At 54.4% G+C, this 135,079-nt stretch overlaps 35 protein-coding genes and 2 non-coding genes across 37 annotated transcripts in view; 17 read left to right on the forward strand and 20 right to left on the reverse strand.

Annotated features, from left to right (window-relative positions):
• Window positions 1–7,596: 7,596 nt before the first annotated feature.
• On the reverse strand, window positions 7,597–9,151 carry GLRG_04845 (alpha and gamma adaptin binding protein p34; the record flags this gene model as incomplete). The annotated part of the gene is made up of 3 exons (XM_008095530.1): window positions 7,597–8,144; window positions 8,326–8,832; window positions 9,073–9,151. The coding sequence occupies 3 exons, from the start codon at window positions 9,149–9,151 to the stop codon at window positions 7,597–7,599; spliced, it is 1,134 nt and encodes a 377-aa protein (XP_008093721.1).
• Window positions 9,152–9,979: 828 nt separating this feature from the next.
• On the reverse strand, window positions 9,980–11,302 carry GLRG_04846 (uncharacterized protein; the record flags this gene model as incomplete). The annotated part of the gene is made up of 1 exon (XM_008095531.1): window positions 9,980–11,302. One exon carries the CDS (start codon window positions 11,300–11,302, stop codon window positions 9,980–9,982), a length of 1,323 nt encoding a protein of 440 aa, XP_008093722.1.
• A 1,575-nt stretch (window positions 11,303–12,877) lies between these two features.
• Window positions 12,878–13,573, forward strand: GLRG_04847 (uncharacterized protein; the record flags this gene model as incomplete). The annotated part of the gene is made up of 1 exon (XM_008095532.1): window positions 12,878–13,573. The coding sequence occupies one exon, from the start codon at window positions 12,878–12,880 to the stop codon at window positions 13,571–13,573; it is 696 nt and encodes a 231-aa protein (XP_008093723.1).
• Window positions 13,574–13,925: 352 nt separating this feature from the next.
• Window positions 13,926–15,356, reverse strand: GLRG_04848 (uncharacterized protein; the record flags this gene model as incomplete). The annotated part of the gene is made up of 5 exons (XM_008095533.1): window positions 13,926–13,937; window positions 13,996–14,064; window positions 14,158–14,554; window positions 14,704–14,869; window positions 15,200–15,356. The coding sequence occupies 5 exons, from the start codon at window positions 15,354–15,356 to the stop codon at window positions 13,926–13,928; spliced, it is 801 nt and encodes a 266-aa protein (XP_008093724.1).
• A 6,858-nt stretch (window positions 15,357–22,214) lies between these two features.
• GLRG_04849 (uncharacterized protein) lies at window positions 22,215–22,519 on the forward strand (the record flags this gene model as incomplete). Its single annotated transcript, XM_008095534.1, has 2 exons — window positions 22,215–22,363; window positions 22,444–22,519. The coding sequence occupies 2 exons, from the start codon at window positions 22,215–22,217 to the stop codon at window positions 22,517–22,519; spliced, it is 225 nt and encodes a 74-aa protein (XP_008093725.1).
• A 1,703-nt stretch (window positions 22,520–24,222) lies between these two features.
• GLRG_04850 (uncharacterized protein) lies at window positions 24,223–26,225 on the forward strand (the record flags this gene model as incomplete). The annotated part of the gene is made up of 3 exons (XM_008095535.1): window positions 24,223–24,315; window positions 24,396–24,557; window positions 24,615–26,225. 3 exons carry the CDS (start codon window positions 24,223–24,225, stop codon window positions 26,223–26,225), a joined length of 1,866 nt encoding a protein of 621 aa, XP_008093726.1.
• A 2,254-nt stretch (window positions 26,226–28,479) lies between these two features.
• GLRG_04851 (Cse1) lies at window positions 28,480–31,544 on the reverse strand (the record flags this gene model as incomplete). The annotated part of the gene is made up of 4 exons (XM_008095536.1): window positions 28,480–29,107; window positions 29,161–29,464; window positions 29,521–31,398; window positions 31,475–31,544. 4 exons carry the CDS (start codon window positions 31,542–31,544, stop codon window positions 28,480–28,482), a joined length of 2,880 nt encoding a protein of 959 aa, XP_008093727.1.
• Window positions 31,545–33,267: 1,723 nt separating this feature from the next.
• GLRG_04852 (uncharacterized protein) lies at window positions 33,268–38,103 on the forward strand (the record flags this gene model as incomplete). Its single annotated transcript, XM_008095537.1, has 1 exon — window positions 33,268–38,103. The coding sequence occupies one exon, from the start codon at window positions 33,268–33,270 to the stop codon at window positions 38,101–38,103; it is 4,836 nt and encodes a 1,611-aa protein (XP_008093728.1).
• A 5,286-nt stretch (window positions 38,104–43,389) lies between these two features.
• Window positions 43,390–44,718, reverse strand: GLRG_04853 (acetyltransferase; the record flags this gene model as incomplete). The annotated part of the gene is made up of 1 exon (XM_008095538.1): window positions 43,390–44,718. One exon carries the CDS (start codon window positions 44,716–44,718, stop codon window positions 43,390–43,392), a length of 1,329 nt encoding a protein of 442 aa, XP_008093729.1.
• Window positions 44,719–48,821: 4,103 nt separating this feature from the next.
• Window positions 48,822–51,307, forward strand: GLRG_04854 (uncharacterized protein; the record flags this gene model as incomplete). The annotated part of the gene is made up of 8 exons (XM_008095539.1): window positions 48,822–48,900; window positions 48,956–49,331; window positions 49,381–49,452; window positions 49,509–49,632; window positions 49,678–49,854; window positions 49,911–50,174; window positions 50,224–50,341; window positions 50,391–51,307. 8 exons carry the CDS (start codon window positions 48,822–48,824, stop codon window positions 51,305–51,307), a joined length of 2,127 nt encoding a protein of 708 aa, XP_008093730.1.
• Window positions 51,308–51,545: 238 nt separating this feature from the next.
• Window positions 51,546–51,803, reverse strand: GLRG_04855 (uncharacterized protein; the record flags this gene model as incomplete). The annotated part of the gene is made up of 1 exon (XM_008095540.1): window positions 51,546–51,803. The coding sequence occupies one exon, from the start codon at window positions 51,801–51,803 to the stop codon at window positions 51,546–51,548; it is 258 nt and encodes an 85-aa protein (XP_008093731.1).
• Window positions 51,804–51,958: 155 nt separating this feature from the next.
• On the reverse strand, window positions 51,959–52,798 carry GLRG_04856 (ABC transporter; the record flags this gene model as incomplete). The annotated part of the gene is made up of 1 exon (XM_008095541.1): window positions 51,959–52,798. The coding sequence occupies one exon, from the start codon at window positions 52,796–52,798 to the stop codon at window positions 51,959–51,961; it is 840 nt and encodes a 279-aa protein (XP_008093732.1).
• Window positions 52,799–53,477: 679 nt separating this feature from the next.
• GLRG_04857 (DNA polymerase alpha/epsilon subunit B) lies at window positions 53,478–55,176 on the forward strand (the record flags this gene model as incomplete). Its single annotated transcript, XM_008095542.1, has 4 exons — window positions 53,478–53,521; window positions 53,593–53,908; window positions 53,968–54,874; window positions 54,941–55,176. 4 exons carry the CDS (start codon window positions 53,478–53,480, stop codon window positions 55,174–55,176), a joined length of 1,503 nt encoding a protein of 500 aa, XP_008093733.1.
• A 443-nt stretch (window positions 55,177–55,619) lies between these two features.
• GLRG_04858 (uncharacterized protein) lies at window positions 55,620–57,110 on the reverse strand (the record flags this gene model as incomplete). The annotated part of the gene is made up of 1 exon (XM_008095543.1): window positions 55,620–57,110. The coding sequence occupies one exon, from the start codon at window positions 57,108–57,110 to the stop codon at window positions 55,620–55,622; it is 1,491 nt and encodes a 496-aa protein (XP_008093734.1).
• A 1,194-nt stretch (window positions 57,111–58,304) lies between these two features.
• On the reverse strand, window positions 58,305–59,021 carry GLRG_04859 (acetyltransferase; the record flags this gene model as incomplete). Its single annotated transcript, XM_008095544.1, has 2 exons — window positions 58,305–58,913; window positions 59,010–59,021. 2 exons carry the CDS (start codon window positions 59,019–59,021, stop codon window positions 58,305–58,307), a joined length of 621 nt encoding a protein of 206 aa, XP_008093735.1.
• Window positions 59,022–59,408: 387 nt separating this feature from the next.
• GLRG_13116 lies at window positions 59,409–59,525 on the forward strand. The gene has a single exon. It is a non-coding gene; the product is annotated as a tRNA-Ser (tRNA).
• Window positions 59,526–59,739: 214 nt separating this feature from the next.
• Window positions 59,740–60,166, reverse strand: GLRG_04860 (uncharacterized protein; the record flags this gene model as incomplete). Its single annotated transcript, XM_008095545.1, has 3 exons — window positions 59,740–59,768; window positions 59,879–59,965; window positions 60,115–60,166. 3 exons carry the CDS (start codon window positions 60,164–60,166, stop codon window positions 59,740–59,742), a joined length of 168 nt encoding a protein of 55 aa, XP_008093736.1.
• GLRG_13117 lies at window positions 59,858–59,959 on the reverse strand. The gene has a single exon. It is a non-coding gene; the product is annotated as a tRNA-Ser (tRNA).
• A 465-nt stretch (window positions 60,167–60,631) lies between the features above and the next one.
• On the reverse strand, window positions 60,632–61,657 carry GLRG_04861 (pyridoxal-phosphate dependent enzyme; the record flags this gene model as incomplete). The annotated part of the gene is made up of 1 exon (XM_008095546.1): window positions 60,632–61,657. One exon carries the CDS (start codon window positions 61,655–61,657, stop codon window positions 60,632–60,634), a length of 1,026 nt encoding a protein of 341 aa, XP_008093737.1.
• Window positions 61,658–62,793: 1,136 nt separating this feature from the next.
• On the reverse strand, window positions 62,794–64,543 carry GLRG_04862 (tRNA synthetase class I; the record flags this gene model as incomplete). Its single annotated transcript, XM_008095547.1, has 3 exons — window positions 62,794–63,102; window positions 63,154–64,415; window positions 64,477–64,543. 3 exons carry the CDS (start codon window positions 64,541–64,543, stop codon window positions 62,794–62,796), a joined length of 1,638 nt encoding a protein of 545 aa, XP_008093738.1.
• Window positions 64,544–64,969: 426 nt separating this feature from the next.
• On the forward strand, window positions 64,970–65,540 carry GLRG_04863 (nuclear transport factor 2 domain-containing protein; the record flags this gene model as incomplete). Its single annotated transcript, XM_008095548.1, has 2 exons — window positions 64,970–65,015; window positions 65,074–65,540. The coding sequence occupies 2 exons, from the start codon at window positions 64,970–64,972 to the stop codon at window positions 65,538–65,540; spliced, it is 513 nt and encodes a 170-aa protein (XP_008093739.1).
• A 337-nt stretch (window positions 65,541–65,877) lies between these two features.
• On the reverse strand, window positions 65,878–67,697 carry GLRG_04864 (prenyltransferase alpha subunit; the record flags this gene model as incomplete). The annotated part of the gene is made up of 3 exons (XM_008095549.1): window positions 65,878–66,752; window positions 66,838–67,515; window positions 67,646–67,697. 3 exons carry the CDS (start codon window positions 67,695–67,697, stop codon window positions 65,878–65,880), a joined length of 1,605 nt encoding a protein of 534 aa, XP_008093740.1.
• Window positions 67,698–68,204: 507 nt separating this feature from the next.
• Window positions 68,205–69,773, reverse strand: GLRG_04865 (mevalonate kinase; the record flags this gene model as incomplete). The annotated part of the gene is made up of 2 exons (XM_008095550.1): window positions 68,205–69,488; window positions 69,558–69,773. The coding sequence occupies 2 exons, from the start codon at window positions 69,771–69,773 to the stop codon at window positions 68,205–68,207; spliced, it is 1,500 nt and encodes a 499-aa protein (XP_008093741.1).
• A 3,426-nt stretch (window positions 69,774–73,199) lies between these two features.
• GLRG_04866 (uncharacterized protein) lies at window positions 73,200–73,940 on the forward strand (the record flags this gene model as incomplete). The annotated part of the gene is made up of 1 exon (XM_008095551.1): window positions 73,200–73,940. One exon carries the CDS (start codon window positions 73,200–73,202, stop codon window positions 73,938–73,940), a length of 741 nt encoding a protein of 246 aa, XP_008093742.1.
• Window positions 73,941–74,370: 430 nt separating this feature from the next.
• GLRG_04867 (ribosomal L38e family protein) lies at window positions 74,371–74,941 on the reverse strand (the record flags this gene model as incomplete). Its single annotated transcript, XM_008095552.1, has 4 exons — window positions 74,371–74,429; window positions 74,531–74,659; window positions 74,799–74,832; window positions 74,912–74,941. The coding sequence occupies 4 exons, from the start codon at window positions 74,939–74,941 to the stop codon at window positions 74,371–74,373; spliced, it is 252 nt and encodes an 83-aa protein (XP_008093743.1).
• A 641-nt stretch (window positions 74,942–75,582) lies between these two features.
• Window positions 75,583–76,015, forward strand: GLRG_04868 (uncharacterized protein; the record flags this gene model as incomplete). The annotated part of the gene is made up of 4 exons (XM_008095553.1): window positions 75,583–75,618; window positions 75,681–75,693; window positions 75,748–75,878; window positions 75,932–76,015. The coding sequence occupies 4 exons, from the start codon at window positions 75,583–75,585 to the stop codon at window positions 76,013–76,015; spliced, it is 264 nt and encodes an 87-aa protein (XP_008093744.1).
• Window positions 76,016–76,198: 183 nt separating this feature from the next.
• GLRG_04869 (peptidase family M48) lies at window positions 76,199–77,612 on the reverse strand (the record flags this gene model as incomplete). Its single annotated transcript, XM_008095554.1, has 2 exons — window positions 76,199–76,618; window positions 76,668–77,612. The coding sequence occupies 2 exons, from the start codon at window positions 77,610–77,612 to the stop codon at window positions 76,199–76,201; spliced, it is 1,365 nt and encodes a 454-aa protein (XP_008093745.1).
• A 452-nt stretch (window positions 77,613–78,064) lies between these two features.
• On the forward strand, window positions 78,065–78,533 carry GLRG_04870 (ribosomal protein L34; the record flags this gene model as incomplete). Its single annotated transcript, XM_008095555.1, has 2 exons — window positions 78,065–78,159; window positions 78,224–78,533. 2 exons carry the CDS (start codon window positions 78,065–78,067, stop codon window positions 78,531–78,533), a joined length of 405 nt encoding a protein of 134 aa, XP_008093746.1.
• Window positions 78,534–79,517: 984 nt separating this feature from the next.
• Window positions 79,518–80,712, forward strand: GLRG_04871 (uncharacterized protein; the record flags this gene model as incomplete). Its single annotated transcript, XM_008095556.1, has 2 exons — window positions 79,518–80,074; window positions 80,157–80,712. 2 exons carry the CDS (start codon window positions 79,518–79,520, stop codon window positions 80,710–80,712), a joined length of 1,113 nt encoding a protein of 370 aa, XP_008093747.1.
• Window positions 80,713–85,697: 4,985 nt separating this feature from the next.
• Window positions 85,698–88,673, reverse strand: GLRG_04872 (glycosyl hydrolase family 3 N terminal domain-containing protein; the record flags this gene model as incomplete). The annotated part of the gene is made up of 6 exons (XM_008095557.1): window positions 85,698–87,566; window positions 87,693–87,781; window positions 87,841–88,022; window positions 88,075–88,320; window positions 88,368–88,399; window positions 88,482–88,673. 6 exons carry the CDS (start codon window positions 88,671–88,673, stop codon window positions 85,698–85,700), a joined length of 2,610 nt encoding a protein of 869 aa, XP_008093748.1.
• Window positions 88,674–91,837: 3,164 nt separating this feature from the next.
• On the forward strand, window positions 91,838–92,965 carry GLRG_04873 (lipase; the record flags this gene model as incomplete). The annotated part of the gene is made up of 3 exons (XM_008095558.1): window positions 91,838–91,937; window positions 91,989–92,154; window positions 92,212–92,965. 3 exons carry the CDS (start codon window positions 91,838–91,840, stop codon window positions 92,963–92,965), a joined length of 1,020 nt encoding a protein of 339 aa, XP_008093749.1.
• A 920-nt stretch (window positions 92,966–93,885) lies between these two features.
• On the reverse strand, window positions 93,886–97,185 carry GLRG_04874 (SNF2 family domain-containing protein; the record flags this gene model as incomplete). The annotated part of the gene is made up of 3 exons (XM_008095559.1): window positions 93,886–94,114; window positions 94,163–97,031; window positions 97,122–97,185. The coding sequence occupies 3 exons, from the start codon at window positions 97,183–97,185 to the stop codon at window positions 93,886–93,888; spliced, it is 3,162 nt and encodes a 1,053-aa protein (XP_008093750.1).
• A 1,672-nt stretch (window positions 97,186–98,857) lies between these two features.
• On the forward strand, window positions 98,858–100,924 carry GLRG_04875 (uncharacterized protein; the record flags this gene model as incomplete). The annotated part of the gene is made up of 3 exons (XM_008095560.1): window positions 98,858–99,018; window positions 99,074–99,101; window positions 99,161–100,924. The coding sequence occupies 3 exons, from the start codon at window positions 98,858–98,860 to the stop codon at window positions 100,922–100,924; spliced, it is 1,953 nt and encodes a 650-aa protein (XP_008093751.1).
• A 761-nt stretch (window positions 100,925–101,685) lies between these two features.
• GLRG_04876 (DHHC zinc finger domain-containing protein) lies at window positions 101,686–103,309 on the forward strand (the record flags this gene model as incomplete). Its single annotated transcript, XM_008095561.1, has 2 exons — window positions 101,686–101,833; window positions 101,895–103,309. The coding sequence occupies 2 exons, from the start codon at window positions 101,686–101,688 to the stop codon at window positions 103,307–103,309; spliced, it is 1,563 nt and encodes a 520-aa protein (XP_008093752.1).
• A 6,774-nt stretch (window positions 103,310–110,083) lies between these two features.
• GLRG_04877 (uncharacterized protein) lies at window positions 110,084–110,446 on the reverse strand (the record flags this gene model as incomplete). The annotated part of the gene is made up of 1 exon (XM_008095562.1): window positions 110,084–110,446. A coding segment is annotated over one exon (363 nt), but the record flags the coding sequence as incomplete, so codon positions are not given.
• A 13,704-nt stretch (window positions 110,447–124,150) lies between these two features.
• Window positions 124,151–124,360, forward strand: GLRG_04878 (uncharacterized protein; the record flags this gene model as incomplete). The annotated part of the gene is made up of 1 exon (XM_008095563.1): window positions 124,151–124,360. One exon carries the CDS (start codon window positions 124,151–124,153, stop codon window positions 124,358–124,360), a length of 210 nt encoding a protein of 69 aa, XP_008093754.1.
• Window positions 124,361–134,187: 9,827 nt separating this feature from the next.
• Window positions 134,188–135,079, forward strand: part of GLRG_04879 (phosphatidylinositol-specific phospholipase C) — a gene marked incomplete at both ends in the record, with an annotated part of 3,384 nt that continues 2,492 nt past the window's right edge. Inside the window, one exon of the mRNA XM_008095564.1 lies at window positions 134,188–135,079. This exon is cut by the window's right edge and continues 2,492 nt beyond it. Within this exon, the coding sequence (XP_008093755.1) occupies window positions 134,188–135,079 (892 nt within the window).

Below are 135,079 nucleotides of genomic sequence, written 5' to 3' on the forward strand. Positions count from 1 at the left end.
CATCATTCTGGGCTGCCTTGCGTTGCAGTTTCATGCCCACATGGGGAAACTACTACCTACGCGGAGCTGGGCCCTGCTTCCTACCCCAAAGGCACCTTACCTACCTACATACGTACCTAGGTAGACAGACAAACTCCCGCAACTTAGAATTCGGTAGGTTGTGAAATGACAGTCACGAGAAGGGCTTGGACTCGTGAGGAAGCAGCGATGGGCCTACGCCAGCTAGCTCGCTGTGCGCGGCTAACCCGTCTTTTGTTACTCTCACATTTGCACTAGGTATATAAGTCACAGGAAGGAGAGACACCCAGCTGACTGAAAGCGGGTCCGTCACAACAGACGTTCGGCGCTTGACCCCTGTCCCCCGTTGGCGTCCGTTCGTCCCTTCCTGCTCTGGAACTTTGTCGGGCTGCTCCCTCTTCCTCCCCCTCATCCTCCTCTGCCGCCGCCGGGATCTCCCTCTCGCTCTCTCTCTCTCTCTCTCTCTCTCTCTCTCTCTCTTTCTCTCTCTCATGCTCTCTTGCTCCACAGTCGTTCTCGGTTGGCGCTGGTCGATCGCTCTGCATCACTGCACGGGCAATTGAACAATGCACCTGCGCGCCCATGCCTTACCTACCTATACCATAGCGTAGTGTACATCGTACACCACCATACTTGATGCACGATGCGTGTGTCAACCTGTGCGCCCGCACTGTACTTCTCCCAAGTACCCAGCCTGTCCCTGTCTCTGGCGATCCGTGTCTGGTCGGCTCTCCGCTTGTCCCCTCTAGTCTCCAGGACCCAAGACGCGTCTTCTTCTTTCACACGACACGAGCTGTGTCAGGTCTCGCCGGATGAGTGCACAATGGCGGCAGCAGCCACAAGTTCGCAGCATGTCAACAGCCAACAGCATCCCGACATGTTGTCCTGCAGCCGATCCCAAACAAAACGTCAGCAAGGGCACCATATCAATTGAACATCTCTCGAAATAGCACAGCACGTTTAGCCGCCTCGAGCAATCATCGTCCAGTATTCGTACAAAGTGCACCACCCATCGCCTCATCGCGCACCTGCTGCCGTGGAACGTTGCTCCATCCGACCCCTCGTCCCACGCATACCTGTGGAGGGCGATGCCATGATTTCCCGCCTTTGCCCCCTCCTCAACCACACACACACCATTTGGAGCTTGGATCTGCAATAATCAGCTTTCCGGAGTCTTCGAAAGAGGGGGCGCTGGCGGTGGCAAAACAACAATGCATCGCAGACAGCTGCCATCCGATGACGGGATGGTCAAGCTGTTGGAGGACGAGGCTCTTGCAGGCAGTCAAGCGCCCGCTCAGATGCTGGCGTCCCGATTTTGCGAGCCTAGTGGGTTCATCCATCCGTCTTGGGACCGAACTATGTACAGTAGAGCTTCAAGTTGCGCTGGTACGCCCATCGCCGAGTGCTTGCAAGGTCTTGGTGGTAAAAGCTGCGTTGCCGGCTTGGACTTGGTCGACAACGAAGAACGCCGACTTGGCCATGCACAGAACGGCGTTGGCGCGCTCGGAAGCATCGGAAGTCGACTAACAGACAAGGCAACCCAGTGTTGGAAATGACCTGGTGCATGATCGTAACCACACTGTCCGCTCGCGCCCCTGGCAATCGCGCACCTGCCTGTCCGCCACAGTGCTTATGCCGCCGCCACCCGTCAGGCTGGGCGGGCTGGCAGAAGACAGGCGGCCTCGGTCTTCACCTCCGTATCGCTTTAGTCGACTGATTGACGGCGGCTCTCTGACATCGTCGGTGCCCTTGGCTTGATTCCCGTCGCTGCGAGGCTGCTCAACTCGAGGGTCGACAAGACAGGCGCTGCAGATCCGGAAGCTGTTCTCCTACTAGGCTACCAACCCCCCCTCCCCCAGTCATCTCCGTGCGAGACGACAGACTGGACTTGAAAGAGCTTCCACAATGGCTCAGTTGGCGGCGCGTCCCGGAACAGATAGCCAGTCGTCGACGTCCACGAACGGCATGTCTGGGAAGGGGTTGTCACGCCAATTCAAGTCGCGGTCGCCTGATCTATACGAACGGAACGGTTCATGGACAATTGACATTGGTCTTTTTTGCCCTTCGGCTTTGGTCGCAGCTGCATGCTCGGCGTCTCCCTTAAGTAATATGGCAGTGTCCGTCCCACGCCTGGGACGGAGCTGTAAAGCCAATATCGGACAACAACGCGTCGAGGCGCTTGCTTCGCCATTCCTCTTGGAACCAAAGGGATGTCTCAGACAGGGCATCACAAAGGCCGCTGTCCACGGCCGAGGGCCTTGTGTCCACCTCGAAGCGTTCCAGTAAACATCCCAAGAGCCAATACCATCCGCTATGGCGTCCAAGGCGGGTTGTGTCGCCGTTCCTGCACAAGACTCGAGACGAACTGTGGAATCCCTGTCGCTCCCTCCGCTGCTTCCGCATCCCATGTCTAGCTGGCAGGTTCTGATTTGCCGTCATCGTCGCTCGCAGGAAGCTCTACGAAGCACTGCTCTTCGGCCTTGATTCTCGAGAGGTTGCAGCTTGTCTTGCATCGTACCTGCAGAAGCGTCATGCAGCTTGACCACCACACGCCAGTGTCCCACATGCGCCCAAGACACTCGTACAGCGGCGCTAACTGTATTTGGTCGTTCAACCAGCTCCATACAAACCATCCCATAGACACCCTTTCGAATCCAATTCTAGATGGCAATTCACCGCTGTAAACGGGGCAGTCGGCTTCCGGGTACAAGTGCCAAAGCTTGGGCATCAACTACGAATACTGCTGATTTGTATTTGATCAGATCGCTTTCGAGTGCTCTGATCCTCTCCGCTAATGAAGGCACACCGGGTTCAGTCGCACCCTTCTGACCAAACGTTGGCCGGCGCACGCTGCCGCTAGCATCGTCTCGCAGGGCGTAACGCCGTCGACTGACGGTTCATGCGATGGGAATGTGTTCACGCACGCGTCAGTGCGCTACTACTAAGCCGTTGAAGCACCTACAAAGGTGGCTACGATGTAGTCCAACATCCGGAGATCGGTGGTAGCGTCGGGCGTTCCTCAGATTGTTCAACGTCGGCGAAGATTAGCTATCCAGGTGTTCTGCAACGGACCGGATGGCTTCGGCGGCAGGAAACCCATGGACCGGCTCACCGGCTCATCTTCATATTCGTCTCCTGTCTCAGTCAGGCCAGACTTTCATGACGATACTGCCATTGTTCTGGACGACCACATCTTAGTCCATGTCGAATGCATACGTCTGTGAAGGAGCAAATGTATTTCTAGCGAGCTTTATGCTAGAACGAGAAAGCACCTCCGCCAGCACCAAAAAAACAACCAAACCCCCCCCCCCCCCCCCCCCCCGAAACCGTACGGATCCCCGGAGCACACTCCCTAGGCGGCATTGAAATCGGCCACGCATGATGGATCGGCTCCGTTTCCTGCACTAGAAGGAGCCTCGCTGGCAGGATCCATGACATCCACCATGCGTGCGCGAGTGGTGCAGCACAGTGCTGATGAATGCATGAGACTGTTCCCAAGGCCTCATCAGGTATCAAGGTTCCAGGTTTGTCTTCAGCAATGTCCACTTTTACCCCTGAGTGTCGGTGTCGGTACCTCACAGCATCTCAAGGGGCGTCGCGACCAAGCCAACCAATCTCGAAACAGCCGACGAGGGTATTGACCAGGTTGACCGGAGGGTCGTCATCATTGGCTCTCACAGTTGGGGCTTGCCCGAATTGAGTCAGGCGAAAGATCGCCAAAGGTTTGCCTTACCGGGTTAGTCAAGCAATGGGGGAGGCCAAGAGAGCCACTACCGTAGCATCTCAAGGCTCGAAGCTCAAGGCTAAAGGCTCAAGATTCGAGGCCCATAGATCTTGCGCAAAATGACAAGACACACAGAGCCTGGCAAGGAAATGGTGAGTGGGCATACTCCGTAGTCGTCGAAGTTCGGTGTCCACCGTGCTTCTTTCATCTGATCTTTCCTCTTCCCGCTTCAGGTTCTCTCGCCTACCACCCTAGTCCCGGTCTGCCTTCTGCTCCCGTTCGACACCGACTTGTCAGGCTCCCAGAGCCCCATCAAACCGCGGCCGCTCTTCTTTCTCCGCAGAACCATCCAAGGTCCCTGGAGAAGACAGGACACATTGATCGGTGTCTTTAAACAGGACTGTCGCCGCATAAAGGAGAAAGGGGCAAGCGGTCGAGCGGTGACGAGCGACAGCCGCATGTAATAATACCCCGTGCACTTTGGAGAGATCGTCAATGTGCAAAGTTCACTCACTGACGGCTCTAGTGTAGACAGTAGATGCAAAGGAAATGAAACTCCAGGACTGTTTTACTGACTCGGCCCTTGAAGCCCGCGGAAGTCGACGGTATCCTCCGTACGACATAGACCCGCTGCTCTCACGATGGAATTTTATGACGCCGACAACTGCCCGTTTCGCTCAGGGTCCATGACCAAAGCCACTGGACCAGACCCCCAGTCGCCTGGTCGGTCATAGTCGTTCCAGAAGAACCGTCGAACGCTACGAACCTGAGATCCCTGGATTATTCCCTTGACCTGCCCCTCCCCCTATCTGAAGCCCTGTTAAGTTAAACTTCGCTTACAGGAAGCCCTGGGACGACCGACTCTTGTCACAGGGCCCTTTATGGATAACGCGTAATATTGCCGCATGAAGTAGACGAGGCGTCTTGCAAGCAAGTTGCTCAGAGGGGGGAGGGGCGGTCAGAGGTATCTCTGATCTGACGTTATCCGTTGCGGCGTCCGTGGCACTGGCCCACTATTCGAACCAGTGGCCTGGAGGTCCGTTGCTGACAAGCCGCCATCACGAACATGCGGCGTCACAGGGTATGTCTCTCAGACGTGTACTTGACAGCTGGCCACCATCAAACCTGCGCTGTAGTAACTGGAAAATGGGAGACTCGGGTCAAAAAGCAATGGACACCGTCAGCGCCTCAAGACAGGCGGTTGGCTTGACGATAATGTGGCGCATCAACAGCCGCCTTTTCCTATATTCGGGGTGGTAAACCAAGGTTCGTGCCCATTGTTGCAGGTTACCATCTTACCAGATGAGCATCAGCTTTCACTGCGAGTATCAAGAGCGCAGAACACCCGACTTTGAACAGTGGTTGGGTCGCGGCAGCCTAGAACCCCATTGAGGCATGAGAGATCACCACGCCTCCTCAGTACGGCATTGAAGAACGCGCCCCGACACGCCCATTTCGGGTTTTTTTTTTTCCGCCGTATCTCTTTGAGCTCGAACATCGACTCCTACTAAATATCTCATCGATACACTCGCCCCGACAATGTGCTGCGCGCAACGTATCAGTTATTACGGGAACAGTCTGGCATTACGAAACGACCCTGACCGACATGGAGTCAAAGATCATGACTCACACCAGTCAACTGAGGTTGTTCGGAAAATTTCTCGTCTAAAAGTTTGAATCTGACAATGTGACGAACTGGCAGGGCATACAAATCTGTCGTGGCACCGGGCCAAGCAATCCCAATTAAGTCTGCTGAAACTGACCAGACCTCGCTTCTTCTACAAACATTGCAGGCGTCGCAGAGAAACTTCCGATTCATCTAGCTCCCCCGCTGGTGCAAGCGGATTCGGGTAGAAACACCAGCTTCGACGCGGCTCCGCCGTATTGTTTTGCGATGCGCATCAGAACATTGTTGCCAACACCTCCGTGCTCGGGCTTTCAGGGGGGGAGGAGACCACAGCAGCATGAAGTGTGTGGGCCTCAGGAGGAAGAATGTACCGGAGTGGTCCCTGTCGCCCTCTGTCTGCGACGTCGATGTCGCGCATCCGTAAAAGATCACACATCCAAGGCTTGTCAGCGATCGACGCTATCGATCGTCTGGTGTTCACCGGCCCTCTCCGAGACGGGACCCCTGGTTGGCCTGCCGTTGACAGCTGCTCGGCCGGTATGGAGTGTGAGGGCCGAGATCGTTTGGACCAGTTCATCGCCTCTGGGTAGTCCCAGCTTCTTGTGAGACTCGGCCCATCCGAAAGCGGTAGACGTGCATGACTCAACACGCTCCCACTAGGATAATCGCTACTCAAGAATTACCTACAGAAGATAGAGCGATATCTTGTTGTCTGATGACTCCAACTACCTCTACGCACGCCTTGTGAGTCTGCCGTCCGCATTGTAATCCGATCCGCATAAGGTCTGCCTTTGTATGTATGCCTGCCGGTATCACCGTATCTGCCTAGCAAGGTACCGCCTCGGTCCGACAGATCCTAGTCCGACAGTGGCGGGGGAGCCGTATAAGAGACAACGATATAAATGTTTCAAGCATCATCCTGCGCAGCGTCGTAGCAGGTTGGTGGTCCGTGTGGGAAAGAGCACGACAACGCTCGGAACTTGCCGACTAGGAACTTTGGGAGCAGCTACATGTGGCATCCGTAAAGGGCTACGGAAAGCGCTACAATGGCTGAATGTTGAGACCACGATGCCGGCTTCCTGGGCCGTCAGAAGAAAACACCAAAATGCTACTTGCTCGGCCTAGATATTCAGTCGCCAGGTTAGCACGACTCGCATTCGCTTCATCTGATGCAATGGAAACCTTCCTCCTCGCTCCATCGACACTCGTACATGAGAAATAACCTGGAATAGGCCTAGATAAGTACAGCGAATACAACCTTGTCAGGCATGGATCGCCGTTGAAATCCCACTCTTTCGGCCTCGATAAGCGTCAGAATGGGCCGGCGGAGTTTACATTTTACGATCGTCTACATCTGCCGGAAGGTTGAATTCTTGGAGTTGAGCACAGCTGGATCAAGTAACGTACAAGAGAGGTGGACAGCGGGCTCTCAAGATTGCCGACTCCCCAGTGCACCGGGCCGAGTGGTCTCGCTCGAGTATTCGAGCGTCGAGCCCCCCGTGCTAACAAGCACTGGTATGTGTGTGGGAGTCTTGAAACCTTCGAGGCCTTCTCTCGATGCAATCCTCCGAGATATCAGAGAATTTGAAACGCAAGATATCAATGTGCACCTGCAAGACGGGTTACTCAGACACAGGTCCCAAATGTTGCCCTGCGAGACAAGCTTCTGCGCCGTGTCGAAGTTTTGGGGTGCTTTTTTTCTTCTTAAACCTCAACATCAAGTCTTGCAACGCATATCGAAGGCGACATACGGTCTAGGCCCATATTTATTGGATGGAAGGCTAGTGTATGCGCGGATAGCTCAAAACGTGAAGATGTGTTTGCTGCAGTTGCGACTGTGGACGCAATGTCCATTCACTTGGCGTAGCTTTCCTCGTATATATATGTGTGTATACATACATAACTCCTCGTGTCGAACGGTCCACTCTGGAACCATCAAGCTCAGTCAGCCATAGTGGGCTCACAGCAAAAGCTAGGTGATCAGGGACCTTCTTGTGTCCCGCTCGGAAGCCAGACACGCTCAACGCTCGCCCGAAGTGCAAGTTTGCGTCGTAGCTTGGAAGCCCGTCGGGCCATGGATGCATCCATTCGGGTCTCCAGAGCAGCTGGCCTCGCTCGCCCGAGGAATAGAGACAGAGATGTCGGTATGCAACAAGTCGCTTGAGGCGGTCCGCCGTTCTGCATCCTGCCCTAGAGCCACAGCCGGGACAACTTGATCCCAGGGCTTTCACAGCTCCTTCATCACCTCCACAACGGCCTTCTTGGCCATCTTTCGCCTCTGCTCCTCCGGCAACCCCGCGCTCATGTCCCTCACGGCCTGCAGCTTCCGCATCATCCGCTCAATCTTCTCCACTTCGTCGCCGTCCGGCCCCTCATCCTCATCGTCTCCGTCCCTGCTCTTCCCGGCGCCCTCTTCGGTATTGTTCTTGGCCGAGGCCTCTCGCGCGGCACCCTTGTTTTCGTTGCCAACATCGTCGCCGTCATCGTCCGCCTCATCCGTTTCGGGCTGCTGCTCCTGATCCAGGTTCCAGATCGTCTTCTTCAAACCCTCAAAGTCAGACTTGTCGAAGCCAAAGTCCAAACTCTCGGGGTCCAGATCAAATTCATCCTCATCGCCGTCGCCGTCAGCGTCAGCTAGGGGCCTGCGGCTCCTGGGGAGGCCCGATGCAGGCTCCTCGTCAGAGTCGAGGTCGGAGAGCCCGCCGTCGAGGTCGTCTGCAGCGTCCCAGTCGTTGGACTCCAGGGCCTCGAGGACTCGGGGGATGCCCATTTTCTCTAGGCCATCGTGTCAGCACAGGTCCATTCTCGGTATCATCATTCATTCGCAGTAACACCGCCCGCCATGTGCCAGGCCACAGGCTCGGAATGAGTGAGCTTAACGAGAGGGGGGAGGGGGCGTTGAAGTAATAGTAGAAGAAATCAAGGAAAGAAAGGAAGGAAGGATCAACCCACGAACCTCCAAACTCATTCTTTCCCTCGTCCTTCTTCCCTCCTCGGACCTGAACAAACTCGAGCCCCCACTCGGCACAGAGCTCTTCCCACTCGTCCGCGTCGCCGTCGCCGACACCGATGCCCAGGCTGACGCCGTCCCACCCCCAGCCGCCGAGCCCTTCACGGACGACCCTGCCAACCTCGGTGATGAGGGCGCGGGTCTCGTCTGCAGACGGCGGTGCCGGAGGTGCTGCAGGCTCTGTAGCCGTCACCGGAAATGTGTCAGCAACGGGTGCGGCCGTGCCGGACGATGATGTCGAGGGCAGGGCGAAGACGACAGCCATACCGCCGAGCACGGAGAGGACCTCCTTGGCCTCGGGCGAGAGGAAAGATTCGGACCATTCCGCCGGCGAGGAGATGAGATCCAGCCAGATGGGAACGTCGGCACTGTAGTAGCTCGTCTTGATGGAGAGGACGTGCGTTGTGCCGGCGAGGGTGGTTGATGCGGGTTCCGGGTGGTTGCCCGTCAGGTCTGCCTCTTGCGTCAGATGCTGTTCTTTCCTGTCGGTTCTACCAGAACTACTTTCCCGCCTCTCTTTTTCATTTTCTTTTAATTTTGTCTGAGGAGGGGGGGGCTGCGAGGCTCGTCGAGCTCATGACGATCGCCTTCACTCTCACTGATCTTTCTCACTCGAGCGTCACGGCGGGGCAGGACGCATCCCGCGCCAGAGGATCGGCGTTGATAAGATAAGGAAACTCGGACGGGACTCACCTTTGATGACTCTGCTCAGGTGCTGCTTCGAGTCGGCAAGCGAGACAGCCAGGACCCGGCGCGGGTTTTTGATATCCATTCTCCGTCGATCTTTCTACGGGTTGTCTGGCAGGTGTGTGACGAAGGCATCAAAGACAGCTATGAGGGTTCCGGGCGGCGAGGTGGGAGAGGGAATGGCGGGGCACGGGACGCAGGGTCTAGGACCGGGGGGGTGGGGGATGGATTACCTAAACGTTCGGCCGGGAGCTTACCTTCCCGACCTAGGGCCGAGCATGCAGCAGGAGAGCAAGCGACCTTACGACGTGGTACGGAAGCTCCGGCTGCTGCATGCTTAGTATAGCGTCTTTTTTGTTTATTTAAACACCTCCCTTTTCTCTTTCTGTGTTGTGTCGTATGCCGAGTTTGACTTGTACAAACATCCTCTCAGACACAGGTACCTCTAACGATACGGCTGATTTCTTATCTTGCTAAGCCATATTTCTTCACGGCGGAACGATTGGACCATGTATATGTAGGTGTATCGAGTTATGCTTTTCCTTAATGTAAGTATTCCCAACCCTCGCTATTATCCTCGACAGCAGTGATCTTTTGCCTTGCAACACCAGAGAACCGAAACAAGGAGACAGTATAAAGAAAACGAAATTCGTAAGGCGTCAATCTGGAGAACGTTTTGAGGTGATGCAAGTAGACGGATAGAGAGAAAGAGAGACAGAGAGGGAGAGGAGAGAGAGAAAACCCAAAAGACACCCGCAGTTCCGGCCATGAGGAGAGAAACAAAAACAGCAAGAAACAAACGTGCGGGAAAAGAAAGGACAAAAAAAAAACCCATGGCATGCGAAATAGACCATACAGCGAAAGAGTCGAGAGTCAAGAACATGCCCGAGCATGCACCTCGACGGCGTGTCGCTCAGCAGTTACCTCCCCATCCAAAGTGGCGGTTGACAACGTTCATGGCGCTCACGCCGGCCATCACGAGGTCCCTCGTCGCGCCCCCTTCCATGCCGGCCAGGACCTCCTCGAAGCTGGTGTCCTGCCTCCCCTCGGCGTCCCTCAGGTCGCGCTGGTCCAGCTCGCCCTGGCGCCTCTCGAGGACGGCCTTGGAGATGGCCCTCCCCCACATGTTGTACCAGTCGAGCTCGGAGAGCGTGACGTACTCGCGCCCTGTGACCCTGCCCGTCTGCGGGTCCCTCCGGCGGCGGGAGAAGGGCCACTCGGCCTCGACGACCTCGAAGCGCTTGGTTCGGAAGAAGAGGTAGGGCCAGGCAAAGAGCCAGAGGAAGGTCAGGTAGAACAGCCAGCGGACCCAGGGGGTCCAGCGCCAGCGGTTGACGCGGCAGGTGTTGTAGACGTCGACGCGGGCGTCCTGGACGGGGAAGGAGACGTCAATGTGGCCGCGGTAGTGGGTGGCGCGGACGAGGTCCTCGAGGCGGCCCTTGAGCTTCTCGTCCTCGTCGAAGCCCGTGACGGTGCGGAGCAGGGTGAAGGACTTTAGACCGGCGTGGGAGGCGCAGTATCGGTGGCACCACTCGCGCAGGGTGGGCTGCCTGTTCCCGTCGGCGGCGGTGTGGGAGGACGAAGAGGAACCACCGAAGCCGGGGGCGCGGGTGGGAAAGACGGTGCCACGACGGACCTTTTGAAAGTTGTCGACGGTGCGCAGCTCGCGCCAGGAGCGGCGGGCGGTGATGTCGCGGTAGAGGAAGGGAGTGAGGTCGAGGCGGACGTCGAAGTCGACGACGGTCTTGGACTCGGTCTTATCGTCGCGCTTGCGGACGCTCTCGGTGTGGGTGCCGCGGACGCGGACGTAGGGCCTGGGCGGGAGCTCGGCGAGGGCGGTGATGTGAGATTCGAGGTAGGTCGGGTCGGTGTCGAGGCGGCGGGAGGTGTGGATCTCGGCGCCGGTGACGGGGTCTTTACGGAAGAGAAGCGGGGAGGGGCCGGCTTCGTCTGCGAGGAGGGCGGTCGTGGTTGAGGTGATGGGGTGGCTCTTGGAGGCGGGGGACGGGTCTTGGGGTTCATCCGTGTATGATGGCGGGAGGTCGCGTGCGGCGACCGAGGAGGAAGAGGAGGAGGCAACGACGTCGTCGAAGTAGGCATCGTTCGTGTGCAGGGAGCAGGCGTCGGTGGGCTGGTCGAGGCGAAGGTCGGGAGGGTTATTGGAGGAGGATGCGTCCTCCTTGGAGTCGGGCTCGAAGGGTGGCAAGTCGGGGGAGAAGGCGCCTGGCATGGACATTTTCGGGTGTTGATGCTTTGCTTTGGATATAGAGGCAAGGGGGTTCGAGGGGAGGCAGAGGATGTCCTCAGTTGGGGGCTGGTGATGCAGAGTAGGATCGACTATGGATATAGATGCGGAGATACAGATGGATGGAGACGGTGTAGAGCAGAACAGAGCGAGTGAGCGAACTTCCAGACAGGCACGACGAACCAAGCAGACACACACACACACACACACACACACACGCAAACAAAATCAACGAGAGACGATCACGGGGAGTGGAGGTGAAGGAAAAAGATTGGAAAAGGAATGGTCAGGCGTCGTTGTGATGTCGCAGGAGGTACGGATACAGTAGGTACGAAGGTACAGTAGGTATGTTGTATTTTGGCTAGACAAGGTTCTAGGCCCTGGAACCGGCATCCCAAGGGTCCTCTTGGCCCAATGGTATGTTTTAGTTCTATTTTTTTTATTTATTATTTTTCAACACCCCTTCCCTTCCCCCTCTTCCCCCACCAATATCCGACGGCGGGATGGTCACCCAGCGCCCCGTCACACTCGGTCAAACGTGGTACTTGGGCAGAATTGAATTGCAGAATGCAAAATGCAAAATGCACATCAAAATGCAGAGCCGCTAGCGAAGCTGCCCTGCCCTGTCGTGTCGTGTCGTGTCGTGTTGGGGCAGCCTCAGCCCCCCCCCCCCCCCCTATCGGCGTCAGCCACCCAATGAGGGAGACGGTTTGGCCACCCACCCCAGGTGGGAGGGAGTCATCGTTGGGGGATTTAGCTTTGTCAATCTCGACACTGTCTATTCCTAGTCTATTTTACCCACTTGAGCTTCAATACCAAGGTACCTAGGTATGTATTGAATTCCAAGTACCGTATCTGCCCACCAGCTGGCTTCGTGGCGTGGCGTGGCGCTGGCGTGGCGTGGCTCTCCTCGTCACGACTCACGGCTGGCTTGTCTCGTCCCACTATCGAGACGTCTCCCGTGCCATCGGCTTCATGCGAATGAACCCGGCCCGGCTCTCGGCGACGCGAGCCTTGCCAGATACGCATCGGGTTTTCCTTGTCGTTGTTCTCTTCGCCGCGGCTTCGGACACAGTGGCCGTGTCAAGGACATGTTGGCTTTTGTTGTGTGGTTTGTTTAGCCAGTCGCCCACTCTGAACCAAGGACGCGTGGCGACAGATACCAAGTTTGGCGAGACCGAGTCCTATTTTGGTGCCACGCCGCAGGGATTCAAATGCCGCACTTCTCGTTTGGCCTTAGTCACTGTTTTCTTTGCCCCAGAAAGCATCCGATGCTGATGCAGACCACTGGGCTGGCTCACTTCAGACGACGGACCGCCCTCAAAGCCCCGTCATCCCATCCCGTCAATCGTCCGGACCCCAGACGAGTCTGAAAACACCGACCCCCATCCCATACCGGTATCCTGTTGCCTTATACGCCGAGTTCACCAGCGTAAAGGCCGTTCTGTCCAGAGGTTGTTGAGCGAGGATGCTGCCAATCATGAGAGAACCGCAACATCGAGTCTGTGACCAAGGGACCTAGCTATGATAACGGCGTCCAGGGCTGGGCTGTCTTGTCTGTCTAACATGTCTCACGACCGCAAAACTCTGACGTCACGCAGGCCAGTAAGGACAGCACAAACTGTCGCATACGCCGCGCTGAACCCAGGCGGTCAGTTCTACATCTCCCTGATCCCCAGGTTCGCCCGCGCAAGCACCGCCGTTCCGGAGATGGATCTGAGCGGGACCGTCACCCAAGTGTGGAGTCCCGGGTCCGCATCCGGCCCGGCGGCGACAACGTCGAGAACAATGGCCAAGGATGCGTCGCCCGTGGACGACGCAGGGCCAGAGAACGAGTCCCTGAGGGAGAGGTTCGGCCGGGAAGGAAGCCGGTTCGACGCCGTGGTCGACTGCGTCGGCGTGCAGGACGTCCACATCAACTGCGCCGCCTATCTAGTCCCCGACGGTGTCTACTCCGCCCTTGGGATCAAGCCGGCGGCTCTCTCGTATGGAGCCTTCACCAAGGTGGCCTGGCAAATGCAGATGAACGCGCTCTGGTCCCGTCCGACCTGGTTGGGCGGCACGGGCCGTCGGTGGGCGGCAACGGCTATGATGGACCCCGGTAAGGATTTGACGGAGGAGGTTATGGGAATGCTGTCAGACGGGAGGATCAAGTCTGTCATCGAGAAACAGGTTGGTTTCGAGCAGGTCGCGAACGGGTATGACATCGTTGGGAGCGGGAGGGCGAGAGGAAAGGTTGTCGTCAAGGTTGACGGCGAGTAAACGTTTCCCCTTACTGACGGCGGCGTGAATCGACTAGAATGCTGTACCCTGTAACTTTTTTCGTCATCGTTCTATATCTCTATGGCATATATGGAGTATAAAGAAACAATGGGCTCCTCATCATCGAACACTGTTGATATGTACGGGATGGCGGGCTGCCTTTCTTTTGCTGTCCGCAACCCAACATCCATGCTTTGTAAAAACTACCCACACGGGCCGCCTTCTGCATGTTCAAAAGGGGTTTACAATGGGTTGGGCTGACCCTCAACACACCAGGCTTCGTCCATGTCTATAATCGAAGGCGACAATGACTGCTTCAGCGTACGCAAGAGCCGCAGCCAATACCTTATCATCACTTAGCAACCTATGTCTTCGATGCAGGAGCTGCCGGTATCCCTTCGACTTGGACATTTTTCACTCACCATGATGTGCATGATCTGATGGCTCGCCCCTACCAAGTCAAAAGTTCTCGGGAACCACCGCTCAGGAAACTTCTCGCACAGTTAGCAAAACACCGCCGGGATTCGTTCCCTCCCCCACCCCCAAACCAAACGCCGCAAACGCTCTCGCAGCAAGCGACTCACCTTGGCCCAATACACCAGAACAGCAACGAGGTTGAACCCGGCCGTCGCCAGAACCCACCCGCCACCCACTCGCTCCCACACCTCCCCGGCGCCGTCCACTGCCGCTCCGTGCCCGATGGGGAGCACGAATGCCGCGAGTCCGAACGCCGCGAACAGCGCCGCGCGGTGGTGACCCAGGTCCACGGCCCCGAGGTCCGGCCGCGCCGTCGCCGCAGCGCAGAGGGCAGCGAGCAGGCCCGTCAACGCGACGTATGCGTCGCGCGTGCGGGGGCTGCACGGGAACGCGTAGTGCGCGAGGGGGTAGACGGACGACCACATCAGCACAAGGACGCCGTGGAAGTCGGCCTTGATGCCCGAGAGATAGACGGCCTCGCTGTGGGACATGAGAGTGTGGAAGCTTTGTGCGGGTTAACGAATGCTGTCCCCCGAACTTTGACGGCCGACCTGGACCCTCTTCCGAAGCCCCCCCCCCCCAATGCCAGAACTAGAAGAAGGCACAATGGAAGACTAGGGCCAGCTTAAAGACCAGGGACAGGCTTTACTCACGCCGCTGAGAGGACGAAGCAGACGGTCACGCCGAGGGCGTAGACGCTGCAGACGACAACGTCTGCTGTCGAGGCGATGCCCCATCTGGGCGGGATCCCATTACCGAAGACGTAGAACGGCAGCAAGACGAATAAAACTGCGCCAAATACATGAGAGTAGATGTTGACTGCGCAGAGCATTAGACTCGGTGAAGCCGCAAGACGAAGGGGCCAGTGTCTCCTACTCGACTCGTTGTGGATATAAGCCCAGCTCGCAAAGCATTCAAGCACCGAATTGCAGGCCTTTCTATAAACCAAGTTTGTAAGCCAGTCTCAATCGATGGCCATCGGGTAGTTGACCTACCGATACCCGGTCTTGATGTGATCGCTCCCGCATCTGTCACAGCTATAAGTCTCTGTCCCTCTAGGAGTTGACACATGACCCACTGTTGCCATTCGGCTGTACAACCTCTTAGAAAACGATTTTGATCACAAGTGTTACGGCAGAGGATACTTACGGAGTTCCTCCCACGACAGAAGCGAAGTCTCCCTTTCCGCTTTCCTCCCAAACTCTTCTACACTCCCCCAGCTCCATAACCGCCGCCTGGCGGAATCGTCCTCTATCGCCGTCCGGAGCCGCCGCCTCAGGGCCGAAGTCGAGAGAGGAGCGGACATGGCCCACCTTGTCCTCCCTCCAATATCCGTACTTTGGCTTGTATCGCCAAGGCCGTAAAACGGGCTAGGAACCCCTGGGAGCCAGACGGGCCGCCATCCAAGCACACCGAGTTGCGCAACTTGCCGGAAGCACTTCCCGAACCCGTTCCCTAGCTGAGCCGTATTTGATCCGATCCAAGATCCGGAACAACGCTCGCTGCAAGGCAAAGTGGAAGTGTCAAGGGACAAGGGGGAATTCCGAGACTCGCTGTTCTTACCTTCTGGTCGAGACAGAAAGGGAAAAGAATAAAACAGAACACAATCAAACACCGTTTCTCTTGCCCTCTCTCACAGGAGAAATTCTGATACAAGAAAAAAAAAAAAAAGCAAGAAAACCCCCTTTTCTCAATAGTCCTGGTCTCGTCTACCGTTCACCGACCCGCCCGCGGAAAAGGTTGTTGGGGGGGAGGCCCTCCAAGTCCACCAACCCAAAACCGAATGCCGGATGAGCGCCGATCCGGGGTGTCCCGTGCATTGGGCCATTTTCTCTAAATGCAACGACGCTGATGCAGGCCCTTGAACAGTGCGCACGTAACAAATCACAACCAGCCAGAAGGGCCACCTGGTGAGCGTTAAGTTGATGCAGGCAGGGTAGGACCCTGGAGGGGGGGTAGGGGGGGGGGGGGGGGGGGGGGGGGGGGGTTGAGAAACCTGTTGCCCGTCGCTGGATGTGCTTGGAGAAAACTTGGCCGGCACGACGCGAGCTTGTTTTTCGGATGTGCCCGGCAGCGGCGATCTCACGTCCTCGCATCGAGGCCCAGAAGAAGTGCAAGGGCGTCAGATACGATTGGTTTGTCCGCTTACACCACGATGAAGTGAATGGCAACAACGTCAGAAGAGGAGCTCGCCATGGGAGAAGTGTCGTTCGTACGCAGTCGAATAGCCTCTTTTCTTGCCACTCAAAAGATGTCCGAGGCATGCCGGGCTTGGCAGATGTGCTATTGATACCCCACCTCCACAAAGACAACCCGTACACCGATCGACGAGGTCCATACCTGTAGTCAAGTTATACTGTGGCGAATGGTAAAACAAGCCTTGACCTCCGCATGGGGAAGGCAACCAGTGAGCATCGTCAACATTCAGTACGGAGGTGTAGTTGGGAGCAAGTGGTGAACTAAAGAAAAGAGAATACGTGAGTGAAAGCCCATCGAACAACAAACCCACCATCGAGCACAGCCAAGGGTTATGGTATTGATAGGACATGAGCCCTGTATTGAGACGGTGCGTAACAGGGTGGCTAGGCACCAGGGCGTATGCGGTAGAAAGAACGATGAGACTGTTGTATGACTTTTCCCCTTTATTTCGGCTTGTAGATATTCTAGTCGACATGGACGAGAGGAGCGAACTCACCAGACGAGAACACCCCTCTCGTCTGGAGATGCACGTCGGACAGCCTGCATCTGTCTCTCTATGAATAACCGAGCGGGCTTCGGGCTAAGAAACGTTGTCAAGCAAATGCAAGAACCGACCTGCTCACCCTTTTAATCTTAACTCGGAATGCCGAGAGGCGTCTGTTTTGCATGCCCAGTCTCGATGACCCGCCACATATCGGCAGACCATTCAGTGCAGACTTATGGTCAAAAGAGGCGTGAATCACTCAAGCCTCGTGGATGAGGAGTTGGTCCAGGCGAAAACAGGGAGGAAACGGGGAGGAAACGGGGGGGAATCAAGAAATCTTGGTTCAGAAAAAAAAGAGGAGCACTAGTGATTGCTTTACGTGGTGAGAACACATGGAGTTCGACACATTGAGTAATATCTAGATACGTTGCTCGACGCTATCAGAGTATTCTCGGAGGGATACTGCAACAAAACACGAATGTAACCAGGGACATCTCGCAGTCATGTTGGCCTCGACGTCGGAACGTATGGCTTCCTTCCAGTCTCTGATGTCAACACATTCAGCCTTTCCCCACGTATACGAGGTATCTCCACGCTGTTCGAGCCCGCCGGAAGAGTGATGGCTACAAAATGGCAGCGCCAACTATCTATCGAAGGCAGCCTTCTGCGGTGGCTTGTTTGCAGCTGGGAAGACCTTCAATAGACGCCAACGGCCCATCGCCTCCATCGCCTCCATGACCTACCTACCTCTCCGCCTGGGCCTCTGCAGGTATGAATGTCTTCACCCGGACTTTTCTCGACTAGGGAAGATCAATCACTTTCGGGTTCATCCGGGGGGGTGCAACAATTAGTACAATCCTGACACCCTTTCGCGCGTTCGTGCGTTCCTCATCTTGCTGGTGGCCTTGCAACCAAGCATCGTTACTAAGCACATCTCTCCCCCTGCTTCCATGACCTCTCAACTCGTGCCGGCCTCAAACAAACGTTGCAATGGCTTTCAGCCACAAACGTAAGGTGCATGACTGGAGACAAAGAAGCATGCATCTTAACTCGGGGGAGGGGGGGTCCGCAACCTGCTCGTCGAGCTCGTTGATGGTGTCTCTCAACAGCTGACGCCTCGGAGGCAGGCACCGGGTCGTCACAGACTCTCCACGGCAGGCATTCTCGGCTCCAAGGCAGGCGGTGCAGCCTGAGCCCGAGATGCATGGGGTCGGAGCTTTCCTGGACCTTGTCCAAGCCATGTTTACTCAGGATTTAGTGAGCAACACGGAAATTGACTCGATACCAAGCTGGGCTTGTCCAGGTCCCTCGGTCGCTTAGCGATCCAGGCGTTGTCCGTCAGCTCGCGAAAGGATTAGCTCCGGGTGTTTGATAAGAGCAGGAAGCTTACCATCAATGATCAATGACGTGGAGAAAGTGGGCGCAAGTTAGCTTGTGGCAAGTGCACTCGCCAGACTTCGCGATCGTCCTCGCTTGGGAGGGGTGGATATATATGGCTATCAATCTTTAACACAAGTTGCCCCCTCTGCCGCGAGCATTTTCAGCTTGCACGGTAAACTAGAAACGGGGGACGAGCTCTTATGTGACACAAACCCCGTTGATTGGATACTATTGCAGCTGAACTTTGTTCGGTTGTCAAAACTTGTCCAAGTCGTGCTGGCGCCTTGGTGGATTACAGACCGGATGGCTGGGAGAGGACTTCACTCAGGGGTGGTGCTCGTTGATGCGCAGGCATTCAAGTTCTTGTCTCAGACAAAATCGTCGGTGCGACGAGCCGCTGTGGAATCATCATGAGCGAAATTCCCATATGAGGAGGGCTCCGTGATTCCGAAGGGAGGCGATGACCCCAGTCGTCCATGTGCTTTAGGCCTTTAGCACAGAATACGAGTCAACATCCCTGTCTCCCCACGTTCTGAAGACAATGCCCCCAATGCGACAACATGCTGGCTAGTGCTTATAGGGCGATTTGTGTGCTCATCGGCAGGGGTGCAATCAATGGCGATGAAGACGAGACCGGGAAAGAAAGGGGGAAAAAGTAACAACACAATCGATCGCATTCGTGGGGTTTGCTCGCCTGTGAGACACTGCTGGCTTATGAAGACAGTGGCTGCTCCTGTCTGCGGCCAGGGGGGGGGGGGGGGGGGCGTTCTGTATCCGGACGATAAGAACGGATTCATCTCCCTGATACAAGACATGCCTTCTAGGTAGTGAAAGCAGGGCGTGTGCCTGCGCTAACTTTCTGCCGGCCAAACGGCTCCTCAGATCGCCAACGCCGTCGCATGCAAGAGAGGTGGCGGCAGCGGCACAGCTGACAGATGGAGTAATGGGAGGAAGGAGAGTGAGGCATTCGGGTAAGCAGACGGGTGCTATCGGCACATGCTGTAAGCCACACGAGAACCTCAATGTTGGTCGCGAGCTTGGCGGGCCTTGAGGGGGCAATGTTTGGTATGCCACCCGTAAGCTGGATGTCCAAAAGCTTTCAGGTCGGTGCCATGGCCATGTCGTCATGCAATTGGTAATCATGCAAGGCACTCAATTCTATGTGCTTAGATGGAGGAGGACAAAGAAAGTGAGTTGCTTCGACGTGAGGTGCCGATTGCAACGAACCCCTGGGACCTCGGCATCTTTCACTTTGTATTACGGCTGTTGTCAGCAGAGAGGCTGAATCTGAGGCACTGGCGGACGCCATCGCGGGTCAACCGTGAGTAGGGTGGCGCGGTGATAAGCCGCGACAATGATTGTTGCTCGTGCGCGAAGCGGGAGGCTTGCGAACGGCTTCGGGCGGCTATCAGGAGCAGGCTTAGGGGTAGATAGACAACAGCGGCGAGGTTGTCTGCTGATGTCGGTATTGTCTCCAATGGTCTGGCTATTAATTATCCCGAGAACTGCTCCAGCGACAACAGATGAGACCCAATGTTCGGCTCCGGATTGTGGCGCTTCCCGTAAATCCGATGGGCGCCACCCCTGATCCTAGACGCTGCCGTTCCTGCGTGCCTCGTGAGAATGGTGACATTGGCCCAGGGGCACACACTTGCTTGTGCCTAACTTTCACAAAGGTTGTGTTAGGCAAAATCATACCCGTTGTTACTCCAGCCGTTGACAGGTTCCTCATGAAGAGAGCCAGGCGGTATTAGGGGATGCAGCGGCTTGAGTATTCGTTCCAACAAATGTAAGCCAAGATGACGGGGAGACAGTACCGGCCAGTCGGAGGAACCAGGTGTCGTGACACCTGTCTCGTACCGTGACACTTCGGAGTTAAAATTCATCTCAATGACAAGACGACTGAAGGGGGATGCCGGCTGCATGGGCCCATCCAAAGTAGAATGTTGTCCGTAGCTGATTGCCGGAACTCCTGCACTAGAGCAAACAAGTCGACACCACCTTTGACAATCAAGCGTCAACGGCCCTGGTTCGGTTCCCGCACCTCACCAGCGACCTTTTAGCCTCCCAGGCCAGCCAGTTTGTGTGCCAGGAACAAGTGGTGGTGCAGGCTGGTCTACCTACCTAGTTCAGGAGGCGCACATTTCGAGGCAAGGCACAATGTGTGGGTCCTCGGAAAGTCTGGGTACGTACGCTACGCTGCATGCATTGAAATCTCCGCAATGGTGCAGCGTCATGGCGAGGGGTTTGGCAAATTGGCAAACGTAGGACGGACTGGCCAAGTCCATACTCCGACCAGCCGTGGGCCTAGTGCTCATTAGTCCATATAGATGACATGACGGCGACTAGCCAGTCAGGCGCGGTGCAAGACGGCGTGGCCTGAAGCCAGAGAGACCACATGGATTTTTATTTCATGTTAGCGTCGATGGGAAATGCGATGCGACGCGATGCCATGCGATGCACAGCGCTGCTCCGCACTGCCTGCATGTGCTGCATTGCATGCTCGAGGGCGCCCGCCCAACTGCAGCTTTCCAGCGAGAACCTGCGCCCTGCCCAGGACCAGACCGCGAGGTGGACAAACGGAAGCGATGATGGCGGAGGGGCAATGAAACCTATGTGGAGAGGGAGGGCGTGGGGATTGGAAGGGGACGACGGTTCGGTCCCTGGCATCCGTGAGGCCCCGCACTGCAGATTCCCACACAAGGGACGTCGCTTTCGCACGGCTAATAAGGGTGACGGGCGAGGGAAGGAGAGGAGGCTTGAGGCATGGTTCGAGACCTCAGTCTTGTCTTTGGAAGTGGCGGTGGAGGGGAATATGGCGTGTCGGTCTCTCTGACAACCGTTCTGGAGTGAGAGCGATCATTCCTGGACGCACATTGTCGAACCGACGAAAGTGTCCGCTCAAGCCCTTGTCGACCTTTTGGCACTCTCTTTCGTTTCCCTTGGTCATCATCGTCGACGATCGGCAGGAGCAGCCATCAAATGCGGTAGAGCATGACCCAAGGGTGGTGTTGTGTTGCATTGGAGGCTCGAGGCCGCATGTCAGAACGACTAGTGTGATGCAGATAACCAGCGTCAGGAACCCGTTTCTGGGCTGGCGCAAAGCGATTCGAACCCCAAAACAGAACTTGATTTGTGTGACGCGGCTTCATAAGAGGCTTGTACGTGTCGCCCTCGACAACCTAGCGAGTGGTGCATGAAGCAGCCCAACGAGCGAGCACCGGTTGCGCGCCATCAAAAGACCATGTGCAGATGTCTTGCATCTGTCTGATGCGTAGGTCGACGACGAGTTGAAACCCTCCCCCGCGTACCGGGTCGTCATGCAGTGAGTGGTGCAAAGACACTCGGTACCGACGTAGCGGTGATCATCGAGCGTCGGACAAGCTGATGGGGGCAAGGTGAGTCAAGCAAATTCCAATAGTATCCCAATTCTGGTCTTGTGTGACGCCGGGTGCGATCCGGGTGCCTTCATTCCTGGTGCTCTGCATGGCAAGCAAAGGCGGCCTGAAACTGTACGACAAGGCCGGCCGTAGAGCGTAGCCCAGGTGTGGGAAAGGGTGGAAGGTGAAGGACCCCACTGACAGCAAAAGCCGGCAATGAGTTGGGAGAAGGCGGCGTGAACAAGACAACTGCGTAGGCCTGACGACTGACTCCCGAGGCGTTGGGCGGATCATGATGCGGCAGTTTGCATGTCTGCAAGCGGCCTTGGGGTAGCAACAGAGCCCGGGTCGTCTGAAAACAGGCAGATGGCAGCGAGTAAGTGGCCCTAGATACGGGACGACTAATTAATCAACGGCCATGGGGAGAGAGAGGGCGACCAGGGTACCTAAGGGTGTGGCTGCAAGGTGCCAAGAACCGACCAGGACGGCTGAGCGTGAGCCCGGACTAGCGTGGCTCGATGGGTGTTAAATAGTGTGTTTCTGTTTAGCGATGGAAGCCTTCGACTGTTTCCGCCCCTCCCAGTGGGAGCCACAGTGGAAGCGTCACGATGCGGTCGGTCGGTCGGTATGGAGCAGTGCTGGGAATTCGACAGGAGACGTTGTATATGCCGGGGCGCCCAGGAGACGAGTCCATCCCCAGAGATGGTGGTGATGGCACACCATGCCCGGTGATAACAGTAGGCCCGAGGAGAAGGAGGAGAAGGACCACGGTCATCCTAGGCTTCCTCGTCTTGCAGACATCTCCACTCTGAGCACATTCCTGTTCAGGGGAGATACCTGGGAGGCAATCGTGAATGTCGTGAATGTCGTGTATGTGAGTGTAAGACGGGACGGGACCGGACTCGGAGGGGCATTTAGTCCTCCTGCCCGTACGAATTCAGACAGAACAGAACAGAACAGAACAGGACAGAGCAGAGCAGAGATTGGGAGAAGGAGGAAGGAGCGATACAGAGTACGTACCCGTAGTGTAGTGTACTCACCCAAGTACCTACAGTACCTAGCTGGTGTACGGCGGTATGCCTTGCTAACTAGGTATACCGTGTCTCGTGTCTTGCCTCTTCCGCAGTATCCACATTTCGATTCAACCCTTCCCGAAAACATTCTTCTATTGGATAGCGCCAAATGCCAGCCCACACCATCATGGCAGATGTCCACCATAATGGAGCTCAAAGCAGGATTGACAGGGGCCCAGGGGCGGATGGGTGGTTTCCTCCCACGTTCAATCGGCCTTGGCCCGGGTCCTGGTACTTGCAGCTCCCACCTGCTAGGTATCCTAGCTTTGCGCAGGTACCGTTCGTCCGTGCTGATTGGCTTTCAAGGGTTCCCAGTTTTATTTTTATTTTATTTCCTTCTTCTTCTTCTTCTCCTTCTTCTTCTCTCTCCTTGATTTTGACGGCTAGCCTGGTCCCTGACCCTGGGAGCTCATTGCGGCGCATCCACCCACCCTCGGATGTCTTCGCCCCAGATATTGCAACGTGAGAACGGGAAGAAATGAAAGAGGCATACGGATACTGCGGTTTCTGTTCGGGTATCTGGTTGCGCTTCTTCAATTATGTCAGCAATGGATACTGGAGATTATGATGCATATCCACCACAAATCTAACCAGTGAGAGACACGGTTTATATGGGTCTAGACTCCGCACTACCTACCTGTTAGGAGAGCTCTTGCACATAGAGGCGTTGGCCCATGAAGGTGCGCGATTCTGCTTTAATTTCGCCTACCGCATAGAATAGGCCGCTCCCCTTCCCATATTCTATCTACTCCGTACACCACCTACGGAGTATCCGTACTAGTATCCGTACCGTACTGTATGTATCCTATCCTTTTCAAACCCCCTTCCCGACCTGGGTTTAGTCTCTCTCTCTTTCCGGCTCCATCATTGTGGGTTATGTGTGGAATGGTCCTCCGTCTTCAACAATTGTAATCCAAGAACGCCCGCTCGCCCCCACCCCCAAGAGCACATCCACTCCATTCGCCGTTAATGACGATAATCTTAAAACAAAAAGAATTTTGTACCCGTCGAAGACAAGAAGAAAGGCAAAAAAGAAACAAGAGAAAGGAAAGGGAAGAGGGGGGGGAAACCGCCTTCCTTTCCATTACTCTGTCCCCGTTTTTTTCTTTCTTTTCAACCTCTTGCATTCGCATTCCTGCACCTCAAGCTTAGAACATCTAGGAACACTTCCACACCCCTTCCACTTGGATTATCCATCCCCCACCCCCCTCCCCTCTGTTATTGACGGCCACTCTCCCACCACCTCCGAAATCTCTCTTCCTTCACTTCTCCCGGCCGATTCGCCTCTCTTCTCCTTTCTCTTCCTCCGCGCCGCCCATAGCTCTGTTTGAACACAAACCCCCTGTTCCCGACGTGCAAACCCAAGGGGCCTCCGGGGTAGTCAGAGAACCGAGAGCAACAACTGGTTTGTCCCTCTGTAGAGAACCGGCATACACCGAACCCCGATTTCGACCATCGTCACCACCGGCTGCCGTTTCTTCTTCCGCATGCCCGCCCATTCGCCATCCCTCGTTACTGCGTCCTGTCCACTATCGCCGAGACCCCTTTGCTCCAGTATGCCTCATTAATACACCATCTTAACACTTTCGACATCTCATTCCTTTCTCTTGAAAGGCAACGACGGTGCCTATCGCACCTCTGCTCCGTCATTCCACCATGCGAGGCAGCCTGCCAGCTATGGAAACCTGCGAGGGACTTCTTTTGGTCCCTCCTGACCGCGGTCAGATCTTAGGCCGCGCCATCTGGAAGGTACGCATTTGCTTATTTTCGCCCATTCGCCCTTTTCTTCCTTCCTTACAATGTCAACCTCTGATACCCTATCTTTTTAGCCACGATATGTAATTGTCGGGCCTCGCAACGTCCAGAGAGAAGCCCTCACCAACCCGACTGGTCCTCAAACCACAGGCATAAACCGCAATGGCGTCCCTCCAAAGATCCAGCCTAGGATTCCCGCCACCGACGACTATTACATAACCATTTTCAAGCCCAAGGTAAGGCTCAATATGACGGAGTTCTCTGGCCCCAACCTAAGCCTCCTGAACTTGCAGGACGATTGGGAAGCCTCGTATCAGTACTCCGTCAGCTCTGTTGTGGACTGCCAAGTTCAAATGCTCGCCCATCGCAAACAAGGCCCCGTCCTGCCGACTCTCGTCATCACGATTAACGACAAGGAGAAGAAGCGACGCTCCAGTAGGGCTGCTGGTCTGATCTCCAGCAAAGAATCTACCGCCACCACCTTGTGGTTCCGCACACCTCCCGATGATCACCACATTAGTCTCCACGACTGGGCCCGTTTCATTCTTTCGAGGAAGCTCCCCATGAGCCCCGAGAGCCCGGCCTCTCCATCTTTCACCAATCCGTTTACACAGCAGCGGTCGCGGGATGTCGATTATTTCCCACGACCTCCCAGCGGAAACCCAAATCCACGGACTACCTTGCAGCACAAGAACTCGGTGCAGACGTACTCTAGCCGGGATCGCCCTACTACCTACAGCTCCGATTCCCCAAGTTTACGGTCAAAGGCGAGTGACGTCTCTTCGCCGACCAGCGGCAATCACCCAGCCCACGTAGGCTTCGCCATGCCGGACCCCAACAAATACACTACGGTGCTCCCATCCGATATTCCCTCGCCCGTGGCTACGATGAGCGATTATCAAAGAAGCGAACTGATTGAGGGCTGGACCGTCGCACAAGGGAGATCGTCTACAGTCAGCTCGCCGATCCGCGGACGTGGCAGCGTCAGCTCCGGTGGCGCACAGCCTTTTCCTGGGGCCGACTCCAGTTCCCCACCAAACCAACGAGAGACGATCCTTGACCGAGCCTTCCAGCTGCGCTGTATTCCTGGCTCTGAACGTGAGACGCCGGGTGAAGAGAAGCTCACCTCCTTGGCCCGCTTTGATGCCTTGATGCGCGAAGCAGACCAAAAGATCCGTCAGCAGGCAAAGGAGGCGCACGCCGAGAAGATGGCGATGCTAAGCGCATTCGACGAGGATGACGATTCATCAGAGGATGAGACAGAGGAGGAGGATGATGAAGACGACGACGACGACGAAGACCATGAAGAGTACGCGCATGAAGCAGATGTCAACGGCAACCGCCAGACCTTGATCCCGCCAAACGCTCAGCGCGCTCTCGAATTTCTCGTCAGCCGTCGAGACGATGCAATGTCACCCCGGTCAGCCGTGATGAGGAGTTCGCCCGCCAACTTCAGTGTCCCCTTGCAGGCTCCTGCACGACCACATACGGCTCATTCCAAAATGCATTCGAGCGTGGCGCAAAGGACAACCAGCCAGACTCAGTCCATGGGCCAGGAAAGGCTTGATGTGCCGATCTCTTCATCCGGTAAGACATCCGAAGATGCCAACTTCCGAGCCAACGGGGAAAAGCGGGCGTCCGGCTCCAGCGCCAAGCGACTTAGCTTCACCGAGTTCACCAAGCGTCTCTCAAGCACCAGCAGCTTACTTCTCGTCCAGACCAACACCAGCGGTGGGAGCAGTCGCCGCAGCAGCGAATACGACCTAAGTCCCTCTCTGGCACCCAAAGGTACTTTGAACGCTAGGGGTGTTCCCCCGAAGCCTCACGATGTCGAACGTGAGGGACAGGAGCGGCATTATGGATGGCGGAACAGCGTCGGATTCACAGACGGCGGCTTGATCTGACGGTGCCCGTCAGCTTTCATCAACGCTTATCGTCGTCATCATCATCATCATCATCATCATCATCATCAAATCTGGCCGGACCCGACTCGATCTTCTTACGTCACTACCATCTATACTCGGCCTTATACCCAACACAAGCCACAGCATGGTTGGCATATGTTGTACGGTTTCTGATCTTACGATACCATTGTTCGCATCTAATAACGACTTACGATTGCGGTTCACAGAAATGGATTCTGGCGTTTATCTTGGCTTCTGTTCATTCCGCGTTGCCTTTGCAGCTCGGCTTTATACGCGACTTCCAGAAGGGACTTTCCCCTCGTCCGTTTTGTTCTTGAAAAGCATCATTGCCGGAGATCTAATGGAGCAGCTCAAGTCTGACAGACTCGTACCGCACACACTTCTCTGGTATGCGCACGACAGACAGCGGTGTAGACCACTATCTCATTACAATGTGGAATGTCTGTGGGACGTTCATGATGTGCTGATTTTCTGATCTGAGACCGATTTACGTTCTTATGAACATAGAGAAACGATAGTACATAAAAGTCAACGCATGATACAAAGTAAATGAATCATTTCTAAGAAAGGCCATGCCCACGCTTGGTATCCCCATTGAAAAGTCCTGAACGAGTCAACACCCAGTGAAGGAGATTGAAGCGGCGGTCAACGGCCTTACTGCCAACCATGACGCCCCGCCCATGTGGCACCGTTCATCTTATGATGTCTCTATTCCTTGGGGCCCCATAGCCGATAGCGCTTAAGATTGGCACCAATAGCTTCGTCATCCTCCACGGCAAAACCCTTCTTAGCCAGGGTACGAAAGGGACTCTACCACCACACCATCACCGTGTCTTTTCGACACTAGTACACTAGTGTATAAATCCAAGCAGGCGGATGGACCACAAAGAGGGTATCCCAGACGAGCCGAGCAGCGCCCTGGCCACCTCTAACCCCCGGTCCTCTCCCACTACGGAGCATCAAGATGAGTATCCATCATGATTTTCGGTGGAAAGGGAGAAGCAGGGAAAGCCCCAGAGAAAACAATGCTCCTAGGGGTTCGCCGCCAACTGATGACATGGCCCTTGTCACCGTAAACGGGCTCCAGGACCAGGGGCCTGGAGTCGGTGAAGAATTTTCCTCAACATAGTCTCCCTCCCTCGTTACCTCCCCCCGCACCCCTCCCCCACCATCTCCACACCTTCTAGAACGAAAGCAAGGAAAAGAAAAAAAGAAAGAAAAAGAGGGGCAAAACGCGCGGATACGGTAACCGAATCTGTCGCGCCGATGATGACAAGGGGAAAAGGGAATGAATGAAGAAAAGGTTCAAGGGCCAGGGGAGGGGGTGTGATGGCTGAAGGTGATGATGATGCGCTCTGGTAGAGTCTAGGCTTCTTGACCCTAGGAGAGGGGGTGGAAGACACTATCCGTAGCTTGACGTGCCAAGTCTCGCCAGTCTACGGATACACGCCACAAGGAAAGTGCCCTGCCCCTGGATGAAAGCCGCGACGAAGTTCCAGGCCCTGGGTAGTACGACAGACACTTCATTCGGACACCGGGGATCCAGGGGGCGAACATCCGGGGGGGGGGGGGGGGGGGGGGGCAAGGGTTTGGGATAAAAAGTTCTCCGTCCCCGGCCTAGTCGGCCCGGATCGGCGTGGGCCGTGCGGAGCAAACGGCGGTCGGCGCCCGGTGATGCAGACGACATGCCTCCTGGCCCTAGTAAGGATTGGCGCCGAGCCATTTTCGCTCCCCACTAGGGCGGTCAAAGGCCACGCACGTATATGCACATGCCGGCACTGACATCGGAGGGAGGCATAGGCTAAATAAAGCCTTTTGGGTAACGAATTGCTTTTTACTTTTTCTATGCTCGATTCCAAAGAGGGTAGAGACGCTTGTTGTCAACACCTCCATGAGCTCACTGCAACATACTCTCACGCTGAAAATACTACAACAGCTGAGCATAGTCGGCAAGCCCAGTGTCTTTTGGGCCGATTGATATCATCTGCTCAGAGGCCGTGATCGAGTTGCTCATGATATTTCCTTCGCGACAGACGCCATAACTCAAATGGTTCCTTCTAGAAGCCCCTTCCCTGTTCTTCTCATTACCTCACTGCCGACGCTGTCCTGCACCATTTTAGTCTCCTCTACAACCCTTACATTGTGGTCCCTACTGGAGCTTCTTCCATCCACCGTAGGCCGTGGAGAATGCACAATCGTCCGGTAAACCCATCCCACCGCTCGGTAGCGTCTCCTATTGCAAGTACTGCTGCAGTGCTTGCTGCTGCTCGGGCGTCAAACGCGTGTTGACAAAGTTGACGATGGCGCCATTGTGGCGCTGGTTGGCGGAGCTGATATACGCGCTGACCCAGGGAGCCACCGCTGTGACTTCTGGGTAATCGTCGCGCGCAATCGGCTTGCAGGTGTTGAGCGCCGTGTACGATAGGCCGAAGCCAATATCGTCGACATCGGCCTCGGCGATGATCTCGTCTCCAAGTCCGGCCGATACAACAGGTGGGTTGACGAGCAGGGCAAGGAGTATCTTGCACGTGTTGGCCCAGCCCTTGGCGAACTTCTGTGCGAAAGCCTGCGACTCGCAGAGAGTCTTGGTAAGACTAACCACTGCAAGCTTACGGTCAACAGGACGAGCCAGTTTCTCCGTCTCGGCCAAGACGAACGGCGGGTACACCTTGGCAAAAATGCCCTCTTGGATCTTCTCCGAGTGCTGCATGAAGTAGTCGGCTCCGTAACCAGCCTCGACGCGGGCCGAGACGAGATGGAAGAACCGAGCGAAGCGGAGCTTCAGCGAGTCGGGAGGGTTACCCTGTAGCTTGGTGAATATCAAGCTGAGAATAGTGCCGAAGTACGGGTCGACGACGCCACTGGAACTGTTTAGCATAAAGTACGACAAAACCACGGCGAAGTGATGACTTACGGCTCGAGAGACTTCACAACCGACTCCAAGACATCGAAGGCGTATAACTGGTACTTCTTGAGGGCGAGGAGACGCTGGAAGATACCCAGGATTTGCTCGAGCTTGTTGTCGGAAACAACGTAGGCCGAAGTCGCTGGAATGATTGATGAGAGAAGCCGGGTGCAGGCCGGAACATTGCCTTTGGTATCCCACAGCGCCGGCTCAAGGAGAGGGGACAGGAAGGCCCGGTAGTTGTCTGAGATGGCATCTGCGGGGCTCGATTCCAGGAGCTGTGCGAGGATCTGGAAGATATACTGCAAGAATTCTGTAAAGCCGTCAGCGATGTTCTGTGATTACCCCAAAGCAAACAATGTAACGCACCAGTAACGTCCTCGACCAGAATCTGGTTGAACGGCTCCCAGAGGCGCTGGTTGAACAGGGGCGCATGTGTGGAAGAACAATATCTGACGAGCGCACCGAGAGCCTCAAAGTGGTAGTAGTAGAAGCGCGGGTTGCTGGGGTTCTGTTTGATCATGTTGGTGATAGCAACCAAGTGAGTCAGGACACCTTCAACGAGAGGGGCAGCGCCGTCCTTGAGAACGATGAGGATTCTCATGACACATCTCATCAAGAACTCGTTCTCTTGCAATTTGGCAGGCGTCCTCTCCTTCTCGATGAGTTTGAACAGATGGTCGAGCAAGTCCTTGGCGAAGGGCTGAATGTCCTCGCGGGGAAACATGGCTTTTCCGGAATCGTCCGTCAAAAAGAGCAGGCGCTCAACCGCAATTGCGGCATACGAGTAAACGACGTAGTTGTCGGAAGCCAGGTTCTGGATCAGAGGAGGGAACGCCAGTTTCCATTGCTCCTTTGTCAACTGACTGCGGAACGTGTGCAGGTATTTGATGGCGTCAACCTTGGAGATGGGCTCGACGCCTCCGCTCGCCATCAGGTCCGCTGCGATGTGCTGCTCAAAGAAGTCTACGACGTTGACCAACGAATTGACCGTCTTGACACCCTGAGCAGCCGTGACAGAGCCCTTGGCAGCGATGGAGATGAAGAGATATACGGCTGTGTCCTTTGCCTTCCAATCAGACTTGCCCTGCTCCAAGTAGTGGTTAATGTACTTGTAGACAACGCCGGTGACCAGCTGCTCGTACTTTTCCTGAAGTCTCCTCAAGAAATCGGTAGCAGACCGCCGTCTGGAATCGGTGTCGGAGCCCTCCAAATCCCGGCGGATGTACTCGATGGGCTCATCCTCGAACAGCTCCAAGTCGGACTCACGCAGAGCAACGTTGGGTAGGATGACCTTCTCGACCACCTGACCCAGAACGTTCTCATCGGCGAAGACGCCCGAGTGTTGCGACGTGCCAGCGACCGCGGTTAAGAAGTGCAGAGCCTTGCTCACCAGCAAGTCGTACTTGGTCTCGGCCCCGGTGCTGGAGAGAAGGTTCCAGGCGTTGGTGATGAAGGGCTCGGTGTACTTTCCAAAGTCCTCATCGTACTTGAGCGTGTATAGCTCCAGAGCCTCGCAAATGTCCGCCTTGACGGTGTCGATGACACTGACTTCGCTATCGTCGTCGGTCTCGAGAATCGGGTTCGTGTACGTGAGGTACTTGTGGAGAAGCTCGGAGATGGAAGCCAGGTGTTCCTCGAAGATCGGGGGCATGTCGTGAGAGGAGAGATCGTAGAAGATCTTGATCATGAGACTGAGAGCCTCGAACCAGCTCTTCAGGGCATCCTTGTTCTGAGTGTTCTTGGTAATCTGCTCGTCGGTTTGGATCAGCAATTGCACGAAGGGCTGTGCAAAAGTGCTGATGACGTGGTTGATCTCGGTGTAGAGCTCGTCGGTTCTGAAGAGAGGGCGCCAGCGGACGAAGATAGAGTGGGCGACCTCGAGGACGCCAATGTTGACCTTGGGGTCGACGGGGGAGAAGCGCTCGACGAGCTCCTGGGTCAGTGTTTGCCAGCGCTCCCAGAAGTCGGAGTCAGCGATGATGCTTATAGCATCGCCGAGCTGGGTCTGAATAGTGGGCGGGCAAGAAATCATCAAGCCGATGAGCTGGGACTTGATTGTTTGCACCTCATCGCCGGGGAGCTTATAGTTGCCGTCGGCGTCAACCCAGTTAGAGCGGATGAAGTTCTTGAAGGCCAGGGCGGCGGCTAGACGGGTCTTGAGAGGAAGAGGTTCTGAGGCGACGATGTTGAGCAGGTGGAGGGAGTATTGAGGCTTGGCCTGCTCGAGTTTGAGGGCTTGCTCGGCTGTTTTGCACGTTTGTTTATCAGCATGCAAACAAACTTGGCGGGGTAAAAGGGCAGCGCGGGCGGGTTGGTGTACCTTTCTTATGGGTGCCGGGATCTAAAGTTGCATCCAGCAGCTGGGCAATGGTGCCCATTTGGGAGGCCATCTTGACAGAGCTCACAGCGTCGTGTAGATGGTAATGAGGAAGAGGGGTGGTGAAAAGTGTCTGTTCTTGGACTCTTTTTCTGCGCGGAACTTTTTGGGATGGGATGTGTTGCTGTGGGGGACGAGGCTGCCTTCATAGTACCTTAGTTGGTGGAAAAGACATGGAAGGTGCTGTGGGGCTCTTGCCGTTATTGGTTGGTGACCGACAAGACACTGACAAGTGCCTGTCCGGGTGAGATGCAGTCGGAAAAACTGCGGGGAGGGGAGGGGGAGAGTCCTGTACATCCAGATAACTGTTTGTTTGGTATGCGGATAAAAGAGAGATGAAGCCGCCACAGCCACAGCTGCCGAAGATAATGTCTTGGTTAGGAATGCCAGCCTTCCTATCTACAAAACACGTACTTAGATTCCATGGTGGCTTAGGTACCTAAGGTATGGGACGACAACGTGACAATGAAAGAGGTAAACGAGAGACACGGGGCTCCTCCCCTGCTCCTGCTTCTCTGGCCGCCGCCTCCTTTCATCTGCCGCCAAACACTACTGGTAGCATCTTTGCATCTGAAGGCAGATTGGATGGAATTTGTAGTTCCTGACATACGCCAACCTGAAGCATCCATGTGTTGGGACGGAGTACATCGTACATAGGCTGCGTAACCCAGCACCAGAATCAATCCCACTTCGTCCACCTCTTACTTAGTATTGTACATCGTACATAGCTCCAAGTTTAACCACCCACGATGCTGGGTCCGGGCTGGCGTCAAACACGCTGGATGACGCCACCGCCACAGAATTTCGTCACGGTCCCGGGCCTCTAAGCCGGAACAATATTGGTGCCGAGCACGCAAGATCACCTGGGCTTCGCAAGTGGGGCCCCAATGACCTGCAACGGGGAACACTCAACACTGGTACGCTCTCTTTGGCATAGCATTGAGTGGAAAAGAGCAGGTGCTTTCACGAACTGTTGGTTCCTGCTGCAGGTACTACCCGCATTTCTTGACTCCTCCATAGACCGCCCCCCTTAGCTGCACCAGCTCGATGGGATCAGCCTTCCGTCGAGTTTTCCTCCCAGTCACTTTTCCTACTAGTTGCACCACCGACCCAAACCTCTACCAAAAGCCCACGATGCGATATCATGTCGTGATAGTGTATTAGCAGCACAACCGACACAAATTTTCCCCCAAACAGACTATCCTTACCGATCGCTGACCGCCATTCTACGTCGCTGGTCTTCCATCCTTGCACTATTCGTCGGCAGCCATCCTCTCCCGTCGTCTTCTCGCTAGGCCTGCTGGCCCATTTGCGCCGGGGACCTTGCTGCTCGCCCAACCCCTCCCACTTCCGCTTTGGGACCATCTGGCCTGCAGCTCAGCTCGTCGCCTTGAATGGATGATCACAGGCCATCGCATCTTCCCAGGCATCTGCGACAACTTTCCCAGCTGATTTAAAACGACCTTTTCCCGTAAGTTGTCATCTGCAAATGCCTCGTTTCTGAGGCCCATCCGCCTCTTATCATATTGCCTCTTCCCGTCAACATTGCAGGCTGTGGACCCTCCAAAAGTCTATCGTCGTCATTTGCGACACGTATGATAGTATCAACCCACACCCGCCCGTCCCAAAACCCAAAGTTGATATGAAAATTGCTGCGTTGCTACTCTGCTAACACGCTCCGTCGCATAGCCCCGTCCAAGGGCTACTAGCCGGAGCACCGTCACTCTGACGAGCACATGTCGCCCTCGCCAGGCGATGCGTCGTCGTCGCCAGACCCGGCCCGCCCCAGCGGCCTGGCGAGCGTCTTCAAGGGTCTGACCGGGGCCAAGTTGACGAAATCCCCTCCACCGAGTCTTCAGTCCTCCTCCTCGATCCTATCCCCGCTCGCCGATCACGTAAATGCCACTCGCACGAACCTAGCCGGCTTATCGCCGAACCACATGGAGTCGTTCGAGCTGCTCAAGAACGGGAATGGCAGCGTCGCCGATCGCATCGCGGCTGCCAACTCGCTTCGCTACGCCATTGCGGAATACCCCATGAATCCAGTGCTGGAGATTTGGTACGCCGCAAAGGGCATGATTGATGCCTCAAAGTCGGAGGCTGAACGAACCGCTGGCTGGGAGCTCCTCTCGGAGTGCGTCAAGCACAAGTCGTCTACAGATCTCGAGCGCCAAGAGTACTTCCTCACACTGACGGCTCTTGCGAATCCCGAAGATTTCCACCTGCAGCTTGCTGCTGTTGTTGACCTCACCAACCACGGCCGTGATTTGTCTGGATTCGACTATCAAGTCATCGGGGTGCTGCAAAGATGGCTCCGTGAGGTATACCAGGCAGTCAAGGCAGCGCGAAAGCAAGCTAGCCGTGATGCCAAGAGAAACGCCGGCAAGGCTAGAGCCTCTGCCGCGGGAGAGGAGAAGAACTTGCACCAGCTTTTTTCCTTCATCGCAGAGGTCATCAAGTTCAGTTCAAACGTAGCTGAGGAAACTGCAATGTCTGCTCTGATGGACACTCTGATCGCCATTTGTCTGAGCACAACCATCGAAGACGACTTGCGGGCCTCAATCAATGTCATTGACGCTGTTGTCACTTTCGGTGCCTTACCTGCCGCAAGCTTCAAGGAGTGCGTCTTGGTGCTGGGCTCGATATTCTGTCTTGTGCCAAGGCTTTCCAAGACCGCATGGCACACTATATCCATTCTATTGAAATCGCACAGTGGCCCTGCAGCAGTGAGAGTCTTGATCGATCTGTTGCGGCACCTCCCAGCAGATGGTAGCAGCAAAGGAAAGGACACCAGGGATATTCGGGGTGTATTGGCTGTTTTGGAGAAGCTGTTGACCAAGAGCACGGAGAGGGGATATCCTCCTGTTCCATTCGCACTGCTCCTCGATGGGTTAGTGGCAGCAGTCCACAGCACAGATTCCGGCCGAGTCCACTGCGCTGTCCTCAAGCTAATCAACTCTCTCTTCCGGGACGGCGATGGCAAGATTCATAGCCTGATTGTCGAGGAGGACTGGTCAACCCTACTGTCCATCGCCGCCGAATGCTCCAAAAAGGCACCTCCAGGCATCGTTGTCGGGAGCGAAATGATTGCCCTCGCAAATGAGCCTGACCGGCCTGATGGAGCCATCGGAGTCGAGTTGCTGAAGCTGATCAAGCGACTGGAAGAGCTGGCTAGCCGCAAATCAGGCGAGTTCGTCCCGCGGCAGACCATCATCACGTTCTTCATCGACATTCACAATCGACTCCCGGACTCGACAGCACGCGTGGTGCTGACCTATTTCCAAGAATTCCGATGTTGTTCACCTTCAGACCTGCAGTGGGAGGAGAACCTGTCCTTGGTACTGAAAGAATTTTATGCAAACCGAAGTCGGAGTTCTGAAACCCGTCTTCTGTCTCTACAGGCGGCGACTGAATCTTACGACATGATGGATCTCGTCGGAGAAGAGCTCGGTGACAATGATTGCGTTCCCAATCTTATCAAGGACCTCCTCAATAACATAGCTGATGAGACTAACCTTCTTGTACTGGAATCGGTTGTTGCTTTTATGGTCTCTGTTGCTGTTTCCTCGGATTTGGAGCTCTTCAACTACATTACCGACACGCTAAGGACGATTGTCGTGAACGACCGTCTATTGTCTCCCATCACATCATCAGCGTCTAGGCCCACGACTCCTGTCGGCGGCGAAGCAGCTCCCCCGAAGACTCACACGGCCTCGGGGGTCGTTACGAGGGGCTATGTCAAGTTATTCATGCGATGCATGAACCTCGACGGAGCCAAGTCAATTAAACTCTACGACACTCTCGTCAACATCGCCAAGACAAACCATTGCAAGACTGATGCTCGACTTACGGCGATGAAACTACTATTCCGACTCCGAGCTGATTGGGCAAACCGAGTTTTCTTGATCAATGACACTGAATCCGAAGGTCTTGCGGCCACACTACTGCACACAGCCTCTTCCTGGGCACGGAAGCAGGCCGAAGATGCATCGCAACCCGTTCGGGCCACAAGAGCAGAACAAGGTGCCGTCTCACGGACTACGCGAGGCATTTCGTTCAGCAGCTCCGGAACCCAGGATAGAGTCTTACCAATCCGTTCCATTAGCGGGGCAAAATCATCGTATCCTTACAAACAACTATGGGTCCTGCCAGATCCGGAGGCCCTGCCTGAGACTCCGACCGCCACTGCAAGCCCCATTCTAGCGTCGCATGTTGAAGACCTGGGCTCGGAGACCGCAGAGGAAAGCGAGTCATCCGCTGTTGAAGCGAAGCAAATCGTACTGAACATGAATGCTTGGCTCGACACCATTGTACACATCATCGAGCACGGCTGTGAGTGGGAGGTGTATAGTATGGTTTTGGTTCATTTGCCCTCACAACTCACAAACCATGCGATATTCCGTGGCGCTGTGCCGCAGATACAAGAGCTCCGGCGAGTGACGTGCGAGCAGATACGGACAAACAACTTCCAGGAGCCACCGACATCTACAGGCTTGCGGCGTGCTGACGTGGCTATCTGTCTCTTCCACAGCCTGACCATGATTCTGAGCTATCACGAGTTTTTTCTCAAGGATCAAGAGGACGAAATTGTACAGGCTTTCGTCAAGGGTATTTCGACTTGGGAGCGGTGCGCCAAGTATTGTATTCATGCACTCTCAATATGCTGCCATGAACTGCCTCTATCTACGAGCAAAACGCTGGTGCAAATGTTGCAGAAGATGGCACAAATCATCACGCAGTCCCATGTGGCCATGCACATTCTGGAGTTTCTTGCTTGCCTGAGCAGAATGCAGAATCTGTACGTCAACTTCCGCGAAGATGAGTACCGCATCGTGTTTGGAATCTGCGTCCGCTACCTTCAGTACGTGCGAGACAAAAAACAAACACAGCGAAGCAGTCTTCACAGCGAAGCATCGACGCCGACTAGTTCCACCCCGGATCTTCTGCATCCGAACGCTGCAGACGACCTACCTCAGTATGTGTATGCTCTGGCGTACCATGTCATCACGTACTGGTTTCTAGCCTTGAAGCTACCAGATCGTGCCAATCACGTCGGATGGATTGCCAAGAATTTGCTCAGCGACGTGGATGGCGGACAGAACCCTGAAGAGCAAGCCTTGGTCACGCTCGATTTTATGCAAAGAGTTGCCTTTGCTGACGCAGACGAATCTTCGGAAGATCTTCTCTTTACTAGAGAGCGGTTCGGCGAGATTTTGAAGCGAAGATGGCTGATGGGCAACAGCATCGTGACAATAGAGCAATCAACAACGACTGGATGGGCTCAAATCACCAAGCGACAGCCTTCGGGAACGTCTTCGTACATCGTCCACGAGAATTTCCGCCCGCGCCCAGCGCACCAAGATCAGTACATCTCCGATGTATCGAGAGACGGCCACTTGACCAACAACAACATCTTGCCTAGTCATCTAATGGTCCAGCTGATGACCTCTACTCCTCAAACTCAGGAGACCGCTCGGCCTATACCTCTGCCAGACGACGACGCGATCCAGAGAGCTATCAGAGTCTTTGACCGCAACTCGACTGTGGATGGGCACAAGGTCGGTGTGGTGTACATCGGTGAAGGCCAAACGCAAGAGACGGAGATCCTTGCCAATGTCTCGGGCAGCAGCGATTACGTGGCTTTCCTCAATGGGCTGGGCACACTGACGAGGCTCAAGGGTTCAAAGTTCAATACCCAGGGACTAGACAGAGAATACGATACCGACGGCGAGTACACCTTCTGTTGGCGTGACAAGGTAACAGAAATGGTGTTCCACGTCATCACTCAGATGCCTACCAATCTGGAACGGGATCCTCAATGCATCCTGAAAAAACGCCACATTGGCAACGACTTTGTCAACATCATCTTCAACGACTCTGGCATGCCTTTCAGATTCGACACCTTCCCGAGCGAGTTCAACTATGTCAACATAGTCATCACCCCAGAGGCGAGAGCATCTTTTTTGACCATAAGGGAGAACCCGCCGAGCGAAGGAAAGCATCCGCCTTTCTACAAAGTTCAAGTCATGAGCAAGCCAGGCTTCCCAGAGATCTCCCCAGCATCCGAGACCAAGATGGTTAGCCTGAGGGCGTTGCCAGGGTTCATTCGGTTGCTGGCACTCAACGCTTCCGTGTTTTGTCTGGTCTGGGCCAATCGAGAAGGTGGCGAACATGTAAGTTCTTGGCGCAACAGGCTCAGGGAGATCAAGCGGCTGCGTGAGAAGTACGGCCCCAAGAACGCGCCAAGCATGCATCAGACGTCGCATTCTCATTTCGGCCATATCAACAGCGCTTCGACGCCCTCACCGCCTCCGACATCCCTGGGTGGCGCAGTCGTTGGCAACAGCCTCTCCGCCGCCCAGGGTGTGGATGCGTCCAAGTCTTCGGCGAATGTGCGCGACAGCTTTAGCAGCCTGCGTCGGTCTTCGGTTGCTACCTTCTTCACTAGCACAAGCGAACAGACTAGTCACCGAAGCTCAATGCTTTCTACCACGACCAACGACACGGAGGTTTCACCAGGAAACGGCATCGAGTCCCTTGTCGAGTCGGTTGACTTTTCCAAGTGGGCGTAACACAGTGATATGTCATCTCTTCTCAAATCACCATGACGAAAAACAAAATACAAAAAACAGGTGTTAACGTGTGTGTTGGACTTAATGGCGAAAGACGAAAACCGGATCAAAACACTCAACACATGGCGTCTTTGACGACTTCTTACTAGGTACGGAAATGCGGGCGGGGTAAATGAGGGCGGCGGATCTTTGGGAACGAATACCACCAAAAGTTTTTTTTTCTTGTTCTTTGCTCTTCCAGAAATTGTTGAGTCCTGCTTGTGTGTAGGCCAATTTGACGTGAAAAAGACTTCTTCCACTTCTCCAACCAAACTCAATGCCATCTTGTGTCCCGCTTCTTGTGTTGGCTGTGTAACGGGCATGAAGCCTCTCCCATCAATCGTACGTGGCTGATACCCAAGGACATGGCGACACTGCGCCCACGTGCTTACTCGGCACCGAGATCAAATAGCCCATTATCCCGAAGTCTGGGCTATTTCCAAAGTAGGAGGTAAGGTGTGAACAGCTGCGACGTCAGACAACGAGGGAGGACTGCGAGACTCTGCTCTGCTTTGCGCATCAGTATTCCTGCGATGAAGTTAGAGGAGAAAGTGATAAAGTGTTAAAGGGCTGTTCTCGGTATCCCCCGGCGCAGGACACAAGCCGGATCTCCCAACGAGATGCATATAGTGAAGCTGTCAGAAGGGCCCCCCTAGAAACGTGCGGTGAGGAAGACGGAACGTGGTCATATGCCCGCGAGAAAAAGTGCCTTGTGAAGTCACAGGTAAACAAGCCGATATCAGTAATAGAATGACGGTAGCTTTCTGTCGGGTCAAGGTCGAAGACACAAAGGTTGCGACGAACCTAAAGGCCTACGTTCGATGCTCCCATGCCCTCGGATAGATGCCGACATAGACTCGGTAGGTGAAATTCGTCGCCCCAGGGGCGATCCAAGATTCATACTTACCCAGCATCAAAGCTGAAGCCACCACTCGCAGCCTTAGGGGCCCTGATCGTGTGTCCTGGGCTTCACGTTCGCCCCATGTCTATCCCTCTTCCCCATTACAGGCTCGCACTATCCCATCCTGTTGTTGGATACCTACACCTATCCAAAGGGCTCCAGCCACTGGTCCAAGTCCAAACTTTCGGGCAAAGCCAAAAAGGCAAACTATAAAAAAGAATTTAAAATAAAAAAAAATTGTATAAACCGACGTTCCCTGAAAGTGCCCTCTGCCGCTCCTCAGTGCTCATTGGCTACTTGGTGGCCTAGAACATCTTCCCGTCCACCCCTCCCGCGGCACGCTTCCAGTTTGTGCGACTAAGGTTTCCCTTTTTCTTTTATAATCTGGTAAAACCTATACGGCCCCCGTGACCCTCCGGAGAAGTCGGTCGATGCAAAAAGGGTGTTTGCCCCTCTCCGCAAGGCTTTCTAGGTGCCGTTGTCCGCCTCGGCGTGAACAGCAGCTCGCGAAGCGCGACTTGGCCTGTTGACGTGACGAACTCGATGTTTCGACCTTGCTCATGATCCACGCCTGCCTAGTCACCTGTTTTTTTTTTCTCCCTGAAATTACGGTTCCACTTGTTTGCAGATCAGAGCCAACATGTTCCGTTGGTCGTCATCGCTGGGCATCGGAGGGGTTGAGGGTAGGATATGGGAGACCGGCCCGGGTTGTTGTACAATCCCCACGAACCAACAGTCAATGAATGGATTTTTTTTCCACTTAAAATTCCCCGGAGATGATAACCAGAACAAGAGGTACCTTTATTAGTTATTCAATACTGCATTTTAAACCAGGAATGAGGAAACGGACATACTAGCTGTGGATATTGGGACTGTCCTTTCATCCACGTAGCTAGCTTGGTTTTGCCACTATAAATAGGCAACTTCCTCTCCTCTTTCTCTAAGCAAAATACATACTCCACCCGTGGGAACCTCTCCCAACTTTCTGCAGCTTGGGAAAAGCCCAGAAGGTTGTCTAGGCGGCGCAAACCAGCGTCTATCAGTCTACCAAGCGTGATAAGCTATGCCTGAGTTCACAGTTTTAACCTCGGACATCCCGTTGCCTAACGGGGGTGCGCTCTTGTTCTGAAAACGCCGGCTCAAACGTGGGCCAATATCAGCACAGCCGTGGCGTCCCTCCGGAAAGGGCACCTTCGCAAAATAAACCTGCAGGCCATTTGATTTTTCGGATTGACTCCTCTGCAATTACGGGCAGTCGTGAGAATGCTACTCCGGGTCGAAATCAACGGCCGTGTTGAGCAAGATCGATAAGCTGGACTGATTCAGGGCCAACCTTCCAACTTCCGTCGCTCTAAGAGACACACTGCCGCTTGTTGAGCAACGAATAAGCCTATCATTAGAATGTGTTATGCTGTATCTCCGCCAGGCAAATTGATTACACAAAATCATGGTAGAGGGCACTGGTGGGCGAGCTTGGATGCTGGGAGCACCAAATAGCCTCAGTACTACCAAGTCGGAAAGCCAAGGCCGCTTAGCCGGCGACTGTTTGTGATCCCGGCAGCTGATATGTGTGCTTCGGGCTCGCTCTGATGCCGCTTGGGTTTCAAAGCCTGTGTAGGTAGCTTTGTCCCCGTTATGCTCCAGTACTCTAGTGCTGGAAGCAACAGGAGCCCGTCTGTCCCGAAGATTGATGATAGAGCAATATGCAAGCCGGAAAGTTTAATAGTGTCGAGAGAGAAAAGGGGGGGGCGGGGGGGAGATAAGCCTGTCTCCAACACGAACCCAGTATTCGGTGGTGGGCGAGTATGCCAAGAAGTTGCTCAATGTGTGCCAGGTGGCCGATGCTCTTTGCTTACGGACCTGTGATGGAGATGGGATTGCTCGCCCCGCCAAAGCCACCACAACTTGCTGGGGAGATTCTCTGGCTGTGAAGTTCGCTCGGGTCCAGCGATGGTCTGCGTTCGAAGGCTCCTCACGCAGGCCCCTATAATACCCTGACCCGACGGTGAAAATGGTATAGTTAGCCTGAGGCCTTGGGGTAGATGGTGATTGTACGTATGTGTGTCGTGTCTATTGGGACAGGCGCTTGACCTCGACAAGTGGCCACACAAGAGGTGATCCAACGCATCGCGGGGACACCCACGGTCTGTAGCGTCCTTCTCGAGCCCTTGTCACCCTCCTTTCCCACCACTGACCCTGGTCATCTACTCGTCAGCATTGCTAACCGGTCGCTTCAAGGGTGTTGGGGATGGCTCTCCGGCTCAGTTCTGCATCTAGGGCGGCCTCTGTCACTTACTTTACCCCTTAGATGGGCTACCGAGGGGAGGGCTCTGTTCTGTACTGGTTGGTCAAAGGGTACAGAAGCAGCCACGGGCTCGAGAAATAAAATTTAGGGCATGGGGTCTCCCCAAGTCCGCTGCGCCGCTTAGATGGCGCAGTAGTGGTAGTTTGTGTGCTCAATGACTCACTTAAGAATCCTTTGCCGCTGCTTTGGGCTCGTCGTCAAGATGTGTACATTCCCGTGTTCTTGCTTTCCCCACGCGCCCTTCAGTCATTTACGTGGTGTTTGAATTACCAACGTATGTATCCCGGACGCCTGGCGGTTGTTGAACCGGCACCGGGCAAGTCCAACCGGTGGCAACTTTCAGCGGGGCTGCTGCAGCAGAAGTTCTTCATTTTGTGCTCTTGATGTCAACCGCGACTGAGCATGCGACCAGGGGTCTGGGGAACATGGGCCATACACATCTGGATAAACTACATAGTACGGATAGGTGGACGGACCATGGAGCGGAGATGACTCCGCCATTCCGAACCGGGTGGCGGACGTCAGCGGCTTGTCTCGGCAGCCCCCAGTCTAGGTATTTCGCCAAGTTCTGTCCCCCAGCTTGAGGCAAATTTCGGGCTTGCAGCCCGGACAAGTCCGGCGATGAAGGATCTGGATGTGCGGGTTTTACTCCTTATACCAAGTGTGTCTGGACTGAGTTGGCATGGCGGCTTACGGCAATTTACGGGGGAAAAGTCTACGTCACGGTGAACTTGACCGAACGATAAGGTATACTCAGTGCTTATACATATCCAATACAAAAGATAAACAATTAATTATAAGCGTCAATAGCCTATAGTCAACTTTAATTAATCTGTAGGAGAATTTCAGTTAAGCTGATGCTTAGATAATTGCTGAACAATAGGTAGACTGATGGTATCTACGGTAGTGGGCTTTAAAGTGTGCGTGTTTTTCGTGTTTTTTTCTGTAACCCGCGTGTTTGGATGGATGGCTGTCAGAGACAAACATCCATTTGCTGACCTCCCTCAAGGATCCCTCCCAGGCATCTCTTTGCCGCCGACCCTCAACGAATTTTGTTGGGCTCAATTCAGAGCCTTCGAACCAGGCAAAGGCAGCTGCAAGTGAACTAGGTGCCGACGTATCAAACATGCGTCCTGATGTTCGGGTGACGAATAGCGTAAGGCGGATGACATCAGGCCAAAACTCAAATCAAGGTGGAGATGAACAGTCAACTGACAGGAGGACTCACGGCAGGGCGAAATCGAGGTGACCATTGTCAATGAAGGGTGGCCGTGACAGGTGCCACGATTACCCCGTCACGTACCCATGTCAGACACGGTCAGCAGAGCCAAGGAGCTCGACCGGGCGCTCTGCTTACTGTCCCGCGGCCCCTGTCTAAGGTCACAGAAGAGAATGGCCACCCTGCTGCTGGTTTGTGAATCCGTGCTGGTATTCGAGGTGCATTTCACTGTGTGGGTTTCTTCCAAACATGGATGCTTTGGCGGCTGGTACCGATGTCACTACCGTGCCTTTCAAAGTATGGATGAGCCAACAGGATTTACCAGCTGGGGGCTGACATGAACTTAACCAAGCGCTCAACGTGAGGAGATGGATGTCGTGAACGGATTGTCAGACTTCACCGCCTAGGAGATCGATCGAGCGGCTCCACGGCCTCCTGAGATCGCTTATAGAGTCTGCAGATTGCAACATGCCGCATCTAGGCCCGGAAGAGGAGTCGTTGACCGTGTGGCATTACATACGAGTGCCTCTCTCCTCAAACCTTTCGCCAGACATCCTTATATCTCGCCCATTCCCGGAAGCCTGTATGGCAGAATTAGAAAACTGAGCACAACTTGTTAGCTTGGCACTTACCCAGGGACCGAAACCCTGCATCTCCTCCCCTGACGCCATCAATGAACATCTGCCGCATGCCTTGCTCGGCTAGCAGCTTGACACACGTGCCGAGCAACCTGATCATGACCGAGTCTCGGCTGTTCACCATCTCGGGATGATCATCTGAGTTGAGGTGAGCGAACAGAACCCCCAAAGTCTCCCAGCGTAGTCACGAACCTGTGATGCAAATGCATGTCACCCCCCCAACATCGGGCCCAATGGCCTTCGCCCATGGGATGTCGTTGTCTGCTGGACTCCCAGAGTTGGGAGTGTAGGTCAAAGCAATGACCACGATGGTGTCGCCTTCTAGGCCAAGGATGATATCCTCTATGTGTGGCGTGCCATCCAGTGTATAGTACTGGTCGTACCACCCCATGTTATCCTTGCGGGCCGCATCTCGGCTCACGATGTCCAAAACCTGGTGATACTCAACCATGCCGCATCGCCTGAACGTCAGTCCAGCTGACGAGAAGGTCTTCACCGGCATATCATCAAACTTGAGGAGCCAATCTGAAACCCCTAGCCCTTGGCCAGGCTGAACGCCGTTCATCTGCCAACCCCGACGCGAAAACCAGTCTACCGAGAAGGAGTCGTAGGGAACACCATAAAGAAGGCGCGGAAAGGCTGAGCCGAGTTGCAGTCTATTCACGCCGCGGGTCCTCTGCAGCTGTTTGAGCGCGTGGTCATGAAGACTAAGCCCAACCCCACGCCCTCGATACGAGTTTTTGACCATCAGGATGGCCAGTGAACCGAGCAGATTATCCTGGCCTCCGTCGGGATACGTGGTGTATGTAGCGCAAAAGCCGATTATCTGCTTATTCTCGGGTTCGCGGACAACGTAATGCCTGGAAAAGCCATCTCGTTGGAGGAGAAGGACAAGTGCATACTGCGGGAGGTGATATTTGGGCGGAAGACATTCTGTCCAAAGCTGGTGGATTGGTGCCATGTCGATACCGCAAACCTCAACCGGCCATACTTGTGGCGTAATGACAAGATTCTGCAAGGGAACCGCGTGTCCCATGGAAGGTCGAGCATCCCCAAAAATCACCGACGCGGCCATCTCGAGTTCCGACGGTAAATAGCCTTGAATTTGCACAATTGTGGCAAAATGATCAACATGCAGGTTGTAGGCTTGTAGGTTGCAGCATGCGACTATGATTTGAGGGCGCTCGTCTGCCATTGTCCTGGCAGCATCGGCCAAGTCGATTTGCGAGACATCGTCGCCTACAGGGGCCCCTGATATGACAAAGATGATGGCTTTGGCTCTCTTGATGAATTCAAAGTGAATACTGGTAATGCCCCCTCGCTTCGTGTACGGGACGTGTCGGACTAATGGGTGCCTCGAAGCAATGGCACGGCCCAATGGTTCGAATGGGTCCTTGTCGTTGTCTGCGAGTCTGTTGTGAGGCACGACAACAGGCGTGAGAAGGACGATGATGTCGTCTTCGGAAAGTATCTTTCTCAAGGGGATGCAGTATTGCCGGTCCCACAACAACATGGCTGAAAGGTTTTGCTTGGGGTTTGTGTTATTTCTGAACGTAGCATGGCGGTCGATCCGCATTTCCGATGAATATCTCAGGACAGCAATATAAGAGCGCGGCACCTCTCGGTTCATTCCTATCCAAAGTTAGTGCGTGGCTGCACGAACCAGTGTTGTGCTAGTTAAGTAAGCTTTATATCGGGACCAAAGGCTTCGATTCTTACCAGGGGAGGAATAAGCCCATACATGCAGTGGTAGGACGAATTCAAAGCCACCCTTTCTGCTCAGGCCCGCCTGAACAGATGATAGCAACCCCGTAGAGGAGAGCCGTGACCACTCAGCGATTTAGCAATATACTGGATTTTTCACTTCATGAGAGATGATGCTGCCGATAGGAAGTACGGGCGAGGTGATGAGCATGAACCAGATGAAGGGTTGCCAGTCGTTTGGCGTCAGACAAGGTTCACTATAGAAACCCCAGATTTGACGTAATTCGGTGTGTTGCGGTTGAGCGAAGCTGTAACAGCGGTCAAGACGGATATAAGTGCCGTTCACTGTCCGGTATGTAAGGTGCAAAGTCTTGGACCGTTTTCAATGAACACAGTAAATGGAAAGATTGCTGTAGATACAACATTGGCCGGACTACGGTAGGGTAAGCCTGGAGGGGATAGTAAGACTAAATGTTAGCAGGCGCATTTCCAGAGAGCAGCAAGACAGGTTGCACATACTATGACCGGTTAGTAGCAGGCGGGAGTGTCAAAGGTGGTGGGTTCGACACAGATCTTTATCCTGATAGGTGTGGGAGGGAATACATCAGGGCAGCAGCAAAGGAGTGGGGGTATGTGTGTGTGTGTGGCAGAGGCGACCGGCTAAGCGGACAGGGCCAACCAGCTAGCCTGCCAGGTTGGATGGAACACGGACACAAATGAGCAGAGGGGAGAGAGGGAGATAAAAATCTTGAATGAAGGGGATCTGCATGGGGGCATCATTGGCGGGATGCATAACTTGAGTATGCCGAACTTGAGCAAAGGTGTATGTAAGAGTGAGTGAGGTAGTACAAGAGGTGATCGGAAGACGAACAGCGAGCGGCTAATCTCCAAGGACCGCCACGCCTCTCACCGTATGTGGTGGGTCTTGGTGGGAGCGATTAATCAAATCAAGAGCCCCGCGGTTCCTGGTCTGGTCTGGGGCACATCCGTCTGACTGATGCGATGGCAGATTGGCCGTAGGTGTGTGTGTGTGTGTGTGTGTGTGTGTGTGTGTGTGTATGTACCCATGGAATGAGAAATGGTGGGCGGGAAGGATGGATGGATCCCGATGTAACCGACGCGTTACGGAGCGGCAATATCTCCGTCGTCCTAGCTTTGGAAGCTGGGGAGGGGAATCGGCAAACGATGAAAAAGACGGACTTTTACATCAATACTATGCTGACCACCTGGGGAGTCATGCACTTGCGACTAGAAAACACGAGAAGTGGAGGCACGAGGTTACACAACGCTTCTGCAGACGAAATTGGCGTCAGAATCCGCCGGCGTAGAGGTGCCTCAGTATCCCTAGCTAGCTAGGTAAGGTGAGGTAAGACGGGTAAGCAGACGCAGACACCGCCAGACGGCGGCCGACGTGTGACAGAGAGCCAAGGCTATGACAGACGACACGACGCAGTCAAGACTTAGTAGCGGCCCGAGAAAAACCCCCACGGCAGAGAGAGAAGATTGCTTCGTTGGCCAGGGTCAGGGCCAGGGCCATGGCTCAGGAGGCGGGGATTGAAGAGTGCGTCCGAGTACCAAGTTGCGACGACAGCCTCCGATACCTTTGGGGTGTGGTCATGCGAAGTGGTCACTCGAAGCGCGCTTCTGGATTCCGTGACACCGTCTAATCATCCATGACCACGGTCCTGGGGCCACTCAACCAACAATGGGCCGGGGTAGGCCCGCCAAAAACCAAGAGGAGAGGAGAAACAGGCTTGAGGGCTAAGATTATGCTTGCCGGGGCCAGAAAAATAGGGTTTGCCGGGAGTATCGTACTGGTGAAATGAGGAAGGAGCAACAAGCGATAGTGTATCCGTGCAACAAGGGTAAATAAACATCAAGGCTCGCCCAGCTCGTCGTCATCCGTCGTCTTGACTGGAGAAACACCGGGCCGTGATGGGTGATGATGTGTGATAGGAAAAGGAGAATGGCGCATGACGGCCGTTTGTTGATTTGGTAAACGGGGTGGACTAGATAGACATCCAGCAGCAACATGGCCTCGGGCACAGGTGAGTGAGGTGGAGCTGGCGGCAACGTCAGTGATGGATAGTGAAAATACAGTTCGGGTACGGATGGATGCTGACGAGACGACGACGACGACGACGACACCTTCCTCGATGGACAAACAGTCGTGTAAGTAAGCTGTAGGGTGAGGAGAAGCACGGATGACGTCCCGCAGCTGTAGGTGGAGGTTGGATGAAGTGTCGGGTTGATGTGATGGGTCAAGGAGGGGGCCGAAGGATTCTGACGAGGCATTAGTTAGCCAGCTTGTGGAACAACAAGCAAGCAAATATGGCGAGAAAAAAGCAGGTGAGCCGCCTAGCGTCTCGGTCAGCCAGGCCGACCAATCCCAACAATGGTGAGGTTGTGTGTGGTGCAGTGAAGTTTCGGGACGATCATGTCGACAAGACAAGACTGAGAACTGGTCGCGGAACGGGCCCTGCGGGATGGGATACATACAGCAGTAGGTATGCCTGGTACCTACGTACCTACGTACGTACGTACGGTAATACCAGATACCTACGCACCTACGGTGGTGGGTGGGCAGGCACACCACACGCGCGCTTGACTCAAACAACGTCTGTCTGTACTTCCATAGGTACCTTGTTTCTACCCTACCTAAGCTTACCTATCTACCTATCTACCTTCCTAGGTAGGTAGATAGGCTCCAAGTTCTTCTTAAGCATCGAACCAGCAGGTAGTGTACGGCAAGACATTGAATACTTCTGTTTTTAGCTGCCTCTACCAAGTACCCAACCAAGTACAGGTACCTACCTACCTACCTACGTGCTTGCTTACTTTCCATCTGGGGTTCCACTTTTATCCTGGCCTCTGTCATTACAATTGCGCTTTGTGTAACCCCAAATGAGACGATGAATGACACCTTCCTTCCGCTTTTGTTGTTGCCGTATGCTCGCTCTTGCATTTTGTCCATGTTCATGTTAGATGGGTAGTTAAGAAGAAGAGGTAGAAGGGGGAGAAGACTACGAACAGGCAGGCTAACTACCAGGTACTTTACCACACCTCCAAATTACTGCTGCAGCTCACCTCTCACATGAGCTCATTCTTCTTTCGACAACAAACCAATTCCCGGCCTTGGAACATCAACCCGGCTACACTAGTGTCGACGACTTATTGAGCTTACCATGGCGGCCAAGTCGTCATACGCGCTTCCCACGGCCTGGACGTTTGCCACACTTTCGTCTCTGCAGTCCCAAGTCTGAATGTCATATCTGATAGTCGACGTCAGCCAAGTCTTCTTGCAACATGAACCGCAATGGCCAAACCCTCGGATCTTCAAACGACTTGACTCCAACCGCTGGCCGTGGTTCCAACTACCCACCAAACCAACAACATGGTAATGCACTCAAGGGGCTCGTCTCGCTTCGCCTATTCGCTGACTGAGACCCATCTGCCAATACTTCCCTCTTCCGAGATAACCCCGCACATATACACAGGTACCATGTATACTGCGAGGGCAGGTAATTACTTACCGATGCTGCTCTGGTTCTTGCAGCAGCTGCACGAATCGAGCGAATCACATGGTTGCGAACCTACCAATATACATCGTACGGATACTCCATCCTGGGTCTGTAAAGGTATTGAAATGTGGAGCAACAACCCCCCCTCCCCGGCCGTTTCCACCAAGGGATGACAAGCCGATGAGGGCCGTGCACGGTCCCTCTTTTCCCGGTCTGAACGCGCTCACCTTGGTCTTGACCCCCCCTGACGCGTCTGTCCGGTTCGGCATCATTGTCGTTGTAGGGGCATCACGACACTGCGCCCCGCCTGCAGCCTCAAACGTTCTGAGCCGACTACAAGGCCACTAGAGAGCCTTCGTATCCTTGGCTCCACGAGCGCCCGCCGGCCACAATGGCTTCACCCACTGGCGATATGTCTGTGGATGAAGGCATTGAGAACATTCATCGTTTGGTTGAGGATGTCATCGAGGGTGAGTTGCGAATCGTGGCATTTCTAGCACACAATCATACTGACACATCTTTCAGCCTCCAAGCTACCAGCCAAACGGCGAGCTACCAGCATTAAGCCTACCGTCGAGACAATCGCCACCTTCGCCTATGACAAAGGGCTGTTGCCCGAGCCCCTGAGCGAACTCATCGACCTGCTGACACGGCCCAGCCACCTTGACCAGGCAAGCCTGAACGCATTGGTGAAGAATCTGTTTCCCGCGACTCGCCTGTCCAGGCATGTCATTTTGAGGGTAGTTGGGTGCCTGGGGCACGGTGAGCTGAAGCCGTCACTGGCCCTGCAATCCAACATCCTCAAATGGTTGATCATGGCTTATCATGTTATCGAGAAGCCGGTTGTCTTGTCGCAAGCATACGCTGTACTGTTCAATCTGCTCGACACGGCTGCTATTCGGTCAGAAATTCCCGCCTACTGCGCAAAGAAGGAGGCTAACGCGGGCCAGGCCGCAACTGTGTCATTTGCTTGCCCTGATAACGCGCCGGAAACACGTCCGGCCCTTCAGGATTCAAGCATTGTAAGTGACGTCCTATCCACACAGCCAGTTCGCTTGATGCTAACCCTACCTTTCAGACTAAATCTCTCCAGGAACACGGGCAATGATCCAGCCTTGACAGGGCTCCTGCGGGTCTACAAAGATTACTATCCCGAAATCATTGTCAGCGATGCACTGCGAGGCAGGGCATCGGTCTTCAAGGTAGGAAGCAACACGCGCCCGAGGAAACTCGTCTGACCTTTGCAGCATCCCGATACGGAATGGAGGGAGAGGCTTGACCAGATCCAAAGAGATCACTCGCAGCGTGCTGCTGAGGCTGCCGGCCAACCTCGAAATGGCTTCAGTGTCAACCACCTGGCTCTGAAGGTGCGGGGAGGCAAGGCATATAATCTTCCGTCCGTCCATACTTCAGAGGCTACCGAGGTGAGAATGGCCAACGCGAAACTCTATCACAATCTCGAGACTGACGGTCATAACAGAACTCTGTCACGTTGGAAGAGATTGATAGTGCCGATCGCTTTGCCCAGTCAATCGAAAAGATCGAGCTTCCTAATCAGCTTGCGGCTGTGTTGGCGGATCCCCTGCTTCAAAAGTTCATCGCTTTGAAGAACGATCATGCAGCTTCGAAACGTGTGGTCCATTGGATCGACGCTGTTCTTGAGGACGTCCTCAATGGCAACGCCGACGAGAAGCTGTTCAGGGAAACAATGGAGGTTCTTGCGGACTACGTTTCGCGCGTCAAGGTGAGTGTGCCCATGCCCTTTACTCGGTCAGGCTTGTCTGACTATCCAGGAAACCCCATTTGTCCTCCTGAGCTTCTTCGCCAAACTTTTTACGACATGGAACGGCGTGGACGCCCGGGACCCTATCATGAGCATTCTTCACTACGCGCCGCTGGTCGCGTTTAAAGGTAAGTGCTTCGGGACGGTTACTCAGCTGCGCCGCTGACCACAGCACAGAATTGTACGATTTCGTCCTCAAGCCCCTGGAAAAATGCCTCCCTCCCACGCCCGACTCTCAGGTGGCTCTTCTCAGATTCTACCAGAACTTGATCCGCCGCTGGACTTTTGTCCTGAGATCTATCGATCAGATACCCAAGGATACGCCCGTCAGTGCCTATCATGATGTCATGGAGCACGCAAGTATCGTTGCCCTCAGCCTTGTCCAGGCCTCCCCAAGCGTCGCTGTTCACGGCAGTGTGCTCGACCTCTACGAACAAGCCGCCGCCAGCATTTCAGACCCAACCCTCCAACCCCTACTCCGCATCGCGAACCCGCCGGCCCAGCTCATCTACCTCCTCTTCTTTAGCCACTCTCTCGCTAATGTCTCACGCCTTTGCGCCGTTCTAGCCACGTATAAGAAGGGCTTCGAAACGGCCATGTCTAGGCGGCAGCCGACGATATACGCCCCGAGCTACGTGAACCACTTCAACGGTTTCCTCATGGACATCTGCAACTGCCTCTGGCGTGGCAAGGCCTTCAATGACGGCGACAAGAATGCGCTGGGTTGTCTCAATGCTCGCCCGGTCACCCTGCGCCTGCAGAGATATGTCGAGGACCTGGGCATGGATCTCGCGCTATCCACGCTGTTTGGGTTCTCGTACTCGCCGTTGCTGAGCTTCCAGGCCATCGAGTGCATACGCGAACTCGAAGACCGTGAACAAGCCGCGAACGAGGACGCCATCTCTGCGCGGCACGCAGGGCCCGTTACTGCCAACAGTCTGGCGAGGCTGGCCGAAGCGCGAGGCCTGCGCATTACGTGGTCTGAGTATAGAATAATCGTACTGCGGGCGCTGGAGAGCAAGGGGTTAGGCGGCATTCCGGCGTTGATGAAGAATACTATGAAGGTCCTCATGAGCTCGAAGAACGTTGCGTAAAGACTGGCTTTGCGCAGTCTTTGCTGGGGCAACAAGGCCGGTCGGTTTCCGGCCTGAGATGGATATTGTCATGATACCCCCCCCCCTTGTGGGAGAAGAGACCTGCAGCATCAAAGGTGAATTGTGCTTCTGGCGTTCTATATCTCGCCAATATCTAAGTGTTTGTCTGTATGTCTGTCTCGTTGAGTCGACAGTGTTCCTCCGCTCAGATCTAAAGCCCCCCTTTTATGGTTGAAGACTAGGGTATCTTTAAAGCCGCGGAAATCCTGAAAGAAAAGAAAACAAGCCGCCCCCCTGTGGCATGTATGCCCGTTGTTGAACAGAGTCTATGCAACCAAACGCCGTCTGGAAGGCCAGTTGAGAGTACCTTTCCGTATCCGTCTCCATTCTCTCCTCTTGCGCGTTCCCCCGCCAATCCTCGCCCATGCGAGACTACCTGACATCCCCGTGGTCTAAGTTTGAAACGACACCTATATGGAGTGGACCCGGTGCTCATCTCCAGTCGAGGCAAAGACGGCAAAACGCTGTCAAGAAAGCAGTTGAGTGCCCCGTTTCGCCACTCCTAACCCAGGAAAGCAAAAGCAAAATTGTTTAGCCACACGATCCACAGCCAACCACCGCCAGCGGGCTGTCCCCTCCCCTCCGACAGTCTTATTTCAGCTTGTCAGACTCGTCACCGTAGCCCCCGTACCCGCCAGCAGCGTACGTCTTGCCCTCGGACTCAATGCGGGACTGCGACCTCGGGCCGCGGTCCTTGAGGTCCTGGCGCAGCCAGCCGAGCACCAGCTCGCCGAGGGTGCTGTTCCCGGTGCCACCCCCGACGCCGTCGAGGAACTTGCCGGCCGTGTCCCACTCGCGGACGGTGCCGAGGTGCATGTGAACAAGGTGCGTCGGCCAGCCGGCGAGGTTGTCGAGGATGTGGGTCGCGTAGACGATGGTGCAGTCCCGGATCTCCGTCTCGTGGCGGAGCCAGCCCAGGAACTCAGCGCGGCTGAGCACGTCGAGGTCGACGGTGATCTCGTCGAGCAGGAGGATGGTCCAGGGGCGGATGAGACCCATGGCGAGCTGGACGCGGCGGCGCTCGCCGTCGGAGACGGCGTGCATGCGCCAGGCGGTGTCAATATCGAGGACGGAGACGAGCTCGTCGCGGCGGTCCGGGTAGGCATCGCCGCCGACGGAACGGAGGAGCTCAAGAACACCAATGTCGGTGCGGACAATGGGGTTCAAGACCCATTCGAGGCCGAGGTAGGTGACACCCTCGAGCCCTTCCTTGAAGGGATCGACGCCGGCGATGGAGATGCCGCCCTGCGGGGCGAGGCGCTTGCCGGCGAGGAGGCGGAGGAGGGTGGTCTTGCCGGCGCCGTTGGCGCCGATGAGGAGGGTGCGCGAGCGCGAGGGCACGGAGAGGGAGATGTCCTTGAGGCCCGAGGTGGAACCCTGGAAATTGTAGCTGAGGTTGGTCACCTCAATGGTGGGGGATTTCTGGGCCATGATGGGCGGGCGTGAAAGAGGGGGGGGGGGGGATATTCGACAATGCGAGAGGTAGAGCGAAAAAGGATGTCACGAAGGATGGAGAAAGGCGAATGGGGGGGGGGGGGGCTGATGTGCGGTTGAGAGGAAGGAAAGTTAATAGAGAGCACTATGAGAAGAAAAGCAATCAAGCATTCACACCGCCCACGAGCGAAGGCGTCATGACTTGACCGGACACCTAGCGGCGATAGCACGGGAAGTCTAGGATGTCTACACTAGTCTAAACGGGCAATCGGATCCGCGCGCCCTTTCCTTGACTTGTCAGCAAGAAAGAAAAAATTACAGTGCCCCTCATTCATTCCAGAGAGGGAATGTGCACTGGATTGATGACACAACGAGCGGGAACCCCGCCATGGGTGGCCGGGCCAATGTCTGAACCGATCCACCCGACCGCCAAAGACGGGAGACCCCTCCCCGCCCCGCCCCAACCCCATTTACGCCAAAATTCGCGACTTTTCCGGTCCGAAGCTCATTCGACGCGTCCGGGTTTTACACGCAATACCGAACCCCAGCTTCAACGCCCTGTCGTCAGCCATTGACACCGCCCAAAAGCCTCTTTGACCTCGTTAACGGTACATCATCAGTTTCCAGTCGCAACGTCACTAGCCGGACCGAAAAAGAAGGAAAGAAAAAAAAAACCATGGTGACCCTCGAAGAAGCCACCGCGTTTCTCCAAAAGCCGGCGTAAGTCAACCGTGTATGGATCTGCAAAGAAACCCACCAAACATCTAACCCATCCGTTCTCCCGCCCGCAGCGACGCAGCCGCAGCCTCCACGACCCTCGTCCGCGCCCCTTCGCATTACAAACCCCTCAACACCTTCGCTCTGCCCAAGGAGCGCTCGTACCAGCAGCAGTATGCCGACGTGTACTTCCTGCGCCTCACTTCCATTCAGCCCGCCGTCAACGCCGTCGCCGCCGAGGCCTGGGACGGCACCGTCATCGGCGGCGAGGAGGCCAAGCACGTGAACCGCGTTCTCGATGTCCGCCAGGGCGAGCTCTGCTGGGTGACGGGCACCGTCTACATGGACATGGCGCTGAAGCCCAACATCCTCGAGGACGTGACCAAGGACGTACGTCTCTCCCTTCATATCCCGGCACCGCAGGACCGCAACTGACTAGACCCGCGCAGCGCTGGATCTCGGCCCCCGTCTCCACGGACCGCTACTACTCGGACGACGACAAGGACACCATCATGCTCGAGGACGACTCTGGTCGCATCCGCCTCGTCGGCGACGTCCTCAAGTCCATCCACCTCGTCACCGGCACAATCATCGGCGTCATGGGCACCGAGAACGCAAACGGCGAGCTCGAGGTCATCGACGTGAAGTTCCCGGACCTTGCCCCGCAACCCTCCCGCTGGACCCTCACCGACAGCCCCTCCCAAGACCACGACATGTCCGGCACCTCCAACCCATCCCAACGGCCTTCGTCCAAGATCGCCATCGTCTCGGGCCTCTCCTTCTCCGGCTCCGACGCCTCCTACGCCCTCGAGCTCTCCCTCCTCCTCGAGTTCCTCCTCGGCGAGGCCCTCACTCCGGCCGCCCAGTCCTCCGAGCTCGCCCACATCTCCCGCCTCATCATCGCAGGGAACTCCATCAGCTCCTCCACGTCCACCGCGAACCCGGCTTCCGGGACGGCGGCCAACAAGAAGTACGGCTACGACGCCAGCGCCTACAACCCCCTCCCCAGCCAGCTCTTCGACGAATTCCTCGCCGACCTCCTCCCCTCCATCCCTGTCACCCTCATGCCCGGCGCCGAGGACCCCGCCAACGCGAGCTACCCGCAGCAGCCCATCCACGCGGCCATGTTCCCGCGCTCGCGGCCCTACTGCGCGGCCCCCGGCGCCAAGGAGCCCGGCTGGTTCGACACCGTGACGAACCCCTGGGAGGGCGAGATCGACGGGTGGCGGGTCCTCGGCACCGGCGGCCAGAACGTCGACGACGTCTTCAAGTACGTCGACAGCGACGACCGCCTTGGCATGATGGAGGCCATGTGTAGGTGGCGCTGCAGCGCTCCCACTGCGCCGGACACACTCTGTGAGCAGCTAACCCCCACTACAACCCCCTTCTTTCTCTCGACGCCTTGCTGACGCTCGTCCAAAGGGGCCTACCCTTTCCAAGACAATGACCCCTTTGTCATGAAGGACGCCCCCCACCTCTACTTCGTCGGTTGCCAGCCCGACTTCTCGACAACGGTCATCCAGGGCGGCGACGGCCAGCAGGTCCGGCTCGTCACCGTGCCGTCCTTCGCGGAGACCAAGGAGCTGGTCCTGGTTGACACGGAAACGCTGGAGGTCTCCAGGGTCAAGATCGTCGCGGCAGCTGCGACAGCATCATGATGGGCAAGTCGAAACTTGAGCGAGGAAGAAAGAAAATGAGAGAGAGAGAAAAGAGCACGTTCACCAAGAAAGTTATGATTTGATATACCCCCCATAAGCTATGTATGGAAAGGAAATGGAAATCGCCGGTGTCTAGATTCGTGGAGTGGATATTAATGCTACCTAATGAATAGGCCCTTCAGAAAAACCAAGCGCTTTTATGTGAAGAAATCATGCTTAGTACCCCCCCGGCCGCCTGTCCCGGAGACGGTCGATGCGATATTGCCAAGTGCACGCACCCATTCAACCTCAAATGCGAAGAGATCAGACGCAGCCATCGCCCCAGGATCTGTTCCCAAAGGCATATACACACCCGTGAACCAAAAAGCCCAAAGCAAATTCTTCCTCGCGCCAACTGAGTCGATCGAGATGATGCGCACCCCCTTCCGCTCAACTACTCTCTTTCAAAAACCAAAATCGTCTTCTTCGTCGCTCTCATCATCGCCAGCCCGAGAGCCCACGAACCTTCCGTTCGGCCCCTCCCAAATATCGCGAACCATGACCGACAGCTTCTCGAGGCTTCGCTGCGCCTCGCCCGCCTTCATGCTGCGGTACGACTGCATGACCTGGTCGTTCTTCCAAATGTCCTCCTGGCCGCGCTTCGCGCGCCGGATTCTGGCCGCATACTTCATGTTGAGCCGGATGCGCTCTTGGTTGCCGCCGCCCGTGTTGACGAGGACCTGGATGAACTGGCAGGGCAGCCCTTTGAGTGCGCGCATGACTTCGGACGTCTTCTCGAAGAAGTCAAGAAAGCTGATCTCGCCTGTATCAACCTGGCGGATAGGCGTGATCTCAATGGTGATGGTGTGCACACGGGCCCTCAGAGGCTTCAGGTTGCGGAAGACGCCGATGGCGTTCGCCATACTCAGGAGGTATCCCCTGTCGAAGCGGTTCGGCTCTGCGACGATCATGAGATTGCGGAACTTGTGGCCGTAGCGGCAGATGTCAATCTCGACTTCGGGGTCTCGGGCTGATCGCGCCGCTGGAAGCAGGTCGTCCTCGTCATACTCGTCCTCACTACTGCCCTCATATTCCGAAAGGGGAAGCTCATCTGCCATCAAGGGATGATGAACCACAATTTCGTTCTCACCTAGTATGTTGGTGGCTGGCAATTTGGCGGTGTCTCTGAGGAGGTAGAGAAATGTGTTATCGCCATAGAGCACGTCTACTGCTTCGTTTCTGACCTGGCGGCAGGCTCGTAAGATGCTCGTCTCGACCATAGGCCGGTTTCGAGGATAGACTGCGGACCAACCTTGTCGAACTCGGATGGGATCTTTAACAACGAGAATTTCCTTGTAAATCTTTCGTCGGATCTCGATCGGAAGCTTCATCAAGGGGAAGGCGTCCTCATCGCCTGGTGTCTTGCGGCCGGTCATCCGCGAAGAGAGGTTGCCACGACCAGGTTGGAAACCTAACAGCGGAGAGTTCGTAGAGTAGACCGCTGCCTTTTCTTTGCGTGTAGTTGCCCTGGCTTTCTCAGCTTTCTTCGGCTGAGTCTTGAGTTGAGACGGAAGGGAAAGTTTGGGGTTGGCTCCCCATGTGTAAAGGGCGGTCGACTTTCTCGCAAAGCTCGCACCATGGTCCAGCGCTGGAGGCATCTCACGTACCGCATGATAGTCGTGGGGGTTGGGGCCTCTGGCTCCTTTGCGTCGCTTGGTAGGTCTGATCGTACCATCATCGCTGCTGTCCTCCTCGTCGAGAGGAATTGGGCGCTTGCGACTTCCGTCGCTGTTCGCAGCCTTGGTTTGTCCTGTAGACTTGGATTTCGAAGCCGAAGCGCGAGGCTTTACTTTGGGTGCTTTGCCTTTACCCTTAGAAACTTTGACCTGGTTCCGAGATGCAGCAGCAGAGTCCTGTTTCTTTTTGGCCACCCCTGCATCCTTACCTGGAGCCATGCTGCGAGGATATGAGGCTGAGAGAGAGACCAGTGAGTAGGGGTTCATCAAGAGTAGTCGGTTGAAAGCTGTCGGTACTTACCTGACAAATTATTGGAGAGGACGAGTGACGGAACTTAAGATCAGAGTTCCGCCGAACGTCACTTGATCTATGTAGGCCTCTAATTTGCGGCTCACCTGAGCTTGGGTCTCTGGGTTTAGTAAAGCGACTAGTAGATAGTCTTGTTGTGTTGTCGAATGAAGCTATCCTTTATTCATGGGCCTTGAGAAAATCATCAGCTTAAGTAGCAGAAAAGGTCTTGGTGTTTGTTTGGTGTAACTTTTGCGTGGCTATGAAGGGAAAGTGCGCTTTTCCGTTACCCGGTGCTTTGTCTTGATAAATAATACCTTGGTGGCATGAGGAAAGTTGGAAATACGGCTTTTCTGACTGTCAAAGATCAAAAAGGAACTGGGGCACAAAGTCGTTTCTTGTATAGGACCCTTTTCGCAGTTTTTGATAGGGAAGAAAGACCGACCTGGAAGGTATTCGCGGTCGCGAGAAGAAGTCCCGAAACCGAGGGCTCTTCGTAAGATGGCACGGAGATAGTCGGACTGAGACGTGATAGCTGGCAATCTGATCTTGGAGTCAAGTATTGAGAAATGAAATCGGGCTGCTTTGCAGGTCAGTCGTCCGAGGCAAGCACGCAGTGATACCTTGTTTCCCTGTAGAAAGAAGACAGCCCCGATCGTCGAGTAGCAAGCTAGCAAGGTGAGTTGTTATGGTGAGAGATGAGCTATTGATTATGTGTGAGATGGTGAGAGATACGTGTGGTAGTTCGTGGGGAAGGAGTATCCCTCTGATATTGCTCTCATGAGGTATCTGCAGTCTCGATGGCAGGTATGTCAGTCAGTAGATTCAAAGAAGGGAAAGAGTATCTGATTGCCTAACCCTTTAAAGAAAGAGCGTGTATGGCATAGAAAGTTCCCGTTGACTGGCGTCAGCAATCTTGTGTTCTACTTGAAGTCTCGATTGGTAAAGTAGAGAATTGGCTGTCAGAACAAGGCATTGTCTCCACATGAAACAGATATGATAAATTTCACCAGTCAAGGAAATGATGATATTGGTCAAGTTGTTAAGTGGAATGCGTAAATGATAATGGCATGGATTGATCAATACTACCAGGACTTCTCGGTTTGTCATTTTACGATGCTAGGTCATCTAGAATACACGATCTCTCTATACTCCTTGGTGGCCTTGACGGCAGAAAACTGGCCAACCATCTTGATTTCTCCAAAGTAATTCGCGACCCCCTTCTGCACGAAACCTAACCGCCTGAACAGTGCGATGCTCGCCGCATTCTTCTCCTTGATCTTGACCATCAAGCCCTTAAGTTCTGGCATCTTCCCCTCGCCAGACTTACCCTCGCCCTCAACGTACTCGGCAATAATGCGCTCCTTGTTGCGGTGCACGTAGGTCAGGAGTGCTGTCACGGCGGCGTGTCCAATGCCCTTTCCGCGATGGTCCTTAGACGCGATCATGACATCCACCTCGCCGACGTACGAGCCCTCGGCCGCGGCCTGAGTTGCCTCATCGTCATCGCCATCGTCGTCATCGGGGTAAATGAAGAAATTGATGTCGCCAATCATTTGCCCCGGGGCGTCAACTTCCCCAGCCTGTACCGCTTCGAGCTTCGTCTCGGATGATGCAGGCAGCGGATGGCAGATGATGAAGGTGAGCTTGTCGTGCGATGTCCGCCATGACTGCTGGTTCTCGTACTCCTCCTCGAGTGTTAATGGTTCTGAGGCCGTGGCTTCTTGGATGTCCTATGTCGAGCAATGAGTGGAGTTAGCTCGTTGCATCCTCCATCTTCACAGAAGCCGTCGTGAATGAAAGGAGAGAATGGCTCGGGGTTTGCTGACCGGATCGCTCATCCACTCATGATACCGCTCTACATGTTTCGCCTCATATGGGACCAGAGTCACCCGCGGCGTCGCAATGGCTGCTCTTTACGTGTAAGCAAATACTGGCTTACAAGATGTCTTGTGGTTTGGACTTGACTCAAGCAGGAGTGGATGACATGCCTGTATGTTCGTTCAGTCTCATTGTGTACTTGCATAACCTGTCTCAATTATATTCGTAAAACTCCACTTCAACTCTGGGAGCCTGGAAGCAAACACGAAGACCCCGCCAGTCTCGCCCGCTTGCAGCTCCGCGCTCTCTCCTGCCGGCGTCCCAAAGAGGAAGTGCGTCACAGACGAACAGCGGTCAAGTGTGGAGTTGATCCTGTTCAGTCACACAACAGCTCTAGCTGAGTGGATGTCAACGTGCCAGAGTGGTTAATGGGCTGCCCTGCTACGGATTCTCGGTCCTTGGATCTGGTCCCTACGGTTTAGGCAGTGGCTTCGGTCGCGCAAGTTCGAATCTTGTCGTTGACGGTGTTACTTTTTTCTCTCTCGTTGCAGGCAGTCTTTTGTGAGGCCACAGAGAGCGAGTGGTTAGAGCGAGAGTCATTTGGTATTATTATCTTGTTGATTACGTTTTTTTTGCACAGAGGTAGCAACAGCTGTCCGCAGTTCTCTCTGCCCTTTAACGCCCCACATCCACAGACTTCCTACAACGTGCAACAGCTTCCTTTTACATCAAGCTTGTTTACTTACCACTACGGCGGAATCCAGCAACTACAATAAGTAGTAAATATTAAAAAACAACGAGCGCACTACATTAGTAAGGCAGTAAATCAACGGTGGTAAAAATAGCAAAAGTAAGACGTCAAGGACAGGATTCGAACCTGCGCGACCGAAGCCACTGCCTATACTGAAACCAAGGGTTTGGTAGCAGGGCAGCCCATTAACCACTCTGGCACCTTGACTAGTGTCTGTTATGACATCATGTTTCAATGTCAATAATATGTACCATGCAGACCGTCGCGCTGGCTGTACTATGCAGCGCCTCGCTGATAGCCGGATATTTCTCAAGAGCTATCAATAAGTAAACATCTGTGCAATTGTTAAACATTGTACCCACCGAAGAACTGGAGAAGAGGTCGCTTGGAATAAGGTTCTACTAGATCCGCCATCCACGTCCGGATTGTGCTTGTACGTATATATGTATGTATGCACACAACTTCAATCAGCAGGTTTCTTTCAAAGTAATGGAAAATGTATATTGATCAGGCAGGAGGTGAAACTGAGGGGTTTCTCCTTTTCCTTTCCCTTTTGATATATAAGAATCTCTATTTATTCAAAGGGCCAGACCGAGACCCTGCTACAAATACATCAACAAATGACGTTGGCTTGCAACAACAATATCAGTTCGTTGTGCGTAGATTCGTCTGTGTCTACGAACTCAGCCTTCGTCCGTAGAATCAGCTTTCCGGTTTAAGCGGTAAACTGAGGAGGAGCATTACCTGAATACGTCTAACAACCTGTCCTGGCCACATTTCGTCTATAAAGATCACAAGTCCCTCTGGCGTCGTCTTTGATCTATAATCATATGATCGACCGCGTAGCTGCCCGGTCCAATGAACAGACATATATGCCATTCACACGGTGATGCCATAAGTGGCACGGTATCCTTCTAACATTTCCATGGTCACATTTGACCCCCCGCAAACAATGAGGACAATGTTCGTCTCCGCCCACTCCTTGTCTGACAAGAAGCCGCCCATCTGCTTACGCAGAGTGCCGTTGTACACAGTCGCAATCGTCGCTCCGCAAGCGACCTCAACCACCAACTGGGCGTCACCGACGAAACGTACGCAGGCCGTGGCCGCCTCTGCGTCAGTAACCGTCACGCTTTTGTGGCATTCGGGGATGTCTCGTACAAGTTCCCACGCCTTGCTCGCGACACGAACCGCGCCGAGCGAGCCCGCAATGGATGTGATGCCCGGGAGCGTGACGTGTTCTCCGGCACGCACGCTGGCATTCAGACTGTCCGCGCCAACGGTTTCGACCGCCAGCAGCCTCGGCACAGGCCGGTTGACCCAGTGATACTGGGAAATACCCTGGCTGAGGCCAACGAGCAGGCCACCGCCGCCGACAGAACACACAATGCCGTTGATCTTGCGGCGTTCAAGTTGTGAGGCCACCTCGTCAATGATGGTGGATGCGCCGTCCCAGATATGTGGGTGGTCGAAGGGCGGCACATAGACGCCGGCCGGGTCATTGGCCAGCAGCACTTCACGGAGGTGTCGGTCTGCCTCGGCCCAGTTCTCTCCGACCTGGACACAGTCCGCGCCCAAGAGCTTCAGTTTTGAGATCATGAGAGGCGACGTCGTCTTGGGCACAACGACGGTGGCCTTGCGCTTGAGCGCGATGGCCGAGGTTGCGCACGCGAGGCCGGCGTTGCCGCCGGACGAGCAGTAGAAGTGGGCGTCTGCTGCCTCCGGGGCGGCTTCGGCAGCGCGGACCATCAAATTGCCGACCCCGCGGGACTTGAACGATCCTGACGGCTGGAGGTTCTCGAGCTTGAGGTAGATGTTGCATCCTGCTATGCGAGACAGAGCTGCCGATCTTATGCAGGGTGTCTCAATCCATGGCTTCTCGGCATTTGAAGAGAGCAGACCCATGGTTGTCTTGGGTGTGAAAATTTACCCCAGAAACCCCCAAAGACTAGTGAATTTAAAAAAAAAAGGCAGAAAGAGACAAGCAACTTATTGGAAACTTCTGATACGTTCAGGGAAGCGACATCATATATTAACACGTTACGTTTGGTAGCCAAGTGACTTGGCTGTCGTCAAGCAAAGGGCGTCCGTTGACAAGTGCTGTGGAGAATTTTACAGGGGTTTATCTGCAAGCTGCTGCAGTGACTTCGTGGTTATCAGGAAGCTAGTGTAAACGAACAACCTCTTGTTCACGAAATGCGATTGTGAACCGGCCTTCGGAAATGCCATCAGACCGGGACGCCAAAGAACACTATAGATCCCACCTCGAGAGTTTTCGAACAGGGTCACCCCGAAATGTCACCCGAACTCTGTAATCGGCTCTTGTAATGTTGCCACTTTGATGTTACACAGTACTATACCGTATCCTCTCGATAAATCTGACATCTGCTGACTTTTGGGCTAACGAGAACGGGTATCGCGGTTACTGTATACAGTATAGCGTAGTCCTATGCACTATACCTATTATAGAAAGCGGTCAATCTCAAGCAGAAGACGTCTAGCAACTCTAATAAGCCTGTTTGCTGGCCTTTGTACACTTCCCACGTAATTTGCCTCTGGCGTACTCCGTACATGATGAGCCCCTACTTTTGCTACTGCTAGATCCCTGTTACTGCCAGCCGGTCATACCTCTTACGGCGGCCGCTATACCCCATCTCGTTAGCCCAGAGGCTAGCAGATGTCGGATTTGTCGAGAGGATACCTACGGAGAAGGCCCCATCTCCACTGTGGACACCAATTATAACCCCACAAAGGTCAAAAATGTATAGTACTTCTATTTGCGCCTAATTTTGCCTATACCAGAGGTACTAGCAATTTCACTCTCTTCGAAGAGCCACGCTGTAAGTTAGGTAATCATGGATTCTTATCACGTGAGTGTAGTGCGGATAAATAAGTGGAGATGGGGCCTTCTCGCGCCTGATGGGATACAATCTTACAAACGGCTCCTGTTTATCTTTTTCTTTTTTGGTGGGCAAATTACAGATATACAGACATAAAAAAAGCCCATTCGTCATCGCGGCCATTGATACCAAACCTCAAGCTCATTTTTTAGCAGCTGGCGGCGGGAAGAGGCTGTTCCAGTCCCCGGGCCGTCCTGGGTCAATCATCGGTGTGCCGTACGTCAGATCCGCGCCAAACACCGCGTGCTCAAACCCGCGCTTGTCGACTTGAACGCCGAGAATGTCCAGCATTGTGCCCATCTTGGCTGGCATGACGGGCTGAAGTAGAATACCCGCGCATCTAACAGCCTCCGAGGCATGATAGATGATCTCGTGCAGCTCGGCTTGATCCGTGGCCTTGGTCGACCTGTACAGGTTCCACGGCCCCGTGTCAGTAAGGTACTTGTTCACCTAGGTCGAGTCAGTTCAGCCCATAGGGGAAATCCATGTGATTCTTCTCACCTCCGCGAGAACGCTCAGCACGCTGCGAATAGCGGCATTGGGGTTCAGCTGGTCCATGTGCTCCGACATGGTCGCCGCCATCTCATTAACTGACGCCTTTAGCGCATCGCTCCCATTGACGGCGTGTCCCCTGAATATGCCATTCTGACCCACCCATGCTACAGAATTTCTGAGCTTCCACACCTTGCTCTTTGCGACACGGTTCATCGAGTTACCCAAGGTTGACTGCAGGTCCTTCTGATACCTCTCCAAGATGAAGGAGTTCTCGTAGTCGGCATCTTTCTCGATGCCGCCGTCGCGCATCATGAAGTATCGCATCGTATCCAGCCCCCAGCGGTCGATCGCGAAGAAAGGGTTCACGACGTTTCCGAGCGACTTGGACATCTTCTTCCTGCCCAGCGTCCAGTGCGCGTGGGTCAGCAGCTGCTTGGGCAGCGGAAGATCCAGCGCCATGAGCAGCGCCGGCCAGTATACGCCGTGGAACCGCACGATGTCCTTGCCGATAACATGCACGTCCGCGGGCCACCCGCCCTCGTGCTCACGACCCGGCTGCCACCCAGGGAAGCCTGCCTTGGTGAGGTAATTGATGAGTGCGTCTACCCACACGTAAACGGTCTGGCTTGGGTCGTCGGGGACGCGCACGCCCCAGTCCAGCCTCTGTACCGGCCGCGAGATGGAGAGGTCTTCGAGATTGTTCGACACCCACGCGATGACCTCGTTCATGCGCGCCCTCGGCACGATCCAATCAGGGTTCGCTGTGTAAAATTCCAACAGTCTGTCCTTCAACGCTGTCATGCGGAAGTGATAAGTCTTCTCCTCGATCCACTCGACCTCGTTCCCGGACTCGATTGAAACCATCGCCGTTCTTCCCGTCCGCGGTACAACTTTCCGCTCGATCTCGTCGGCCGCGTAAAAGCACTCGTCGCTGATGCAGTACCATCCTTGATGCTTGGCTTCATAGATGTAACCTTTTCCCTTGAGAAGATGCCAGAAGTGCTGAACCGCCTCCTTGTGGTCAGGGTCTGTTGTGCGGATGAAGTGGTCGTTGTCCATGCCAATCGCGCGCGCCAGGTCCCGGAACTTTTCGGCCGTTGTGTCGCAGAAATCCTTGGGCTCCACGCCCTGCCGCGCAGCCGCTTGTTGTACCTTGGAGCCGTGTTCGTCCGTGCCGGTGCAGAGGATCGCAGGCCGGCCCTTGAGAACCTGCCAGCGCTTCAGGACGTCGGCGAGGATCATCGAGTACATGTGGCCGATATGCGGCGCTACAATGGTATCAATTAGCCCCGGTATGTGGCATTGAGATGCAAGCAAAGCTTCACATACATGCATTGACGTAAAAAATCGGCGTCGTCACGTAGTACGGCTTATCGCCCTTGCTGTCAGAGCTCATGAACCGGCGACCCGATGTCTGGCCATGGTTGCATGAAGGACACGCCCAGGTTGGTCGTAGTGCCGGGGCATAGCGACGGCTGCGGAAGGCCGAAGCTGTGGGTACTCTCGCTGGTCTCATTGAGCGTGGGAGGATTGTGTCTGCCGTTTGGAGAGCATGCCGTCGAAGGAGATATTAAAAGTTACGCGATATGTCGAGCTGGGAGTGGTGTTCCAGTAATATTGTTCCGGCTAAGGGTACCGTACTAATTGATTTTCCGATAACGGTACAGAGCTCTTATCCATCGAGGTTCCCTGCTGCCCCGCCAAACTTGTTGCACGAGTCCTTCAATAGGTACTTTGCGACAACATCACCAAACAAACATTACCACGACTTACCTCATCCACGAGAATCTGCGACTTAGTACCCAAGAAAACAGCTGCAATCATGTCGCTTCCCTCCCGCGAAACAGAAATGAGAGCGTCAGCTGACGGTACGCTCCCCCCCTTCAACCCCCCTACCCCTCTCAATCCTCAACTCACAGACTCAAGCGGCCTCAAACTTCGCCGACGCCTACTACGAAGCCCTCAACCGCCGCAAGCCTGCCGGCACCCTCTCAAACTTCTACACGACAACCTGCTCCAAATACCCCTCACCACCCGACATCTCCATCAACGGCGCCGTCCTGCAGGGCGGGCCCGACGAGTACATTGCCCTCCTCGATACCCAAGGCGCTGACGTGCGCTACGAGATCGAGGCGCTCGACGCCCACGTCATCAACAACGACTTCTCGCTCGGCTGTCCCGAGCATCTGCAGCGCGGCGACGAGAAGGGTGCCAAGTGCAGCATCGCCGCGCAGGTCACCGGCCGCGTCTACTACGGCAAGGGCCGCGACGCGCCGGCCAAGACGTTCAACGAGGTCTTTGTGCTGGTGCCGAACTGGGATACTTTTGGAAAGAACCCGCCGAGAGGCGCTAGGCGGTGGTTGATCATGAGCCAAAACTTCCGCGCATTGTGAGGTGTCTAGATTCCCGAACGAGAGTAGGTGTAAAATTGCAAGCGACATCACGGGTATTGGGTTTGCTTTTGAGAGACGAATTAGGAGGTGTGGTTGCTTGCCTTCATCGATTTCTACTTTCGGCGTGCTGACCGATCATCAACAGAACCGAGCTATGAGTATGAAGAGATGCCACGCTCTGGTGCCGGGCTCCTGACGGTATTGGCGTGGCACTGACATGATGTACATGAACGGACAAAGTACCATCAATCTTATCGAACCACACTACGGTGGACGTCCAAAATCGGGACAGATCAAAATAAGAAATACCTCAAGGCACGTTTTCTGCTACAATGGACTACTCCAGCTGCTGCTTCCTATATTTCCAGTACCCCGCCCTCACGGGATCCCACCTTTCCGCCAGCCGGTCGAGGTACTTTACCGCCTCGGCCTTTTGTCCCTTTTCCGCAAGCACCTCGGCCAGGAAGTCTAGCGCGTGGCTGCTGCGCACCTCCTCCTTGTCGTCGCCCTCGCCGACGCCCTTAACGAACTGTGCCGCAAACGCCTCGGCCGCCTCGAGTTTGCGCCCGCCCTTGACCAGCACGCCGCGCAGGTAGTTCCAGGCGGCCTGATTCTGCGGCGCCAGGAGCGTCTTCTCTTGAGCGTATTTCACTTCGCGGTCGATGACGTCGGCGGATATCTTTGGGTCAGGCTCCGTCGCGTGCGAGCCCTCGGTGGAGGCGGCCGGGTCGTTAAAGACGAGGAAGAAGCGGTGCGACCAGGCCGAGTTGTTGCGCACGTCCTCCTCGATCCAGTTCTGCGTCGACAGCAGCTCCGACAGGTTCCACAGCCCCAGCTTTCGCACGAGGTATTGCCGATAGCTCCACACGTGGTAGTTCTTGGTGTCCTCCTCGAGCATGCGGGTGAGAAACTCGACCTCGGACCGGGCAAAACGCTTGACCTCGTCTGGCGTCGCCTTGATGGCCTTGTAGTGGTGGTCCAGCAGCAGCTGTCGATGGTGCCAGATCTGGTAATTCTTGATGTGCTCGAGCGAGACAGCGTTCAGCCACTCGATCTCATCGACGAGCGGGATGTTGAGGGTCTCAACTATTTTGAAGCGGTACAGCCAAACTGTGTAGTGCGCAGGGTTCATGGAAATGACGTGCTCGGTCAGCCGAAGGCACCGTGGGGTGTACTCTTCGGCCACCATGACGGCACGGAGGTAGCTCATGACTGGGAAAACGCACAGTGTGTCAGTGAAAACGAGGCCCCGAATGCATGCCACTGTCCAAGACACAAGTAGGTTTGAATTATTTACCCTCAGCGTAATCCTCCGGGTAAGCGATCGTAGCCAGTGCACCCTCGGGCTCATCGGCGGGAATGGGCACGACGTCGTCCCACTCCGGGTCCGTCGCATATGGGCCCATCTTATCACCGTAAAGCTCTTTCCTGATGGCCGACATCTCTCGTCGTCTCTGCGTCTCCTCCTGGATGTCCTCCTGGGTGATGTGCGTGACCTCTCCCGTTGTCGCGTCCGTCACTCCGTTCCTCGCAAACTCCCTCCGTTGGAGGAAACGCCGGTGCAGGACCCCGAGCGCTGTGAGCTGTGCCTGCTTCGCGGCCCGGGCGGCGAACTGCTCGAGCGGGTACTCGCCGACGTCGCGGCCGTTCTTGTCTTTACCCCAGTCGTAGACGACAGCGGCGCCCTTTTCGGTCTTGTGCCGGTCGAGGCGGCGGATCGGCGGGCTCTCGCGGTTGACCTGCTTCCAGAACTCGCGCTCCGCCTTGTTGGTGAGGTAAATGTCCTTATTCGCTACGTGGCGCACCAGAGTTGCGTTGACCCACGACTGTCGTTCGGCAGGTGTGAGGCTGTGCAGGCCACCGGCTTCCTCCCGTTTCCGTTCGTGAGGGTTCGTCTGGTAGTAACGTTGGAGGGAGCGCTCGTTGACCGTCTTTGGGGGCTCCGGGGCCTGGGCAGCAGGTTGTGTATGCTTGCCTGTTTTCAGCAAAGCCAGGTTAGCACATGCAGAGGAGAGGAAAGGCCAGCCTCGGCATTTTCGGACCGCGCGAAGGCCAAAAGACGCTGCGTGAAGCAGCGATGAATTAAGTAACTGGTATCAACTCACTCTTGCTCTCAGCTTCCTTGGCTTTGGAGCTGACCTTGGATTTAGCGGGCATGTCTGCGGCCGGTTTGAGTCGATGGCGGGGTTGGATGATTTCGCGAGCGAGGTCTGGTCTGACTGTGGAAAACGTTACGCCTACAGCCGCTGTACCCCACCACAGAAAGCTCCTTAGGTACAGCCACCCAGGCCTGACCAAGGCATTCATTCTTGAACAGCTAGGTGCATGTAACAAACAAGACGAACAAACGAACGCCCAACACATAGCTGCCAGACAGTCCAGTTTCGGTTTAACCTACACGGCATAAGTTTGAGCACCGTTTTTAGGTAGGCTTCTAAGATCTAGGTGTACGATACTAAAAAAGCCACAAAAAAAAAAAAAACCAAACTATACATATGGACCGTGGCCTGCTAAATGTCCCTGTCCCCACCCTCAGCGCCATTGTTATGTCGTCCGGCAATAAAATGTAAGGTTGAAAGAAAGATCCTGTCCAGATTTGCGCCCTGGCAAATCTGGTAGAGCACAGGAGTCTTATTAGAAGCAGATGGAGCGACACCACGTTGACTATCGGCTCTCAACTCTCCAGAACTTCCACCCCTCGCGCTCCCCTGCCCCTCCGTGGACACCAACCAGTTTCTCGACGCCTTCATTTCCGTCGGCGTTCAGAAAGCTCTCCTGGTCGATTTCCATACCTCCGTCATTGTCCTCGTCCATTCCATTCTTGAGGACGGCGGGCCAGAGCACACCAACACCATCACCACCCAGGGTCGTCTCGAACTTTTCGTAGCCCTCGTCCGCCAGTTGGGTCTCTAGTTTCATAAGCTTCTCCTTTTCCACATCGGGCTTGAGCAGTGTGATGGAGCAACCGCCGCCGCCAGCGCCGGTCAACTTAGTCCAACCAATGCCTTCGTGGTCCACTAGCTCTCGTATCCGCTCGAGACGCGGATGCGACACCCCCAAAGAGACCAGCAAGCCGTGGTTGATGGTCATGAGCTCTCCAACCTTGCGAAGACTTTCAGCCTCCTCATTATCGAACTCCTCACCACCAATGAGCTTGTCTGCCGCATCTGTAACCTTATCGATGGCGTCTAGAATGCAGCCAACAAGCTCGGGATGCGTCTTCTTGAGCTTAGCGACCTTGGCGACTTCGAATGCCGTTGACTTGGCCTGCTTCGTGTCGACGAGAAGAAGGGGCAGTTCGGGAAAATCCCAAAGTGGCCGTACCGCAGGTGGCTTGTTGTAATCTGTCCGTTGGAAGACGACAGCTTTGCCCTGCGTTGCTACGGTATTGTCAACGCCAGAAGGGTTGCCGTGTATACACATCTCGCAAACAAAGGCCCATCTGTTGATTCTCTCCACTTGCAGTCGTGCTTCATCAGGAGGTTGATCTGGGTGTGGGCCCGATAGCGTGCGCAGCTGCAGAAGAAGAGCTGCCGCTAAACAGACAGCGATTGATGCGCTGCTGCCCAGGCCAGCGCCAATAGGAATGGTTGATCTCAAGGTGTAGAGGCATCCCGTAAACGACTGGGAACCCAAGGAGAGGAAGATGTAGAGGAAGGCCGAGGCAGAGTTGTGGTGCACTTTGCGCACTTCTTCGGACTTGTGCAGTGATACTCCAGTGAGGTGCGGCTGGATGGCTTCGACAAGTTCCGGATCAAGCTCCGTCACGAGATCGTAGTAGTACTTCTTCTTGTCGGGGCGCTGGAAGGTCTCCCAGGGCAGTTCGTCGATGTTCCAAGTGTGTTGCAGGTCGATGTCTGGGAAGCGCAGCGTAACCGTTCTTCTCGATTTAGAAAGAGAGGTGACGAGAAGGTATGATCGCAGAGAGATGGCAGCAGCGATAGCAGCCTGTTTGTTTCACAAGTCAGTCCATGCGACGGGGTGAGCGAGGAAAAGGGGAATCGCGGACAACCGTACCTTGCGGTGAACCACAGCGTGTTCTCCAAAGACAATGACCTTGCCAGGCGCAGAGACCATGAAAGCAGGCATCATGGGGCTCGACTGTTTACGACTCATTTTGAGACGGGTGGCCAGGTTGGCATTGCCGTTTACATATGAGGCGGCCGACACGCCATTGATGGCGATGGTGTCAGCCCCATCCCGCGTTTCTGTTTCTGGGGCAAAAACAGCCATAATGTCTTATCGGTGAGGGGATCTGCAGGCGCGAGGAGAGACCTCGGGGTCGTCGCGCAGTCGTCGAATGAGCCTGTGAGAGGCGTGGCGCAAACCAACCGTCAGGGTCGTCTAGGAACCGAGGAGTTGGTGTTGAGAGGTCAATTGGTGGATGGTACCAAGAGCGGAACGAATCGAGACTGCAGCTGCAAGACAGGCCGTCGTGGAAGGTCGAGAAAGTCGGGTGCGTTGGTTGGCGCAAATACCGGCGAGGGAACTGCGAAGCGAGATAAAAAAAAAAGTGTTGAGTGAGAAGCAGCGAGGCGGATGTGAGTGACGATACCTAGCGGCGCGCAAGAGAGAAGTAGAAGAAGGAAAGGGTGTGGTGGGGTTTCGGGGGCCAGGAGTGTTATACAGTAATACAAGTACTTTGATTAGAGGATGAGAGGACAGAGGACGGGACATTAGATTTAGTTAGCCAATCTAGCTTTGCTACGTCCCGGGGTACTGTTGACAAGCAAGCTAATTCCGCAGCGTGGTTGCTGGAGCTTAACACGGAAACGGATCTGGCCCCTATAGCACAGGAAACGTGGGGAAAGACGATCACCAGAGGGTGTCTGTCTACAGTACAAGCACACGTACTATGTACGTACGTAGGACACGACGGAGGGGCACATGACGGACAGCTGCAGAGTGTTCCAAAAACAATAGTGCCGTACTGATACGGATGGAAGACACGGAGGGGCCAACAAGGACGAGTGGAACTTTGGAGTGAACTCTCCCCTCCTTCTTTGTAACCGACAGGGAAGAACCAAACCTACAGAAACGTGGCGGAGCTGACAGTTGATATGGATTTTGGTGCAGGAAAACGGGCGATGGCAACGTCAGTCTGGGGCGGGAATGTGTTGTCTCTCCTCCTGGTTGTCCTCCTAGGCCTTTCGAGCTTGGATAGCAGGATACACTAGAAGCTGCTGCGCCGCGACGCGTCGTGCTACGCCTACGGCGCTGCAGGTCTTGTTGGGACTTGGTTCGTATAAACACGATGATGCCCTCGAGGTGCAGGCCGCCTGTCTCCTCTCTCTGGCTCGCTAGAGTAGTACCTCATGACCAGTGTGCCGCTTGTGCCAGGTTATGATACTATTGCTTTGTCTTTGCATACGGACGCTCAGCTTGACGTAGTAGGTATACTGCCGTTGTAGGTTTGCTTCTCCTATGCACATTTGCCAGGCTGTCAGGGACTGCCTGGCCTGCACCTTTTCATCCCATTCACTATTGCATGTATTCGTACCTTGCTTTGTTCATGCGCGGCCCTATTGGCCATTGCCCCCTCCCCCTGATGATACTCCCGTTCTGATGGGTGTTTTCCCGGCAAACCCCGAGCAAATTGACAGGGGTTTGACAGGGGCTGCTGCAGGTGGAAGGGCGGCGGCCGCGATCTGGAAGCAAGTTTGGGATGCCATGCTCAGGTGCTACGAGTCGCTCAGCCCTGGTGGTGGTGTCGGGGAGCTTGGGCACCGTCAGTCTCTGCCATTGCTCGACGGCGCCCTCATGAGCTTGCGAGATACCTTACCAGATTGAATGCTGACGGACTGCGCGCTATCCTGCTTCCGCCTCGCATGTCAAGCATTACATGTTATTGTAAAGACCCAATGCTAAATCTTACATAGTAGCAGCGAGTCAGACAACAGTAGCCCTGGTAACAAGTTTAAAGGATGCCGAAGTTACGGTTGTAAGCAGGAAGCTTCTACGGCGAGTTGCCGCGTGGCTCCAAGCTTTCGACGGCAGTCATTGGAGCCAGCTAAGCCTGACCTAGTAAGTCATACACAGTATGCTTTCATCCGATCATGAGCTCTAGGTCACCAGCAGCCACCGAGTGCTAGTGCCGTATTGTCTGATCCCTCGAGAGGAGTCGAGACGGAAGTGGCTTCCCATAACGAAGGGCCAATCGTCTCTGGTCCAACAATGGCAGTCCGATGCGAACAACAGTCTCGATGCCAGACTCATTGAATTGGAGCCAAGGTCATGCACCCTTCAATGCGGGTGACGACAGGAGTTACGGTATACCTTATTGGTCTACAGTATGATTCAGGCAGGGCAACAAATGACTGGAGGCGGTGAAGAATCACGACCTCAAAGGAGAACTGAGATACGTATCCAAGGTAGTCAGTCTTTTTGTTGGGTCGCGCAGATACCATGAAGAGGGGAACAACCGAAATGCCGTCACATGAGGCCACCTTCAAGATCTGGCATCGCCGTGTCTCGGAAGACGAACACCGCCCTGCACCTCCGTAACATGGTATTTGAAGAAGTGGCTCAATTCCTAACGGTCAGGTCGAATGAAGCCGGACTGCCCGGACCGGGAAAGTCTGTTTCTGCTGAAAAGAAGGAGAAAAAAAAAGAAGAAACCGTTGCCGCCAGGGAAACGTTCTCCGTTCCGGAATGCGTACCTAACACACGTAAGCAGAGCTTATCGATACCTTGCCGACACAAGCTGTCAGCTCCAAGATTTAGGCGCAATGCTTCTCCGGGTCCACTCCCTCACCTCCCCTGGTCTTGGATCGCCGCGGAAGGCGGCCAGGGACAAACCGACGCTTGGCAGATACATATGGGCTGTGTGGTATCCGTAGTGAGATGAGCCATTGAGTTACGTTGACCCAGTCGTTTGAGGTCATGGTTGAGTGCTCATTCTGTGAGTGCTTGTATGCATCCATCTACATCCGCGCCAATAGTACATGCCATGGCCGCGATGCCTCGTGTCTCACTACCTACCAATGAGCGCCTATTCATCTTCAACTTAGTGTCAAGATGGTTTGCGTACCAGTCTTTACCAATTGACTACCTAGTGACCTGCAGCTTTTCCTCTTCTTCTTCTTTTCTTCTTTTTTGTAGGGACTTCGGTTAGTGAGATAAGATCAATGCGGCCGTGTGGAAAGTCAATCCGCGTAGGTATTGCGGGAGGAAGGGATAGATCAACTCAAGGCTGCCACACGGAATCGATCTATCAACAAATGGCCGCTCATCTGCTTGTACACTACACTGCATATCTGCCTAGTCTCAAGTCTGTCTGTGTCTGTGCTGCACTTTGTCTAGCGAGCAACGTCACTCCTTTCTGTGCGAGGACGTTGACCTGCATGCCTAACTGCCTACCCCGCCGAGTGGACCCTCCCAATCCCCGACGGCAGGCTAGAGAGCGCAGAAAACATACCGTCTTCAGTAAATTGTGAGATTCCTCTTTTTTGAGACATTATTTCAAGCAAAAGTACGAATAGACCGCTTCCCTGGCTTTTGTCCTTTCAGCCTCCGGCCCATACCGAACCCATGTACCTAGGTAGCTAGGTAGGTAAAGAGAGAGAGCTTCGACCCCGCGAGCCCCGGTTATTCCCGACGTCGCCTCGTGCCACAAGCCACGCATCTTTTCGACCTCGTCCACCACACCCACAGCCCAAGATGACCGTGACGGAGTTCGCACTTCTCCAGCTCAAGGAGCCGCTGACCGAGGAGTTCAAGGAGCTCTTGGACTATTGCCAGACGGTCCAGGACACCTGGGTCTTGCGCCAGCAGCCAGGACTCCCTCCTACCCGGATAGACCGCGGCACCGCCATCCTCCAGCAGGTCGAGGACCCGAGCGTGATCCTCATCGCAGCGCAGTGGGACTCGCTGCAGGCGCACCTCGAGTGGCTCGCGTCGCCCGAGAACCAGAACGTCATGGCCAAGCTGATGCCACGCATCCACGTCGAAGGCCCGCGAGCTGTTCTCTTCTTTCACGTCGACGCGCCCATCTTTGCGACGCCGGTGACGCCGCCGACCCAGGCCGACGGCGCTGCACCAGAGACGGAGAGCAAGGCCGAGGGGAAGAAGAAGGCCGAGGACAAGCCCCCTTCGCTGTTGACGGCGCCGGTGCTTAGCGTCGGACGCTTCGGTGTACGGTCGGAGAAGAAGGAGGACTTCACCAGCAAGTACGACGAGTCGAAGTGGGTCGTCGAGGAAGCCGCGAGGCCGTACCCCGTCCGCGGCGGGTGGCGGATGGAGAAGGCAAGCGAGGATCACGAGGAGTTTGTCATGTACTGCGGGTGGTCGACGGTCGAGCAGCACAAGGCGATTGCCCAACGCGAGGGGTTCAAGGAGTGGGCTGGCATTCAGGAGTTTGTCACAGGGACTGACATTTGGCATTACCAGAGGATCATGTAGGTCTTTTTTGCCGCCAATGAGCTCGAGGCTGTCTGGATAAGCGTAAGCATGCCTGGCCGGGGGAGGCATTTCCGTCGCGACTTTTCATGGGGGGTTTTTTTTTTTTTTTTTGCGAGACCTGCATTTTGGTTGTGTTCAATGATTTCTTCATTGGCGAAATGTCCGACTAGCAAGGAGTAGACAGGTCCATCTCAATCCGCAATTTGCCTAGGTAATAATCCCTTGACGCCGTATGTCTCGTGAACAGACGGTCCGTACTCCTCTTTCGAGGAAACAGACACAACCCGTCACTTCATTTTTCCCAAGGACCGACCGGCCAATGGCCCCTCACCAAGTCATTCCATAGACCTCATAAGATGGGCTACTCATGCTCTTCTATTCCTCCATCGAAGCGATTTTGACTTTTCCCAGTTACAGTGTTGGAGAGCGCTTATGCGGAAGCCTTGCCACCCTTGGGGTTCTTCTTGGGGACGTCCTTGATCTGGAGCTCTGTTGTGTTGAGTCGCGGTTAGCATACTTTCCTTCAATTCGAACACCTCTCCATGGGTTGCTAAGAGTGGCGACCGAAACCAGACCAGAGGAACACGTACGAGGGGGGAGGGACTGCTTGAGCTTCTCGGCCTTGTCGGAGTCCTTAAGGACAAGGGTGTAGAGGTGGCGCTGGCAGCGAACCTTGAACTTGATCTGGGCGCTCTTGCTGCTGCGCTTGATGCGAGCGGCTACATCACGAAAGCGTTAGAAGACTGTCCTATCCCTTGTTCTCTGTTCGCACAACGATTTCGCAGCCATGTATTGGGACAGAGGGCCGCATCTTGTCGAGTCTTTGGTGGCAGTGGGGGTTTAGGGGAATCTGCATACAGGAAGCGTCCTTTCTCCGGGCAATCTCAATGAACTACAGAAACGTCAATTGTTAGCCAATCTTTCCCGGTCAACAGTCACCACGCAGCGTTTCGCCGCTGGATTGAGCGTACCTGCTTGATATCACCGATTTCGCGAGGCATCTTGGCGGTATTTGAGGGGAATTTGGCGACAACGGAGGGGGTCTTGTCTGGTCGGAGTGGGTGGTTGTCTTTTCGTGGTTTTGGGATTTGAGGGCAAAAATGATTTTGTGGGATGGACCCCTGGCGAGAGCGCTCGCTCGCCCGGAAGATGCACGGGCCATTCTCCTGTACTGGACTCGAGGCACTCGGGGGTTTGAATCTGTCGAGGTGCCGACCTTATCTTATCGTGGCTGGTGCCACACTTCCCCACTCTGTCGCTCCGCCTCAAATGCACCTATTCTATCCGTACCATAGGCAGCAAGCAGCCACTTGGGGCTTTGGGTTGGAAAGCTGAGTGGCAGTGAAACGTCACTGTGGCACGCGTCAGCCAAAAGCCCTCGGGCAAGGCGTGGCGCTGGGACAGTGAGCAACCGCTTCGGTCTGTCCCTTGGCACCGGCGGGTGGGTTGACGACGCTTTCCAACTCAAAGTCGTTTGCGAACACGTTGCTGCAGTTGCGCAATCTGTTTCCCCTCCCATTCTCTGTCCTTATATAGGTAGCGCTTGTAGAAACAAGAAAACAAGAATACAAACCAAGCTTCGTTCCATTCGTTACACAGAGCAAGGAACCAGCGCACCGCCACATATACCCATAGCGACAAGATGCCCACGCCTTTAGACAACGCCATGAAGTCCAGAGTCAGTATTCATTTCCCTCACCTTATTCGGTTTCTTGACGACTCTGCTAACGCTTGAGATAGAGTGCAGTTCTTGGTGAGTACACGAATCGAATGATTACTCGTGAATTTGGTGCTCATCGCGCCACAGCATTCGGTGGCTTGGTGACGGCCGCGGCTGTCTGGGCAATTTATGGAGGCGACATGTTTCCCGCTGCTCCGGACCCGACCGGCAACCCAGAGAATTGGACCAGAGAGGAGATGAGGAGATGGCTGGCCGCGGTATGCGCGCAATCCCAACAATTCGTCTTGCTCTTTGCTTACAACTTTCACAGAGGAATCTCTTTCCCAATGACAACGACAAGCGAGAGGAGCTCCTAGCACGAGTGCTGGCCAACATGAGGGCTCCAAGACGGTGAAAATGGAGTGTCCCACTTGAGGGAAAGGGACTTTTCCACGCAATATCCGATGATTTATTGCTTCTGATCCACATTTATGAGACTGCCCATTGCTTTAAACGTAGCATAGTATTGTACAAAGGATTCTAAACACGAGTTGCCTCCTTATGATTCTCGGTGCCAAAGCACTCCTATTGCAAACCCCTACAACTCATCTCTTCCCGACGTCTTTGCAACCGTCGGCTCATCCGTCGTAACCTTGTTGGTAGACTTCCAGTTAAGGGCCTTGAGGCGCTCGGACAAGTGAGGGTGAGAAAAGTGGTAGGTCGCGTACATCCAGTCGGCGTCCATCGAGCTGAGGTTCTGGATCTGGAGCTTGAGAAGGGAGCGGGCCAGCTCAGCCGAGTAGCCAAGCTTTTGGGCAAAGGCATCAGCCTGGAACTCGTACTTGCGGCTCAAAATGTTCATGAGCAGCTTGACGACGGTGTCCATGGGCGAGAGAGCATCAGAGAAGAGGATGAAGCCGACGATGATGGGGTGCTCCTTGAGGAACCCAAAGTCGGCGTAAAGCGATTGGTTGCTAATGAAGACAGAGAAGAGGGCAAATATGTAGAGAAAGTGGGCCTGCGAGGTGTTAGCTGTGCGATACCCCGTATACGACCACAAAACATACCTGAGAGATTCCAAAGAGACGGGTGGTGTGGCCAAGGCTCCAGTGGCCAAGCTCGTGGGCAAGAACAGCAACAACCTCTTGGGCATCGCTCTTCTCGATGAGGGTGTCGTAAATGACAATGTGCTTCTTCCAGGGAAGACCAAAGAAGTAGGCGTTGCTGTGAGCGCTGCGCTTGCTTCCGTCGATAACGTAAAGTTCGTGAAGAGGGAATTTCAAGCTCTTGGCGAGGCTCTCGACGCTGTTCTTCAACTCGCCTTCTTCCAAAGGCGACAGCTTGTTGAACAAGGGCAGGATGGCGACCGGGTAGATGGTGATCATGAAGACCTGCAGGCCAGCGGCAAACGCCCAGAGGTAGAAGAAGAACTGGTTGCCCGTTTTCTTGACAATGGAGAGGAAACCGGCCAGAACGGGAGGCGCAATAACGAAAGTGAGGAACTGAGATTTAATCATGTCGGTAATGAAAAGCTTGGGTGTCTGCTTGTTGAAGCCAAACTTCTCCTCGAGCACAAAGGTCTGGTAGATGGAGGTGGGCAGTGAGAGGACCTGCTGGATCATGATGAAAGCGAGGACGAAGACGATGGACTGGGAAATCTCGCCGGTGAAGCGCTGCGGCGCGAACTTCAGCAGCAGGTTACCGGACCAGGACCATAACTTGGGGAGGACGTCGAATTGGATGAAGGCGATGTTCTGGATCTGACCCCAGAGATTGTTGATGAAACCAAACTCGGCTTTGGCGCGGTTGTAGGCTTGCGACTTGTCGAAAACTTCCTGGGAGACTTCCTGCTCGAGCACCTTGGGCGGCTTGTTTTTCTTCAAGACCTGGTACTGGCGCAGCGAGAGCAGGCTCTCAAAGATGAACTGGCCGATGGAGAAGCCGAGGATGAGGCGCTTCCATGGGAAGAGCGGCCGGTCCAGGAACCGCGCAAGACGTTGGAGAAAATCCATTGTGGCCAAAACTTGCTTCTTCTAAGGGATCCGGAGGGATTGCAAAGGAGGGACAGGAATGAATATGTTGAATGAGGAAACAGGGCAAGCTCCGGATCTGTTCGTAAGCTGGTCAAACCCATCAGCAAGCTCAGGCAAGCTGTCCACAGTGAACCGATGACCAAGTGGGGTCACCCGCCCTGCGGTCGGCACTTGCGGAAGCCGGCAGTGCCTCTGATTGGCTCACAAGCGCCTAGGCTACCCCGAATTGAATTCTGAAACATCCGCTTCATGCAATGTCTTTCCTGCATACAGAGAAACCCCGTATGAACCGCAGCACCCCGTTTTATGCATGAGAGACGGGAATTGCCGACGGATCGGAAGAAAGTCTTCCGCAAAATCTCGAGCTTGGTGATCGCGATCAGTGAGAGCTCCACGCAGTCCACGACAACGACCACACGACTGCTGCCAAGATGATGCGCCAACCCATCACAAGTCTGGCGAGGAGCCTCCTCTCCCGCGCAGCAACTCAGCCTGTTCGTGTCGCCACACAGGTGTGCTCGCAAAGGTAAGGCCCGGCCACAAGATCGCTGGACCAACCAATGCTTTGATTAGCTAACATTGGCCATTAGGATGTTCTCTTCCCTTCCCTCACTGCGTCCCTCTATCACGCCTCTCACATCCGCCTTCCGCCGGCCGACCGCCACGCCTTTCACCCCCTCAACAGGTGATGCCGCCGACGTGGTTCCGACGAGCGCCATCACAGAGCACCCTGCCATGGGCGCCATGCAGGTCCGCTGCGGCCCCCGTAACACGATGAACCGGAACACCCGATTGATTCAGAAGCGGAGGCACGGCTTCCTTTCGCGCATGAAGTCCAAGGACGGTCGCAAGATTGTGGCGCGAAGGCGGGCGAAGGGGCGCAAGAAGCTGGGCGTTTGAGTGATACGTTGCCCGGGGACGATAGCAAAAACGATAGAATTTCCGTGGATAGCAGCGTGAACCGAAGCATAGGCGGGCCGTTGTCATCCGAAAGTTGGGCTCCAACCAAGCCGCAGGCGATAGACGACCTTGGCTTGGATGGCTGTGGGCCAGGCATGGCCTAGACACTTAGACATCAGGACCTCGACGAGAGGTAGTGTTCAATATGTATCAATATGAAGACAAATGTACAACATCCCAACCACATGTTGCTTCAAGGTCCGGTATCGACAATTGCGCTTGGCGGAAATGGCGTGGCAGGACTAGGAGTTGTAGGCTCGCTTTTGACACGCGGTGGAGGCTTAACTGATAGCATGTCATCTCGTGTCGCCTAAAGCCCAAACAAGCAGTAAAGGCTTGCAATTATAGGTAGACACGCAGCATCTAATACTTCAGAAGATAAGTAATGGCACGTAACAGCAACTGTCCGCGCCCGTACGTTCTCTCAGCGCTTGAGCCTCACCAATTCCTTGTTATTGATATTAAATTAGCACCCCCTTCAAGGCCCCAGTCTCGTCACTATCGGGCGCTCACCATGAGAGAAACAGGCAAACACAAGCACGTATCTATCTCGAGGGAACAGATGAATATGCCGCTTTGACCCCTGCCTGCCGTCTCCCCAACCAACCCAGTTGGAAAACAAGCGATCGCGTCATTGCGCAGCGAACACGAAACCTCCAATTCTCCCAAAAGAAAAGAAAAGAAAAAATCATCGAGATCGCAATCCAAATCCTGTCACATGCGGTCAGGGATTCAGGACCCATATAAATTCGGGGAAGCTCGGCACGCGTGCAGAACGCGTTGAGCAACAGCAATGAGCTCATAGCTGGTCATTTGAGTTCGGCAGTGTATAAGTTAACCCTTCCAGAAAGTTGATTTGAAGAGGGGCTCCAAACCACATTTCATCGATTCTTTGGTCCAGCTGGCAAGCGCTCGTTTGTGCAAATGACATCCAAGATGCCCAGGACTAAGGCCACCACCTCTGACGCCGCCGCAACTACCAGTGAGAGCAACCGCTGGTCGGCAGTCTCGGCGTCGCGTAATGCCGACAATGACTACAAGAAGGCCTTGGAAGACACCGACGCCTATGCATACACCTGCAGATGTCCCTTTGGGGCCAAATCCGGAGGAGACTTTGATGACGATGACGAAGATGAATTTGAGGATGATGAAGACGACGAAGGCCATCAACAGCCCAAGTGCGATGGCGGCGAAACCTGCCTCTGCACGAAGCCTGCGGAAGAGCACCCCGACGCGCCCTTCTTCATGACGAACGCCGGCTACCGCAAACTCATGACACAGAACATCCATTGCGAACTTCGCGATCCAGATAACTTTGGAATGTATACATACAACGATCACGCAGCCTACGGCGTCCTTCAAGTAATTCAAAATATTATCCTCGACTTCGAGGAGGCCAAGGACAACTGGAAGGAGCAGTGGGTGATCTGCGAGGCCATGGTGCCGTTCATCTGGTACCTCTCCGGCGGTGACTTCGCCAGGTAAGTGATCCCCCCTTTCGCGGCCCCCTGTCGGGCAACCTGCATCGAGGCCGGCTCGTTGACGAGAACAAACCCTTCACAGGGCCGACGACGGCGAGCTCTGCAGCCACACCGCCCGTCTCATCGGCAACCTCTTCCTCGCCACGCTCGCCCGCCTCGAGCGCGAGGGCGTCCTGACCCCGGACTCGGAGGTCAAGGACCTCGGCCACGTCATGGCGGGCATGCTGAAGGTTGCAGCGACCTTCCGCAGCTACTCCCTCCTTGACCAAGGGGCCCGGATGAAGAGGTCCACCAAGAAGCGACCGTTCCCCTTTGACGAGGACTCGTTCGACAACTACGTCGCCGCCTATGCCAAGAAGCACGGCATCACGCTGCGTGGCGTCCCCGGGCTCGAGAGCCTGCTAAAGGACGTGGATGACAGCGTCAAGCTGCCGAAGGAAACTCACGGCGACGATCCCTGGGGTTGGGAGACAGCTTTCTCGGAGTACAAGAAGGGGAGGAAAATTGGCGGCGACGATCTCGACATGACGAGCTGGTCGAGCGCGGAGCGCAAGAGGGCCGCGTTCAACAAGAAGGACCCTCTGGGGAAGAAGGAGATTGAAGCGATCAAGAATGGCATGGTCATGATGCTTGGATAGATCGGTTGTGATCTCTGCGATTTGGGGCGTTAATCTAGTTTGCTGGTGAAACTCTGCCGCGTTGTTGTTGAACCTTTGGCGATGCCGGGCATCGTCAGCTATCGCCGGTAAGAGGATTATGTGCAATACGGCACGGTATCCACCAAGACGGTGTGTATCTCATGAGCCTTTCAACAAGGCAACCAGCGATAGCTTCTTTTCACCAATATTTGAGAATGGCCACTATACCCCAACTATTCGTCACCCCTTCGGCCTAGGTACCAACAGAAACTTTTGAATTTTGTCACAAAGCGTTGCGGCTTCTGCATATTCCACTTTCATCACTTTATGCTCAAGGCAACAGTGGGTATCACGACGTAAATCTCTGCTTCACCCAGTGAAGAGGCTGCACCACTGGCCGCGGCGGTAACGAACAGAGAGAAGTCACATACGAAGCCAGGGATGTTTCCCCTTGAATATTCTCTCGTCACAGCAACCACTATAGCAGGTTTCAGTAGCCTAATATAACCGCCACCGATAGCTCCCCAAGCAGAGGAGCACAAGCACGTAGCTTCGGAGGCCGCAGATATGCGCCAAGCCAACAACCCAAGCCTGTGCCTGCAGTCCCATCAATTGACTGGAGCCAACGACGTCGCTCCTACAACAGCCTTGCTCCTACCACCGAATTCATGCCTTCCCCACCGGGGAAGCACCAGAGAGACGTTTTAGGCCCAAGAGAGATGCCCCAGGCCAGACAACCCAAGGCTGCGCCTCTGTACATCCTACAACCGAAGCCAAGGTTCCTCCCAAGCCCAAGGCTGCCGATGGTGGGAGTCCCAACACGGTCCTATGGAGCACCTGTTGACTGATTGACAGTTGGTAGAATTCAGTTCTGAATACGGAGGTTTTGATACTGATTTGAGGTGCAGAGAGTTTGTACAGCGAATACTTGTTCTGTGTATGGGCAAAGGCGGAGCAGAGTTATTCATCCATGGGCATTTTATCCCACCCCTTCATCTCCACAGAGACCACCAACCATACATGTACCTTAAAACTCTTCATCAACCTGTCATCGCAAAAATGATGACTTTTTGGAATATGGAGCACCCAGACACTATCGTCAACGTTGAGAATCACGCTATGTTCGGATTACATTACCCCTTCTCAACGAGATAGTCAACCACTACAAGCATGCCGCCGGCACAATGACCACGCAGATGGAGATAGGCTCTGCCTAGAGAAATCCATCAATAATTCGAGCCCGCTGTTGATCACGGCGGTCGACCCAATATAGAACTTGGGGTTTCCCGGCAGAAGACTTGGAGGATATGGGTTTGCAAAACAGTCACACGAAAAAATGAAACAGTCACGTACAAAAAGGAATCAGAGAAGTTACCACGGACCTGCTTCACCAGGTCATCTCGCAATTAAATGGATATTCACACTGCCTATTTTACCCGACCTTTTTATATCCGAACCCAGTGAGTCGTGGACGTGATCCGACGGATGGAGTTGGCGTACATCTTCCAGATGGTAAGGGGCTCCCTGAAACAGATGTGTATTTTGGTGGGAAAGATCAAATGTTATATGTCCGTGGTCACTTCTCGCTCGCTATCGATGAGGCCAGAAGGTAGGAATCAACAACTGCATCTTCAGCTTCTGCTATGGACAACATCTTGGATACAGGTGTGGTTCTATCAGCCTCTGCCACAGCAACATGGCACCAGGGAGCTGAGACATCATGAGAGAGTCAAGCGTCCCTTTCCTTTCCTCGTTGCTCCGTCGGGATAATAGAATATGCTCCCTAAGGGTTATGTCCTAGGGCTCAGGTGTGAAGTAAATATCGGAATTAGAAAAGGAAGGTGCATCCCAAGGAAAAATTAATCCCGTGGCCCTGGACCTACCGCTCCTGCCTCAATCTTTGCTCTCTCTGCCTGCCCCCCTTTCCCTTCCCACAAATCCATTTCTTTAAATACTTCCTCCCCTCTTCGTTTTTCTTTTATCCCTCTCGTGCACACAATACGAACCTCCCCCACCCCCTCTCTCTCTCACACACACATACACACACAAGATGGTAAGTACAGTCTGACGCACCTTCCATTTGACGATGATTCTAACTTCATGGTGAGCCTACCGTATTCAATGGAAGCGGTTACATTCAAAAGCGCCGGTGCGTTCTCCACCGGGGGCGGCGGCGGCGGACACCGCGGTGGCGGTCGTGGCGGTCGTGGCGGCCGTGGTCGTCATGGGGGCCACCACGACCCCAAAACTATGTCCAGACGTCGTGTAAGTGTGCATTATTTGTTCAAACTTGGGAATGTTCACTAATAGTATTATATAGTTGAAGGACTACATACGTCTGCTTGGAGAGCAGATGCATCAAGCTCAGTCAGAGCTTGATTCGGTATGTCATCACGTGTTTCCCACTCAACCAGTTCATTCCTGACAACCTCTATCTAGCGCCCCGTCCCGCAGAACGGCCCCAACCCGCACGTAAGTCATGCCTCATCTCTTGTTCAGTCCTATTGTATATGAAATCTCTAATCTCATCTCTCGTTCAGTCTTATCGTATAATCAATCTCTCATTATTCTATAGAACGGTCCCAACCCGCAGGATGGCCCCAACCCGCAGAACGGCCCCAGCCCGCAGAACGGCCCCAGCCCGCAGAACGTCCCCAAACCAGAAAACCTTCCCCTGCCAGTATGTTACTGTCTATTACCTGTTCATCACCTGTCCATTATCTGTTCTCTGTCTATTGACTAACTAAACTATGTAGTCGTGAGATGGTATGGAAATTGACTATAGTGATGATGAGGTACGCTATTAAAAAGGGTTCATAGCTAGCTTGTTCTATTCTTATTATTAGAGTATAATATAAACTGTGTTACCGATCAGAGTCTTTGCACCAGCGCGCAGACAAACCCTCATCCTGGTAGGTCACTTGCTCCTAGGTATATTAGACGACCACCTCGGGTCATCCAACGAGGTGATTGATTTGCTTATGCCTACCTTTTGTCTGGGTCATTGTCGCCTCGTCCTTGCTTGCTTGTTGCTCTTCACTGCTTTGCTGTTTCGTTTCACTCTCTCGCTGTGTATCTCAGCGACGCTGCCGTGTCCATCAACACGCCAACACTTACAGCCCATCGGCCCTGTCAGATCCGGAACGGCTGCCGGGAGGACCGTGTCCGAATTAATCCTAATTACAGCGCTAGGTAGCGTCAAACAGCAATATGACAGTTTCTGTTGAATTTCTAGTGATAAGCCCCCTTGTCAGTCAGGTTTCCTTATCTGACGGCGCTGCGGTCTATCCTAGAGACGCTGTGCCTGCCGGCTATGTTGCCGCACCATACTACCCGTCGCCATACGGCGGCTGGGTCTCAGGCTGGTCCGAAAGCTACGCCAAGAGTCGAAAAGAAAAAGGAAGAAAAGAAAAGGCTCCCGCCACATCCTGACCGAGCCCCTCCTGTTAACTCCCGGTTGTCGCGAGTTTGCTTCCTCCCACCTCGGGACAGCGTCTACACAGCAAGCGACAGTCGGCCATTTCTGTTTTGACAGTAGCGGCCAGCGTTGCCAGTCGAAAAGCCAAATCAGCTTGCGGTCACTGGTTAGACGCACCCTGACACAAAAAAAAACGCCATATTATTTGTACGCTTCACTTTCCGCTGGCTTTCTGCCCCCCACCATCGCTATCTTCAAGAAACGAAACGAAGAACCGGAACCAAAGGCTGGCCAAACGCATACAATTCACTTTCTTCTGAAAGCCCCCGCCATTGCTATCTTCATGACTCCTTGTAGTATCGTGTACTGTCCTCGGTGAGTTTCTTAGGTAGCAGGACAGACCACAGATTGAAAAAGAATCCCGGTATGGCACTTTGTCTGTCCCTTGTCCTTCGCCCGGGTACAATAGCAAGCACAATATCCCCTTATCCCAAACGACAACGGTCCCTTAATCAGGCAGTCAGCATCCTTTCCGTTCCGTCGGAGTGATAGCGTATAGTGTGCTGCAGCTGCAAGTTAGAAACGCTAATACGATTATCCTGTTGAAGTTTCGCTTGATAGGTAAGAGATGCTCGGTACTGACAAGAAAACGATGGAGGTGGGGAAGCGAGCAAGTTCGCGACGTGAAATAGGAAAGTGCTAGCGGCGAAGGCAATTCATTAAGCAGCTCGCCGCTTACAACGAGAAGATTGCCAACTCCAGTCATCAAAAGATGGTAATCATCGAGGTTCCCATAAATTGCAAAGTTGACGAGATATTCCGAGTCGTAAAGTCTCAGACCTTCTGCCCCAGTCCGACATCGCTAGGAATTCGTCCGCTTGGTTCTAGGCGTGAGTTGCCTTCGATATTTCATCTTCGAATTTCACGCGCTCCGAGTCTACTGTGAACTGAAACTAGACGGGGCCACCACGACCGCCACGGCCGCCGCCGGTGAGAAGCTCACCAGAACCCGAGAAATTGACGCTACTGTCGATTATGATTGACTTACCACAACCAAGAAGAAGGCGCTTCCGACAATACTTACCATTGTGTGTGTGTGTGTGAGAACCCACCCCCGTCAAGTCTCGGAACCTTCCCGGTAGCCCCGAGAACCTTAGGGGCTTGGCTGCGGATTGTTCATTGTAGCGTCATTCACGTTGTTATGAAAGCCAATCCGTGTTTGGATCACAGGGTTGGCGTGCTGGTCTTTTGGTATAGTGCTTGTCTAGGTTGGGTCGTGTCAGCTGCCGGCCTCACTAATGGAGGCTCAACCGGAAGGGAAGCCAGCTTCGGACACAGCTTCCGCCTCTGGTTGGGATAATATTATGTTGTTTTCTAACGCGCGGACGAAACACCGGGGTCTCCACGCTCCCAGCGTGACATACTAAAAGGCATCAAGTCTTTCGGATGAGTTTATTAAGTAAATAGAATTAAAGAGAATTCTTCATGGCTAGTTGATGAGAAATTCAGATAAAGATAACGCCATCTTGCCTTAGTCCAGGCTGACCCTAACCACTGCAGACTGAAACTAGACGGGGCTCGGGAGTCCTTCCTCACAGTTCCCAGAGTCGGTGTAACAGGCCAAGAACAACTTGTCACTAGCCTCCCCGACCCATATCTTGTACCTGCCCGTCGGGTTGGGCACAATCCAATTCTGGCTGACTACATCCCAAATGCTCAAGTCCCGCCTCGTCAGCTCTAGCGTCACCGTGGTGCTCTCCCCGGGCGCCAGGTTTGCCGTCTTCTCAAAGTCCCGCAGCTGGATCACGGGAGTGTCGGGTCCGCCGTCGGGGAACTGCACATACGCCTGCGCCGAGGCCTTGCCGGAGTACTGGGCGCCCATGTTGGTCACCTGGACTGAGACAGTGAAGGCTACGTCGAAGAGCGCAGGGTTTCCTCCCTCACCGCCGCCGGCGGGGGGGCCTGGCTTCTGCGTAGTGCTGTATCCCTCTGGATACGGGTACGTCTTCGTCGTGGAGGCGGCGACGGCATCTTTGGCCTCGGACTCGGTGCACCACGAGTAGATGTACCTGAAGATCTTGTTGAAGCCGGACGGCGCCACGCCCTCGGTCCAGGCAGGGATGGGTCCGTCGTAATCGAGGATACCTTCTTTGACCGGCCGGGCTGGAGGTGTGGCGGTCAGGGGCGTCACGGAGCTAATGGTCGCGTTCGAGTAGGAGAAGGTGGTGTAGCTCAGTCCGTGGCCGAAGGCGAAGCGCGGCTTGATGCCATTCTTGTTGAGGTAGCGGTAATCGATGTAAAGCTTTTCCGTGTATGTATCTTGGGGTTGGCCGAAAAGTTGGACGCTGAGCAGTTTGGTGACGGAGTCAGGCAGGTCGGACTCCTGCTTGGTCATGCTATACGGAAGATGGCCAGAGGGAGAGGCTTCACCGAAGATGATGGAGGCGAGTGACTCACCAGCCTCTTGGCCGGGAAGATGGGCGACGAGAACGCTCTTGACGCTGGGAAGATCAATCCACTCGTCCACGAGGACGGGACCGACTGTGTGGATGACGACCACAACGTTTTGGTACTTGGCGGCCGCATCCTTTACCAGCTGGTCGCCGTTGTAATAGGCGTTGAGGCCAGTGGAACTGCGATCTCCGGCGTTGCCCTCTACAGTGTACGAGTTCTCACCAGAGTCGGAGGAGATGAACACAAATGCCACGTCGTCGGCCGTGGGCGCCGGGACCGACGGGAAAGAGTCCGTGTTGTAGTAGACGACATTGCTGGACCTATTCTTAAAGGCACTAAGCGGATCGTCCATATACTCGTAGTTAACGGTTCCCGAGCCCCAGCCGATGCCGAGAGTGCCCTTGTTACAGGACCTGTCGGCACAAGCATTGGGTCCGTCGGGGTTTGTCTGTGCGCCGGTGCCAAAGATCTTGATCGGCGTTGAGGTAGTGATGGGCAAAAGGCTACCGTTGTTCTTGAGCAGCGTGACGGCCTCCTGCGCGACCTGTCTTGCGACGAGGTAGTGATCGGCCTGCACCTGGACGAATTCGTTGACGACGCCGCTTGGGGAGAAGGGCCAGGCTGCGGGGTACAGGTCTGCCACCCTACTGTTGCTGTTGGTATCAAAGTTAGTCGGCGGAAACGACTCGTCCTGCCCCATCTGATACCAAGCTGCCAGGACCCTGGTGGCCATGTCGTTTATGCGGTCCACAGGAACCGAACCGTTCAGAACAGCGCGCGTCAGGTCGTATGCCCAATAACTGTACCCAGTTAAAGGTATCTGCTGGTCGCCTGGCGCATCGAAGTCAAGCCCAGCTAGGGCAGACCCAACACCGGACATGTGCGAAAGCCAGTCACTCATGACGAATCCTTGGAAGCCGAGCTCGTCCTTCAAGATGCCGTTGATCAAGTAGCTGTTCTGGCTGCATGCTGAACCGTTGACCTTTCGAAATGTCAGTTGAAGGACTTCACATGTGATGAACAGTAGCAGATAAAAAAAAAGGGACTGTAAAAGAAGTGGTTGTCGCCAGATTACGCATGAGATGATGTCGGATAGTAATCAACTCACCGCGTTGTAGGCAGTCATGACTGATCCAGGGCCTGCTCTAAGGGCCATAGCAAATGGGTATAGATACAGCTCATGGAGCGTCCGGTCGTCTATTCGGTTAACTCGGTTAGTGATCAACCATCTCGCTCACACGAGAGGGGGCTCTCACCAATGTTGGCACTGTAACCTTCCCACAAGGGCGTGTACATGCGTGCAATCTCCTGCTCATTGCCGATAAGATGCTTGACTGTGGCGATGACACCCTGCTCCTGTACTCCCTTCACAGTCAAGTATGCGGCGTGACCGTTAAGCGCAGGATCGGTTCCAAATCCTTCCCAGTTTCGGCCGCCTCTGCAGATGGGATCAGGATGATGGCGGCACATTCGCGAGTGGATTCACTCACCTGGGCTTTCTACCCATGGGCCCAACCATGGGTCCCAAAAACACGTTGGCGCCCTTGCCCCGGAACTCCTTGCCCATTGCAACGGCTCTGGCGTACATCAAGTCCTTGCTGAAGGTAGCTCCAGTCGTAATACCGGCCGGGAATACGGTGACGTTGTCAGCTAGACGAACGCCGGTTGCCGAGTCTGCAAGGCATAGTGAAGGGATGCCGAGCCGGGGGATGCTGCCGGAGTTTCCAACACAACGGCTTGGCCTAGTTAGTACGAGCTGGTCAAACGGACAGATAAGACGTACCCTACATGTGTGTTAGTGAAGTCGAACATTAGCTGAAAAGGTCAATATAATACCCATATATAAGCCAGTGCCAGTCGTTAGATTTGTCTTTTCCGCCAAAGTTAACTGATTTACAATTAATTTTGCTTTTCGGTAGCTGTCGGACCAGTCCGAGACCCAGCCGCCGTACGGGGCTGGGTAGTACGGCGCGGCGACATAGCCGGCAGGCACGGCGTCTCTTGGATTGATCACGGCGCCATCGCACAAGGAAACCTGGCTGGCGAGGAGACCTATGGCCAGTGATTTGACGGAGAATGTGCTCGCCATGGTGCTGGTTGGCCCTTGACACTACTTGGAGCTGCAGTCGAAGTAGAACCTGAGCACAGAAACACGTGGTGAGATGACACGAGGGTGACACGGGCAGACGATCCAAAAGCGACTGTGAGACTTCCCCAGCGCGGCATTCTTATATATGCGTGGGAACTAATCCTTCGTCGGCTTCGCACTCGACATGTTGACGTGCGGACCCAATCACAGTCTTGGGGGGCGAGTGATATTGGATGCAAGGATAGCCGTGCAGAAAGCAGATGGTTCATACTACGTAGTAAGAACTCGACACCGGCCAAAGGGGGGCTGCGGGCACGAGGGTGCAACATTGCAGCACGTAAGGGTTGCACACTGCACTCTTGGCGGCTGGGCTTTTTGGGCATATGCCTGTCAAGGTCTAGCATACTACGTAGATATAGCGTAAACGAAACAATGTGGTCACGGTAGAGTTACTTACGCAGTAGTAGCAGAAGGCGGGGGGGTATATGCCCGTCGATAATATTTCTGGGTCTTAGCGGGAGCCTGGAGGTAAGAAAAGGCAGGTGAAGCGGCAGGTGGCAGCATTCTCAGGCACGATCTAGGGCGTTGAAATTAAACTCTGGGAAGCCCCACCTCTGGAGCGCGGGCGTAGTTACCGTAAATGGACTATGGTCTGGTTTACGTAGTATTCAATAGGACGGGGAATGGATGCAAATGACCACTTGTCGTGTGCGTGACCTGGAGGGAAGACCTGACTAGCCTCGAGCGGTCAATAAAATGTTGTCCCATCGGCCCGGCTCCGACGCGGGGAAGGGCTGCCAGATCATCAGGCACTGCACTGCACTGCATTGTGCGCGTGGTTGCCAGCTAGTTGATGATGCCCCGACGAGTCTCTAAAGCCTATTCTTGAGCTGGCGAGGTCGGGTCCCTGAGGCGCCTTCATGTTACATAGTAGTAGGTACGGATATACTACCAGGAAACCTACAAGCGAAGAGCGGATCGCCCAACGCAAACCAGCGGTAGAGGTCAATGACAGGGAACAGGGATAGCACATGTTGGGTTTCGGCTGTTGACTGCCATGGCTGCATGAAGAAAGGGGAATTGGATGACGGTGAGAACCATCAAAATGTGCGCGTGATGAATCGACTACGATGGTCGATGAGATTCCTGGAAGGGCGAGCAGAAGTAGGTACCCAAGTTGCAGACGTGAGACCATTTGCAATTGTCCATACGGTAATCTTGCCTTGCCTTCCTTGCCTTGCCTAGCTTCGCGGCTGCATCATGCACGCGTGCACCTAGGTATGTCGCTGCATCCATGCTTACCCGATCATCAGGCACCGAAAGGATAAAGAGACGATTCCGGTAGGTCGGCGCATGGAAGCGGGGAAGGCAGGAGAAGAGACAGAGAGAGACAGCTGGTGATAGTGATGGATGGGTGCATACGAACATGGGGGAAGAAGCGGCAGGAAGCGGCATGACATAACACAGTACGTACCTATCTGATAGATCATACCTGGGCGGGCAGGCACGCGTACCTATCAAATAATACGGATATATCCCACTCCTTTTGAACAACACATTTTTCTGTGCCTCACTCTCGCGCGCATCAATAGTTTGCATCGGCGCATGGTTGCATCTTGCTCACCCCCAATCACATTCACATGCTTATTTCATGTCTTTTTTTCCGATATGGCAAAACTTAAACTTGGCAATCCGTCATTTCCTTGAATCGGCTCTACTCGGCCGATTTACTTACTCAAATCGGAAGCTGGGAGCGCAACGCCCGCGCGATATTGTGGCACGCCGTCTCTTCCCCCCCCTCTTCTGTGCCCACCTGTAATAGCCACCACGTATTATTTATTACACAAACAGTCTACTGCGTCTTGGTGCTCCGGACCTCCTACGGTAGTTCGGACACAAACATCCAGATGTGGGTAGCATTTTGCTGAGCTTTAGCGGGCCACGTGCAGGAACAAACTGGAGTTGTTATTATATTGCAATAAACTTATAGGTGGACCGCGCACAACCGCGGCCGAGTATAACCAGTTCGTCCGCACAAGAGTCTGCCAACCAGCTTGTGACCACTTGGGTCTCTGCCGACTTAGGCGCTATTGCTTCGATAGAGCCCAACAGAAGTGGAATCTACCCAGCAACACCCTTGCTCGTTACAGCTCAGGAACCACCATTTAGACAACGCTGCTCAATGAGTGATAAGCCCCGCGACAGAGAGGCTTGGCTCACGTGGCGCCTATTGGTACATACCATGTATCCGTATAGTACTATGTAGTAAGTGGCTCCCCCCAGTCTCGGACTTCACTATCACGACTCGCTGCCACCCAGCCACGCTGAGCCTCGTCCTGACCTCCGACCATGCCGTACAGCCGCACGCCTCTTTGCCACCTTCAGGGTTGATGCACGTTGATAGATCAATATCGATTCCGCGATGCAAGACATGTTCTCATTCTATATTTCACACATACACACAGTAGTACAGCGAGGATACGCCGCTACTCATCAACACATCAATCCCAACTATATCATATTCCAGACTCTATCCTAACCCAAACTCTACCCTAATCCTAACAAACACTACGTGACGTATTGTTACTACAATTAGAGTTTCTATATAGCTTAAAGGAAATTAGGATATTGGTTATACAGATGTGGGGTTGAATCCTAAATTATATCGAATTAATGGGATTTAACGGTGGATGAGATGGCGCCCATTGGACAATGAATGCCGTTCATCCCGCACCGCTTGCTTGTGCACTGTTTCTAGTCACGTTCGCTTGACCAGACCAGGATTGTGTGGGATTTAACGGCGGTAGGTGCGGGGGCGGGGTTATATCACGGCCCATTGGACAACGGATGCCGTTCATCCCGCACTTACCCCGGCACACCCACCTCCAGTCAACACGTTGGGTTGCTTCCGGATCCCAATCTCTCTTCGAGGCGAATGGGTTCAGAAGTGGGATACCACCGGAGACCCAACAGTCCGTTAAGAACCATGAGTGGGCGCCGGCCCACACCGCACTCTATTCCTCCGTCCCCGCCTATGCGATGTATAAGATGTCGTGGGCCGCGCGACGATGGTTAGACCAGCCGCCCTCCTGTTCTTTTTGCCCCAGGAGCAAGTCCTCGAGTTCCGTTATTGCTGGCCTTACTGATACTACACGTCCTTCATCATGTTGGCCAAGCTGTCTCTCCTTCCTCTGCTGTCCGCCGCAGTCGCGGCGACTCCCCTTCTTGGTGCCAGAGCCCCTGTGGCTGCACTCGACAAGAGAGGTAAGAGTGCCGGTTAAAGTGTCTTTGGAGCCGCCGCTGACTTTGCATTAGACGTGACCGTGACTGCTGGCGACTTGTCCAACTTCGAGTACTACATCCAGATGGTCGCAGCGAATGATTGCAACGACGGTGCTCCCGCCAATGCCACCATCACCTGCACCGCGGACGCCTGCCCCGACGTCCAGGCCAACGGTGCAACAATGGTTCAATACTTCTCGTAAGTTTACCTTTTGCAGTTACCGATTCCTAGCCCGGAGCTGATACAGACCTTTAGCGGTGCTATTACCGGACTCCAAGGCTTCGTCGCCTTGGACCCCACGAGGAAGAACATTGTCCTCTCCATCCGCGGCTCCAGCAACATTCGCAACTGGTTGACCGATTTCACCTTCGTCTTACAAGACTGCGACTTGGTTGATGGCTGCCAAGTCCACACCGGCTTCGCCGCCGCCTGGAACGAGGTCAAGGCGGATGTCTTGAGTGCCATCCAGGCCGCCAAGGCTGCCAACCCTAGCTACACCATCGTCGGGGCCGGCCACTCCCTCGGCGCCGCTGTCGTCACCGTTGCCGCCGCCTATCTCCGTGTCGAAGGCTATCCCATGGACATCTACACCTACGGCTCCCCTCGCGTCGGCAATGCGGCCTTTGCCGACTTCGTCACCGCCCAGCCCGGCGCCGAGTACCGCGTCACTCACATCGATGACCCCGTCCCCCGCCTGCCCCCTCTCATATTCGGCTACCGCCATACGAGCCCCGAGTACTGGCTGTCTACCGGCAACGCCACCACGGTCGACTACACTCTTGCCGACATCATAGTCTGCGAGGGCAACCACAACACCACTTGCAACGCCCGCCTCACACTCGGACTCGACACCCAGGCTCACTTGTACTACTTCCGCCTGGTCAGTGCCTGCAACACCGAAAGCTTCGGGTTCCGCGCGAGAGGGGAAGATATCTCGGATGAGGACCTCGCGGCGCGCCTCGCGGCCTGGGCCGCTCAAGACGTCGAGTTCAGCAAGACTTTGGATTAAACCGCAGAACCCCACTTATTAATAATGTACATACTTACGAACTAAACGGCACACATATCACGGCATGGACGTAAAGCAGGAGCAGGCTTTCTTTCTGGGGCAGAGATACTATCAGAGCATGTCGGAACCAGGATTTTGCAGCGTTCCCGTGGTTGGTACATATTTTCGCGTAGTAAATAGTGGTTAATTTTTCATCTTTGCCGACTTCCGACGTTCAAATCCGCCACTTCATTTCTCTCGCGTCACTCAGCGATGGGGGTGTTCTCGGCGCAACGACACCATGATGACAGTACCAGTACGGAGTATTGCTGTCGGGAAGCTCTGAAATATTTCCCGAAATATTTGCCACCGTCCGGGATGCGTAGGGAATTTCAGGGCCCGGAACCATGTACCTGACTCGTCACTAGACTGCACCATCCCGTGAGCCTTGAACAGGCAGTTTGGTCAGATTCAATGATACTCCCCCATTCCAATATTGGCAAGGCCCGCGCCCCTTCACATAAAGACCTATTTCAGCTAGGTAGCCTGAAGCTGTGAGCGGAACTCGACAGCAAGTTGGTCAGCGACACGTGGGGAGACTCGGTTTTGCGGGACGCTCTCAATGTCTCACGCACACTGCAATCGAAGGGGACGCTGAAGTCTACCTAATAACTGGATTCGAAGTCCAGATTCATTGAGCAATGTGGACCTAGCTAGCCGAAGCCAAGTCTACCTACCTAATTTAAGAGACCAAAGCGTAACCATGATTCTGATGTTTCAGAAATGCGGTCCATAATCGCAGCTATAGTGCCGCCGCAATAAGGGTATAACAAGGACACGACGTACGCCCAACTCCATAGTGGCCCGGGTCAAGGCCCCAATGCGTATCCTTTCCTAGTCCTCAAAGCCATCGACAAACCATACCCACTGGCCAGACAAGCTCAAGATCCACGGAAGAGGAACTGCATATCCTGAGGGCTCAGGGACTCCATAGCCTTGTCGTCGGCGTTGACAGTTGAGTTGATCATGTTCGTCTTCTTCTCCTGGATCAAAACCATGCGGCTCTCGACAGAATCCTCGATACAGAGGCGGGTGATGGTGCAAGGGCGGGTTTGGCCGATACGGTGGCACCGATCAGCGGACTGCCACTCGGCGGCGGGGTTCCACCAGCTGTGATTTTGTTAGCCAACGTCAGACCATAGGGCACAAAATACTTACGGGTCGACGATGAAAACACGCGACGCTTCCGTAAGGTTCAAGGCAACACCGCCAGCCTTGAGAGATACGAGAAAGCACTCGCAGTCCGTCTTCGTCATGAAGTGGTTGATGGACGCTTGACGCTGGGCAGGATTCATGCTGCCGTCCAGCATGACGGTGGTGATGCCGGCACGGCGGAGTCGCCACTCGATGAGCTGAAGCATAGACGAAAACTGCGAGAAGATGATGGACTTGTGAGACGCGTTGTCGGAGCGAAGCTTGTGAAGTTCATGAACGAGGAGCTCAATCTTGGACGAAGAGGTCCACTCCTCCATCTTGATCCGATTGATAATCGACGACTTCTTAACGTCGGCCTCGTTCTGCTCGATCTCTGGCTGCTCCAGGTCGATGGCCAAAAGAATGTGGCATTTGGGACAGTCGGGCTGATCGTTAGCCGCGAGCCAGGTTCTAGCACAGGCGCGACAGAAATCATGCTTGCAGCGGCTCCTGATGCAATCCTCAGCAACCTCGTCACACAGGTTGCACATGAGCGTGTTCTGACCGCCCTCGCCGTTCTTCCGCAGGATCAAATCAGGATGGTCGGCAACCTGGCGCATCTGCATGATGAGACCAAAGATGTTGGCGTAGTTGTTGAGCAACACACCCTGAGCGACGTAGGTATCAAATTTGCGCTGACCGTTCGTCATGATGCTGTTAGCAAAGTCGTTCTCAACTTCGCCGAAGAATTGGCGGTCTACGTAGACCTCCTTGACGGGAAGCTCCATGGAATCCGTGTGATCCTTCTTCAGGCGGCGAAGCATGATACGATCAGTCATCGTGCGAAGCTTTCGGAAAGCATCTGCGCCTTCTCCCATGTTGCCCCACTTCTGAATGGGCGTGAGCAACTCCTGGTTGAACACGGAAACATGCTGCATGCCGGCATGGTGGCACTGGCGGCATCGATGGTCATCATCGAGGTCCCAGTCCAAGCTGGCGCAGGGACACTGCTTGCAGAAGTACGAGGCGAAAGGCTTGACCTGTAGGAAACGGACCAGGGAGAAAAACTCGCCGATGCGGTTCTGCAGCGGGGTACCGGTCAAGCACCATCTGAAGTCAGTCTTGAGGGCGAAGCAGGCCTTTGCCGTCATGGTGGTTCGTGTTTTTATGCTGTGAGCCTCATCTAGTATGATGCGATGGAACTCAATCTGGTGTATCAGACTCCGCTCTTTGTAGATTCCATCCTTGCGGGTGAAGCCTTTCTCTTGTTTGCGGTACATGGACTCTAGGCTGTTGTAAGACATCATGATGACATCGAACTTCTTCAGTTCCTTGAGGCTGACGTTCTTTGCCTTGGCCAAGGAACCGTGATAGACAAACGTCTTGAGCGTGCCGTCAGTGTAGGCAGTGATCTCCGACTGCCACTGCATTAGGGCGACGGGCGGTACCAAGACCAAAGAGGGCTTCTTGGAGGGAAAATCGGACATTATCAGCGACACCGCCTGAATGGTCTTGCCGAGGCCCATCTCGTCACCGAGGAGGCCCCCCCTATAGTCGGTCTGCTCCATAGCAATCATCCATGCAACACCCTGTAGCTGGAACGGCTTGAGCTGGCGCGAGATTTGCTTGGGTTGTGCGATCTTGTCGGGCCTCAGAGGCGGCAAAGCCTCGAGCTCCTGCCACATGGTCAGAAGCTCAGGGTGATGATGCACTAATCTATCACGCTCAAGCTGACCTCGTCGCTTGGAGCCACGTTGAAGAGCACGTCGCCCACGAGACTGTCTGACAACGGCGTTCTGGAGGCGTCCATCACTATCGGACGCGGTGGAGACGGTCGAGGCGACGTTGCTAGCGTCGCTGTCATCGGTGGAAAAGCCCGAAAGGCTCGACAAGGCGTCCTCATCGTCAACCACAAGCTCTTCAAGTGCCGCAGGCGGTTGGGTGGAAGAAGAGGCTGTGTTTCTGGTCTGTCTGACGGGCTTCTTGCCCTTGGACGCCGATTTCTTGGGTTCAAACTCGTCACCCGAGTCTTCTTCGTCCGATGAGAGACCAAAGTCAGCGCCATCATGCTCGTCCTCACGCGCGGAAGCGGCCAATTCATCTTGATCTTCATGGTGAAGGATGTTCTTCTGCCTTTTCGTAGGTCGCTGCGCGAGGGAGATGTTGCTCCTAGCAGGTCTACCTCGCTGGCGGCCGCCAGATGTGACTCGGGCAGCAAGAGGTATGTCTTCTGACATTTCAGCGTCACTGTCTGTGATAGCTGCCTGGGTAGAAGTCATGTTGCTTCGACCGCGTCGAGTAGTGACGAGGGCATCGGGGTTGTCCGTTCCGAACTCCTCTTCCTGAAGACGTCTAGCAAGGGCAGCATCCGAAAGTCGAGTAGTCGTTTTCGCTTTGCGGTTCTCCTCTTTCTGCAGACGACGAGCGACGATAGCATCGCGGTCATTGTCGGAGTACTCCTCGTCGTCCTCATCATCGCTACCTCCAGTCTCAGACCGCTTGCGCTTGATGGGTGCCATAGAGTACTGGCTGCGACGGAGAGCGCGCTCACTCTGGAGGCCAGCAGCGGTGGGGAGCTGTACCTCAATCTTGGAGGCGATTCTGCGAGACCCAAGACCATCTGCGGTGATGGACGGTGCGGGTGTGGCGACATTGCTAGTTGCCGGGGTGGAGTCCTCGCTAGCTGAGGTGAAGTCGGCAGATGCAGCAGCAGAGGGGGCTGAGGAGACCGAATCATTGGCAAGGGAGGAATTCTTGCTAGGCCGGCCTCTGCCTCTCTTCGCAGCGGAAGGGGCTGAAGTGACAGACTGAGCCGGAACTGCAAGGTTCTTGGCCGAAGCAGATCTGGTGAGGCGGCGGCCTATACCAGTAGGTGGAGCAGCGTCGGGTGAGTCTAGGTAACGTCAGATTGAATGTCCTCTGTAGTTACATCCATGTGAATGTGCAAAGAGTGAGTATAATTTTGCGCGGTGTGAATACTTACTGCTTCGGGTGGAAGCCAGGCTCTCCTCTGCGGCGAGTGCAGCACGAGCACGGCGACTAGTCATTTTGGCGGTGGCCGTAAGCTTTGCTGTAGATGAACTTGTTGGATCGCACCCTCTGCACTAAAAAGACGAGGAAGAAAAAAGTTCCCTCAGGGCCCACGATTCACAACAAGATGAAAGTTTGATGTCGCTTGAATTGAAGGAAGTTGGGATGACCCGGAACAAAGTTTGGCTGATGGTGGCGACAGTCTCAGCTTATCGCCGAAGTAGCGTAGAGACTGTGTGCGCTTTGCCAGGGGGGGGGGGGGATTGGGATTGGTTGTAGAGAGAGAGAAAAAAGAGAATTGCTGAATCAAGCTGGCCTTGGATGAAGGTAAAGGTTGCGGTCTGAAAGGGCAAGGTGTAGATGGAAGGAAGGAGAGGGGGAAATGGTTAATGGCGGTTCAATGACTGGGTAAGGAAAGAGCCGGTCTTATTGCCACCAAAGACTCCTTTTTTTGGGTAGACTGGCTGGGAAGAGAAGAAAGCCGGACTAGAGGGGAGGGAGAGGACTCTGAGACGCGCCCTTCACTGGCGGGCTCTGTACACGAAGTCACATGATCTTCCTTTGTTATGAACAGTAGCTACCTAGGCAGGTACCTGGGCACCTGGGGAAAGGGCGTTGGCGGCAACCGAGAAAAAAAGTTTGTTAGCTGGTGCCCTAGCCATTTTGAAGAGGTGGTTCTGACGCTGTTGATGCAACCACTTTGACATGCTGCACGTGGAGGCACTGCAGCTAAGTAGCTTCATGTACCTACTTGACCCTGGCTGCTGGTTTCTATTGAGGTGGAAAATACACTTTCCAAGTCATTGGAAACCCTATGTGATTTAATTGTGTCGCAACTGTCCGGTTCTACGCAAGGTTTACAATAGCATTCAGATGCATACTTACTGTCAAACAAAAAAGGTGGTCAATGTCATGTCTAGGTAGGTATGGAGGAGCTCCAGTGTGACGATTCGATTTTGGGGGGGCGATCGATCCAGTCCCCGAAGTCTCCGGTGTAGTGGCTCCTTCCACCAAAAGCTGTGCCTGCCCCACATCTTCCCGTCAACTTGCTGGTCCCACTTCAATTAAAACCCCTGGTACCTGCTGTGCTGCCTAGCCTAAAATACAGTTTCTATCAACTCCTGCTTCGAATTCTCGCACGGCGTGCTTTCATAACGTGCCCACCCATGGCACTGCTTTGACACTCGGCTTAATACTCAGCTTGACAATCAGCAGCACAGTGCAGAACCAGCTACGCTCCAAACAGAATCCGAGGGCCTGGTCCCGTCTTGCTTGTATGGGACAAGGAGGAGAAGCAGCTTACAACAGAAGAAAGGTACGTCTCCACCTCCCTTCGAGCCTTTGTCGCCTCTTTCCAATTTGCCCCCAAGTCCCTTCGGAGCTGTGGTGTTCTAGATCTTTACTGCGATTTCCTTTTCCCTCTTTCCTGTTTTCTTCTAATCCAAAGAGTTTTATCTCATCGTCGTTCTTGAGGTTGGTTAAGCTCATTCCTACCCCCTACAAGCTTGAGGTCTGCCATTTGCCATTTGCCACAACAAGCCAATCTGGGGTTTGCTCAGTCTTGACAGTACTCTAATCATCCCATCGCTAGGCTTATCATCAAGCTTCATCGCGATAAGCAACTTTCAAGTGAGAGACGAGGAAGAGTCAAGGTTCATCAAGACTTGTTTCGCAAGATAAGGCTCCAAGATGGTGCGCCCGACTCGTCAGCGGGCTCAGGCTCAGGCCCAAGGCCAGAATCAGAACCAAGCACAGCCTGCCCAGCAAACCCAAGATTCTCAGCAAGATCAAGCTGCTCCGCAGACCCAGGCGCAGGGCGCTAATCGCCCCGCCCGCCATATCTCGGGACCGTGAGTATCTTAGAACCAGCCTCTCTACACCACATGACTGGCTAACATGATGTAGGCAATCTGCTTTGACAGACTACCTTGCTGTGGGCTCCCTTATAAACCACCTTCACCATTGTGTACTGACCACTCACTCTTCTCACAGTCCCACAACATCTCTGCAAACCAGATCCGTCGCAACGCTGACCAGCGTCGTGCTGCTGCCGCCCGAAGCCTCGAGGCCCAGGGTGGCAACAATGCTGAAGATGGAGAGGAGGCAGCCGGTCCTTCGACCGAGCCCACCGAGACAACTGAGAGCGCTCGCAATGAGACTTCAGCCGAGAGAGATAAACGCAAGAGGAAGGAGCAGCAGGCGCTAGCGAAGATCAAGGCGTCCAAGTCATTCAAGAAGCGGAAGCGCCATGCTGAGCACTTCACTGGCGTTTCCGAGGACGACGACGACTTTGCCCGCACCATCTTCAACCAGCGGGAAAAGCCTATGCCTGGCCAGATGGACAACTGCGCCATCTGCAAGAAACGCTTCACTGTTACGGCCTACTCGCTTACTGGGCCTGAAGGCGGTCTTCTTTGCGCTCAGTGCAGCAAGGATCATGCTGCAAAGAAGGGGAAAGGTGCGAAGAAGCCTCGGAAGTCACTTGGCGGCCAGGGCAGCCGTCGCAAGGTGCAGAGTAACATCCTCGACGGCACCTACCAGACTGGAGCCAAGGATTTGACCACACTTTGCATTGAGACGCTTGCCAAAAACGTCGACCTTGCCGACAGCTTGGGTGATCTGCCGGATAAGGTTGTCGACAAGATTGCTCGGCTCTTTTCCAAGCGTCGACTGCTCACTCCGGAGACGCTTCCACTGTTCGTGCAGCCCTCGACCTTGACTGTCAAGATCTATGACGGCGCCAAGCTGGGTCCAAATGACTTTGAGGGCATATTCCAGACCGCCAGCGGTCTTCAGCATTTCAAGGCCCGCAACGCCATCCAATTCAAGGACGAGGTCATGGACTATCTCTTGACACGCGACACCAAGATTCTGTCCTTCAACATCCACGGGGCAAACTTGCTCAGCGATAGTAGCTGGTCTATGTTCATCTCAACAAAAGGTGCGGACCTGGAAGCCATTCAAGTCTACTACACGGATAGACATTTTGGGGACGAGATACTTAACCAGCTTTCGATTAACTGCCCAAAGCTGAACCGTCTTAAAGTCTATCACAACCAGAAGGTCACGAACATCGGCGTTAGAGCAATTGGTGACATCAAGACTCTGAAGCACCTTGGCCTTCATTTACAGCATGACATCAGTCCCAAGAGCCTGTCCCACATGATATGTGGTGCGGGACAGTTATTGGAGACGCTTTCCCTGAGAAAGATGCCCAAGTCCAACGACGAGGTTTTGACTGCCATCAAGAACACCTGCCGATCCCTCAGAAAGCTACGCATCACCGACAGCGAGGACATGACAGACGAAGGTTTTGTCGACTTGTTCACCGACTGGGAAAACCCTGCCATCGATGTCATTGACTTCCAGAAGTGCCGACATCTTGAGTCCACCAACCCTCGCAACAACCCAGACGGGGTCGGTCTCTGCTCTGACGGTTTCCGTGCCCTTATGAAGCACTCGGGCGGCAAGCTCAAGAATCTCAACATTCACGCGTGTCGCCACATCAGGCGCGACGCCTTCGAGGACGTCTTTTCCAAGGACGATCAGTATCCTCATCTCGTTAAGCTCGAGATCAGTTTCATTGAAGACGTTGACGACTTCGTCCTTGGCCGTATCTTCCGGAGCTGTCCCAACGTTCGCGAGATCAACGTCTTCGGCTGCATGAAGGTCAAAGACGTCAAGGTGCCAAAAGGCAAGGTCCTTGTCGGAGTCCCCAACGCCATTGGAATGGTAATTGAGGGCCAAGATGATTAGGAATCGAGTCGTCCCGAAGAAGAACGTCATGCATGACTACCAGAGATGGGTGGCTGTGGATCTCAGACTCAATGGCTTTTTGACCGTCAGGTCCTTTGCATTCATGCCAGGAATTATTTTACATTGAATTCCCGCTTATAGAAAGAGTGGTTCTGTCCGCACCGGCAGGCGTTTTCATTCGGAACAGGGTTGGGGGCGTGATAGCCAGACTTGCTATCGAAAAAGTTCAAGGTCAATTCTGATTTGTATCATGGGTCGTTACGGCCTCGACGGGAACAATCACTAAAATAAATTAGCAATAACGGACAGTGATTGACGCGTGTGTGCTGTTTGTCTGCGTTTACGTAGGTGGTATCTGAATCATGTCCGTGTCCCAGCCGCTGCGGAGCAAACAGCCCACTGATTTGCGACTCCGGGCCTCCCGGAAACGTGGAACACGGACAGAAGGTGGCGGCGACTAAAACACCGCCACATCGCTGCTGGGGGTAAATGGATTAGCTCAGCCTCAACTCCCTGCATAATACGATGTACGTAAATAGGTAAGGCTGCGTCGCGTTCAATGTCCACGGGGCATGTTATCCACCCGATCCACTGACTTTCCGTGTCCAATACAGCATTTCGCGGGCTGTTTTTCGTCCACGACCAGCTTTCTCCCGTCCCTGACCGCCATGATACGTTGCTCTTCTTAGCTGTTTCCCTCTCTTTCCCTCGGTGTGAGTGAATGGATGGATCTTGCTTGTTCAAAATCGCCCTCCGTAACAATGTCTCGTCGTTGGGCGCGAAAGGTTGAGCGCTGCTGCTGCACTCTCGCAACCTACATCCCTTTGACCTTCGTCTACGGGTTGACCACCTGGGCCGTTTGGGTGGATGTCGCCATCGGGTCAGCGCCCTCGAAAGCTTCTTGGCTCGGTGAGTAGCATTTCCTGCTCCGTCGTGCCGTCCTCGGCCCCAACTAACGATGCCCTCAAAGGATCCGCGTCGTCCTTCGGCGCCCTTCTCCTCTATGGCTTGCTCAACTGGTCTTATACCACTGCCGTCTTCACAAGTCCAGGCAGCACAACGAACGATGATGGCTACGGCATCCTACCGACCGAGGCCCCGCCGGCCGCCACCTCCTTTACCGTTAAGTCGAACGGTGAGTTGCGATTCTGCAAGAAGTGCCAGGCAAGGAAACCGGACCGCGCCCATCACTGTTCGACCTGCCGTCGGTGCGTCCTGAAGATGGACCACCACTGCCCTTGGCTGGCAACCTGTATCGGCCTCAGGAACCACAAAGCTTTCCTACTATTCCTAATCTACACGACGCTCTTCTGCTTCTACAGCTTCTTTGTCTCTGGCAGCTGGGTGTATATGGAGGTCATTAACAACACGACGTATGTTGAGACGCTAATGCCCGTCAACTATGTTATCCTTAGCGTCATTGCTGGCATCATTGGCATCGTCGTGGGCGCCTTTACTGGATGGCACATCATGCTCGCGAGTCGCGGCCAGACGACGATTGAGTGCTTGGAGAAGACGCGATACCTGTCGCCGCTGAAAAAGCAGATGCAGCACCAGTTTGTCGCCCAGCACAACGGCGAGGGCATCCCTCTACCCGCATACGGGCAGCAGCTCCTGGACATTCACGCGAACGCCCTTCCGGGCATCACACGGCCAGAGGAGGGCGAGGAATACAGGGGTCAACCGGGCGGCTCGAGGCCGATGCATAATTCCTATGAAGAGATGGAACGCGAGCGCGCGAAGAAGCGCTACGAAGAGTACCTCGACGAGCAAGACTCTGAGAAACTCCCCAACGCTTTTGACCTTGGCGCGAAACGCAACCTTCTGCACCTCTTCGGCCCCAAGCCTATCTTGTGGTTTATTCCTATCTGCAACACCACCGGTGACGGCTGGTCATGGGAGCCCAGTCCCAAATGGCTAGCGGCGCGTGAACGGCTTGCTAGGGAGCGCGAGGAGCAGCGTGCCCGAGAGATTAACGCCGGCTGGGGCACTGATGAACCCCCAGCATTCATGCAGAACGCGCCTACCAAGCCGGATGGCGCAGGCCGTCACTACCTCACCTCGCCCCCTCCTAATGCCAATGGTGCACGTAGAATGCCCTCCAAGGCTGACCGGGTGCTGGGGCGTGACCCCAACCTCTACGCCGATGGGTTCCAGGAATCGATGCCGATGCGGAAGCTTAGCCCGCGCGGCCGCGCGCTGGAGGACGATCTCGAAGGCAGCGACCTCGACATGGAAGACCCCGTGGCGGCGGAGCACCGGGCATTGAACCTCGTCACCAATGGCGGCTGGGGACGCAGTGGCGCCAGCGGAGTGTTGAGAAAACACAGCCCAACTTCACCATCGTTCAGGGACCAGCCAAACAATGACGATGACGTGGATTAAGAAAGAGACGGCTCAAAATTGGGGCAGCAATTACGACGCGTTTAGAAAGTGATATTCGAAAGCTTAATCTTGTCATTAAGATTCCCATCGAATGGACTTAGGGCATGGATGCGGCATCGCCTTAAAGTGTATACCAATTTTGTGCATGTGTGTAAAACTTGGCGAAGGAAAACTCGGAAACGTAACGTTCGAAGCATCCGAGATGTATAATGACGTTGAACTCGCTCGAGGGACGGTGTTTGGGGTGTTGGATTCTCGGTTTACGTGGTCCGTCATGGAGTAATATCATGTGAGGGACGAAATGCAAGTCTTCGATAGCGTCTATATCCATTATGAATACCAGATTACATAGATTACGTTTATGCTCCCGTCCTTGACAGTCTTTTCTCGTGGCGTGATGTATTTGGTAATTTTGAGCTCTTGGCGAACGCTACACGCAGTGTCCGCTGCGCTCGATTGCTTCGGTATATCAAAACAAGATCCAGGTGACGTCCATCCGAGGCAAGAGGGCTATTGGAGCAGCCGCCTTGTATTTGTCTGCTGGATTAGCGCCGCGGGCATCCATGCTGTCTCCGTCGGTTGTTAGGTCATATTTGAAAACTAACTGATGCCTGATATATTTGTACCAAAGGCTTTGAGTCGTTTGGCCTTGAGCCCTTCTTCCCTTGCTACTTAGAGGCGGCTTTGAGTTATGCAGCTACAAATGCAAGCCAGAGACAGCTATTTAGGATAAATGGGAGACCATGTCAGTGGCTTGTGGCGAGTTCGCAAGAGCGAGCACTTCACCAGCAATTGGGACTGAGGCCGTTTAGGGTGTGGCCCATGATGTATGCCAACAGTTTATAGCCTCCTTCGACGCCCAATCAGGCCTTTTGCATTGGTATTGCAGTGTTTTTGATGAGTATTTGCCGATTGTACTCCTCGAGAGGCCTGCAGTCTGTCTTCTTAACTGAGCGAGCAATCGTTGAACCGATGATTGCTACGATGACAGTAACACTTATGAACAACCTCTTATGGTTCTTTCTATACTCACGGCGCGTTTAGATGCAGGCAAAAGGTTCTTCTCAACCCTTTCTAAGCAATACAGGCCGTGTAAAGTAATTAAAAGCATACCTTGTAGGCAAGTATCGACGCTAGGCTGCAAACGCAAGCAATTTTCCAGAAGATCAACATACTTGGACGCCTCTTGTTTCACCACTGTACCCTTTGCCAGGTTTTTTTATTCACACCGTCGTGCAGGCGGTATTGATTGTCTTCACAATGTTGATTTGTCTTTCCCCACGAGAATTTTTACAAGCCCAGATGCAGCAGATGGCAATAGACCTTGACATGCCTGCTAAAGGCTTCAAGTCACAGCAATCAATCAGGGCACAGGCCTCCAGAGTCTACCTTGCTTAGAGAAAGGATTTTGCAATCCGCGCATGGTGTTATGATGAAGTATCATAGATCAACTAGAGTCAAACGGCATGTTATCTGCGCTGCGTGTTTGGCTCTTGTTCAACAAAGAATGCCAGCTCTTTCTGCACCCAGATTGAATACCCAAGGTGCTGGTGTTATTCTTCCAAATGTACCAAGCAACTCAGGTTCCGTAGGGGTCTTCTAAGAATCACACGTCCTCTGTAGTAAGCTATGGGAATGAGGAATACAACTAGCTCGAGATGTTTACTTCGCCAGGGGGTCAGTCACACACCTAGTTAATCACCCACTACCATCCATGGAATATATATGGATGCAAGAAATGGAGACAGCTCTCTCTTAAAACTAAGGTGAACATGCTAACGATCAAAGTTATAGGCATCTCAAGAGACCAACCCGAGCTTGAAGGGAACACCCATATAGTTGTCGTCTTGTCTCGTTACTAGCAAGGAGGAACGCTTACAGGCTGAAATTACATGCCACCTCTACACATTTTGAGAGACCAGAATCACCTTATACTTCCTAGTAAGTTGAAGCCTAAACATGTGGGCGCGCCTGTATGACATAGAGAAGACGCATACCAAATTCAGCTAGCAGACAGATGGCATCTGTTCACTTACGACTGTAACCCATTTGTTCTTCAAGTGGTAATCCTCGTGAAATCGGTATTCAGTGTATTGATCGAGTATAATGAAAGAGACTTCAACATTCTGTGGCGCAATGTTTAGGGTGGTTGCCAATTGGTTGGTAGGCCAGGTCTATACAATCCAAACGCATAGAGGTAGCAGCACAACTCTCCCGTTCGAACCTTTACGAGCCTTCAGACTCGACAACTCCTGCGACCAGGACCTAATGCCCAATAGATACATCATTATAACCTTCTGAACTTCAGGTTGACTCTATCGTGATTGTAGTTTACTAAATAGCCGCCCAAAGAAACAATGAAGTTCATCAAAGTTGAAACATACACTTCGACCAAAAAGAACATACTTCAGGGCATTTCCATAAGGACAGGAACGAGGCAGCAAACATACATATTGGTTGCAACTGAGTTGAAGACACAATCAGAATATGAACCGGGCCAGTCTGTTGTGATCCATGATCCCAAAGCTCGAGACTGGGAAATGTATTTGGCATGGATCTGATGGATTGACGTGAAATATCCTTCATACTCCCTGTTTAATGAACAGGAGGGACTTGAGACTTGCGTGACTTTTGTATCACGAGGAGCAGCAAATATGCACTCCAGGCAAAGACTTAGTAGGAACCTACCACATGAACAGCAAATCCCAAACCAGGGCTTAGTCCACCTTGATCAATTAAACCAGACTTCGGAACTGGAGGTTGAAAGCCAACCTGCATCTTGAACGTTGTCAGCCAACCCGCCTCGCCTCATGCAATCGGTTTGCCAGCCGTGGACTCTCAAATCCGAGTCCAGTATTGAGCTCCTCATGACTGTGTAGAGTGACTGACAAAAGGAGAGACAATCTGGGCCTCACGGTATATTTCGCCTTCGTCGTGGTTGCCACTGCTAACCTTCCCACTCATAAGATTGCTCAATGAGAGTGTTCGGATATATCACCACAGGAACCAACCTTTTAGTGTTGAATTTACGACAACAGAGGCAAAATGGGAGCAAATTGAGTTGGAGCTCGCCATGAGCTCGAGTCATCATGGTCTCCTCGAAACTCAAATATACTACCCAATCTACCCAAGTCTCACACTGGGCCCTTGCTTTCTTTCGTCCCAAGAATGGCCGAGGATAAACTTCTGCCATCCAATTGTCAAGAAGAAACATCAACGCTCACATGCCAGACCTTCCATATCATGAAACTGAATTGGCCTCTCCATATCAAATCCTACTTCAGGACTTCGGTAGGAACACCCCTCTATAATCTATTATCAGACTCGAACAACCGTCAATGTTTCCAATCCATTAGTGACACATAGCCATTTCCGACGCTTGTGTCGGAAGATGTCCCGAATACCCACATCCTCGGCCGTCTTGCACCAATTCCAAAAGACAATTGATAATCCTCAAACACGCCCCCTTTTCTCCCCAAGGACGCTCACCCCCTCTTCACCAAAGTGCATTCCACGCCAATATCTGGCAATGCACTGACTCCATATCCCGCGAACGAGGATCCATGATTCCCTGCCTTACTACAAACTTCGACAACATCCCTCACCCCTCCCGGCTTGACTTGATCGTCAGACAACGCGTATCCTTTTCGCTCATTTACAGCAGACCCCGCTCAATACCCCCTGCTTGGCCTCCCTCAAACGAAACACGCCACCGCGTTCATTTGCGTGGGCGGGTTTACGTTGAGCAGAACACGCACTCGCAGACTGGAGACGTGCTTCATATTACAGCTAACACGTCTCGCCGGCCGATCATCAGTCACTTCGTCCGGGTCTGGGCGCTTCGGGCCGGAGTCGTTGTATAGAACAATGATCTCAACTGTCATGATTTGAGAACCTCACACACTCCTGTCGGCCTCTTGTTTTCGGATCCGTTTCCTCCGTCACGGTTCCGGCCGCGCTGGAAGTCTACTGCCACTGTGCGTTCCGCCTCTATTAGAGACAATCACAAACCACGTTAAGCCCTTATCTCCTTCGCCATCTAGTATACCCCAAGTGAATATTGAGTTCTGCTAATCTATATGTGTCACCCAAGTCCACGGCATTTCTATTGAACCCACCGCGAATCATGCCACGATCCCAGAGGGCATCGATCTTGGTAGGTAGGTGCGTCAGAAACCTGTTGGTTCCGCCGTCCCGGTCCATGATAAGCCCAGATACTGTTCGTCTCTGTTCCATGACCCGTGCTTCCTTTCATCTCTCCAAGGCCTGGACCCTTCTGTACTGCTTCGTCTCATCGATCAATACCCCACCGATGTCGCAGCAGGCCAGCGAAAGGCATTTGCATTGCCGATGGACTTGGGTGAGGTCTCATTTGTTCGGGAAAAGGCAGAGATATAGGTATGGGCTCATGGGATATCAGAGATTGGGATAGAATTCGTATGCTCAACCAGTATGCCTCTGCATGAGTGTCTCCTCCGTCGGCGACCAAATGAAGATTTTGCCTTCACTCTCGCAGCGCACAGTCTAAGTCGATCCTCGGCTCACAACCATCCTCACCGCCCGCACCAGAAGTCATACGTTCAACAGACTCCTGTGCGACCTCGCGGACCTGCTGCGCTGCCAGCATTCGACATATCTACCGCCTCGTCTTCCTGCAACACCCCAATAACATACAAACCGTCGCTCCTCAAGACGAGCTCTCATATTACACGCTAAATGGTAGTCACGCGCACAACCTTCACATCCCCCTGGTAATATCATCAAACGCAAACAACCTCACAACGGCTAGCAGCTCGAAGCCTCATGCACAAAAAGCCCGCGGAATATCCTCACGAGCTGCCCACGTATCACTATGCCGGTTACTGTCCTACCTCCACGGTTCTACCCAGCGCCCCTCTCCCTCGACTGACTGTAACTCCCACAATCGCCTTGTCGCGTTTCCTTCCCCTCTTACACACTCTCGTACAGACCGCGAGATCAACCGGTTGATCACCCTCCTCCTCAGCCCCAATCTCACTTACGCAGTCTTGTCTCAAACCCATACCTCAGTGATCCCAGCCGTCAGCTCATCCCCCGCCCCCTCCTCCATCTTGGCCATGCGTTCCCCCCACCCTCCAAAGATATAGGCAGGGTCAGTGATCCCCAGTCCAGGCCAAGGGTAGCTACTGCGAGGCTCACATCATCCATCACCCCAGTATCACCGCCCATGGGGTGGCGTGGCCCATTAGTCAATGACATCTGATATCTGAAATCACAACATATTTCAGAGATGCGCCATGGAAGGCAATGACTAATACCTCGTTGGATATCATGTCCCGTTACACAGTCCTATTCTGCAGAAAACCGCCCACAAACCTCTCATATATCACCGGCAGATCCAGTAAGTCCCGCTGGGAAGGTGGGTGGGGGGGTACAAACGAGTGAACCATACCTAATGAGGCAGCACTCAAAAGTTGACACAATATGCCGATCCAGATGGGGCAGTATCACGAACCAGTGACATCGAGATACTCGAAACCCCTTCTCCGCCTTACTCGATCTCCTCGTGCCTTTCGTTACATCGTATCTACCTCCGCTAAGACCGCACCTCACTCCGCAAGCTCCGGGGTCTTTCATCCGTCAACCCCACCTACCTTGACCCTTCCATCAACCTCATGCCAATCTCAAATCGCCTTGCCGTCGGACCAACTGCATCCCCTTGTTCACTGGGGGGGGGGGTAACCTGCAGGACAAAAGCACCCAGAAGGTCAACACCTAGCCCCACAAATCGCCATTAATGCATCTGACGAGCTCAACCATCTGCCTTCCTCCTCTCGCACCCTATAGCATCACGATCCATAAGCCACATCACTCCCTTATCCCCACGTGGGTTCCGAGTCAAAGGTCTTTCGTACGTCCGCGGTCGAAATCGAGGATCGTGTACGACTGGATGGGCGGCCGACAGATGAGGGTCCGAACGAATTGTCCAATCCACATGCCGAGCGAGCACAGTCCAATAACCCCCCTGTCCGCATCCATGACAAACTGCCCACGGTTTCTGTCCCCCTGACGCCGCCGCCTCAAGGTGAGCAGTCAGGTCTAGCCTCTCACCGACATGTTTGATGTCTGCCCTTGTCCGCCACACCCCGAGCCTACCTACCCTTGAGCCTCTGACCAACCGTCAAGTATCACATCACCAGGCTCAATGACCGCATCCACGCGCCCCCTCCGTGACCCTTGCCAGACTGCTGCCTTCTACTGACCCTCGGAAGCCCCTCCCCCTCTCCCTGCTCGATAAAGCCTGCGTAATTGTCTGCAAAAAAGCTGACGAAAGCACTAGGAACTGCCGCTAACGAAGGGCCAGCCCGTAGGCTGTTGCTCCCCCTTGCTCATGACCCCCCTGTTCTGCATCTACCCTCCATCAGGAATTTCCATATTGGTATTTTCCACTCAAAAAGCCACAGGCTGCCTCACTTATGAGTAGCCCGAAAGGGCTCTCGACTTCGTTATCTTCGTCTCCCCTGTTGGCTTGTGACATGCGTGCCTTTCTGCCGCCACTGCAGTCGTGTAAGCAGGCAGCTCTCACGCAACACGTGTCAAAAAAGAAGTGTACATTGGGGATGCTTCGTCCATGTCGGTGCGAATCTCGCGTCAGACCTGAGGCTCTGCATGGGCGCGGGAATGCACTGCGTCATTGTAATAGAGTGTCGGCTCGACCCATCTCGCCTCGCCCCTGATGTCCTGCCAATGGCACCGGCACACGGACGACGCCATCGCCAGGGGCCATTTTGACAGTCAGGTGGCTGGGGGGCCGTATATCCTAGTGATAGAAACATACCCCATCGACAGAGATAGGGGCACCAACATCCAGGTGGTCGGTGTCGATCGAGACCGCCTACAGATCCCAGTCTCCAAGGTACAGGCTCCTCTGAAGGGGGGGAAGCCAGACACCCCTGAACGAGGCAGCGAGGGTAATCTCGCTGGCTTTCGCGTAGTTCTGCCAAGAAAGAGCCGTGTAGTGCCCTCACAGCACTTTCTGACCTGTCTACCTGCGCTACTGGCGACGAACAGGACCAGCAGGGATACGATCAGCCATGAGCAGTGGGAGCTGTCTAGTGTCGGGGCACTTCCTGGGGTACGGCAACGGCGCCAACGGCCATATAAACGGATGAGCGTTGCATAAATATCAGATCCGACTCGTTTTTTTCTAAAAAAAAAGTGCCGCGAAAAGCAAGACAAGGATAGAAAAGAAAAACCCTCAGCGCAAAGGATAAGCTGCAATGGCTAGAGGCGACGGGTCAAATCTCACCCATAGTGACGTGGCAGACCATGCCACAAGGTCTCTCGAGAATCACAAACATCATCAGCAGACTGCCCTCCGATGGACACTAATACCGGAGTATGCCAGAAGCAGAACGCCGCAGGACCTCCATGCGCCCTCGCTTGCCCAGCTGCCTTGTGGCGAGCAAGCTGCAGTGCCTCTCCCAATGCGACGAGAATCCGCAGTCGCAAATGACTGCTCACAAAGGTCCAAAGGGCAGCCGTCGTCCTCCTTGCTGACATGCGTGAGGCATATAAAATGCGATTCTTCGACAAGATAGAGACGCGCATGCTGCTGCTCATGAGTCAGATGAAGGCGCCAACCCAGGTTAGGATGCCTGAGCTGAGGTGAAGCTCCCCCCCCGGGTGACCGGGCACAATAGTGCCGTCCTCCTCTCCACAATCACCTTTATCAACACGAGACGCGGGGGCCATGCGTGTTGGCGGTAGCTCGAGCTGACAGCTCAGGTTGTACAAGCAGAAGGAAGCAACGCGTGATTCGGTGAAGGTACGGAAGTCGTCCGCCTCACCGACCTTCACTGAGACCCTCCCCGGTACCTGCTAGTGGCATCGCTGCTATGGCGCCGTCGATAGGCGTTCTAGCAGCAACGTACTCGGCAAAACGGGTCCCGTGACGCTGGCGTACGCCTGCAGGCTGCACGACGTGAAGAAAGCAGTAAGGCGGCAGGCGGATGGTTGCGAGACAGGGTGGGAAGAGCGAAGTGAGGTAAGTACGCGGTGTGTGTAAGGCGCAGCAAACAACTCTCTGCAGACATCCATACACATGATGGATGGATGGATGGATGGCTTCCGCTGCAGACCTAGTCCGGCTGTGTAAATGTAGGCAGACAGCCATTGCATGGTGCAGACGGCACCTTAGCCACCATGAGACGCGTCCGCGGCGCAATAGGCATCAGCCATGATTATCAGCGACCGTTTCGGGACAGCTGCACATTCCAAGACTCTCCAGCGTAGCAACGCGTCTTCTGAGGTCCGTACGGGCGTACAAGCCCCTCGGAGCCGCCTCTTGATCCCGGAGCGAGCGTCGATATGACAGGTCACAAAGCCCTCGGTGGACATTTGGTCGTCAACGTAGCAACGTCGAGGGGTCCGGCCCGGTATAGAGTGTGAGTGGTGCGAGCCGAGAACCGATCTCCTTGTCTCGAAGCCCGGAGACACTAGTCTGAGTTGCCTGATCCAGAAACCCGTGCTGCAAGAGCAAAAACGTGTGGCGGAGAGCCGGGCTTCGCGGTTGGAGGGCACGGTACTCTGACGGAGCCATGGGCCTGATGTAAGTAGGCCGCCTTTGCAGTGTGGCGACTGGTGAGAGGTGTGAGTCTGACTCGACTGACAGAATTCCTTCCGACGGCGTTGGTGGTGTCAGACTGGATGATAGTGATAGTGGCGGGAATGAGTACAAGACAGGGCCAGACACACGGGATGGGTTCGGGGCATGATGTGAGGTTATCGTGAAGCTCACTCGGCGCCACAGCGCTCGGCAGCCCCCTGCTCCGGCCGTCCACGGGCGGGTCGAAGCCGAGGCCCCGGGGCGAGTGCCAAGACGGCGGCGGCGGGCCCATTTAGAGGGGCTACTTCGGACGAAAGTAAAAGGGAAACGTCGAGAGAGGTGGACGGAATCTGGTCATAACGGGCGCTGCATGGCTTGATGGCGGGCGCTACAGAGAGAGACATGAAGCCGGTGTTTGGACGTGGTTGACTCTGAAGTCAGACCGTACGCTCCTCGAACCGCGACCATCTCCACAAAAAGGGGGTAGGGGGCGGGATGCTTCGTCCTGAGATGAAGCTTAACGGCAAGGGCCCTACCCTCATATCCTATAGTACCATCCGTCAGAACCATTAGGCATATTATAGGGTATAGCTGGGGGGTTAAACGTCTGAGTCGTCCGGCGTTGTGAGGCCAGGTCTTCAGCCAGGATGGGCCGGCCACATCAAAAGACATTGGGTTTTGGAAGTTCGCTTGCGCATGGAGAAATGGCGGGTTGTTGGCGCGTGCCTTCCGCACAGTAATGCCTCGACTACGGTAATATTTGACCGATATTAACATCCGTTGCGCAATGACACAGACGAACACACGCACAAACTCCATGAGCCGTCGTTTCGCGACGGCCACAGAAGGGAGTGAAGGACTCGAACCGCAACACGCCTACCACACACACCCTTGAAGCACGTTGCCATAACGGGTTTGACTTGGCTAGGGCGTGCTTGAATAGCTAAAGCTTGGTTTCGGAGACGGGAACGGGGGTTTCAAGGCTACGGCATTGTAAATTAGCACCCCTGCTCGAGATAACTATGGCAATGTGACCTGGATTTCCTTCTTGGGTGTATGTACTTTACCTCTGACTGCCAGAAACCTCGTGTGTAAGATACACCACCCGCCGAATGCTGCATGGCCGCGAAAGGAAGTTGCGATGGGTGGTAAGACGACAATCCAATCCCGAGAAGGAACCCTGGAATCAAACCCCTCCCAGAAAATTATTCCGACGAATGGTGCAAGCCCCGCTCGTCGCAATTAGCTACGACTATACTCCGTACCTATACTCGGTACGATGGATTGGAAATCCCTCGCACAAGAATAGCAGCGGCACTCGGCATCTAGCTCCGCAACACACGCGCACACAGACACAGACATCGCGTGACACTATCAGGCTGCCGTGGGGGAGGGGGCAGACAGCCCAACTAGGTAGGACAACATCATACGGGACTTTTTATTCCATTTTCATTTTCTTATCGCCGGCCACAGGCGACCGTGCTGTCCTATAACATTGGATTTCTCGAGGCTGCTGCACCCACCATACGATGCCATACATAGCCGCCCAGTGCTTGGAGGCAAGGTTGGAGGAATACGATACAGACATGAGTAGCGCCCAACGCTAGCCGCCCTGGTGATGCGATTTCATCCCCCCCCCCCCCCCCTGTGCATCGCGAGCCCACGACACGATGGCCTCGAGGAAGCTGCAGCTAAACCCTTGCGCCATAAGACAAGGTTAACGGGATCCTTGGCTGCCCCAGGATTCCTCTCAGCCGCACATCGCATATTCCACCGTCCTCAAACACTGCCCGCCTGCTGTTTTCAGAAAATAGATATGAGAACGTAGGGGTGGGAATTTTGCGGAGGGAAGGGTTAGGAAGAAATCGTGCGTGGAGTGGAAGGTGGGGGGGGGGGGGGGGGGCAAGCCACCTTGATCAAGTTCCCACAATCAAAAACAAAAAAAGGTAGCATCAGATATGCGCCCTTGAAAACAGGACAGGAAAGGAGTGAGATACATACACAAACTACATGGTATGGTTTACAGATGATGACGGCTGTCCCGACCAGCAGGGCCGTCTGTGGAGTGATCTGCAACAGCTGACCGGGGTTCGGGGCCCGTAGCTGAGGTACGCCGAATTGGGGTCGTATGGGAAGGGGTGGGTTTCCATTATGGGAGAGATTCCGTGTATGGAAGCCTTCTAGAAGGGCTCGCTCAGCCTTGGATGGCGAGCTCACCGTTTGATGCACGCAAGGCCATCATCCTAGTCCCGAGAAACTCGAGACGACTGCGCGTGCAGGCTCTACGTTCAGGGCAGGGGGGGGGGGATCTCGCTCGGCGTTTCGAATATTCGTAGCATGCGAGGGGCTGCGCGCTTCCCCCCCGTCTTACCGTCGTCTCTGTTGCCGCTTAGGCGCCTGGGCAGCAGTATTCCATGAACAATGGGAGATGCCCAACATAGCAACCCAACAGAGCAGTCCTTTGGGCTGTCAAGGCCCCTCCTCGTCAACCATGGCTGGGTTACTCCTGCGGCAATGTTGGAACGATGAGCATTGGGCCTCTAGCCCGCTCGTTGATGCAAGCGAGGCTGTGGACGAAATGGTCGATGCATCATCGGTTTACGGGGGGTGGGAGGGGGCTTACGCCGACACGCACGCTCCAGGGCCTTCGCAATCGGAGCACTCGTCAGGCGTCGGGTCAGGCACGACATGGACTGCCCCCTTTCCCAACAGGCTGCTTCCTAGTTTCCAGACTTCCCCGAGCCGCCATGCCGGCTCAACCTGACAAGCCGATGCTTTGTTGATACATCTAGGTACCCTGCCTAAAAGGGACGCAAGACTCCGGTGACGGTGGAAACGAGTGCGCGGACGCGGCGCTACGCGGCTCCGCCTTGTTGTTTATTGAGTCAGTACCAAAGCATAATACCAACCCGCTATAGCGTTGCTTGGAACCTTGGGAACCTGGTCCTAGACGTTGCCATTGCGATACCGACAAGCAGAGCCTGCCTGCTCGATACAACCCATCGTACGTCTGCAGACCCGCCATCGCTTGCCACCCATGGCCATAGTACATTGTATGTGCCGACTATGCCCCATTCCGACGTTGCGTTTACAGAGTATCATTGCGATCGCTAAGGGGCCACCAAATGCACTTTACGTGAGACGCGCAGGCGCCAGCACCTATTCTTGGAGGCTGGGAACGAGGCAAGAAGTGGTGCTGAACTCGGTCACCGGGGGGGGGGATTCGTCGCTAATTATTTGTTGTCGGTGGTGCCGTTCCTCGCGACCCCGGGGTCCTGGGCCATCAACGCCATCTGGTCTCTTACAACGGCTGCTCGGAACGCGTCCGCGGACGCTTGGCCGTAAGATCAGTCCGTGGAACCGATGGTCTTCGGTTTGCGGCTTGAGGCCTTGGTTCATGCACTCACCGAGTGAGAGAGCCTTGAATGGCGCTTCGGGGTTGCTTGCGTTTGCCCTTTCGACCCCAGAGGTTCGAAACCCGTCCTCCTTCATTTGCTCTCCGAGTCACGAATCCTGCCGCCATCCGTCGGGGATAGCACACAAACAATGAAAGCCCGCGCTTTAATTGACCATCCAGGACAGAGAAACGCCATATAGTAATCGGCGGCTAACTAACTTACTTGTTTGTTCGGGGCAATGAAACCTGGGGAAAAAAGTCAGGCACAGCCCGGTCAGAGGGCAACAAATGATCGACCTAAACTGGACCATAAGCAATGTCTGTGAGCCAAGGTATCGGTCGTAAACCCCCCTTTAAACCGCGATGATCACAAAGTGTTGAAACAGCTCTATGGCCATCATATTTCCCGTGCTGGAGACTGTACAGGAGCAAGTCAGGTAACTGTGTTCCGGTGAGTGATCGCAATGTGCCGGCCCCCCACAATCCGGTTGATTCCTTTCAATGACAAGGTTTGCCAAGTTGCGTTGCGCCGTGCCACCCATGCCTAAACGCAAAATGATGTGCAGTGAAAGCTTATGCATGGTAGGCAGGTGAATGAGTTTCGCCGTGGAAAATCGGATCGAGGACGAAAGCAAGGTTCTTGGAGTGATATACCTGTACATTTATTTGAGAGGCGTGGAAAGGCAGGGAAGAGGGGGCGGATTGCTATGCTGACATCCTCTGACCGACGGTGTAGGGAGACCTGACAGACAGTTGACCCCCCCCTCGAGCAGTCCGAGACGCACTTAAGACGAACACAGGGGTTGATGTTGCAAGCGTTCTGACAGGCTGGTGCCTCATCCCGAGTCCTAATCGGGCAAGTCGGCCAGTCAAGACACATTGGCGGGCATGGAACTGTCCTTTCCTTTGTTCAATGCACGTTTCCGCCTGTCCGCCCAGCTTGATTGAATCCAAGGATCAAAATACGATCGGAATGCATTCAATTTATTCCATATTTGTGACCAAAGCACGCCCCCTATCCATTGAGAGAAGAGCCGATCAGCCAGATGCACCGGTGTGCTGCATTGTGGTGGGCGAGTCAACGCCCAAAGTGACGATCCCGCGATAAATTCCAGCACGTCTGCTCCTGTGCCTGCAGGATTGGGCAGCTGAGTTGCTTCACCCCAGACAATCCCGGCAATCAATTTTCTTTACCCGCGCAGTCCGTGAGGGAGATGCGATGGTATCCAGTGCTCGACAGAATGCAATATTCGTATTCCTAAGTGGGAGGGAGACCATAGATGTGAGAGATGTCCCACCAATCGACATTGACCACGTTCCCGAGGACCCTTTGGAAGGGTTATGCTTTGCCAGGAGCTAGAGACGGGACAACCGAGAAGGAACAAGTTCATTTCATGATGTCGGTAGCTAAAAGCATCGCGCAGCGCGGCGAAAGGTTTGCGAGGTACCGTGGCACCACGCAACATCGCATAGTCATGCCAGCGTGCAGTGTGTGGCAATGCGGTGCGTTGAGAAATAACAGGGTGAGCATGAGCAAATGACGATATCGTAGAAACAGGGAAAATGTTATAAAAATCATAACACCCCCTGCTTCTTCTGGGTGTTGTCGGTCCAGTGCAAAAGCTGTCAGTGCAGCGTGCAGCTGGCGCGTGTGACAAGGCGACTGCGTCGCATTGGAACGACGAATGATTTAGAGGATGCGCAAACAAGGCGTCCATCGCACTATATTTCACTTTCGATGTGCGACCGACCCTAGTGCCATTACAAGAACAACTGACGCGAGGTCAGGTGCATTGCCTCGAGGGCCTGCTCATGATTCGATTGTGATGTGACACCAGTTCCCACTGCCCTGGCGTGCGGCAGAATGTGTCCCATCTTCAGCAGTCCGGAGTGAGCGGGCGACGGGCCTTCCCGCAATTCATGTATGCGAGTAGTGTGCAACCGTACAACCTCCTTCGGTCAAAGAAGCCCGATAAGTCCTACACCGAGAATACGTAAGTATTCGCCGACCTGTTCCAAGTGGTAGCAGTCACAGTGGGCTCATTGCTGGGAAGGTGAAGTGGAAGTGGAGAAGGACGTGGAGACGGCTTGTGGATGGGGTTGAAACTGACAAGATGTCTTTCTCACCCCCCCCCCCCCCCCCGACAAGGGGAGGAAGCTGCCACAGCTCCAATGGCGTCAGCGTACCTATGTTTGTGACTTTTCTCTCTTTCTTTGTCCTTCTACTTTTCGCTGGAGGGTACCATCCCGACATGCCGAGTGGGCCCACTCTATTCAGCCCCTCTTCCACTTCCACTGATGGGTGCAATGCATGGGCAAGGTCGTTCCCCGCGCGATTGCGAGGGCCGTCAATGTGCCTGCCGTCTGCGTCGTGTGTGGGCAGACAAGACGAGCATGAGGCACCGGGGGTTTGTGGCAGCATGAATGCGTTGGCCATAACAATTATTGGCGATTTGGCTAGTGCATGTTGTTGTTCTCCGCACGCCGTAGCATGTTATGCTGGCAAGGTCGAGGTTCACAACGTCTGGATACCGCTAGGTGGGATGCTGTGACGACGCCATGACGACGCCATCAGAGGAGAAGAGAAGAGAAGTCGCGAAGTCGGGTAACCGCAGACCAACCAGGGCATGGAGGTGGATGTGACAGCAGAGGTGGATGGATGGGAGGAACGTTGCAGCCAAAGGAGGTTATATCCAGTGCCTGGGGTTTCCTCCCTCTCTCCGGTAAACGGTTTCGGATGCACGGGGGAGGAAACAGGAAACAATGGGTCGTGACGATGATGTCGAGGTTGCCGTCGTTGGTTTGCGGTCATGGGTCAAGAAAGAGAGAGGAAAAAAAAAGGAGGAAAAGCATTGAACTGCCCCTCCCCTTGAGTGGGCTGAATGCTTTCCCATGTTGTTGGTTTTTAGTGAGGCTCAGTCGGGAAGCAATCGGATCCATGGAAGGGCAGGGAAAGAACCTTGAAACTTGCCAGGAACGTACACTCCCGGGAGGTACCTACCTCTATCTGTACCACTGGCACTTGCCCCTCCCCCCACGGACACCGACCGTGCTTGAGCGTACCTGACTAATTGTACCGTGTACCGCTCTTGCCTACTTCCGTTCAGGGAGCAGTAATGAAGTGCACGTGTATCCGTACCTAGATAAACTACCTTTCTAGGTAGGAATCATACGACCGACAGTCACGACAGGCACGAGCCCCGTCTACAATTTGGCAGTTGCCTCTCATTTTCATCTTAACTTATCAGTGACTGCTCTTTCCTGTGAGATAAACCGGACACAGAGAATAAGGGGGAAGGAGGGGGATAGAGGGGAGGGGGAGGAGTATGATGATGATAATGATGGATGGGTGTTCAGCCAGGTTTCTGCTGGATATTCCTCTTGGGGCAGGCGAACAGACGGGCGCAGCGCAGCATGGGAAGACTTAAAGCAACCGTAAGGATGATATAATATAATCCATATACTCCGTAGTGGAACTAGGGATGCTACCAGGGGGGGCGATGATGGTTTGACAGCTCAGCCCTGATATAGTATCCCAAAAAAAGAAAAGAAAAAATAAGCGAGAAAGAAAATAGCTCTCAAGGGGCGCAGCACAGTGTATCTGGGCGTCCGCCGGCAAAGAAAAGAAAGAAAAAGGAAACAAAACAGAACTGGCAACCACAACGGAAACACCGGAAACACCGTTACCCACTTGGACGTGGATACTAACATTCAAGAGACGAGGATGTCAAAATCAACCCTACTTATCTAAACCAGGGAGAGAAAGAGAAAGTGTAAGAGTGACTGAGGGAGAGGACATCGGCTGGATCAGGTGCCAACAAGCCACCCCCCACCCCCGTAACTCGACTCGGAGTCAGCCTGGCCAAACCACGCGCAAGATGAGCAGACAGTCGGTAAGCATGCCTACGTGTGCCGATCTCTCAACAGCATGGCTGCTTCCGAGACAGACGACACTCCCCAGTCTCTTAGCCCCTAGTCTTGTCTCTTATCCATCCGGCCTTGACGAAACGCCCAGACCATCTTTGACTGGCGGCAATATCAAACGGGTTCAGACTTGGCTTGGCTGGAGGAGATGGGGATTGTCTCCGAGGCACCGCCTACACCTAGCCATGCTGATTGTCACAATATCACTTCCAAGCCGGCGAGGTGTCGATATGCCATGCCACCCGGATATCTTGAGGGATAGGCAACATCATGAGCTGAAGCGCCCTCATCGGTTCCTTGATTCCCCCAACAGAGGGCTATCCCGCATGGGGACTCAAAAGCCCGAGAATCAGAGGCAAAGAGGAAAGAGACACTGCGAAAATTGCGTCAGGGTTGGCCGTGCAAGAAAAAGCTTGGCTTTCGCAACGGTGCATGCCAAAAGTGCCCATTGGAGCATGCGCTCAAATGTGTGTGATATGGGCAGGGATATCAATGACCGGCACCATGAGGAGCCGGCCGTACGGGGCTTGCTCTTCTGGGTGGGCGTACGCTGAAAATAGCTCTCGAATTTGTCTGGCATTGATTGCCATGATTTTTGTTTCTCGTAAACAAAATCGAGTTGTGCGCAATTGCGCATGTGGTGCCTATGCGGTTGACGATACGAGACCAGGAGGGGGTGTAGATGGTTGACAGCTATAGGTTTCTGCTCTCGCTACCTAGGTATGCACCTACCTAGCTCAGGATATGGCGCAAGGCACCTACCTAGGGCAGGGCAGGGCAGACAGGGTGGTGGACAGCGATAGACAACAAGTGGTGAAATCCCTCGTATCAACGCTGGCGATAGCGTGTGTACACACTAATTACCATGTACTACGCGCAGTCCTGACGCACGAGTTCCGACGGGCAGCGGAAGCGAGGTGGCGGACAAGCGGGCTGCAACGCCGCCTTTGCGAGAACCACAAGGCTTGGTACGGCAAGTCGGCATCATGAGAAATGGAACCCTCTCCCGATGCAGCCAGCAAGCTGACACCATGGCCGCAAGTCGACTTCAAGACTGGCGGTGTCTTGAATGGTACGAGGTCAATGACGAGCCACAGACATGTACGTACACACATACACACACACATACAGACAGACACAGGCCTTGCCAAGATAACTCGGTTGACCATTCGTAACCATGAAAGAGAGAACTGTGTGAATAGGGCGGACGAAATGAGACACTCGGCGCTCAACTGCACTTGGCAAGCCGTGTGACTCCGCTCTACTGCGGCCGTTGACCGGTCATGATAATTAGGTAACTGCTCAAGCAGCTTCTTCTTGCTTGCGGAATTCTCCTGCCGTTGTGCTTGGCAACGTGCAACGGGGCATAGAGTTGAGAAAATTGCCTGATGGTAGGAAATCATGTAAGCAACTCACCCGGACGGACCGCGACTGGGCAGCAGACATGCTGACTTGTTCATGCATCCCTGGAGGCGTACGCCCACCAAGGTAGGGAACCATGGCATTTGCCTTTTGTTGGCCGGTAACCGACGAGGCCGAGTCTGTTCATCCGTGGGCTTTGGCGCAACTCCATCTCTCTCTAGGCTCCAGGATTTCCAGCGATACGGTTGGAAGATTGCTAACTTCCGAGGACATGTGCCTCACCCTCCTGCGTTGGACCTAGGGACAAGACAAGCACGTGTCCTTGGATCCCCACACCCGAGTTGCGGCGGGATGAGGGGGGGGGAATTGGAGGTCTCACAATGGATTGGAACTAAAGGCGGAAAACAAACCGACAAACCAAGTCGAAATGAGAAAGAAGACTCCACTCATGGTAGCTTCAACAGCACAGAGCATGCGCCGAGCCGCCGAGCGGATGCTCGTAATGTGAGATGGCGACAGAGGAAATGAAGATGGGCGCATCTTGGTGTTGAGGTGTGCATGGTGGTATTTGGGGGGGGGGGGGGTGCCTGAGCTAGGGCCAAGTTCGACTCAGCTCGAGGCAAATTGTCTCTCTCTGGCAGGGGGGCATGTGTCGGAAAAGCATACAGAACAGAGCCACTGGTGGTGGTGATGTTTCTCACCTGAGCATTCCTCTGGGATCGCGAGCGTCGGGTTGTGGTCGTCCCAATTGCCATCTTCACTCATTTGATTGTGCAGCGACTGGCATACCCGGCGCCTGAATGCCAGTGGGTAGAATTCAGAGCGGTCCAAAGGAAAACGTGTGATGAGCGACGACGACCGATGGGGGCTGCGACATGGTACGGATGTATGTACTATAGTGTAGGTATGTACGGAGTAGAGGAAGAAGACAGTCGTTGCTTTGCGTGTGCAGGCAGCGGACATGCGGAGAAAGGGAGAGAGATGTTTGCTGGCTTGTCGACGTCCAATTCGTTCGTGACGGGGAGGAGGACGTGGTTGTTTGGGATTGCCCCTCGTGACCCCATTTCGAATTGTTGATAGGTACCTACCTACCCTACGGTGCTACGGTACGGGAGCAAATGACCACCTCACAGTCGACGAGGATTCGGCATTCCCTTCCCATTCGATCCCAGCTGGGAAGCCGAGTAAGAGCACTATTGACCCCTTGTCAATGGCCAGCAGCAGACCCCTGTCGCGCCTGCTGAGATGTGCAAGCTCGGGGGTGCCGTCGGTCACATTTGGGGTTCGCGGTTCTCAACAGCTTCCTTATTCGTACAATGGACAGCGAGCACACCAACCACACACACCGCTCGCGTCACACAGCATTGGACTGCACCACATTGGCGGGAAGGGGAAATAGCCATCTGAATGCCAGCTTCCAAACACCGTTCAGCGAGTGTGATTTCTTGCATCAACGATTGATTAGGTAGTGTATTTGTCGACGGAAAAGAGCAGGGGTCGCACCTTCCGGTGTCATTCAATGCCTCCTTCCTCCCTCGAGACGGGGACAATAGGTAGACAATAGGCGGACGAATGACAATCTACATAATACCTGGGTGCACCTACCTACCTAGGTAGGTGCATAATAGCGTACCTGGGCACCTGCAAAGCTTAGGTAATGCGCCCCTCGGTGCCTTAGCTAATCAAGCATGGGGCGCCACTCTTCCGTGCTAGGGGCGTACAAGCAAGTACATACATACATACCCTGTACGGAGTACATCGTACGTGCTGTGCGCGCTGATGACGGCAGCCCGAGAAGACGAGAAAACCACCAACCCAACGAACAGGGACCCTCGACCAAGCCCAACCTGGCGGCCTGGCTGGGGAAGGAGGGGCTTCGGCAGCGGTTCGGTGCAGCGCAGCGCAGTGCACTAGGTACCTACATAGTACGTGCAGGGCCGCGCTGCGCTGCCTGCTCGGAGGTCCGGGATTATCTCCAGCACCGGATACCCAGAAACCAGTGCCCAGTTTGCGGAGACGGAGACGTCCCTGTCACCGCCCTTGTCCTGATGGGCCGCATTTTGTTCGAACCAGCTTCGAGAAAGCGACAAAACTACGTCACTCCAGCGCCGCTTGCCCAATGGGAGCCCAATCATGCTTGGTATCCCTGACCCCCCCCCCTAATATTTGCGCCCCTGGGTTGTAACCTGACAATACCTCCATCACCTACCTAGCTGAGCTGGGCTCTCGACCCTTAACTTAGGTAGGTAGGTGGTTAATATGCGGTCGGCCAACGCGACCCGTCCCCTGTGGCCTTGTACCAAGGCATTATCGAGAGACATTTGCCCATCACTGACTACGGAGTATAGGTTACAGATCGACGGGATAGCATCCACATCCAGCAGCCTCTTTCCGAAACATGGCGGCGGTGAGCAGCGCCCAGCGCCCAGCGTGCAGGGGTCGGTTCGTCCAACCGCATACTTGGAATCCGGTGACAGTGTGCCCTTTCTTCAACAACGACAATACCTAGCCAAAGATAAGATCGGCGCTCAAAACCCTCCCGGATCTCAGCCGTGCCAATCCTTCTGTCGTCCCCATGCTTCAGCGTCGCGTACCTGATTGAGGTAACACTTTGTCTCGGGGCGGAGGGGGAGGGGGAAAAACAACAAAACAGGGACGAACAAACCCCTTGACCGCTCCCGATCCGCACACTTGGATATGACATCCCGACCCCGTCTACATCCGGAAAAGGGTTTCGTTCTAGAGACAGCGGTTAGGCCAATATCCTGCTTCTGTATACGGTACTGCTGCAATCGGTGTCGACCCTAGCCAGCACATGGCGTGGACCCTTATTCCGTGAGTACGTTGTATGAGGCTCAACGCCAACCGACCGAGGCGAGTTGAACGCGCTCGAGCATGTTGGGTTGGGGGTCCGGGCCGACGGGGGGAGGGGGGAAGGGCGTCAAGGATTCTCTCGGCCGATTGCCACTCTTGGGCGGGCCAAAGTCGCAACGTTTTGTTGCTCATCAAACATGGTTCACATCCTAGGAGAGGGCCACAACATAACAGAGGAAAGGTCGACAGGCCTGTGAGAATGCCAGCCTGACGTGGACTTATGGCTGTCATCGTATGCAATATCAGCCGCAATTAAGGCCCCACCCTCCTCCTCCGGCTGCTATCATCTTGGCGGTTCGACGGAGGAAACGACTGTTGGCTCAGCAGGTTAATTTCGGTTGCAGAACAAAGGCTTCGCGCCGCAACTGGGCTGACGCATGACCCTCCCAGCGTTCATCTCATCGTTGTGGGCGGCATGCGCATCTGACATGACAGGCCATGCCAAGGAGTTTGCCAATGACCTACATGACGTTGCTGTTGGATGCATATCGCCGCCGCTCACCCGTTGGACGGCACGTCGGTTCTCACGACAGCTTCAGCGCGCGAAGTCCGCTAAATGGACCATGGCGGTCCGTCCGGTCCTTGAGGGCGACTGGCAAGCAAGAAATTGCAGTATCGCACAATTGGTTGGCTCAACGTGATACCAGAGGACCACATGACATGCTGCTGCTGCTCTACGATGTCAAATGTCGGTGTGATGCACCTTATTGCCGACAACCAGCCAAAACGCAGCATTGAAGAAGCTCTCGACTACGGCCCTGGTCGCCCATGGTTTTACACGTGTATGGACCCCTCCGGGCAAGCGAGCAGGAATCGACCGCACAGGAGGGGAGCCCGAGGGACGCCGTGCATGAGCGGTGCTAGCGCCGCAGCTTCCGAACGAGCACCCCTTGGATTCCGCCCGTGAGTGGTTACGGGCGGGCCTGTCGCTGACTTCCTGTCACGGTTGGACGAGAGCGCGGTGAGAGCAAGCACGGCCAAGAAGGAAGGACGAAGACGGCGCTGTTGTCGCAAGGCAGTCAGTCACCTGCCATGACACATCAGCCAGTGCGACCAAAGGGGTTGGGCATCTGGGCATCTTGTTGGCCGGCGGCCTCGTCGCAGTGCGTCCAACGTGTCTTGATCGTCGCATCGCATCGCATGCATCAGGGCAGGCTCGCCATCACGGCAACTTACTGCAAGATTTGTGTACCCGCCCTCCCAGGAGTCATCAAGCGCCAGTCGACCAATCCCGTTTGCTCAGGTGACACCTCGACAGCGCCGATGATGCGGAGTTGCGTGTTAGACCGGGGGGAGGGGGGAGGCCGACAAGGCTGCATCTGGTGGTCCCCAGTGTGCGAAGCTGCAGCTCTGTTGCTTCACTGGTGCTACCCACGCACGAGTCCCCTCCACCCCCCCAATGTCTTGTCTCGGCACCGTGGAAGCTACGCTAACATCTGTTCCCAAACTACAACTGCACTGTTGCATTCTCGGTCCTCGCGGGGATGGAGAGTTTTGCGGAGGTTGGTGAAGGGTCTCTCAGCCACGGAAAACCTCTCGCTCCAGTCACGCCGCGCGACGCACGCAATGTCGCTGAGTGACGACCAGAGACAACAAAGATGGCACACGGCCAGCCGTCTGACGGGATCCATCGCGTCCCACATTGGCCGTGGTTGATTCTTTGGTGCATACCTCTGAACCTCACTCAAACCAGGCGTCTTGAGCCGGGCTGGTTTCGCTGGGCAGAGGGGTTCCAGTGCGGTTAAAGTACTGTACCCAGCGGGTACATCATCGTTTCTTAAGCGCCCTTCTACGCTATCACCAATTGACCTACCTACCTAGGCATGTATGTAATAATATACGTGGTATTCGTACGGAGTACTCGTACCATAATTTAGACACACTGCTACGTCTTGCTTGTTGAAACAGGAGCACGACGGTGGGGTGGATAGCCCCACCCCCTAATCGCCTTTCCCACGTCGCCCGAAAATCTGCTTCCTGCTAGAGGCACACACACGCACACACACATATGCCCAGACGGGCGAGCCTGCTTTGGATTGCCCGGCTTTTTGCTTGAGGTCCGAACAGCCGTGATACATCCCAATGGATCATTCTTTTTTTTTTCTTCTTCCCCTTCCTCCCCCAAGCCAAGGTTACGCGTATGCTGCGACGAACCAAGACACAGACACGCTAGTCGGAGCACGGAAACGCATGATGATGCTGCTGATGATGATGACCATTGCCATTGCCGCCACTGCCTACTCTGTACGGAGTACTCCGTCCTTACCTGGGTATCCTTCTTTCTCGCCTACCGACCCATTCCCCTACCTACTAATCAAGGGTGTGGCGTCGGCGCCGTCCCCGCGGGCGACCGGAAAGGACCAGCGACCCGTGCTGATCGACCTTGGTAGAGACGGTCCGGCACACTCGTGCGGGAGAGTAGTAAGTAGTGTGTGTGTTGTGTGTGTGTGTGTGTGTGTGTGTTGCCTCTTGTCGGTCAAACTTGGTTTCGTACGGATGCAATAAGCGCAGTGATTCGGTGGAAAGATACAAACTAGATATTGAGGGTGAGGGAGATTCCCAGGGCCCGCCTCCAACCTTGGTCAGAATGTGGTCATATCTCAGGTTTGTATCTCTCTCTGCCATTCCAGCCGAGAGAGTGGCTCCCATTTCCCGCGAGCACCTGTAACGATGTCACCACCCACCCTAATTGTTTACCCCACACTTTGCGTTCCTGGGTTCCCTACCAGGTTCGCTTCACAGCTCGGCCCTTTGGGGGGGGTGTTCTTCGTACACTACTCCGTAGAGTACCTTTTCAAATGCGGTTTTATTTTCATTTCTTTTGGGGCATGTCGTAATATCGACGACGTACTCATCTACACCTCGCTCCGTTTTGGGGGGAGAGAGAGAGAGAGAGAGGGGAAAACCCTCCTAACCGAGTCCGTTTACAAGGCGAGTGTTTATCTATTCTGCGACGAAGGATCTGCCACTTCGATGCAAATCAGAGTGGAATGCAGGACCTATTATGAATCTTAGCCACAGACAAACGCCGTCTGCGTGGCGCGGGAGTGGCAGTGACCTGTCGTCCATGTCCGCAGGAATTGATTGCAATGTACACGATTTCCTGTCTCGGCTGGCCGAGCTTGGGCTTGTAGGTGAACAGCCTGCGTGTAATGCGGGTTGCTGCTTCCTTGTTTCGTATGCTTTCGTGCTTTTCTATTATTATTTTTCATCTTGTTTTGTATTTGTTTTCTGTTTTCAGCTTCACGTCAGCCAGCCGTTGTGTTTACCTCTTACGGCGTCCACGTCACGTATAGGCATGTCGTTGCTTAGCGAGGAGGGCAGTGTGGTACTATGGTGGCCTTGGAGAGCCCTAGCGTCCTTTTCCTGCACGCATGCGTGTGGTTACTAGCCTGCGTCTTCCTTTCTCTCTCTCCCCCCTTTCCCTCACAACTCCCACGCACGCACACCTTGCTCGCACGTCGGTCGGGCGACCGCTATCCGTGTCGATGGATCACACATTTATGGATCCCATATGGGGAGAGAGGGTACGGCAGGGAATCCCAACGGGGCGGATGAGTAGATGCATCTAATTTTACCCCCTGTTTTTTGCCCGCCCTGCAGCATGAAGACACAGGGGATCGGCCGTCAGGCCGTTGGCGCTCCGGGAGATCCTGCTCGTCTCTCAGAAATAATAAACAGCAGTGACTCACAATAGGAATGGGGAGCTGGTATGGGGGATGAAGCAAAAACAACACACCCCTGCGGCTCTCTCTCTCTCTAGCTTGATGCAAGGTCGTTACATCCATGGCTGACGCTCAGACTTGTTTACCCGTCTCTTGGGTGGTTGCAGCCAGCAGGTCGTGACCAAGAGGATGAAGTAATCAGCCGAGTGTACACTACGCAGTACATGCATTTTCGGACCCTTGAGACGACCCAGCAGAACTCTAAATGACCCACTGTGCTTGTTGGATCTGTGGCAGTAGCGTATGGCCGATTACGATTACTGCAGGCCGTGGCACAATGCCAGACACCGCGCGAGAAATGAAAGGGCCCTGATCATCCGCAAGTCCGAGTGAGCGTTTAAGCCATTGGATTAGTATCCATCTGGCGTGGAAACCAAGCTCAGCCTTGATCACTCTCGACCAAGAGGGCAATGAACGTCGTCGTCGTCGTGAATCAAGACCCTAACGAGACGGTGAGACCCCCCGTTCGACAGAGCCGCCGAGCCGCCTCAGGGGGGCTTGTCCAGTTCAGACGTGCTTTCCAAGGACAACAGGTGCCACCCTTACGAGACTCCACCGATCAACACGAAATTATCAACGTTGAGGGATTCTGTGGCAGGCTTAGTGGCAGGCTCAGTAATATGGTATGCAACCACCGGTCAACGCCTTGGGGTTCCCTGACCGAGCAGCATCTTAGTTTAGTAGACTATGCACCTTGTGGGCGGAGGCGAATGTGTGCTGATGTAATGAGAGGAAGAGGAGCCATTCCCGGCACACCGAGAAGATGGGGCGTGGGGCACCACTGCGTGAGAGTTCAGGATTGGATGCGGCGCTTTCCGAGGTGAACCCTTGTCGAGCGGTGCTGGCGGCGGCGGTAGCATCGCAATGGGCCAGACAAGGGAGGGTGGAGACGAGACGGCACTCGGGGGACAAAAAAGACCGCTGGTTTTGAAGAACCTTATCTTATGGCCCTATTGCTTTTAGATACCAGAAAGTACGATGTAGGTAAGATGTATACTTTCATACACTTTATAGACTTTCTCGTCTTAGGAGTCCTCACAAATGTATATTTTTAGCATGTAAAAAGCTGCATTGCCTATTGCAGGAGCTGTAGTACTGGTGGTGAGGGTGGCTGTTGTGTAGGGGGAAACCGGCGGTCTTTTTTGTCCCCCGAGTGGACGTGTACCCGGTGGTGAGGGCACAACGGCGCTACCGTCACAGTGGAGAAGGACTGATGAAAGCGTTTGCGATTGCGTGGCTCACTCAGCCAGGATTGAGCTGTGCAATCAATTACCCGAGAACAGGTTGCCAGACGGGATGGGATGTGATTTAGCAATGCATGGCGACATCGCTGACCTGGATGCATTCCATTGGCCGCTAGCTGACAGCATCAGCGCTGGGCTGTATCGCACGTATTCAGACCCGGCCAGGTATGCCTTGGGCATGTCGCTCATGCCCCCCACGGCCGCATGCAACAACCGGCTGACCAGGCTGTCCGAGTGCGGGTGGTACAGGGCGTGCGCGCGCGAGCTGATAATGATTTGCAGCGTGGGAAGCATGCGTACAGATAGAGAAGCGAGTGATAATTACCCGCGTCCGTGCAAGTGAATTCGCGAACAAGCTGAGCCAGCACATAGGTAGGCAGGCAAGCAAGCAAGCAGGCAGGCAGGCAGGCAGGCAGGCAGAGACAATAATAGCCATCAGCAATCGGCGACATCAGCGACGAAACGCAACTTGGATATACCAGGTACACGGTCAAGTGATGGGCAGTAATTTATCGCCGATCCTCTGTGACGAAACAAGCGAATTCCCGCGGGCAGGCGAATCAAAGGACAATGTGGTGTATTTTGACTTTGTCGCAGCTGAGGAAAGGCTAAGGTCAGCTGGACACCGACGAAGGAGAAGAATTTCCGAGACACAAGAGCGCTCGAGGTTCAATGGCGTGTGAGTTACCGGAGGACGAGGATATGACGTCGATGACAGAAAGGGGCCACGTTTGGCAAGCGAGGCGAATGAGACGACAAATGCCTTGACGGGCTTTGTGCGGTACGTATTCCTCTATCTCGTCATCATTCATCAAACAGACACAGTGCACTCACGATGCAGATAGTTAGGTAGACACGCGGGGAACGATTGGAGGGGGGAAAGCACGAAGCGCCAAAGCACGGAAGCCATACACCATCGCTCTTGCGCCTGTGAGAAGGGGGCCCGGAAATGGGCGTAAACGTAATTGGGGAGGGGGGAGAGTATATGGGGGGAAACAAGACACTGATTACGGTACTTCGGCAACTTGTTTTGGTGGGGGAAATGGGATCATCATGTCAGTCTGGCCTCACAGCGACTTTCGTTATAGACCCCAGCAGAAGAAAAGAAAAAAATTCAAAAATAAAAAAAGGAAAGGCAAGAAAAGCAAAAAAGTAGAGAAAAAGTCCAACTTGGGAGCTAACCTTTGATGTGTGCCTGAATCACTGCCTGTTACATCTGTACGTCTATCCGTCTGTGTACACATAGTAGTAGTACCTATCGCATAATTGAGAGGCGAACCTGTGGAATGAGTTCGTTCATACATGCCCACTACCTACCTACTCACCTACCTAGGTAGATGTAAAGGTATCGAGGATGCTAGGAACAAGCAAGGTATCGAGTTACCGCCGGGTCGCGCGCACGACACGCATTTGGCAGTGTACCCAAGTACCTACCTATCTGCCGAACTCGCACCAACAACACACTACTGAATATTCCTTCGTCTAGCATTGTGGTCTCTCCCCTCGAGCCAGTCTCGTCAAGGTGTCTGAGCATTGGCCTTCATCTCCCGGCGCAAGGTAACGCATTTCAGCAAATGGCCTCCATTATCTTATCCAGTCTCGACGCAGGTACGTGGCCGCCGTCTTGGCTGGCACCAGATTCCCTTTCAACGAGGACCGCTGAGGTATGCTGTGCCACCGAGCTCACCGCACGGGGAAGGCTACGTACCCACTACGCCCATACGGAAGGGGGAGGCGCCTTGCAAGGTCCTTCACCGTTCGTTATTGCCGTTAATCATCTGCCTTGGAGGGCTCGTTTCCCATGTGCTTGGACCTGCAATACGTGCAACGGCACGTACACAGACGTCCCGCAACGGCATATGCCTCATACTCGCGTTGTACGGGACAGGACAGGGAGGCCAGAGGATGGCAGGAGCCGACAAGGCAACATAAGGCGGACAGTAGCCTGCCTAGTTTACCGTGTACGTGTACGGATAGTGTGCGATAGTATGGATGTCGACAAGGCAAGGCAACGCCAAGGCTATTCTTGCCTTCGTGTATGCAAGTACGTACTGACTACCCTTTGCCATCCTGTAATACTAACCATTTGTCCTACGGAAGTGGTATGAGCAGAAACCGGTCGCGAGGCAGCAGAAGCGGCAACAATACGTACGTAGGTAGCTCATCCCCTGAGAAGGAGGCAAATAAGGTGGAAACATGGCGAGGTGCGCGGCGACAGTACGTGGTGTACCACAAGAGAGCCACTCGCAATTGTTGTGTTGCTTGTCGGCCACGTCTCTCTCTCCAACTCTGTTGAGTGAGTGCCCTTCCAGCAAAAGCCGCACAAACGGACGGAGTCATCTCACACCCACCCTCTCTCCTTTTCCATGCCAGCGGGACCACTGTCTGTTCCATGAGCGAGAAGGCACATGGCGTTGTACCTGGCTGGCACGGTAGTACCTGGAGCGCGTCCCTCTGTCGTCCATCTCTCTCGGCCGACATTTTTTTTTTGGGGGGGGGGCGTTCCTAGGAATAGAATTGTTCTTTTTGACTTCGACTTCAGGCCTCCCTTGGGAGAGTTCCTTCCTCCAGGAGCCTGTTTGCCCACCACGAGCGGTGCAACAGGGTACGTACTCATCGTACAAGCAGGTAAACTACCCAACCTAGGTAGGTATTTTACTCAAGTACCAAAGCCAGAAGAACGAATACATTCCCTGTCGTGAGCCTTGAAGTCTTTAAAGGGGTTTGTTTTATTTTCTGTCGTGTTGTTATTGTTTTATTTTTATTTCCTTCTTTTCCACCTTGCCTCTTTTTCTGCTCTTTTACCCCCTCGAGCCCAAGGACCAAGCTCCTTCCCACTCGTACAGTCCACCACCTACCTTGCGTAGCACTGTAATTCAGTACGTACCCTCCCACTCAGTCTTCTGGAACCCCTTGTCCTTTCGTCAACTATTCTAACGACACACCTCTCTCTGCTCCAATGACGACACACCCTCCTTCCACATTCCATCTCTTCCTCCCCCCCCCCCAGCTTGTTTCTGCCCAGTTCCCCGTCTTCTGACTTCTGCGCATCAGCATCACCGGTGTCGACCTTTCTCGTCTGTCCGCCCTGCAGCGCGCGGCGCAGGTGCAACCCTTGTGTGCAAAATTCGTGCCGTTTCCTTCCCTGCTCCCCCTGTCGGTTCTTCTCTCCCCCAGGTCGTCCCAGGGCCAGGGCCGCCCAGCAAGCCCAGGCTCCATGCTCATACATGCGCTTCTTAAAGGCATTTTGCATTTTGACGTCCCATTCAAAGTTGCAGTCGCAGTTGCCGTCGTAGCCCAGCGTCTCCATCTCAACCCTGCACGCTATAACGGTCTTAGAAATGGTACGTACATTGTAGGGAGAGAGAGAGAGAGAGAGAGAGGACTGCGTGTGACTGTAACTTCAATTGCCCCTCCCCGTTTTCAGCCCAGTAATAGCCGTATCAGCCCAGCGTCTCCGCTTCGTGGATCCGTTCGTTTGGAATGAATGAATGGAAAACGGAGGAAACACCAGAGCGACACGGACAGATACGGAAGACCGACAAATCAAGAGGTCAAGGTGAGTGAGGTGAGGGGACCTGACTGACTGCTAGCTAGCGACGGCGGACCGACATGGGACAAGCCTTGTGAGCTACGTACACAACACGTACCTACCTACTTACTTTTGTATCTTGCTCTGGAGAGCTTAGCGCCCTCTCCTAGCGCACGTCCTGTCACCCTCCTAATTCCTCTGCCCAATTTTGCCTTCGTCCTTGGTGTCCGCTTTTTATTCTCATGTCTCCTTAGCGGCTCCCCTCGGCGCTCCTGCTGCTTTTCTGCCGTGGCAGCTTCTCCCCTTGCGACCTGTAGCTAGGTACTGTAAGCTGGGAAAGGTATCAGTGTCTTTGAAGTGTACAAGTACGGAGTGGTGTAGTGTAGGTAGGGTACCTGGCGGGGTATCTCGTCAGAATGTCCCCTGTGGCCCGTGGGTGCGCGTATCTTCCTTTCGCATTCCTCGTCCGGTCCACCCTCATTACCCGCGAACCTTTAGGCTTACAACCCCATCCTGGTGTATCCGTAAACCCCCCAGTATCTTGCCCTTGCCCACCCAGAGTTTGGCGCGCACACATGCCCTCTCTGTTCCTTTCCGTTCCCCTTTTTCTCCCCCCCCCCCCCCCCCTTGGTGTGCGCTTTGTACCCCCGTACCTCACCGTAGTGTACCTGGCGCGACTGAATGGTACCTTCCCACGCCATGTGTGGTTTCTGTACTAGGTACGCTACCTACCTACCTCGCTCCTTCTTACCCATCCATCTGGGGCGCCCATCTTGGCTCGCTCCCGTTTTACCTCCACACCTTCCCTGCAAACACACCAACCCAACTCACTCCTCTCCCAAGACTGTCTCTACCCACCACCCACCCTCGCTCTCTGATCAGCCCTGGCCGTCATTCTACCGCGTACGCCCCCCTGATCCTCTGCTCTGCCTTACACCTTACGGCTACACCCAGCACACCTCTTTGGGACCCGTACTCTTGCTCGTTTCCCTTCGTTTCCACCCTCTCTCTCCTGACCCTGACATTTTTTTGTGCTGGTCTTTGCCCTTACTCCAAAATAAAGCTCTTGGCTATGCCTCCTTCCCGCCCCGTCTACTCATAATTTCCCGGGCCCCAGCTGCCACTCCCGCCCACATAAGACTTGACTGCCACCACGTACCTTCCATCCGTCTGCTAGCAGCCAGTCTCACACGCACCGTATTTGCCCACCTACAACGAGTACCACCACCACCACCACCACCACCACCACCGACACCATCACCGGCGACTGGCCTTTTGTCTCTTCAACTACATAACAGCTGACCACAACCTCTTTCCCTTTTACACACACGCTCGGAAACAATACTACGAAGTCAATCTTCACATTCCGTTCAACATTCTCGGGTCCAGATCCAAGAGACTTGCTCATTGAGTCATCTGACTGCTACTTTGCGTCTTGCGCCGTGCGCACCCTTCCGAGCATCTCCAAGGTCTCGTTGCGCCGAACCACCTCCCACCCGATCCACGTTCGATTCTCTGCCGAGCACGAGCCTGCGCGACCTGGAACTGGTACTTGAACCAGCCGGCAAGGAAGCCAAGGACACAGAAGAACAAACGAGCATCTGCTGCGGGAGCATTGCGTTCCGGTCTGTTAATGCTGTTCATTCCGTTTCCCCCAACTTGGAAATAAACCCGAATCAGCGACCTGCATACCACCTGCCACATCACTCTCGCCCTCACGCCGCAAGCCATCACAACAGCTGCCTGGGCCCGCCAAATTCAACCCCCAAAGGCCAGAGGCAGGAACTCGAAAGACAAAACCACGGACGCCTGCGCCCTCGATTGGCCCAATTCGACACTCGCCGTCCGCCCTGCGCTGCCACGCCTGCAGTGTACCCGCTACGAGCCACCTGCGTGGTTTATCAGGTTCTTTGGTACGCCGCATCGCATCGCGCCGCGCAGCAACACACGCAGCAAGAGATCATCAGTCTCCCCACGCCTGCTGTTGCCCTTTTGGAGGAACCCTTGCCTGCCAGATAGCGCCGTGCGTGTGTGGAACACCCACCTCGGTATCTCAGGATCGACCTCTCCCACGCATTCCCCGCATTGTCTATCCCTCTACGGGCCGTTCCACACGACCACCTCTCCAAGGATGCCGTCTCCAACAGCTACGCTTTCTCTATAAACTGCCAGATCATCCACCTTGGATTTTGCCTGGGACCTCTCCAACTCGCCTGTAGTGAAGGCTGCCCTCATGACTATCATGTCCCCTACTTCGACTCAAAACATACAATCACCCTCGCCCCTTTTCACTCCTACCATGACCCCCCAGACGGCTCATATCAGGCGCATACGCCCGAGCCATGTCCAGACCAACCTTCCCTCCAACTCACAACACCAACAACAACAGCCTACCATACCAGCTTCGGCCATCAGCGCCTCCTCGGTAGCCTCGAGCTCACAACAGGGCTCCCCCATCATGTCTCCCGAGGCCGTCATAATGACGACAAACAGCTCGGTCCAGGCGTCTCCCGAGCACCGGGGACGTGGGCTCATCGACGAACAGTTCCCGACAGGCTCCTTCCAGCTGCCAGAGCCAGTCATCTCACGGAAAACGAGCAACAACTCGCTAGGTCAGACCCTTGTGGGCAGTCCCAGCGCCATGTCAGAGGCCGTGAGCAAAAGCGGCAACCTCATGAGGCGTTTGTCTAATAAGACAAAGGCCTGGAAGAACCGCCGCAGGACATCCTCCGCTGCCCCCAATAGTCGTGATGGCAGCGTGGGCCCCGGTATTCTTCGCAGGAGGAGTGACAGCAACACCACGGCCCCGCCCGACTTTGCCGCCTATAGCGACTCGGACGACGAATTCGTTGATGAGACCGATGATCTCCGGTCGTTGATTGGCGGTCTTGACGGGGCTCTCCGAGAATCATCCTCGAATAGCACGACGGCTTCCGTCGCCGGCTCCACCTCCCCTTCCAACACAACCGCCGGTCCCGTCATACCCTTTCAGCTGCTCAAGGGCACCTGGATCAGGAAGGTCTCGAAGAAGAACGGGAAAAAGCGCTTCATTCTGGTTCTTGAACCGGACGCTGCCAAGATCTCGTGGGACAAGAGCAGGCCCCACAAGTGTCTATACATCGATG

This window comes from Colletotrichum graminicola, assembly GCF_000149035.1.
Source record: "Colletotrichum graminicola M1.001 genomic scaffold supercont1.16, whole genome shotgun sequence".
NCBI lineage: Eukaryota > Fungi > Ascomycota > Sordariomycetes > Glomerellales > Glomerellaceae > Colletotrichum > Colletotrichum graminicola.